The 121,846-nt window shown below is 40.8% G+C and overlaps 1 protein-coding gene across 3 annotated transcripts; it reads right to left on the reverse strand.

Moving 5' to 3' along the window:
- Nucleotides 1-13,444: 13,444 nt before the first annotated feature.
- On the reverse strand, nt 13,445-110,203 carry LOC122550602 (coiled-coil domain-containing protein 81-like). 3 transcript variants are annotated; one of them, XM_043691572.1, is made up of 15 exons: nt 110,178-110,203; nt 105,193-105,254; nt 104,654-104,807; nt 101,915-102,171; nt 79,613-79,698; nt 75,199-75,365; nt 68,968-69,085; nt 57,632-57,752; nt 49,107-49,253; nt 33,542-33,649; nt 30,028-30,197; nt 27,039-27,117; nt 21,367-21,590; nt 17,028-17,153; nt 13,445-14,429 (listed from the first exon to the last, which is right to left on the reverse strand). In XM_043691572.1, the coding sequence occupies exons 2-15, from the start codon at nt 105,205-105,207 to the stop codon at nt 14,300-14,302; spliced, it is 1,902 nt and encodes a 633-aa protein (XP_043547507.1). In that variant the 5' UTR covers nt 105,208-105,254; nt 110,178-110,203; the 3' UTR covers nt 13,445-14,299. The 3 variants fall into 3 exon arrangements, with proteins under 3 accessions (XP_043547507.1, XP_043547506.1, XP_043547505.1); XM_043691571.1 differs by lacking the exon at nt 110,178-110,203 and adding an exon at nt 105,839-106,304; XM_043691570.1 differs by lacking the exon at nt 110,178-110,203 and adding an exon at nt 105,532-106,304.
- Between the last annotated feature and the right edge of the window lie 11,643 nt (nt 110,204-121,846).

A 121,846-nucleotide genomic window follows, 5' to 3' on the forward strand; every position in this document is an offset into this window, starting at 1 on the left:
AGTCCTTTTTCAGGTTGAAAAGATGTAACTAGTGGAGTACAACAAGGATCAGTCCTAGAGTCTAAATTATTTATTTTCTTATTAACGACTAGTAGGAGGGAGCAGAATGTGTTGTATCCAAAATCACTGATGACTAAAATAAGTGGGAGGGCATGTTGTAATATGGACATAAACAATCTGAAAAGGGATATAAATAAGTTGATTGATTGGACAATTAGGTGGAGTTTACTGTGGGACTGTGTGAGATCATGCACTTTGGTAAGAAGAATCAAAAGGCAGACTATTATTTAAATAGAAACTGAGAAAGTGCATCACAAGGGGATCCATGGGGCTGTTGTGCATGAAGCACAAAACATTGGTATGCAGGTGCTGCAAGTAATTAAGAAGGCAAATGGATTTTTGGACCTTACTGCTAGAGGTTTGGAAATTTAAAATAAGGAAGTTTTGTCACAACTGTGTGGGATTTTGTTGAAGCTGCACTGAGAACACTGTGTACTGTTTTGGCCCCTGTATTTAAGAAAGGGTATACTGGCTTTGGAGGCAGTTGAACAGAGATTGAGAAAGCCAATTCCTGGGACGAATGCAGGCAGTGTGGTAGCTCAGTGGTTAATTCTGCTGCCTCACAGCGCAAAGAACCTGGGTTCAATTCCACTCTCAGGCAATTGCATGGCGTCTGCACATTTTCCACATATCTGTGTAGGTTTCCGGCAGATGCTCCGGTTTCCTTCCAGAGTCCAAAGATGAAATGTTAGGTGGATTGGCCATGCTAAATTACCCATTGCATTCAGGGATGTGTAGGTTAGCTATGGGAAATGCAGGGATGGGTGGGATGTTCTTCGGAGGGTTGGTGTGGACTAGTTAGGCTGAGTGGCCTGTTTCCATGCTGTAGGGATTCCATTTAAAAATATTCTGTTAAAAAACATCATTGTTCAACAAGATTGGCTACAATTGGCCTTTATTCATTAGAGTTTAGAAGAATGAGGGGTGATCTTATTTAATCATGCAAATTTCTGAATGGCTCGACAGGATAAATATTGAGAAGGTGTTTCCACTAGTGGAAGAATCTCAGATTAGGGGAGGTAGTTAGGGGACACTGTTAAAACTGAGATATGAAGGAATTTCCACTCTGAGGATAGTGAATGTGTGGAGTTCTCTATCCTAGTGAATGTGGAGACTGAAAGTATTTAAAGAGGAGGTATAGAGCTTTTTGAAATAACAGAAGTTGAGGGCCATGAAGAACTGACATGAAAGAAGAGTTGAACCCTGGGCAAATCAGCCACGAGCTTATAGAATGTCGTCAGATTTGAGGGGCTGAATGGCCAACTCCTGCTCCTTTTTTTATGCTCTAACATTTATATCTCATCTCCACACATACTGCATTATCACTCCCATTGGTTTTGTACCATGAAATCTTTTGCATCTAACTTATCTTGCCTTAAATTTGGTTACATGCCTTATCTTTTTTTTTCCATCCTGCCCCATTTGGCTTGATTAAAGTCTATTATGATCCCACATTCTGATGAAAGATTACAAATCTGAAGTGTCAGGGCTTCCTCTCATCTTGAGATTCTGTCAGACCTGATGAATATTTCCAGCCTTTTCTGTTTCCAATTTTCAGCATCTACAATATTTTGCTTTTGTAGTGAACCTCATTTGGGATTGTCCTAATAAGTCAGTTTTTGGGTGGACGATTGGTAAGAATCCCTGTTTTGGTGCAGAGATGGAACATCTGACAGTGAAGTTAAAGCTGCAATTGGGGAACTGTGAGGAAATTTTCAATGATGATTCTTGGGAGAATGAAGCTTTACAAAGAAGGCTTTAGATGGCTGGAGTCAAGGCTGCCAATGATGGAACAAAACAGAGAGATTGAATGTGAGGCCAGAATCAGGGAAATGAATTCCAGAGGTAAAGGGGGCAACTGACATTTGTTGAGTTAAAGAAATTGGCGAGGGTGAAATGTATTTAAACACAAATTTGCCAAATTGCTTGCAACTCAAGTTGTAACAAAGAGATTATTAATGTTTGTGGTTCTGCTTTTTAATTTGCCTCAAGGTAATTCATACTCCCTTAGCAGAACCTCTTTCTCAGTCCTTACCATGTCACTGGTATCTGCAAAGATCACAATTAAATCTTTCCCTTCCTTCATCTCCAGTCCTAAGAAAATGTTCTTTGTTTAGGAGGGAACACAAGGGTTCACTTACATGAGAAGACCATCATAATTAGAGGCTTAAGCAGTAACCTTTATCAGAACGTGCTCTCTAAACTGAAATATAAATTTCATTATCTCCTTATCTAGCACAACTCACTCATCCTTCCAGGCCACTTGATCCCTCAGACATCAGGACAGGGAAGAGATGTCCAAGGAAATAGCAACAAATCTGAATAGCCCACATCTGGTGTCTCTAAAACCTAAGGCAATTATGAATCCCTTACCTTGCAGGACAATGTGAACGTAATTTCAGGAATATTTTGGTGTGGTCATGCAAGGAATGGTAGAGTTTCCTGCTTATGGAAATGTCAGGATGATGATCTGGTACCCTTATTAGGATGTGGATACAACAACAGTCCCCAAATTTGAGAAAGACCTGCTATTTCTTAGACCCCATGGCTCTCTGTGCCTATGACATTATATCCATGGGAAGTTTATGTGCTCCCAATCTGAGCAAAGATAATATCTGCGGAAATCTTTCATCAACTCCTGGAAAGGGCCAGCAGCATCAAACTTCAGGGACATGGTAACTTTTAATGTCACTGGTATCAGATTTTTTTTAACCATGGCACCCAATATTATTTAAATGATGGACTGTAGAAAGCTATGGAACGGAGAGATTTGGGAATCTTTGTGCATTAACTAGAGAGCCAGCACCTAAGTTCACTGGGGAATAGGGAAAGCAAATGGAATGTTGGCCTTTAATTCAAAGAGAATAGAGTATAAAAGTAGGAAGATCTTGCTAAAACTATACAAGGCTCTAAAATCATAGAACAGTTTTGATGAAAGATATAATAGTATTGGGGGTAGCCTAAAAAAGGTTCACTAGGTTGAGAGGCTATTGAGGAACTTTCTCATGAGTAGTTAGGTCTTGTATTCATTGGAATTTAGAAAAATGAGACGTGATCTTATTGAAACGTATTAGATTCTTAGGGAACTTGACAGGGAAATGTGGAAAGGATACTTTCTCTTGTGGGACAGTCTAGGATCAGACAACAAAATCTCAGAATAAGGGATTGCACACTTAAAACTGAGATGAGGAATTTCTTCTCTAGGGGTAGTGAATCTGTGGAATTCTTTATCACATAGGCCTGTATTCTGCATATTCAGGGCTGAGATTGAAAATCTGTCTATCGGTAAAGGAATCAAGGGTTATTGGGGAAAACACAGAGAATGGAGTTGAGGGTTATAAGATCAGCCATGATCTCATTGGTAGAGCATACTTGATAGGCTGAATAGCCTACTTCTGCTCCAAGTCTTATAGTCTATATATCAGTAACTAATTTGCAGGTTAACCTGTAACACCCTGATTCTCAGTCATCTCCAGATATGACCTCTACAATTAGTAACTCTTACCTCAGGATGAGACCTGGTTGTCGTCCTCCTGCCTGGTGTTTGCTGTGTTGTCTCCAATTCTTGGCCTTGTCCTCTCCCTATGGTTGCATGTTGCTCCTTATCATGTATTCTATAACATGAAGATGTGAAGTTGCCATCTGTATTTCATAGCTTCTTTGCCACACTGTACACATTTCCCCTCATCTGCACACCCTCCATCGTCTCAACTGTGCCCAAGGCACAAAAGGTAAAAATATATGACCTTCTAAGATCACTGGCCCCACACTTCAACTCCTTTGGCTGTTAGACACAAATCTATGTTTAAATTTGTTCATGTTCAGTGGCACTTGGTAAAAATTATTAAAGCTCTATCAAAGATATCCACCTTCCCTAAAAGATTACCAGAGAATTCCAAAAACTCTGAAACACAAACAGAAATTTTGGAAAAATTTGGATCTGAAGAAGAGACACTAGATCCTTAAACGTTAACTCTGCTTTCTCGCCACAGATGCTGCCAGACCTGCTGGGATTTTCTAGCAATTCCTGGTTATGGTTCCGACTTCCAGCATCCGCAGTTTTTTGTCTTTTGTTTCTCCAAGTACTCTGTTATATTTGCACTTTTTGCCAAAAGTAATGTGTATTATGAGTTGTGGTCTAAAATATTTTTTAATCAGAAAGATTTAATCAGTGCAGAGGGTGTCAAATGTTCTACTTCCTCCATGTACATTGTGTGTGTGAAATACTTCCCAACCTTCCCCCTCCTCTATGATGAAAATGGTGGGTGCCAGATACAGTTGGGGGCAGGTATGGTCGGGACGTCCAGATTTGGAACTCCAACAAATTTTTGTTAACCATAAACTCCAGGCCAGGTAGCTTTCCCTTTCCCTGATGCATTGCAGTGTCCAAAGTTTAGACCCCAGCTCATCAACTCCAAGCTGATGCTCTTCAAGCAGCAGATACCAACTGCAGATGTGATTTCTGTAAATCACACTGGTATTCTCCAGCACTCACATTTACAGCCACAACAGATCAACTGCTTTGCCATTTTTGTTGTAGTTTGTTTAAGGAATAAGGGTCTCAAAGTTAGAAATATCACTTAACAATAAATTGCAGATATCTCATTTAACTAGCGAAGTTTTACATTTAAAACCTTAAAGATGCTGGAAATCAGGAACAAAAACATAAATTGCTGGAAAAGCTCTGCTGGTCAGACAGCATCTGTGGAGATAAATTAGAGTTAACATTTCGAATCCAGTTCTGAAGAAGGGTCAGTGGACCCAAAATGTTAATTTTGATTTCTTTCTACAAATGTGGCCAGATCTGCTGAGCTTTTCCAGCAATTTCTGTTTTTAAGTTTTACATTTAATATTTCCACGGTGCTAGTTTAAACTACTGTCTCAGTTTGAAGAAGGAAATTAAAATCAATCATCTACTTGTTTATCTAAGTTAATTTCTTTGAACATCAGAACTCAGATCTCATTATGATCCTCTCCCTAATTCACACCATTATTTATTCTGTAGAAGAATTTTTAAAATCCTCTTCACTTAATGTGGTGAATTTCCTTACCAAATTTCCATTTAAAGTGCTCTATTAAAGCTGTACTCATCAAACAGTAAAGTAATAGATCAACCTGCTCCAGAAAATTCATGTTATGAGCACAAAGTTTCTGATCTTAGAGTAGGATAGAAGACTGGCACAACATCAAGGGCTGAAGAATTTTTTTAAAGAGTTGCAGACCATGACCAGAGCTTGTCAGCAATGGATAAGTTCACTTATTTTTGCAGCACACTCTCTTGCGCTATCCATACTGACACTGAGACAAATTGCCAAAAAGCAACATTTTTTAAGCATCAGTTTGGAAATAAAGAAACATGAGTCTGTAGAGTCTATCCCACTCTACTCCTCACTAGCAAAACTTGGACCATGTATCAGCATCATACTGTGAAGCTCAATCACTTTCACTTGACCTGCAATCAGGAGATCAAAATACCAGATAGTGAAATGCATATTCATGCTGTCATGCCAAGCATCCAGACCACATTGACACGTGCAATTCTGAGTTATGGGTGTACGTTTGCTGGCTGAACTGGAAGGTTTGCTTTCAGATGTTTCATCACCATACTAGCTAACGTCATCAGTGAGCCTCCGGTGAACCACTGGTGGTATGGCCTGCATTTTATTTATGTGTTTAGGTTTCCTTGGGTTGGTGATGTCATTTCCTATGGGGATGTCACAGGAGTTAGCCTGGTCATGTAGCCAGAATACCTAACATTGAATTTGCCAAAGTAAATCCTTCATTTAGAGCTTGAGTTTGAGTTGAGATCTCATGGTGATCATAGGATGTTCTACAAAGACCCTCTGAAGGTTCATTTAGTGGCTTTAATATTGACTTTGAGTTTTGAGCACCCTACCCAAGGTCACTGCACATCGTGTGCAAAGTCTATTTTTTTCTGTAATTTTCATACAGATTTATACAAAGTCTACAGAAATTACATTTTAATTTTTAAAAATTGATTTATTGATTTCTCACAAAATGACTAACAATCAGAACAGTAAAGTATTTAAAACACACACAAAATAATAGCAATTTGACAAGTATTTAACTTTTGCCACATTTAATAATACAACTGGGATAATGTTTACTTAAATAATGTAACATTTTTTCCCAGAATTTTGTACTTTAAGTAAAACTTATTATTTAGGAAGTTGAATCAAAGAGTGGCCGTTTGTCAGTGCAAAATCATAATACAGTATAAAACTCTAGAAAATCCCTTTGTAGTTCCTACTCTATTATTTATGTTGATAAAAGTTACAGAGAAGCTATTTATATCTTATGTTGCATACTTTCTGCCATTTAAGATGGCCTCTTTTCAGCTAATTAGTAGAAATAAAACAACCTATAAAGAGCATAATACGCAAAAATAATCTTTGCCCTGCACAGTGGAAAATATAGGAGAGGATTTAGTTAGTGCTTACTTCCCACCTGTCCTAATATATCCTGGCTTGATGTAAAGTTTGTTTTGTTTTAGTAACATTCCTCATTAACTGTTTTTAGATGTTTTACCAAATTAAAATGCTGTTGAACTGTTAGTTGTAGTTGCTTGTGGTTGATTAGAACTTTACATTACTCCTTGACTAAGTATCTTCAACTGTTTAGGGAACCTAAAGCATTGCTTTTGGAATATTAATAAGTCTTTACCATGACGTTGGTTCAGGCCTTTCCTCATCTTCTCTGGCAGAGTGGTGACCAGAGAAAATGTAAAATTCTAATCAACAACAAGCAACAACAACTAATGGTTCTACAGCATTTTAATTTGGTAAAACATCTAAAAATAGTTAATGAGGAATGTTATTAAAACAAAACAAACTTTACATCAAGCCAGGATATATTAGGACAGGTGGGAAGTAAGCACTAACTAAATCAGCACAGCATACAAACAGAACTGCACACTGGTACACTATATGATACAAATCAATATGAATTATAAAATATTATCTATGAAGCTTCTCATCAACCTCTGTTTTATGTGTATAACCATTTTTTAGTTGCAGTAAAGTTTTTTGCTTTCCTCAGTCATAACTGAAATACACAAAGAAAAGCAATGCCAAATACTGCTTAAAAAGTGAGATCTGAACTTTGCTGGGGTCTACCATTTACTCTGATGTTTCATTAAACTAATTTTCACTCAGTTATGGAATAACTTAATCCTGCTTCCTTTGGCAAGCTAGGGAACATGCCTATCTCAGTTTTGTACCTGCACTCCAGTTCACAGATGAGAATGACCCATTTTCTGAATTGCACTGGGGTTAACTTGATTAACCATTCATTCCAATAACAATTGTTTTAAGTTCATGTTTTCAGAGAGCTTTTAAATTGTATAGGCAGAGAAAAAATTGTTATAGCACTTTTCCCAATATTTCCTAACTCCCATAGGTGACTCTTACTATAAAATCATAGACATGTTAAGGCACAGAAAGAGGCCACATCACATCTCTGCCAGCCAAAAGATGAACCGTCCAGCCTAATCCAACTTTGCAACATCTGGTCCAATACCCTGCAGGTTATGGAACTTAAGTGCATATCTAGACAGAGTTTCTCCCTGTACTTCCCTTTAAGACTGTGAGTTCCAGACCCCTACCATCCTTTCGGTGAAAATATTTTTACTCAACTTGCCTGTGCTCTTTCTACCAATCACTTCAGATCTATGTCCTTAGACACTGACCTCTGAGCCAGTTAAATACGCCCTTTCCACCTAGACAATCCAGGCACCTGACAATTTGTACATTTCAATCAAATCACTGTTCAGTCTCCTCATATGCATCACTTGATACTTCTCCAGATTGAATTCCATTTGTCTATCTAACAACCCATCAATATTTTTGCACAATCTACAGCTATCCTCCACACTATGAACTACTCGATTGATTTTTATGCAGTCTTCAGACTCTTGATTGTGCCAAAACATGCCAAAAAGTCAGAGGGCCTAGAACGGAGGTTTGAAAACCCTTTTGAACTTCCATTTGCAAAAACATCCATCAGTAGTTACATTTTATTTCCTGCCATTCACCAATTTTGTATCCAACTTGTTATATTCCCCTGAACCCCATGGGAGTTTTTTAATCCGTCTGTCATGTGGAACCTTCTCAAAAGCTGTGCTTAAATCCATGTAGACCACATTAACTGTATGGCCTTATCAATCTCTGTGCAGAGTACATTTTTACCTTGCTTATCTTGATCATATGTGAGAATATGGCTCACAAAAAAAATAGGAAAAATGTGTCAAATGTGATTTAACTTTGAACATATAAGGCAGAATTCAATTATCAGGTTTCAGTGGTAGACCCAAAGCCATTGCTAAATTAGAATGAAGTGGCTGGCCAAGTAGCAAGATGGAAGCGCTAGGATCCATCTAATCATGTGATGGACTGGACTAGCAGGCATCAATCTCAGAATCAGTTGATGAAAAGACAGGTTCCAGTTTTGGATGTAATGCACAAGCAGGTCAACTACTTCTGCTCATTCATTGGTAGAGTCTTCCACATTCCATGAGAATGATATATAGCAGAGATATAGTTGAGACATGCAGTGTTTCTTCTGCCACAGGACATTCTAGCTCATATTTTTGAGCTGATGTCTGCAGAAGGGAGGCCTGATAATTAGGAGCACAATATTGCTAGACAGTAATGGAGACTGAACCATGTGTCACAAGTCAGAAGAATGAGACTCTGAAATCATATTTACCAGTGAATGAAGAGATATTTGCAACAGTCATGGACAAGAGGAGGGAATATGCAGATAACTAACTAACTGGGTTTTCTGAAGGTGGTTCCATGCTCCATAGTAACAGGCAGCAGTAGAGATTGGGACAGCGCTGACTACCTCTGAATAGGAGGATGAGAATCCTCATACATCCCATTCCCTTGGCGCCCTCCATCAGGACAGAAACACTCACATTAATGAACCAACATTTGCATGTGAACATATGAACAGGGAGTAAGAATGGGTCATCGAGACCCTCAGGCCTGTTCTGTTGCTCAATAAGTTAATGACTGACCTCATAGTAATCTCAAATCCATATTCCTGCCTAGCCCTGAAAACCTTTCACTCACTTGTTTACCAACAATCTGTTCACTTCTATTTAAAAATACTCAAATGCTTTGCTTCCGCCACCCTTCCAGGAAGAGAGTTCCAAGGACTCTCATCCCTCTGCACGAAACAATTTTGCCTAATCTCTGTTCTAAATAGATGACCCTTGATTTTTTTAAACAGTGACAGTAAACAGATCTTGATTCATAAGAGAAAACATCGCTACATTTGAGATCTGCACAGTAAGACTCAACTGGAGCTTGTCGTTCCATCCATTACTTTTCTTTCTATGCATTTTCGTCTTTTGTCCTCTTTTTGCTTCCTGACCTCAGACCTCGCAGCCTCGGAACTCTCGCCATTGGAATTCCCACCTTAGCTCAGGCCCGGTGTGGTAGCCTCCCGTCCTAGCATGGCAGTCTCTTGGCCCGGCATAGCAGTCAGCTTGAAAGCCTCTTGTCCCGGCGTGGTTTCCTCTCAGCTGGTGTGGCAGCAGCTCAGCATGTTGGCCTTCAGGCAGTATGTGGCAGTCTCTCAGCCTGGCATGGCCTCAGCATGGACCTTCCAGCCTTGAGTTGATACCACAGCGATGTCCTGGGCATGTGAATCCTGAGGTGAAACCCTGCGTGGTCTGGAGTCAAGGCCCAGTGAGAACTGGAGGCTCGGTGCCAGCATGGACTGGATCAGAAGACCATTGTTCTGATCTTTTTTTCTCCATTTTATAATTCATTCTTAAAATCTGCAGCGCTGGACTTCTTTATCTATTTTTCCAAGAACTGTAACTGAAAAAGCTGTATGTTGGGATCTTTGTACCTAAGGCGGCACTGTAAGCGGTGACTTGTACACTTTTCACTGTACTCATTTGAGTACATGCAACAATAAAGCTAATTATAATTATACCTTATGAAGACCCCTCAGGATCGTGTATGTTTCAAACATGTAATCACCTAATCCACTAAACCCCAGCCTAGCTTGTACAACCTTTCCTTGTAAGATAACCCTTGCATTCCAGCTATTAGTCTGGTAAACATTTTCTGCATTGCTTCAAAATGTATTCCTTCCTTAAATAAAATTACAAATACTATACACAATATTCCAGATGTGGTTTCACTAGTGCCCTGAATAACGTAAGCATAACCTCTGTACTTTTGTATTCAATTCTCTTGCAATCCATATATTAACTCTCCTGTATACTTGCTGTACCTGAGTACTCACATTTATGCTTCATGCACGAGGGCAAAAGGTTGCTCTGCACCTGAGGTCTGCAAACTATCACTTTTAGATATATACTTTTTTATTCTTCCTACCATATGGATCATTTCACATTTTCCGATATTGTTCTCCATTTGTCACACCCTCTGTCAACTCACTTAACCAACCTATAACTTTTGCAGATTCTTATATCCAATTCATAACTTACATTCAGGGTCACAAGCTACAGGGTGCAAACCTGATGCACCTGAACATCTAATAGAGGCTATGACAGCCAAAGCCAAAGAATTGTGAGACACGAAGCCCATGCTGATGATAGATCTCAAGTGTTAGCCACCTGAAATCTGTTGGAATTGCACTGAGAATATCTGGTGGTGTGCTGGAGGCAATGCAAATTGAAGTGTGGATGATGGATATGTCTAACCAGGCCATGAGTATTGCCATGTCTCAGAATGTCCTCCACTCAATGAGTGGTGGTGCTCATGGAGGGCTAGTTAACAGTGAATGCCAGAAACGTAGGCAGACCTGCATACCTTTGCCTTGACCATACACTTAACACACTCCCTCCAGGTCCTCCTTCATTTCTGGAATGCAGATAGGTGGATCAGCTTCCAGCTGCAAATGGGGACTTCTCTGAGAGTGGTGATAGAGCATCCCCTACCCCACCGTCAGTGCCAAAAGAATCTCAAGTAGCCTCAGTGGCCAAGAGGGAGCCTCTAGGTATGTAAAATCTCTTTATCATGCTGGAGCTCTCTAGAGGACAACATTAACAGTTATCCCAAGTCACAGGGCAGGGAGGCCAGCAGCCTACCTTGACTTCAGCAGCAAGTACAGGGATCATATTCCATAGAAGCTCATGTAAATGTCTTGAAACAATACCTGGATGCAGCAGGCAAGGCGCTGATATTAAAAGGCTACACATTTATCAAAGTTGTGCTGCTTCATTAAATAGCATTTATGTTTTGAGATGTGGGTTGTCGATGTAGCAAATGGTTTTTTCTCCATTCAAATGTTTGCCTTGCACTCCCACCTGCCTTATTTGAAGAGATTTGGAGAGATGGAGTTTGCCCATCACCTCAGATGGTGCATAAAGTGCCAATGGAGAGGCTGGGAGCTAGGAGATGGTGAATAATAACTGTCAAGTATAAGTATAATGTTAATGCTTTGTATAAGGTGATGTCAATGTAAACAAAGCCAACATGGAGTTCTTATTGAACAGGTATATCAGAAGTATCATGTTGAAAGTTAATGTGAACCACAGGACTCTCTTGCACATCTCTGTTACAGGGAATTATCATCCTGTGTGCCTATTCTGTAACCTCCTACCCTCCTTGTCAGATGAGCAATGCCAGTTATTCAAATAATCCTTATGCATGCCACCCCTTATGCTCTGCGAGTTTGTACAGTGCATAATACCTCATAGTAAAGGAAAGCCTCGCTTGTGCATATTGCAGAGCTATTGACAGTCCAAGCAACAGAATTGTAATAATAAAAAGGCCTGCTCGATCATTGCTCAGATCAAACCCTTAGCTTCCTCACCTGCATCATTAGCCATACTTACATGGGTACATCTTGTACCAAGGATCCATTCCTAAGGCTGCAGCATTTGAAATTGTGAATAGATTACGCATTATGAGGGAATGAGCAAACATCTATAGGATGCACTTTTTGTGTTCACAAACCAATTTGATGTTGAGTGAGTGGAACCCCTTCCAGCTAATGAACTGCTGGTTAGTCCAAGAGAGCATCCATGGTCACATGGGTGTAATCGATTATACCTTCCGCTGCAATGATTGCTGAAGCCAATAGACCTCTCTGGCTGGAGAAGTAGAAGAGACTAAAATCTCTAGTGCTCTTGAACAATATATTGTTCACCTCCTCAGTTCACCAATAAGCTGCAGCCTGGGATATCCAGCACATGGGTCTTGTGGAAGAAGAATTCCAGAAGAAGATCAATGCAATGGTAATGTTCAGATTCATGGACTTTGTATGTCCATCCAATGAGACACCAGCTGTTTCTGCAGAATCATACACAGGTTGATGAAAGCTTCCCTCAACAGTGGTAGTCTCCTTTAGCATTGACACTTCAGCACCTGGAGTTACTTCAGCCCAATCTAGAAAACAGGTTGGATCCATCATGGAATGTGACTGTGCAGCCAGTATATTTGGCATTTTTCTATGGTTTGCTGTACCAAAGGCTGGCTGTCTTGATGCCATTGTTGCTAGAGTGTGCCTCTGGTTCTGGATATACTTTCCCTTTGTAATTTGGAAGGAGAGCCAGGAAGATTGGGTTGACAGTTCTTGCTATCTGCCTTTAATATGCACTATGCTTGCAGGAATTGTCCAGTGGGTCAATCCACCTGCACCAGTCTGCCAGTGCCAGTGGTAGCCCTGCTGAGAGATGGCAGTCGCAATCACTACTCCTCACATTGCTGGTCTTCAGCTTCTCAGGGCAAATTTACAGATCACAGCTCCAAAGTTCCTCAGAAGCTACCCACCTTACAAAAGTAAAGGCTGTCTGCCCCATTCTTTTTCTGAATGTTTGCATTAAACCGTAAGGTAACTTTGAAGAGACTGACTTCGACTTGTAAACGTGAGGGCTCACCTGGTTCTGCTTTCATTGAATGGCCAAGGAATACCGTGTCACTTTGTAAATTCCAAAATTAGCATTGTTATCAGATGTATATAAATTTGATTTGGTAAATGAGAAGAAATAGCTTGCCACTGCATTGTAGCAGCCCTACTCCTCCAATTGGCATTATATAGCATTAATGTCCAGTAGCGGGCTGACATGTCCCAACATTATTCAATTCATCCCAACTTCATGTTCCACTCTCCTTGAATTCCACATACACTGTGGTTCAGTGTTCAGCACTGCTGCCTCACAGTACCAGGGACCCGGGTTTAATTCCTGCCTCGGGTGACTGTCTGTGTGGAGTTTGCACATTCTCCCCATGTCTGTGTGAGTTTCCTCCCATAATCCAAAAGATGTGTAGGTCAGGTGAATTGGCCATGCTAAATTGCCCATAGTGTTAGGTGTATTAGGGGTAAATGTAGGGGTGGGTGAATCTTCAGAGAGTCGGTGTGGACTTGTGGGCCGAAGGGCCTGTTTCCACACTGTAGGGAATCTAATCTAAAATGCAGATGTGTAGCATGTACATTTTGTTTTGCACTTTTGCTTATGTCATCCATAGTGCTTATAGATTGTTATCCTATATTTTATTCATTTTTTAACCTTTTATTAAGTTATATATTTCAGCTAATCAACAGAAGGTTTTATCGGCAACTGCATCAAAAAAGGGCTTGGCTAGAAGTTGGTTGAGTTGGGGAATATCAAGCACTGGTCAAGATTTTCAGTGTACAAGAATTAAGTATGGAATGAATGTGCCCACCATTTACTAAACCAAGTCATCCCAAGGTTTCTGCCCAAAGTCTGAGTTTGACTTAGCCAAATTTGTGTCCAAGAGCACTACATTTCGAGAGTATACTATTTACAGATAGAGATTGCACTTCTCAGGACTAACATGAAAATTCATTTGAAGATGAGCTAATCCATTCAGATTTCAGTGGCAGTTCCAAATCTTTTCAACAAAAATTGGATGCTTCCAGAAGACTGGAGCAGCTTTATAAAGGGTTGAAGAAATCCAAATCGTTACATGAAATCTGAAGATCCCAAAGCAAAAAAAAATTTAGTTTGCCTCAATGCGTTCAAGAGTAGAAATGATTGAAGTGCCAATGTTGCAAAATGGATTTATTCTAAAATGATGGAAAATCTATTGATAAAACAAAAAGTGATTAACAGTTCAACATATACTCCCTTGCAAAAGTAGTTCCATGAAAATCTAAAGGAAATATGCTGAACCAGTTTACATTATTAATTCAGATACTGTAAAAAGTGGGAATTCCCATGATTTTGATAGGATTTGACTGTCCATTGTATTAGGAGTAAGTTAATTCACTAATTTGTTCCAGTTGTAATGAATGTACTGTTCCAAATATTTGACTGGCCAATGTTTGATAAACGTCGTTGACACTGAAAGCAACGTCGATATTTATTACACTGATCAAGTAGGAAAAGTCCTCTAGCCCTGTAAAGTAAATTAAAGATAATTAGCATTGGCTTTCTGTTAATTAACACTTACTAAAAATTGTAATATCTCAAGTATCTCTTCTTTAACATAACCACTTTTTAAAAATTGAATTATAATTTTTTTACTAAGGTTGTCCTGCTAATTTTATGAATGCTTTGATATCCAAGAGTGTGACAACTCATTTTTAATCCTTCTGAACTGACTGAATATTAGGAAAATATCTATTTTAAGTAGAAATTTAAAGGAAACTTTCAGCCTTCATACGCAGTTTATACTAAGTGGAACTAGAACATGGTGTATAATTGCTTACTGCACTGTTCCCCATCTTTCTTGCCCAGATCCTACTACTGGGATGTACCATGGTGCTTATCATGGTATATCTTCAAATATGGGACAGGAATAAGACACCATTTTTTTTAATAAACAAGATGGAGCGTGGCAGCTATTTAACACTGTTCACTGGGATGGAATGATGCATAGGGTTGATTGCAAGGCTGTGGAGTCTATCCAGTATAATCATTTAGAACAAATTAGGAGCAATACTTATAGATCAACCACCCAGCATTGTCATAGCTAAAGGCAAACCTTCTGTTGAACGACACTTGATCCAAATGAGCCAGTGAAATACAAAAAATGCATATTTGTCAGCAATTGAAAGATGTTTTTTGAACCTTTCGTAGAAATATTTTAATATCTTCTTCTCTATAATGTTAGGTGTGTGATTTATACATGCTGTAATATCATTTATTTTAAAGTTTGGATTTTAAATATTATCATGTGAGTTTTAGTCTATGTGTTTGAAGGGGTTAAATTATTAACTTATAGATTTTCTGTAGCCATAAAGATTTACTTTACAAACAGTATGAGAGAGATGTGGTGCTGGAAAAACACAGCAGACTAGGCAGCATCCGAGGAGCAGGAGAACCGACGTTTCGGGCATAAGTCCTTCTTCAGTCATTCCTGAAGAAGGGCTTATGCCCGAAACGTCGATTCTCCTCCTCGGATGCTGCCTGGCCTGCTGTGTTTTTCCAGCACCACATTTTTCAATTCTGGTCTCCAGCATCTGCAGTCCTCACTTTCTCCTATTATGAGAGAGATTCAGAGTTCCTGATGTATAATGGAGTTTTGTTTTCACTGGAAGAGTTTTTCATAATATGAACAAAGTAAACGCATTAGGCTTTCAACTTAGAAGTTTTGAGACTAACTTTCTTTTCCGCTTAATTAGGATAAAAATTTTGGGTTTCAGTTTAGCAGCTTGCAGAAATCTTAGCTGCAGCTGGATTCCTGAGAAAGGCAGATTGTTTAGAGCAGGTAAGAAATAGGTTATCTCAGTGTTAGGAGTTTAGTTTAAAAGTATCAGACCATAAATGTTTGGTTAAAACCCTGAAAGGGTTATGTGAAACTGAGAAAGCTTCACTAAGTTCCATTGTTTTAAGTAATGCAATGGTGTTGGGATTGATAGGATGGTATTTTACTGTGTTGTGAAATCTTTAAGTGCCTGTTATGTTTAAATGATTTGGTTTATTCTATTTTATCTTCATTGTTTTTGCATAATAAACTTCATTTTATTGTTAAAATCAAAGCTGCAGCATTTTATGCTTGTGTCTCAGTGAAAGACCACATTGTTTAAACCAGAATACATATCACAATCTGTCAAGCACATTTCAGTCTTCAATCTGACTTGTCCAGTAATAACATCAGCTATGATCTAAATAACATTCAATTTCCAATTTACATTATTAATGAAGAATTTAGCAGGGTGATAAATAGCTCAGTTTCACAAATCTCAGATTAGAATCAGGATTGCTATTAAAGTCATTTTTATATAGTCGACAGAAGCTTTGTCTATCATTTCTTTCTTGATGATTATGAGCTTTTTATATGATTAGAAGAAATGTTCCACTTCCCCACAGTATTCAATAAGTCTAATCTGGCAGGTATTTAAACCAGGAACCCCAAACCTTTTCATCTAAACCTGGTGGTATACATTTGGTGATACTCATAAGCTCTGCTTCTGTCTATCCACCCACGTCACACTCTCCCCAACGCACCATTAATTCTCTAAGAACAGTTTCTATGAGAATACCAATAAGAACTCTTTATTTTATTCCTCCACACACTATTCCCCAATATTTGTCTGTTTCAAAATTTTCCCTTTTCCCTCACATGCCTGTTTTTCTTTGTCCATTGCATTTTTATTTTTAAGTGTGGTTCCTTTATGAGCTAATAATATGGTCCTTTGTATTCTAACTTGATATTAGCTTTAGCCAATCACCAACAACTCGGATAGTGAGAGTTCCAGTGATCAGGTGAACATTTTCTGGTAATGGCCCAGATTTTGAGATAAGAGTACTAGTGAAGCCATCAGCAATCATCATTCGTAAAGTCTGAAACAGACAGTAACTCCTGATGATCACATATGTTGATAACTGCAGAAATCAGGAATCATTGTTGTTATGTCACAGTTCTCTTCGAAATGGTTTGACGCACTTATCTTACCAATATATTGCATAGAATGGCTTAAAGTACTCTATTTGCATGACAGATACAATCACGTTGCTTTAAAGTATTAGCTGTGATAGTTCATAATCTTACTTTGAGTATCGATTTTCTTCATAGTTTTTCAGTCGCTTCATTGTTACATTATCAGTCCATGCTTTTTCTAATGCTTTACGCATTCTCTGCAGATCTTCATAGCGTTTTTTATGTTCATTTATTAAGCTGTGGAAAATAGAAAACACCATTACCAAGTAACATAGCTGCAGATAGATACCTAACCTCCTATATAAATTTCACATTTACCAAACCTCACTCCAAATGAAACCTACGGCAAAATGAGCAACATAGAACATAAAAGTTCCTATCACCTTTGGGACGTAGATCTATTCTGTCACTCAAGTGTGACCTCATCATATTGGATGGAATTCAATACACAGCTCAGCATTAACCCTTTCAGTTATTAATACCTCATACATCTCTACCCAAATATTTCCTTTAAATGGCCATATTTTTCCTATTAAGATCACATATTCATGCCTGCCATCTTTAGTCCAAATGTGTCAAGCATCATGTATGGTGACATCTATTCAAGTGGTTAGCTGCTGCCCCCACTAAGACTGCCTTTCTTCCACTTACTTTTATTGTCCCCTGACTTACCTATGAGGACAACTTCTTTGACTGGATCAGAAGCGAGGCTACATTTTATTTTACCTATCAGCAACTCTGATGGAGATAGTTTACACTTAAGTGAGGTAGACAGGTTGCTGGGAAGAGATGTCAAAGAGCAGCCTTGAGTTCTACGTTCAGAAATACAAATGATCTTTGTTCAAGCTCTTTACCACACGTGTGGGAGAGGCCAGAGACCACTCCGAATCCGGCCTTTACATAGGGCACAGTCACTCTCTTAATATACAGCTCAAATCGGAAGAGAGGTCAATGATGCTCTGATTTCCCCAGTGGGATATAGCATTTTTACACACTTCATGTTACAATAATAACTTTTAACATTGTCATTGTTCCTTCCCCCTTAATCCATACATCCAATCCTGTAAAACACCTGATCAATGATGGACACCGTCGAGGATAGACCCGGGGTCCCCGTGATCTCACGATGTTTACCCGTTAATTCACATTTAAAAGTTAATGGTTATACTCATTCTCAGACATTTCCCAGACTTGTTTATCTGTAAGGGCTGCTCCAATTCTCTTATTCATTTTACTAATTGCATTCCCAATCAAATTCTGCTACTGATCTCATATTTCCCACTGTTCTAATCATAGGAGACACAAAAGGAAATTAGTTTTTTCTAATTGCTATAAGATTCATACTATAAAGTTAGTTATATGTAATATGTAAAGTTTTATGTTTACACCTACTGTTAGCATTGTTTACTTAATGAATTGTGAGTAGTTTTGGTCCTACCTGACCTTGGAGGCTCAGTTAAATACCACCCCTCTATCTTCCAGCTACATTATAACTCATTATAGTCACAGACCATCTTCTGAAATGAAATTTACTGTCCCTACTCTGGCTAAATCTTTTTACCTAATAAGACATCAGCTTTTTCATTGATAAGACTAAAACTCAATCACTTTCACAGCTCAATGAACTTGTCTGATCTCCTAGAGTTTTACAAGACATATCTCAAACTTATCATTTGTCTCCATTATTGTGGGTCTTATTTTTCATTTTAATGCTTGCTACAAACTTCAGGATTCCTGTTCTCACACATCTCTTATCGAACTGTCTCCCACACTCATCTGCAGCTGTGGTTTTTACAGAACTCCCTGTATATTAATTTCTAAGATTCTTTGTTCAAAATTTGTTCAACCTTGAAGTAACTCCTTCTCAAAGCTACCACTGTGCTAACTAATGGCCTCACTTTAATGCTGGATCAGGCAATCTAATTCTGGTATTGCAGCCATATTTATGCCAACAGGCAAACATATTGTGCCATCTCTGACCAGGGCTGCCCCAACACAAGGAATTTAGCAACAATATAAAAGTTAGCATTTTTTTTAAAATCAAAGTGGCTTGACTGCCAGGACCCCACACTCAACTTCCCTATTTGGTTATAGGTACTAAGGCAATCTTGTAATATGTTCAAATCCAGAACTGACTAGAGTAGGATGAAGCACTTGTTAACAAACTATGGTCTATTGTCTTACAGGACCTTGTCTGAGATTCCAAGGATTGTGAATATTTTATAAAAATCCTGACAACTTCAACTGTTGTGATGATCCATAACTTGTACATCTCAGGCCAGTGTGAAAAATAACAATGATATAAGACCCCATGCCAAACATGGAAAGGTCTGGTCTAATGTATTCTCATGACCTGGTGGAGAAAATGGTGAGGCTTACACCGCTTGGGTCTGTGAATATCTCAAATTTCACAGTTGGCTGTGAGCCTTTAATCATTTTTGAGATCCCTGGTTACCATACTGATGACCATGTTCTGGCTCCTGTGAAATTGATGATTCTGCTTAAATAGCCAATGCTATCACATTATAAATTACATCTTGTTATTAAGACAACTGTTTCCTTTCATTAAGACTCTCTAGTGATTTGTCCTCAAACACTACTAACAAATTAGTCCTTAAACATAGTACAGAGAAAGAGGATTGGTATCAACACTCTACCTGAACCACAAGCTGCCAATGGTTGGTTCTGCAAACAAATGACACTTTTCATGGAAACACAGGAGATGTTACACCTATCCTTTCATACCCTCTCTACAGACCATCCAAGACCTCACACATTCCTTAAAGTAAAAGCAGTGATTTACACATATTTCTTTTAAACTAGCATACTGTACTCATTGCTGAAAGTGTAGTCTCCTCTACATCAGGGAGCCCAAACACAGATTGGGCGATGCCTTTGAAGAACGTGTCCATTCAATCTGCAAGCTTCACTTCTAGCTTCCATTGGTCTGTCAATTCAATTCTCTGTCTTACTCTCATGCTGGCATTTCTGTCCTTGGTACTGTACTGTTCCAGTGAAGCTCAAAGTAAGCTTGAGGAACAGCACCTCATCTTTAAATTAAGCACTTTATGTCCTTCTAGAGTTAGGGGAGAAAGTGAGGTCTGCAGACGCTGGAGATCAAAGCTGAAACTTTATTGCTGGAACAGCACAGCAGGTCAGGCAGCATCTAGGGAACAGAAGATTCGACGTCTCGGGCACATGCCCTTCTTCAGGAATGAGCAGAGAGTGTTCAGCAGGAGAAGATAAAAGGTAGGGAGGAGGGACTTGGAGGAGGGGTGTTGGAAATGTGATAGGTGGAAAGAGGTCAAGGTGAGGGTGATAGGTCGGAGTAGGGTGGAGGCGGAGAGGTCAAGAAGAAGACTGCAGGTCAGGAAGGCGGTGCCGGGCTGGAGGGATTCTTGTTTATTTTCTTTGTTTATTTTCTTGTCCCATCACCATTCCCTTTGACTCTGAAGACTAACTCTTCTGTTATTCAGTCTTGCCTGACTTCACCCATACATAGACCTTCCTTATTACTCTTGTCCAACTACCTTGTGCTCCAGACTTATTACCAACTTTTTCCAATTCTGATGTAAGGTCACAGACTTAAATGTTAACTCTTTTCTCTCTGCTAATGTTGCCATAATCTGCTGAATATTTTATGTTTTTTTTATTGGACAAACTTGTAATTTACACAAGTACCTCTTCAATCTACCAGAAAGTAGACTGAGCAAGTGTGGTAGGATGAGGTTGGATAGGAATTGTTAAACCATCTTGTTTAACATCAGGTGAACACACAAGACAACTGCTATATTCAGACCTTTTACGTGAACTAGTACAATTTGTGTTTACATGAAATTAACAATGAATTGAAAGGTCAGTCATGTCAGTCCATCAGCTTGACGCAGATTTAGTTTTCAACTCCTCTCTTGTGTACGCCATCCTTCTTGGAGATGTTTACTGCCTGACTGCTCTTATTTGCTCCGAACAAATATTTACTATTGAGGATAATTTCAATTTTAGGTGAAAGTGTAAACCCTGCAACATTAGCTCAACCATCTATTAAACAATTCTGATTTTAATTTTCATTCATGATAAATAAAACAGAAGGAATTCCAACCCCTTTCTCATTTTTTCCTTTCCTATATGTGCTGCAAAACATGAATATCTCATATTGTCAAGCAGTAACGGGTTTGCGGACTTATTCCTTAAGTAAAATATATAGTTACCCACTAAGACACAGATTGGTGACCTCAGTGATCTCTCCCTTTCCTAAGCTTGAGGTAGTGGAGATTCAATTTAAGGAACATCTTTGAATTTATTGGAAAATTTGGTAAAGAAAAATGCAAAACACTGGTCAGAAGAGTTAAGCTCAGTAGCTTTGTTGATTTGCCATTGTTCATGCAGAAGTAAACATGTATAACATCTGTTAAAGATAAGCCATGCAAAACAAGATTAGAATTTAACTTACCCTTTTCTGTTTCTTTCCAACATATCTAATTCAGTTTTCTGTTCGTACAGTTGATTCAGAATGGCATTCCTCTTACGGTCAGCAGCAGCCTGCATCTGCTCTTTGTAAAGGTTATAAGCAATTTGCTTTTGTTCTTCTATCTTTCCAGCTGGCTCAGAGTTACCAAAGATTGGTTCAGAGGAATCAGGTACTGATGCTGGTAATTGACGTGGTTTCTCTTTTCTCTAGATGTGGAAGGGATAGTTATTACATATATGAATAAGTGTCTTTTGTCATATTAGCTGCAGACAAATAGTCAATAATCAGCAAGTTAGCACATTGTAAATCAAAAGTAATTAATAATAACCACACCAGGCATCATTCTAACTATTAAAGAGGGAGAAGGTGATGGGTTAAAGGCTGGAAAATACTGGTCAGTTGGAAATCTGGCATGATCTCATCAACATTTGTCAAGTACCTTTAAAACAGAGTGAGAAACCACAATTTTTCTGTAGGCACAGTCATTAAAAATGCAAACAAACAATTTATTTGTGGCTATTACCCAGTATTCTGCTTTTTCAATCAGCGCTTGAGTTTCCCAAGCTGTGTGAAGAAGAAGCAGGGCAAACAAGACAAAAGCTTTGCCAGAGTCGTTGATCAATGACATTGACAGACTGAGATCCTTTAAACAATTCAACTACAGAACTGTAGGCTTGCCGATGGTGAAAGGCTTGTGCTCCCAGGACCTGTTCTGAAAGCCTCATTTCTTGGTTTACAGGTGATTGCTAACATTTGGAAGTCATTTCACCCACCCTGCAAACCCTATGCATAGCCTACTCACTCACTTGGGACACCTCACCACCTTTTGCACACTTGCTCCACCGCAAACAACTGTGATACCCGTTCAATTAATCTCATTCAGTTCTTCCCTTTGTCTCATTTCAGGAGAAAACAGCCAGAACAAAGCAAAGAGAGCCCGGGGTGGAGGAGGATCAACGTTTGGCTTCTCACCCCCTATGAAGAGAGGATCCTGGTTCTCAAAGGTGAAGAGAGAGACCACTTTTGCAGGAATGCCAAATCATCCCTGTACAGACAACTGAGTATATAGCACTCTTCATTCCAATGCAACTCCCACAGCAATCCACTGTCAGTCTCATTAATTCCATACTACCCCCAATCATCAGCCACAACTTGGTCTCTCTCTTTTGTCTTTCATGTAGTGCCAGCATCCTCATTATCGACCACTGCAAAATGGCTGGCATACCACAAGGCCATCTCCACAACCTCTGATCAAAAGTACCAAGGGCTGAGAGAAAGAATCAGCAAGGCTGCCTCTTGCACATCCTACCACCTCAGATACTGACACCTCATTGGGAACTTTAGCCGTAGAAAGCGTGGAACCCCAATCTGTACCTCAATGTGACAGCTTCAGAGCTTCAGAGCTGGTCGAGGAAGAAATGCCCAAGCTGTTGGGACGTGGGGGATTGCTGAGGGCCAGCCACTTGCTCTGCCTCCTAAAGGGGAGGGCCTTGTACTGTCAGTAATCAAGAGTTTTGTCAACATGTACAAGAAGGAACAGGAGCAGCAGACAGATATGTGTGATGCTATGGCCCTCGTTGCCCTGAAGCTGCAACAGTGCAGTGAGATATGTGACTGTTAGGCTGCCTCCATGGACACGATGGTGGCTACTAAGAAGAGTCTCAGAGTCTGCTTAGGACACGCACATACCTACAGTCATTCCCCCAGGTGTTTGTCCTTAGAACTGAAGGCATGATGACAGGGGAATGGGGAATCTGTTGAGCACTCTAGGTGCTCATCCTCGCAAGGACACAGGGAAGGAGTCACCCAGCTAATGGATGGACTGAACATTGTCCCCTCTGAGGTCTCCACTCAAGACACTCCAAATGTCACCTCTTCCTCCACATTGCCTGACTTCTTCAACTTTGGAAGTTCTCCCTGAGAATGGTTGATTTGCCTCTGGCAAGAAGATTCTCTGTGTCACCAGTAAATAAACACCTATTAGTCAGCCCAATCAAATCTTCAGTGTCAAGGGGTTCCACTGCTGAGCAGGCTCACTACACCCCAGTATGGATCCAAGAAGTACATGAAGAGGTAGTGAGAGAGATAGAGACAGAGACAGAGACAGAGAGAAAGAGTTTATGAAGAGCACTTTGGTGACACAGAGGACAAAGCACCATACATTGTCTGGCACTTATTAAAAATAGTACTTCTTTGACCTTCCATTTTGTAGTTTGTTTTGTAGCCCCAAATGTACCTGTGCCAGCATGATGCCTAACTTCATGTCTACTCAAGTACACAGATTGTACCATGAATCAATGGCTGTATTGAGAGCCTGCTGCAGCTATTTGGGAGCAAGATTAACAAGGCATATACAGGCAATGAGTCCTGCTGACACCATCAACCCTCTTTCCTTGCCCCATGTCCAAAAATGTTGGTGTAAATAAGGTGACCAGCAATGTCTGGGGCAGGGAGCTGTGCAGCATATAGGGAGCCAATGCTTTAGGATGCCAAAGGATAAGGGATACAGCAGATCTATGTTCTATACGGTGCATGGGTTGGTGAATAATGTTTTGTTTCCTTTAAAATTAATGGATCTTGCAGCCCTTTCCCTCAACGGTTGAGCAACGTATCCTGTCCAATCCATCTGTGTTTGCAGCTGATTTCTTCCTCATTGTGCACTTTCAATTTCCAGTATAATGGAAGCTGACAGTGAGTGCTCCTCGAACAGTGGTTTCCAGCCTCTATCTCTATATGTCCATGAGCTTCCAAACATCCAGGTCTTCATTCTGTAGCCCTTCCCGTGAACCCCATAGCCATGCACCTTCCCAAGTCATCACCCAATCAAATTCCACAGCCTGTACCTGCCCATCTTTGCCTCCCAGTGATGACTATATGAGGTGTGATCATACACTGTACCCCTCCTCCTTGATGCTAGGGTACTCTTGACCATGAACAAACCCCACTCCCACATGACACCCTTTCAATCTATATTTTACCTTCTATCCCTTGTAGATAATGTTGCTCCTTTCACCATTGTCATCCCCTCTTTTCTCAGCCTGCAGCCCTTAGTCCCACAGACTAACTTACCACCTCTCCTTCCCACAACCCTCTTGTTCTCCTTCCATCTCACTTTACCCTTAGTTTTTCTGGATGGACCCGCTGGACTGACCCGCTCATCCCTTGAACGTTCTAAACTGAACAAGAAGTGACCAGACAAGTGGAGTACTGGTGGTGTACAGATCTCCTGAAATCAACACGGACATCCACTACAAACCGACCGACTCCCACAGCTACCTGGACTACACCTCCTCCCACCCTGCCCCCTGTAAAAACGCCATCCCATTCTCCCAATTCCTTCGACTCCGCCGCATCTGCTCCCAGGAGGACCAGTTCCAAAAACGCACAACCCAGATGGCCTCCTTCCTCAAGGACCGCAATTTCCCCCCCGACGTGGTCGACGATGCCCTCCACCGCATCTCCTCCACTTCCCGCTCCTCCGCCCTTGAACCCCGCCCCTCCAACCGCCAACAGGACAGAACCCCACTGGTCCTCACCTACCACCCCACCAATCTCCATGTAAAGCGCATCATCCGCCGTCATTTCCGCTACCTCCAAACGGACCCCACCACCAAGGATATATATCCCTCCCCTCCTCTATCAGCTTTCCGTAGAGACCACTCCCTCCGCGACTCCCATGTCAGATCCATACCCCCCACCAACCCAACCTCCACTCCCGGCACCTTCCACTGCAACCGCAGGAGGTGCAAGACTTGCGCCCACACCGCCCCCCTCACCTCCCTCCAAGGCCCCAAAGGAAACTTCCATATCCGCCACAGATTCACCTGCACCTCCACCCACATCATCTACTGCATCCGGGAAACTCGGATTTCACCAGTTTCCTCATTTCCCCTCCCCCCACCTTGTCTCAGTATAATCCATCGAATTCAGCACCGCCTTCCTAACCTGCAATCTTCTTCCTGACCTCTCCGCCCCCACCCCAGTCTGACCTATCACCCTCACCTTGACCTCTTTCCACCTATCACATTTCCGACGCCCCTCCCCCAAGTCCCTCCTCCCTACCTTTTATCTTAGCCTGCTGGACAAACTTTCCTCATTCCTGAAGAAGGGCTTATGCCCGAAACGTCGCTTCTCCTGTTCCCTGGATGCTGCCTGACCTGCTGCGCTTTTCCAGCAACACATTTTCAGTCCTGAAAGGGTTAGCCATACCAACATACTAACTGCTGTGGAGCAACAGGACTGATCATGATCCACTCCCTAGTCTACAAATGATTTGGAGATGCCGGTGTTGGACTGGGGTGTACAAAGTTAAAAATCACACAACACCAGGTTATAGTCCAACAAAACCTGTTGGACTATAACCTGGTGTTGTATGATTTTTAACCTAGTCTACAAATGTATGGACTACCTGACTGAGATTACCCAGACATGCCCCTGACTGTGATCAATCACTTCAACTAAGAGGATAAGTGTCCGTCTTTGACTTACTGTGTGGGGACCCCCAGACTGATGGGTTACTTCGGTGAAGACATTTTGAGATATCAGTGCTTGCTGAATGCATATGCAGTGTGCTCATTGTGTAGACCGCTGGCACATGGTTCAGGTGTGAGATTGATGCTGTATACTGCAATACAGCCCTTAAATAAGGACTGTTGACCAGCAAATGAGTTGCCTGGTTCTGTGACTTCACTAATTAGCATGGCAAGACAAGACAGGCATGGTCCAAACATGCAGGTATGCATTACACGATTGAGAGCTAAGAATATAAGCAAGTAGCCATGCACTGCAGCCTGGTCCAAACAATGAGCTGGGGCCCTGGCCATAAGCACAAAGTGTCCTTGCAGCAGTCTTTCAATGCTAGGTGCCTGGTGTCTGTGCTTCCTACACAGTTTGCAAATGTCTTGGAAATAAGCCATGGTGATCGCAAGAACATGGCAAATTCTAGACTTCAGTGTCAAAGGATGAAAGGTCCGTGCATCTGGTGCCTGTGGATTATGCCCCGAGATGCTCTCTAGTCCTAAGCAGTATAAAAGTCCTTCAAATCAAGCATCGAGCTCTGATTTGCATGGTTGGGCTTGCACCATTTCTAGCTTGTTTGGTGGAGTAGGATGCTGAACATTTATGAAGTGAGTTGAGCCATTAAGAAGGAATTTAAGAAGCAATAAAACCCTCAAGCTGGCAATTTGCTACTGTCTTGCAAAAAAAGCACCAAGTCTCCTATAAGATCCCACCTATTATCATGTTTAAAGTCTAGATTGTATCCAAAGGCCCATAAATGCCTCATATAAACAACTTGATCTCAAAACCTAATTTCAGTAAATACACAAACTGGAAACATAAATGCAACCCAGGGTGGTTTGCAGAAAGCTTTCTGTGGCTGATGCCTTATTTATCTCACATGGTAAAACTAAGTTGAAATCGAAGGTTAGGGTCTGCTCCCTTATCTTGCCTGGGGGAAAGCATGGAGAGCAAACATGGTAGAAGCAGGCATGGCAATAGTAATATTGATACAAGGCAGGAAATTTTGCTTTGGTTTTTTTTTTCACTGTAGTATATTGTCTTTGCCCCTTCAATGATTCTTACATAGATGTCTAAACAAACACTTATTATTATTGTGCTCCTTTTATGTATGCACATATTTCTTAATTATTTACCTGCACATCCAGTCCTTTCTTGTAGGCCTCTATTTGTTCATGCCTCTCCTTCTGATAGTACTGCCTCTGGACAGCAAGACTATAAAACAAAAGACATTCTTTAGAAAAGAATCATACATTGGACCAGTTTGTAATTTTACATTTGACAAAATATGGATCAAAATTGTTCAGAAATCTCTGAGAATTCCATAGACAATAAAAAGATTGAAAAATAAGAACAAACATGAAACAAGAATTAAGAAGCTTACTAAAGAGATTGGGCAGAGATTTACTGAAGGCCAGTCAACAGATTGATAAGAAGTCTATCCCACAGCCAAACAGAGTGCGGGTGGCCTAAATTGTTACAATTGGAAGGAGCTGCTAGCTAATCTGATTGTCTTCAGTCCTTACAAAACCACAGCTCAGTTGTGAACACTGCTAAAACAGCAAGCAGACATAAAATGAAATAACTTAATAGACCCAGCAAAGTTGGGGGCATGGAATGGGGAGAGTTTGTGATATTTTTCATGTTCTCCCAGAAGGGCAAATAAAATCCAGCATATGATCAAGAAATCCGTTTTGATGAAGTTTTTAATGGCGGCACGGTGGCACAGTGGTTAGCACTGCTGCCTCACACCGCCAGAGACCCGGGTTCAATTCCCGCCTCAGGCGACTGACTGTGTGGAGTTTGCATGTTCAACCCGTGTCTGCGTGGGTTTCCTCCGGGTGCTCAGGCTTCCTCCCACAGTCCAAAGATGTGCAGGTCAGGTGAATTGGCCATGCTAAATTGCCTGTAGTGTTAGGTAAGGGGTAAACGTAGGGGTATGGGTGGGTTGCGCTTCGGCGGGTCGGTGTGGACTTGTTGGGCCTGTTTCCACACTGTAATGTAATGTAATCTAATCTAATCTAATCTAAGAAAGATTAGAGAGATACAAAAAGTCAGAAGACTTTTGGAAGAAAATTCAAGAATGCATGAATGCAATGACGAAAGATTTGCTGTGATGGTACAGTAAAGAGAATATACCAGCATGCACAGAATGAAGTTAGAAATGTAAGTCATGCAGGCGAGAACATAAGGTTGAAGGAGGTTACAAAAATAAAATAGATTGACACAATATAGAGAACTATAAAGGAGCATGAGAATTTTTTTTTTTAAATCACTACAATGGGAATAGGACCAAGTGGAGATCAGCAAAGATAGAGGTAATAAATGACAGGAACTTTGGATGGAATATGAAAGATCCCATAGTTTTTTAAAATATGGAAATGAACCTACGGAGCCAAGAATCTAAGGTAGCATACAATCATCATTATGTTACAATTATGAGGTTTATTATTATATTTTGGGACTAAAATTTTACATTTAGGGTAAATGAATGGGTTCATGTGACCTGTCATTTTGTTTTATTCATTTGTGGAATGCGGGCAGTGCTGGCTGACAAACATTTTATTGCCTGCCATTCATTGTGCTTGAGAAGGTAGTGGTGAACTGCCTTCTTGAACCATTGTAGTTCATATGCTGTAGGTTAATCCATAATGCTCTTAAAGAGGGAATTCCAGGATTTTGACCCAGCAATAGTGAAAGAACGGCAATATATTTCCAAACAGGATGGTGTTTCCAAGCAGGAAGGGAATTAGCAGCTGGTAATGTTTCCATTCATCTGCTGCCCTTCTTCTAGACAGAAGTAGTCATGCATTTGGATGCTCATGTCTCAGGATCTTTGGTGAATTTCTGCAGTACATCTTATACATTGTACATAATGCTGCTACTGAACATCAGTAGTGGATGGAGTGGATGCTTGTGGATGTGCTACCAACAAGCTTCACAATCACGTTGTGAATTCTGCCTTACACTAATCCTGGTGATTTAATTGTTCATGATCAAAGGAAGGTTTAGTTTGTTTTACTCAGAATGTATTTATGCTGGGAGATAATAACAGCCTCTGATTAACAATGAGTAGATTTTGAGCTCCCAAAGCCCCAGAATCATGTCAGAGATATTGGGTTTAAACAATTGTATTGTAAAGTGTACATTTACTTCTCAGATGAAAGGGAATTCAGATCAAGAATATTTATTCAATACTTTCATAACACCTGGGGGAAGAGGGCCAAGGAAGCCATTTTGGGGTAACATTTCAGGCTTTCCTTGAATTCAATAAATATTTCAGACAGGAGTTTTTGTGTGGTCAGCTAAACTATAAACTGGTTAGTTTTGTGAGCTGCCATTGCTAGGTATGTAAGGGAAACCGTCTTGAGTAAAGGAAATGTAAACCCTGGCCATCTAAGGCTTCCAGAATATTCAATCTGGCATGGCTGGTGGAATCATTTAGTAAATTTTACTGCTGATGGTAGGTTTGAAGAATGCTGTGAAAATTGAAGAAAATGCCTGGAGGTGGTCTCAAATGTTTCTTGACCAAATGGAAATATGGGAAACCACTGGAAACAGCCTTGGACAGTTTATTAAAAGGGCTGTAATTCTAAAGTGTGATGGGTGCTAACGACGGAAAAGAATTGTCATTTATTAATTTAAAGTGTAAGTACCTACAAATGAAAATAGAATTTAGTCAATATGCTTTCAGTCTTTTGTTATAGTAAAACTCCTAAAATTTGACATTTTGTAGTGCCATTCATTCAGCTATCAATTGGAAGTTCAACTATCTTTTTTTTAACTTTATAGGTTTCCATGGAGGTCACAATAATTAGCATCAATATGAAAATAAACTCTTTCAAAAATTATAACATTTTTGAATAATTTATTCCAACTTCAGCCTCTTCTCACCATTTTAGTTCCTTCCAATATTCTTGTTAATTTATTTGAAATTATGCAAGATCAATGCTGGATTATATCATCCATTTTCTAGGTGTGAAAGAGGTTAATACAGAGTTCACTATGAGATTAAATGCTGGCCTTCTGAATGACATTCATATAATGTGGCTACTTGCCTTCATGGTAAAATTGCAAACTTGATACATATAGGCTACGTCTCAACAATAAATTGAAACAACCTACTCTTCAGCCAATTGAACTTGTTCCAAGCGATCCATAAACTCTTCATCCTGTCTCTTTTTTTCCTCTCTTTGCTTTTTCTCTTGAATTTGTTCAGTTAGGCACCGTGCGTACTGCTGTTGCTTCAGAAAGACTGGTGGTGTCAAGAGTCTGTTTTGAAATATGTATCCTTTCTGAAAGCAAACCCCAAACATTATTTCTCAGATATATTAGACATAAAATAAACAAATTTTCAATGTTGTATTGAATTTATTACTTTTCAAAATTGTAATTTTTAAGAAGTAAAAGCACACTTTTCAACAATTTTTTTCAAAAATAAATACAAATTACATTGCTAAAGCAGATGTCTGCAACTGTTCAAAATGTAATGAAAGCAAACGTTTAAACACCAGATGTGCTTAATTGCATATATTCAAAGTAATTGATGTTGAATGCAATAAAATGCCTGTACACAAAATATCCTGCTGTCTCAACTTGAAATCATAGACAAATAGTTAAATGATATATGTTTTAAAAGCTCAATTTACAATGCAAAATGCATTTATAGTAAATCAATATGGGCCAACAACTTCGACATTAATTTACCAATTTTATATTTGAGGGTGGTGATACCATAGTCTTATGCTCACTAGACTAGTAAATCAGAGACCCAGGCAATGCTTTGAGGACTTGGATTCCATAACATATGGTGGAATTTGCAAAATGTGTGGAATTACGACTTAGAAATCTAATAATGATCATGCAACTGTTGTCAGTTGTCATAAATAGTTTGGTGCACTAATATCCTATAAAGAACAGGCATATTTGTGCAGCTTCCTTTTAGGGAAAGAAAACCACTACCCTTACCTGATTTGGCCTACATATCACTCACTCTAAATTTTCAACAATGTGATTAACTCTTAACTGCTCTTTGTCAGTTGTATCGAAACGCTAAAACTTTCCTAAAATGGAATGAAACCAGATTAATCACTTGGCATCAACTTAGGTACTAGCAAAAAAGCAACAACTCAGCCATGCTGATCTCACAAACTCCTCCTTATTGACATCTGGGGGGTAGCGACAAAATTGGGAGACTAATCGAACAACAGCTAATATCTTCATACTTCGGAATCATACTTGGCAGACCAAGTACCAGACAACACCTTTACTATCCAAGGGTATGTCCTGTCCCACTGGCAGGACAGACGCAGCAGGGACATAGCTACTAGACTGGGTATGTGGCAAGTGCTGAAGGAACCAAGAGAAGAAAAAACATGCTTGACCTCATCCTCACCAATGCATCTGCCTACGATAGTATTGCTAGGAATGATCAATGCACAATCATGTGGAGACAAGGTCCTGTCTTAACTTTAAGGATACCCTTCATTATGCTGCATGGGATTACCACTGTACTAAAATGGGATAGATTTTGCACAAGGCTGGGCATCCACGAGATGCTGTGGGCCATTATCAGTCTCAGAATTATACTCAAACACAATCCATATCGCATACCTCCTGCTTTAATAGGATCACCTTTGATTCAATAGAGTGATAAGAAAGGCATGTTAGGTTCTGTGCCAGGCATACGCAAGAATGGGGTGTCAACCTGGTGAAGCTACAACATAAGCCTGTTTACATGTCAAACAGCATAAGCAGCAAGTTATAGACAGGGTAAAGCAATTTGACAACCGATAAATCAGATTTAAGCTCTACAGTCCTGCCACAGCCAATGGTGAAAAGTGGTGGACCATTAAACAATTCACTGAAGAAGGAGACTCCACGAATACCCAACATGTCAGTACAAAAGCTATGGTAGAAGATTTGTAACAATTTTGGCCAAACGTGACAAGTGGATGGTCCAACTTGACCTTCTGAGGAGGCCCCCAACCATCTTCATCTTCATCAGTGACCCTCCCTTTGTTGTATGGTCAGATGCAGGATATTTGTTGCTGATTGCATAATGTTCAGCAACATTCATCCTTCCTCAAATTCTGAAGCAGTCCATACCCAAATGCAGCAAGACCTGGACAGGACTTGGGTCAGATTCCTGGCTTGGGCTGACAAGTGGTAAGTGAAATTCGCAGCACACACGTCCCAGGCAATAGTAATTTCCAATAAGACAGAATGTAACCATAGCTCCCTGATGTTAAATGTCATTACCATCATTGAATCCCTCTCTATCAAATCCCATTACCAAGGATTACTATTGATTGGAAACTGAACTGGACTACCTATATACAGTGGCTACAAGAGCAGATCAGAGATTAGAAATCCTGCAGTGAGTTACTTTTCTCCTGGCTCCTTAAGTCTATCCACCATCAACAAGAAAGAAGTTATTATATGATGTAATAGTCCCCACCTGCCTGGATGAGAGCGGCTTCATCAACAATCAAGAAGCCTAGTATCATCCAGGATGACACAGCCTGCTTGATTGACACCACATCTGCAAACTCTCCATCCCTCCATCACTGGCCCACTGTAGCAGCAGCGTATACCAGCCACAACATACGTTGCAGAAATTCATTGAAGTTCCTTTGTCAGCACCTTCTAAGCCCATGACCACTACCATATAGCAGGACAAGTCATGTTCAACTGTAGGCCACTGCTAACAGGTATTCTCCCTTCTCCCCTCTTTCATTCACACCCACTCATTCTACTTTAGCATTGCTGCCAATATTGCAGGTGGCCTGCAAACCCTCTAAACAGCATCTAGAGACCCAACCAGCTTCTGTGACTTGAGAAAATGAAGTTGATGAAGTTCAAAGCCTGATTTCAGATAAACTTAAAGAACTAATAAAACTTGTAGCTATCAATGCTTCCATAAAGAATTTGAACATTTCCACAAGATTTTCAAGATCTCTCTGAGATATGTCAATCTGTGTAATAATGGTCAAAAGCACCTCCAGAAAGTAAATCCACTTTCAGGTATATGGCAGATGATATTCTTCCAATAAATTCCTAAACCAAAACCCAAGGGCTATCATAAAGTTTAGATGTCTTCAAGCCTCATTCTAAAAATTACAGTGGCATCTGTTGCATCTCCAGAGGCAGCTTGCCCATGTGGTTGCACAGAACTTGGGTCAGCTCTGATTCATTGAATTGCTGCTATGGAAATGCACAAGGGAGCTATTATTCCCAAACTTTTATTTAATCCAAAATAGACACAATGTCTGGATATGTTCCCTTCTCCTACGGAGCACAAGTTCCTGAATATGAATAAATGTGGCTTTGAACAAACATTAGTGAGTCATATTCCAAGCCCAATTGAGATTCTTAAACTGGTTGTTGTGTACTTCTTAGTACAATTCAGTTTTCAACCTTTCAAATTCTCTACATTGCCCTAGTTCCAGCAGAATTTCTATGTGCATGAATCACAAAAATCTTAAACACAAAGAATAGACTGTCATTTTTGCCATTGAAAAGTCATTGGATTTTCACTTTCAAATATTTAAGTTTTGGGTCTTTATGATTACAGGTAAAATATACTTAAAGCAAATAATTCCAGAAACAGCACATTCATGCATTGTTTATGCCTTACATAAGAGTCTTTGCACTTTGAATTCTTCTTTCTCTTTTTGGCTTCAGCGACTCCTATATTGAATGCTGAAATCCTTTGGTTGATTTCTCTGTTAGCCAACATTTCACACTAAGACATAACAGAAATACATTAACTGCAATTAAGAACAAAATGGATAAAAATGTCAAGAGAATATTTGTAGCACACATTGCCATTTAAAGTACACAAAATTAATTATTTCCTACATCTGTATACATACAATCAACAGTGATTACACTGTCACTATTAGACTAACTTCTAATTCCATATTTTATTGAATTCAATTTTAATCATAGAGGAGCCATAGATTTAAGGTGAGAGGGGAGAATTTTAAAGGATATGCTAGACAAGCTTCTTACTCAGAGGGTAAAGTGAGGTCTGCAGATGCTGGAGATCAGAGCTGAAAATGTGTTGCTGGAAAAGCGCAGCAGGTCAGGCAGCATTCCTGAAGAAGGGCTTATGCCCGAAACGTCGATTCTCCTGTTCCCTGGATGCTGCCTGACCTGCTGCGCTTTTCCAGCAACACATTTTCAGCTCTTACTCAGAGGGTGGCAGATACCTGGAATGCACTGCCCAAGAGGTGGTAGAAACAGACATGATAGCAATATGCAAGAGGCATTCAGACAGACATATAAACACGCAGGGAATAGAGGGATGAGGACCTTGTGCAGGCAGATGGGATTAGCTTAGAATGGCATCATGGTTGGCACAGTCATGGTAGGCTGTCAGTGCATATTTAAAGTTCAACATTTAAGAAAACTATCAAAGAATTACAGCATTTGGTGGAATTTAATTCCCAATCTTAGAGCCGGGTTTGGAGGTGTAGGGATGTGTGTTGTATAATGAGGTAGGAAAGTGCAGGGTGAAGATTCCATCATATTCCTTCCCCACACTAATTTAGTCCATGATGGGAAAGCTTGAGGGTGGCCTTTCCACTGGATCTAATTGAGGCCTTTAGTGGTCAGATAAGGTAACTGAAGGGCCTCAAGTATCATCACTGATACTGAGCCAGAGTAAGACTCTCCCAAAGTGTTGTACTTTAAATTAAACTCATTCCTTTAATCAATGGGGCCTTCTTGTCTGACCTACGTGAACCAAACCCATACATCTTGAAATACCAGCACAGAATCACCAAGTCACTTTTCCTTTACCTGTACACAACACTCTAGCTGTGGCCAGCCAGCTTGATGGCTGAACCGAGGAGATTCTAATCTCCTGGTTACTGTTTTTAAATTCAACGTTATACATATTGACAAACACGTGACACACTACCAGTGAACAGTCAAAACAAAATTACAAAGAAATGGGATCCTGAAAACAAATGCCTCAAAGTCCCCCTATAACCAACAGGAAAAGCAATACACAGAACCAACAAAGTTAACTGCATCACAATCTTCCAAATAAAAACACACAGAGAGCAGCTGAATAAGTGCATAAAAGGAAACCCATATGCCAGCATTCCCAGTGAAATGAACTCTTCCCAGAGATGCACAAAATGCAATATACATATGTAAACACAATTCAATCACAAAATACATAAGATACAGCGCAAACACAATGTGCATGTAAGGGTACAGTGCAAACCACGAGAGTCCATTCGAAGACATAGTCCACTCATGAGACAGAGTCCACTCACAAAATGGGGCTGCCCCCGACACAGGGGCACTCCCAGAGTTCGCCATCTCACCCAGAATCCCAAACTGGAACCTGCCTCCGATAGCAGGGTTCACTCCCGACGGCAGGTCCTCCTTCCAATGGCAGGGTGCACACACTGCTCACAAAGACTTGGCTCCCCCATGAGGTCCGGTCCACTCATACCACCACAATCCACTCCCTGAGGCCTAGCCCCCACACAACAAATTGGCCTACTCCATGAGGTTGGGCTCACTATGGATGTTCAGTCCATGCACAGGAATCGAGGCAGGGCAAGTAACAGCTGACCATCGAGCAAATAATAAGTCCCAACTCCAAGTTCCCTCTTCCACTCCCACATCTTCTCAATATCACAATACCGCTGGTACAACTAGCCAGCTGAAAACTCAGTTCCCCAAGGAAAAGGAATAAACCCAGCAGTGCTACTGGCTGTACCCTGTCAGCTTAAAGTCAGTTCATGAAGAAGGGGAAAAAAACAGCTCTGTTAAAAAAACGGCCCCACCAATCACTGGCTGTGGCCACCCAGCTCAAGAGCCAGTTTCTCACAAAGAAATAAAACCACAAACAAAATCCCCCAGGGCTACTAGCTGTGGCCAGCACAGCTCAAGAGCCAGTTCCCCATTCATGAATAAACCCAAAAACAAAAACCCAGGGACATACTGGCTGTGACCAACCAGCTCAAGAGCCAGTTCTCCATAATCAAATAAAACCAACAAACAAAAACCCACAGTAACACCGGCTGAGGCCAGCCAGCTCAGAGTCAGTTGCCTGAACTGAGGAGATCCTAATCTCCTGGTTATATTTTTAAAATTTTATCAAACTGTACAAAATACAAACAGTTAACAATGAACAACAGTTCAATGAACAACGACGCTGCTCAGGGTGGCTAACCCACCTTCCGGCTCCAGGCGACAGGCATCAGGATGGCCTGCCCACTTTGCAGCTCTCAGGGCGGCCTACCCATCCTCCAGCTCTCGGGGTGACAGCTTTCAGGACCACCTACGAGTTTCCTTGCTTACAGTAAGGCCTCTCAGATCCAGGGACACACAAGACAATGCAGGTGATAAAACCAGCCAGCAAAAAATAAAGCAGAGTCCATTACCAAAGCCAGTTCACTCTGGTATGCAGAGTTCACTCCTGAAGGCAGCAAATGCAACCTCACAGTGCCTATACAGGTGTTCAGTCTCTACAGAGGCCTATTCCATCCACGGAGGTCCAGGCCCAATCACAGAGATACAGTTCATTGTAAAGATACAATTAAATCACAGGGACTCAGCCCACTCCCGAAGGCAGAGCCACTCTCAAAAGGTAGACTCCACTCCAGTATGCAGCAACTTCTCACCTCACAGCACACAAAAAGTGTTCAGTGTTCTGCAGAGGTTTGGTCTATCCACAGAGGTCCAGGCCCAACTCACAAAGGAACAGTTCATCTGGAAAGGTGCAGATGACTCACAGGGGCTCAGTCCAAACACCAAAGAGTGAAAACACATGCAAAAAAGAAAGTGCTCTGGAGAGTTACTTTCTGGGAGCCAGAAGGCCTGATGACAAGCAGGGATCGCTTGATTGTAATTTAATCGCATTAAGCCTCCCAGAATGACCATAGTCATGTTTCTAGCTGGTGCACCCATTGTGACCATTTAGTTATACCCATTACCTTCAAGGGAAAGATAAGCAACAGTTCTGTTATATTTTTGTCAATCACACCAAAGGTTCTGACATAATCTAATAACTTTTCATTCAATAAACTATTATATGACAAAATTACTCATATCAATGCTGAATAAAATATTTTTCCACAAGAAGAAATAGAGTTCCAATGTCCCAAATGGAAAATATGAAATTTTGCTAGTTGCTTATCATTTCAATTTATTAATTATCTGCTAGAATTTTATATATTTGAACATTACATGCTAATATGGCTGATCTATATTCCAATTTTCTGCCCATTCACTTAACCTGTCTATATCTACCTAAGAATTCATTCTATCATCTTCACTACTTGCTTTCCCAATTATTTTTGCAGCATCTGTAAACATGATGATAGTACATTCATTTTTCTCATCCAAGTCATGAATATATATTGTAAACAATTTTGGCCCCAGCACTGATCCCTGTGGTACACCACAACTTACAGGTTGGATCCTGAAAATGCCCCCTAATCCAGATTCTGTCTTCTATTAGTTAGCCAATCTTCCAATCATTTTACAGGGTAACTCCCTCCACAGATACACCAAGTGGGACAAGTGGCATTCTAGCAAAGTCTGATGTTGATTAGCTAGAGATGGTTCACCTTAGCTTTCAAAAACAATGATGCCATGAGCAGCTAAAAGAACAGCCCAATTCTCTGCTATTTAAACAGTCTAGTCTCCCATACAGGTTGATACACCTTGAGTACCTAGAGCAAAGTCAAAGATTTCTGTGCCCTATCTGTCAACATTGTAATATGCTACTCATAATAATTACCATATATAACTTCCAAGGATGCCAAGATGTTCAACTCCAAAACTATGGGTATTTTCAACTTCATTACTTCCACAAGAGTATCGATCGGCTCATGAACTACTAGAAATCCCAGGTAACGAACAGTGTGATTGAGGTCAGATAGGAAGAATACAATGTAGCCATGATAGTCAGTCAATGTTAAAAATCACACAACACCAGGTTATAGTCCAACAGGTTTATTTGGAAGCACTAGCTTTCGAAGCGCCACTCCATCATCAATGGACAACCACCTAATGAAGGAACGGTGCTCCGACAGGTAGTGCTTCCAAATAAACCTGTTGGTCTATAACCTGGTGTTGTGTGATTTTTAACTTTGTACATCCCAGTCTAACACCGGCACCTCCAAGTCATGATAGACAATATCCAACTCCTGTAAAGCAGAGACCTGAAAGAAAGAATAGATACCAAACAACTTACAATCCCCACCAAGGAAAAACTGGTGAGTTAATTGCAGATACTTTCACTCCTGTTTCAATTAAGCATAATTCTACTTTGCCAAATTTCACACTCACTGTAGAGCAAGTCCACATTGCTATATGTAAAACCTCACCCTGACCTGACTCTCAGCAGAACAGCAAATTAGTTTAACATTGAGGAGAAAGGGAGGGTGTAGCACTGGATGGGGTCCCTGCGCCTGATGGTAGTGGTGGTCATGGTTACTGGTGGTAGTCTCATTAGAAGTGTCTCCTCATGGACATTTCTATCTCTCACTGCTTCTACTGGGTGGTCCTTCAGCATCCTGTCTCTGGTTGATTTGAAGGAGGAATCTAGGAATATGATGTGATTGAACAACTTCAGTAGGTCCAGGGACGTGGAAATCAGTCCTCCCCTTTGGCTTGCTGTACTCATAAAACCTCTGCCAAAGCTATGTCACATTACTGCTATCCCCAAAACCCTTGTCAGTACCTCAAAGATCCAATGTAGACTTCCTTGAACAGGCTTTCTTGCATAAATGTTTTTATCATGATCATTGTCTGCTCAAGCATATTGAAGCCCTTAGATGCCATAATCAGCTGCGCATCCTCAATCTAGTCTTCAACTACCAGATGGTTGGATATTTCTGTTCTATCCACAAGTCTGTCCAGCTCCTTAGTCATCATGTGGAATATTTGACTAGAAGAACCATTTCTTTCCTCCATAGTGTTAAGGGGATATATGTGGGGAGCCTCTGCCTGAGTTTGGCATGTAGGTCTGACTTCCTCTGTCAATATCTGAACCTCCAACATCTGGTTCTCTCATGGACAGTGACAGTCTCAACTCCTCCACCATCCGTTTCATTTCAGCCAGGCACCTTTCACCTTCATCCATCAAGACCTTACACATGTACCATGTGATCCTGCTGACTGCACCAGAAATTTAACATAAGATTTGAATACATGGAAAGCCCAAAAATCAAGAAGTGGAGATTCTTCATTCCACTGACATAAGGTCATTACAAATAGGAATGTAAATTAAGATAATAAGATAATTATTTACAGCATTTACATGCAATGAGGTTGTGTTAACATTGGGTTTGAGAATCCTTTTTGCAGTTCTTTCTTTCCTAGAGCCCTCCTTCCGGAAAGCCACCCTTTCTTTCTAGAGATAGTCTATTCAATACCAGCTTCCCTCCGTCACTGTCATGATATTAAATAAGATATAGTTTAATGCATGAAAGTAATCAAGTACAAGTTATGATGATACTTTATGGTATGATAGACATTGTTACAAAGATGACGAGGAGGCCTGGATCCCCCAAGATCTGAGCTATTCACCCCAGACAAGTCCTTATAACATCATCAAATTGGGTGAATGCACTTGACTCTCCCCTAGCCAAGTTCTTCCAGTGCATTAACAACACTGGCATCTACCTGACAATGTGGAAAACTGCCCAGGCATGTCCTGTACTTAAAAGCAGGACAAATCCAACCTAGCCAATTACTGCCCACCAATCTACTCTTGATCATCAGTAAAATGTTGGAAGGTGTCATGATAGTGCAATCAAGCAGCATCTGCTCAGCAATAACCTCCTCAGTGACAAGTCAGTTTGGGTTCCGCCAGGGCCCCTCAGCTCCTGATCTCAATACAGACCTTGGTTCAAACAATGGACAAAAGAGTTGAATTCCAGAGGTAAGGTGAGAGTGACAGCCCTTGACATCAAGGATCAATTCGACCGAGTGTTGAATCTAGCACCCCTAGCAAAACTGGAATCAATGGGTGTCAGGGGAAAACTCCCTCTTGGTTGGAGTCATTCTTGGCACATAGGAAGATGGTCATGGTTGTTGGAGATCAGTCAACTCAGATGCAGGGCATCTCCACAGGAGTTCCTCAGGATAGTGTCCTAGGCCCAACCATCTTCAGCTGCTTCATCAAAAACCTTCCCTCCAATTATAAGGTCAGAAGTGAGGATATTCACTGACGGTTGCACAATGTTCAGCACCATCCATAACTCTTCAGATACTGAAGCAGTCCATATTCAAATGCAACAAGATCTAGACAATATCCACAATTAGACATACTAATGGCAAGTTACATTTGCACTACACAAATGCCAGGCTATGACCATCACCAATAAGAGAAAATCTGACCACTGCCCCTTGTTACCATTGCTGACTCCCCCACTATCAAGCTCCTGCGGGTTACCTTTGACCAGAAACTCACCTGGATCTGCCACTTAAACACAGTGACTACAAGAGCAGGTTAGAGGCTAGGAATACTGTGCCACCTAACCCATCTCCTGACTTCTCAAAGCCTGTCCATCATCGACAAGACACATGCCAGGACTGTGATGGAACACTCCCCACTTGCCTGGATGGGTGCAGCTCCAACAACACTCAAGGAACTTGACACCGTCCAGAACAAAGCAACTTGCTGATTGGCACCACATCCAAACATCACTCCTTCTACCACAAATGTTCAGTAGCGGTCGTATGTACTATCTGCAAGTTGCACTGCAGAAATTCACCAAAGATCTTAGACAGCACCTTAGAAACCCATGACCACTTCCATCCAGTAGGACTGGAGCAGCAGATACATGGGAACACCATCCCTCGCAAGTTCCCCTCCAAGCCACTCACCATTCTAACTTGGCAATATATTGCTGTTCCTTCACTGTTGCTGAATCAAATTCCTGGAATTCCCTTCCCAACAGCATTGTAGGTCAATCTACAGCAGGTGAACTACAGCAGTTCAAGACAGCAGCTCACCACCACCTTCTTAAGCACTAGTGTCAGACAATAAAAGCTGACCAGCCAGTGAAGCCCACACCCCACAAATGAATAAAAGAAAATACTCAGCATTGACCTTTTCATAACCAAACACACAGCACTACATCCTTCCCAAACATTTTGCCCATTATTAACAGTTATGTTAACATTTATATAATTATATTTATCTCTATCCCATCTCATTCCAACTCTCTGACATCATAAATTCAGGTGTTCTGGAGGTTTCATTTTTCTTACATAATTCATTTCCTGTTGACTTGGGGCCTTGATTCTAATCTTGATCATGTGATGTCTAAATTCCTTTAAATTGAAAATCTTTTTGTCTCTTAGGTGTCCTTCTTGGAAAAAAACATTCTTGCTGAACCAGGAATTTGATCCACTACCTCATCTGGATTATCGTTAATTTCCTAAACTTCCTTCACAGAGGGCTTATTTCATGCTGATACAGACAATTGGCCCACAACATCATCCATGGGATCTCTAATCTTATGAATGCCCTTCAGGGAGTATAGCTCTTTTGAACCAGGCACTTTCTTCCATGTAGTTTACAACAATTTAATTTCTTCTTGACTGTGTCCTGAATCTGTGAACATTGGTCATCCCACTTCAGTTTGGCTTTCGTGGAGTCATATGTAGCTCATCTGTGTTCTGTGTGAAATCTTTACTGTCAATTTGTCAGCCAAACTGTGCTGAAGTATACTGACTCTCTACTTCAACTTGTTGATGCTTGCTTTCACTCCATGTGGCTACTTTACTGGTAAACGCAATATGTTCACTTCTTCAATCATACTACTTGAGGTTTGATGAGCCAACTGATCAGTGACTCTGGTAACTGTTGATTTCTACTTGAAAAATGACGCATTTAAAAGTTCTCTTGAACTTAAGTTGTCTCATCATCTGGTATAAGTCAAATCTGCTGTGCTTATCAGCTGTGTTGTTGTCTGAACAACTTCAGTTAAAAATTTATCAGCTAGGTCAATTAGGCTATAATAGTGCATTATTTTCTCATCATTTGAGTTTTCTCACAAACGTTGCTGATATTTCTGACCTGAACACTTTTTGCTGGTGATTGGAATGGAAACCAGTTCTGCCTATAGTGTATCATTGCCATCATGTTAATAGTATGCAAAAATTCACTCATGCCAACAGAGATATTTTCAATGTATTCTGTATACCTGTTGGATTCCACCATGAGTATCGGCAACCCTATGAAATCTAACAGCTGGCCTTGGACTAGGTGTTCAACAATGAACATTTTCTTGACATGTGTTTCCTTGCCTGACAGTTCTTTCACCAGTAGTCATATCACTGATGTCTCAAAATTGATTATAGCATACCTTTAATCTTGAGATCTATACCTCCCTGAACACATAATTTCACAGTTGTAAACTGTAATCTGTTACTTCAACCAATGTATAAGACCTAACTATGCAGTGACACTAGCTTGGTACCAAGCTTAAAGTTAATGAAATGTTCATTGATATGAACCTCTTCTTGCCAAAACGATTGGCTTGAATCACCAATTTCTCCTAGGAATACATCAGATTTCTCTATTGTAGGTAGCTCCACCTTGCCAATATCTCTATGTGAGTAGCTATTTGACCTTTTGCTACTCTGTGCTACTTTGCACATCTTCTGGAAGCAATCTGTTATTTTGCAGATATATTATTTTTTTACAATATCTGAACACTGCACAGCTTGTGCCTCTCTGGTTTAGTTGCTCCATAGCATTGACACTGACTTACACTATTTTCTGTCTGAATTATTCTCTGACAGGCTTCTCATGTGCCATATCATGGTTTTGTGTATCTTATGAACTGAATGAATTCTACTGCATTCTTATGATAAGGTTGATCTTCTCCTCTTAGGAATTCCCTGTTGTTCTTTCTGATATCTGCTTCCAGAACCTCTGAATTCTTTCTCCAAAGTCAAATCTTCTTTGCACTGTAATAAATTTGACGATGACTTATCAGCAAATCCAATAATAATCAGAGTCATACAGCATGGAAACAGACCCTTTGGTCCAAGTAGTCCATGCCGACCATGTTCTCAAATCAAACTTGTCCCACTTGCCTGCATCTGGCCCATATCCATCCAAATCTTTCCTAGTCATGTACTTATCAAAATGCCTTTTAAATGTTGTAACCGTACCGGCATCCATCACTTCCTCTGGCAGTTCATTCCACATACGAACCACTGTCCAAACGCTCATGTATTTTTAAAAATTTCTTCTCTCGCCTTAAAAATATGCCCCATAGTTTTGAACTCCCTCACCCTAGGGAAAAGACCCTTGCTGTTCATCTTATCTATGCCCTTCATGATTTTATAAACCTCCATAAGTTCATTTGTCAATATGGACTTTTGTAAAACATTTGACAAGGTTCTGCATGGTAGACAAATTAGTAAAGTTAGATCACATGGGATTCAGGTGAGCAGTGAAGAAGATTATCTAAGATTACAAAGAAATCTTGATCAATTGGGTCAATGGGCTGAGGAGAGGCAAATTTGGGTTTAATTTGGATAAATGCATTTTGGGAAAACAAACAAGGGCAGGGCTTATACAATTAAATAATTCTGTCTCTTATTGTTACATCCAGGCCCCATTTAAGATTTCTCAATTTGTTATTTCTCCAGACTGGACATCCCAAATCTTTAAATACCAGGTGAGGCGAGATGAACTGGCTTGCCAGTTGGTTGGTTGCAGCAAGGTTAATTTGAAAATACACTCCTTCCCTTATGGATACTATTCTCCCAGATCCAACTTACCTTATGCTTTAAAAGTACCCAATTTAACCAGTCTTGTTCAGTTAACAAGAAATGAGTTCAATAATCAGCACACATGAGAAGGAATATATACTCAACACGCATAAACACAGAAATGAGGTCAGTGCAAAAAGATAAAAGTTTTTTAAAAATATGTACAGATCAGGTTGTGAATTATTTATAAACAATGGATAGTTGATGTCACAGTCATTACAAGGTTACTGGCAGCATTGATGATGAAGTTTAACAGTCGGTCTCACTATCCTCAATTTGGCAGATTAGTTGAGATTGTATAGCTCTAATTCCTTTCGACTGATTGAATTCCAAAATTCAGGGTGAGAGAGAGAGTCTTTTTGTTGTCCTATTTTCTATTAGCTGGCTATTGGCTAGCTGACTTCTAATACACAGACTCTGCGGCAGCCTTTACCAACAACAGAGAAGTGACTGGGGATAGTTCTTCAACTGTGACCTCATAGTCTGCTAACACTTGAACCCAGGTTGATAGGCACAAGAATGTTAACTCCACACTCCAGAAGATTGAATTGGCTTGTTGACCCCTGTGCTTGCACATTCTTTAAAGGGAAAAAACATAAAATGTATCTATACTTTGGAACATGAATTTCCCATAAATGTGTGATATCCTGAGAGTCTCTCTTTCCAGAGAACCACTTAATTTCCATTTGCAGCCATTTTTAGCTGCATCAGCCTCTTTTAAAAAACACATTGTGAAGTTACAAGTTAAAAATGTTCATAGTACTTCAAGGCTCTGTTTTGTAGTTATGAAGCTTATGATTTATGATTTCAAAGCTCTATAGTCAGAGTTTTCCACCAACCTGTATAAATTATGAAAGTATCAATGGATTCCCTGGATGCTGAACTGTTCTGTTAAATCTTGCACTTTGAAGAATTTCATTTGTTCTGAGAGTAAAGCAGTTATCAAACGTTTTAAAAAATTCATCAGAAGTATCTCTTCTTCTTTTCTGCTTTGGGAAACTACAACATATTCAACTGGAACTGTACAAGACTATGTGTTTATTTGTTCAGCTTCTAATTTAGTTGTCTAGTTTGGAAGTAGTTTTCTTTTGTGAAGATTTGTTTACTCCAAGATTTTTAAATCTGCACTACATTTGGATCAGCTCTGAAATTAAATCTGGGCAATATGATTTCTGTTACAATTTCTTTCTAATTTGCCTATTTATTGTCTCTGCTTTAAAAGCACTCAATTCTGCTGTACAACAATGTTACTTGTCTGTATTGTTGTACTGAAGGATTTTTCTATGTTTTTGCAATCCAAATGGAGGAATTCTGCTTTCTGCAGCTTAAATGGAGGATACCAGTCGATGTCTAAAATCCATGTCTAAAATGGACTGCCTTCTGCAGTCTAATAAATAATTCCCATTCTCTTTAAAGACTTCATCAAGTGAATCCTGTTGACTGCATTCAATTTTAGAATAACAAATTTTGGAATCAACTGTGCTAAATTTAAATAAGGGAAATGCAAAGGATTTGGGGTAGAGTTTGCTGGAGTGTCCTGGGAAAGGAGTTTAGGAGGAAAGACAATTCAGGAGTAAAATAACTCTAGGAAGCTGGTATCCTGTCACCAAATCACCCTTTATTTACACGTGCATGGTACATGACACTGATTTAGCCACCTCAGAGCGAGCTCCTAGAGTGAACTGGACTCTTTAAAATCAGCCCCAATCAGAGAAATCATATTCTATGAGATCTCCCTGGCTGACATCATTCTAATCATTACATTCCTTCTGCTCTAAGTCCTGGGACATAGACCTGTTCTTCTTCCTGTAGCTTCTCCTGGAGCGTTTTCACACCAGGTCCAGCAGCATGTATCAGACCATAGCCTGCCTCTTGCGCCCGGTGCATCTCTGAAGAAAGTCATTTTCTATTTCCAGCCTTCCAGTAATATCGTCGAGGATGTGACATCTGCCACATCCATCTATCTCAGCGATTTCTCCAACGTTAGGTGGAGTTGGAGAACCCACAGGTTCTGACAGCCTTGCCAGATATTCTGAGAGGTGGGGCATGTTTTAGTCCTGCCCCATTTGTGAGGTTGCAGCTTTCGTGTGGTCTTTGGTCAGGACCACCTCTCCAACCCGAACTTCATATGTCATGGGACCTGAGCTTGCATTCACTATGTCTCTAACCCATGCAGGGCCATTCCCATGTTTTCAACACCAAACTTCATCCCCTGAAGTAAACTGCCTCTTTAGTTTAGAGAAATCTTGTGTCTGGCATTGGCATTCCTGAGGCCATTTCATCCTTCCCAATGTTCTGGGAAGACTGGATTTAACTAGTGTAGAGTCTTCTCCCCATTAGCAGCACTGCTGGAACTATCCCTGTCTTTGCATGAGAGCTGGTTTTTTAATCAAACAAGAACCAGGACAGTTGGTATTGAATGAAACTGTAGGTTGTTTCTTTAAGCCTGCCTTCAAAGTTTGGACTGCTTTCTCCAGCAGACCATTGGGTGTTAGATAGTATGGAGCTGATCTTACATGCCAAATACCTTTACACTTCAGGAAATATTCAAATTCCCTGCTGGTAAATAATGGCCTGTTGTCTATGACCAACATTTCCAGGAGTCCGTGTATTGCAAAAGATGCTCACAGGTTTTCAGTTATCGTCCCTGTATTTGATGAATGAACCCTACGCAGGTTCAACCACTTTGAATGGACAAATACAATGACTGAGAACACAGAACCCATGAAAGGCTCAGCACAGTCCAGGTATAACCCAATCTAGGGTTTAGTGAGCCATTCCCATAAATTGTGGGGGAGCTGCTGGTGATGATTTTTGTCCTTGTTGACACTCTAGGCATTGCCTCACCAACGTAGCTATGTTGGCACCCAATCTAATTAAGCAGTCATAATGGTTTCATGAAGGGAATATCATGCTTGAAGAACTGATTAGAATTCCTTGAGGAAGTAGATTAGATAGAGGGGTTGTAAGATGAAGTAATGCCTACTGCTGGCACAATGTTGGAAGAAGAAACCTCACCAGTGCTCATCATATTGTATGAGTTAGTTAGACACTTGGCCATATAATGTAGGTTTGCTGCCATCATCCCCCTTTTAGTTTGAGATCTACAGGGCCCGACTGACCCAGTGTGATAGAGGAAAACCACTAAGTAGTCCAACAAGAAGAGGTTCTTATCCTAAATTAGTTGTACTTTATTGTATGATACTAATCGGGTATCAGTTACATTGGTGTGATCAATATTGTTGTTAAGATTATGAGATGAAGACAACAGATCCAGAATTAGATTAGGTTAGATTCCCTACAGTGTGGAAACAGGCCCTTCGGCCCAACAAATCCACACCGACCCTCCAAAGAGTAACTCACCCAGATCCATTTCCCTCTGACTAACGCACCTAACCTATTGGCAATTTAGCATGGCCAATTCACCTGACCTGCACATCTTTGGACTGTGGGAGGAAACTGGAGCACCCAAAGGGAAACCCACGCAGACACGGGGAGAATGTGCAAACTCCACGCAGACAGTCGTCCGAGGCTGGAATCGAACCTGGGACCCTGGTGCTGTGAGGCAGTGGTGCTGTGAGGCAGCAGTGCTAACCACTGAGCCACCGTGCCACCCAATTGTTCTGTCCATTCATCTCCTGATGATATCATCATGTTAAGTTGAGCTTAATGCCTAACCTCTTTAGCGTTAATCCTTACAGAACCTAACATCTTATACAACATGCAGCTGGTGGCAAGCATGAAAAAGCCTTCCAGTTAAGTTAAAATCTTCCTTTATTGGGCCATAATAAATAGTTCTCCTCCAGATTCTCTTGCCTCAACTACAACATTTGTTTTCTGTAACTCTTTCCCCAGTGTTCACATCTAAGCCACCAAGAAGCAGCCATTCTGCACCCTCTTCCTGCCAGAATGGAGAAAACACACATGCTATATAAATGAAGCAAGCAAGTTGAAATATTCTAGGCCTGAATGTTAAATCAACATGTATGTTCTGCGTTCATTTTGTTCTACCTTCAGCCAATGAAGACTTGCTCAGGGTTAAAATCATTCTGTTAATGTGGGATAAAATTCTGGCAATATAAATTTGGGTGACCTGACACTTATGCAAAGTGGTGGATGGGAAGTCAGCCAACAGAGCATTAAAATATTCAAGTTTTGTAATAATAAAGGAAAGAAAGATTATTCCAGCAGAAGCTGGTGTGAATTTGGATAAGAAGTGGGTAATGTAACTGAGGTGAATGTGTTGATAAGATGGTATGGTTAAGCGAAAGCCTAAAGAGAGAAACATAATTTCATACAAATGTATATCAATTCAAGTAGAAGATCAGAAGCTTCTCAGACTTGCAACATTTGCTATCAGTTACATTGGTGTAATCGACATTGTTGTTCAGATTTTGAGGTCAAAAATCCAGAATTATTCACACCATCCATTTCCTGATGACATCATCATGTTAAGTGGAGCTTAATGCTTAACTTCTTCAGCATTAAACCATACAGAGCCAGATATTTTATACAATATGTAGCTGATGGAAAGCATGAAAAAGCCTTCCAATTAAATTAGCAGAAAACTTTCTTCTCTGACTTCAAAGCAATAGCCCTGTTAAGTACACAACATACCACAGCCAAGTCAGAATCAAGCACAGAACCAGAATCTGCAAAACAATGCAGACAGCGGGACCAACAATACAAACTTTAGGTACACTGAGTCTGACCACATCCAATTGGCGAGAAAAAAAGTCTGCCCTAATAATATCAAAAGAATAGGCATGTGGGATGAATATTGAACAAGTTGAATAAATTAGTGACTACTGTTTACTGTTGCACTTTCTAGTTGTCTCTTGAACATTACTAAATAATATAGTTTAATTTATTGTCAAAGAGTGTGGTGCTGGAAAAGCAGAGCCAGTCAGGCAGCATCTGAGGAGCAGGAGAGTCGACCTTTGGGGCATAAGCCCTTCATCAGGAATCTTATGCCCAAAACATCAACTCTCCTGCTCCTCACATGCTGCCTGACTGGCTGTGCTTTTCCAGCACCACACGCTTCAACTCCGATCTCCAGCATCTGCAATCCTCACTTTCTCTTAATTTATTGTCACTCCTTTTCATGAAAGAGAAGTTGTGTGACATTTCAGTTTATTAAGTTAAGATTTTAAAGATATTCACAAACCAATTCCAATTATTCCAAAACCAATTATTTCTTTTGTCACTATTATAAAATAGCAAGACGATCAACTTCAGCAGGGCATAAAACTACTGGTTTTATAACTATATATGTCCATTACATACCTTGCCCAGTCATAAAACTAGGCTCTCACCTAGTTTTAAAAAGCCATTCCCAAATGGTCAAATTATCAGTTATCACTATTATCACATGTGCACACTCCAATAGAATTTTGCAGTTACGATTTGCTCATAATATGTTAGATAACCTGCTCCTGGAAGAGTGCTTCCTGATCTTTTATTTGTTGATATTGCTGTAATATTTGTTCATTCTCTTCTTCCCTTTTTCTTCTGTTCTCCGAAACATCAATAGGGAAATTCTTCAGAGCACGTTGCATGCAAAGGTAGCACAACTCCTGCAACACCATACAGCAGCAAATACATTCAGTGCACTCTATTCTTTAAAACATATTGCAGTAGATTGTAAATACACATTTAATGTTCCATTGCACAGTTTGCCAACTTATTGCATAACACCACTGCATCTCCAATTTTTTTCTCTGCTCTAGCCCTTATAATTACTGTCAGAGATTTCTAAAGTTAATGTGTAGAGCACAGAAATATTTCTATAAAAGGGATTATCCCTAATATGTTACATTTGTTTAATCTATTATTTAGATCTTGTAATATTAGGTAAGATTTTAAACTCAGCCATACTGGTTGTACAGATGCAGAACTGGTACAAAATATCAGAAAATCAGATTTAATGCACCAAATTATCTGACAATGTTTTTTCCTCGCCTGACATATTTTATGCTCCTCTGTCCTGGTCTGATGATGTTGTTCATTCCCAATAACAGTTATAGAGTCAAACAGTAGTAGAGTTACAGAGCCCTCAGTGCAAATTGTCCAGGCCGAACAGATATCCTAAACTGATCTAGTCCCATTTGCCAGCATTTGGCCCATATCCTTCCAAACCTGTCCTGGAGATTAGATTACATTACAGTGTGGAAACAGGCCCTTCGGCCCAACAAGTCCACACCGACCCGCCGAAGCGTAACCCACCCATACCCCTACATTTACCCCTTACCTAACACTACGGGCAATTTAGTATGGCCAATTCACCTGACCTGCACATCTTTGGACTGTGGGAGGAAACCAGAGCACCCGGAGGAAACCCACGCAGACACGGGGAGAACGTGCAAACTCCACACAGTCGCCTGAGGCGAGAATTGAACCCGGGTCTCTGGCGCTGTGAGGCAGCAGTGCTAACCACTGTGCCACCGTGCCATCCTATCATGTACTCATCCAGATGCTTTTTAAATTTTGCAATTGTATCCACCTGCATCACCCCCTTTGGCAGCTTGTTCCACACACATGTGAAAAACTTGCCATTCCAGTCCCTTTTAAATCTATCCTCCCTCACCTTATCCCTCTAGTTTTGGATTCCCCTACCCTGGGAAAAAGACCTGGCTATTCACCATGCCCATGATGATTTTATAAACCTCTATAAAGTCACCCCTCAGCTTTCAACGCTCCAGGGAAAAAATCCTCAGGCTACTCCATCTCTCCACATAGCTCAAACCCTCCAATCCCAGCAATGTCATTGTAAATCCTTTCCGAACTCCTTCAAGTTTAACAATATCTTTCCCAAAGCAGGGAGATGAGAATTGAATATTCTAAAAGTGACCTCACCAATGTCCTGTACAACTGCAGCATGATGTCCCAACTCCTATACTCAATGCACTGACCACTGAAAGCAAGATGCCAAACGCCTTCTTCACCACCCTATCTACCTGCGACTCTTCTTTAAACAAACTATGTGCCTGCACTCTTAGGTCTCTTTGTTCGGCCACACTCCCCAAGGGTCCTACCATTAACTGCATAAGTCCTGCCATGGTTTGCCTTACCAAAATGCAACACCTCACATTTATCTAAATTAAACTTCATCTGCCACTGCTCGGCCTATCTAATCAAGATCCCATTGTACCCTGAGATAACATTCTTCATTGTCCACACTATCAATTTTGCTGTCATCTGAAAACTTACTAACCATTCCTCCTATTTTCACGTCCAAATCATTTATATAAATCACAAAAAGCAGTAGACACAGCACAGATCCTTGTGGCATACCGCTTATCACAGGCCTCGTGTCCAACAAATAACCCCTTACCATCACACTCTGTCTACAATCTTCAAGTCAATTTGGAATTCAATTGGCTAGCTCCCCCTGGATTTCACATGATCCAATCTTGCTAACCAGTCTACATGTGGAACTTTGTCAAATGCCTTGCTGAAATCCATATAATCAATATCTATTGCTCTGCCTTCATCAATATTCTTTGCTATCTCTTCAAAAAAACTCAATCAAGTTGTTGAGAAATGTTTTCCCAAGCAGAAAGCCATGTTGACTATTCCTGATCAGACCTTGCCTTTGCAAATACATGTAAATATACTATCCCTCAGAATCCCCTCAAAACAACTCAAACAACTTACCCACCACTGACATCAGGCTCACTGGTTTATCCTTCCTGGTTTCGTTATTACCTTTCCAGAGAATAATGGCACCACATTAGCTATCCTCCAGTCTTCGGGCACCTAACCTGTAGCTGTTGATGATACAAATATCTCAGCAAAGGGCCCAACAATCTCTTCACTCGTTTCCCATAAAGTTATGGGATACACCCGATCAGGTCCCAGGAATTTATCTACCTTTATACATTTTAAGACCTCTAACACCTTTCTTCAGTAATATGGACACTTTTAAAGTTATGAATATTTATTTCTACAAGTTTCCTAACTTCCATATCCTTATCCACAGTAAATATTGGCATGAAATATTTGTTTCGTACCTCACCCATCTCCTGTGGTTCCACATATAGAAGACCTCATTGATCTTTAAGGGGCCCTATTCTCTCCCTAGTTACTCTCTTGCACTTAATGTATTGTAGAATCTCTTTGGATTCTCCTTAACCCTGTTTGCCAATGCTATCTGATGTCCCCTTTTTGCCCTCCTGATTTCCCTCTTAAGTATACTGCTACTGCCCTTATACTCCTCCAGGGATTAACTCAATACCAACTGTCCACAGCTGACATATATCACCCTCCTGTTCTTGACCAGTCATCCAGCATTCCCTACACCTACCAGCCTTGCCCTTCACATTAACAGGAACATACTGTCTCTGAAATCTCGCTATTTCATTTTTGAAGGCGTGTCACTTTCCAACCGTCCCTTTACCCTCAATCAGCTTTTCAAAGTTTCTGCCTAATACTGTCAAAATTGAACTTTGTACAATTTAGAAGTTTAATTTTTAGATAAGGTCTATCCTTTTCCATAATCATTCTAAAACTAATAGAATTATGATCACTTGCCCCAAAGTGTTCCTCCACTGACACCTCAGTCACTTGCCCTGTCTTATTTCCCAAGCAAAGGTCAAGTTTTGCTCTTTCTCTAATAGGGCCGTCTACATATCGAACAAGAATATTGCGCACACTTAAATTCCTCTCCATCTAAGCCCGTAACATAATGGCAGTGCCAGTCTATGTTTGGAAAGTTAAATTCCGTTACCATTACCACCTTATTATTCTTACAGATATTTGAGAGTTCCTTACTTATTTATTTATCACTTACTTACTTATTTATTTCTGTAGCATCTATCCCCAAAAAATTAAGCCACCGGTCCTTCCTGAGCCATGTTTCTGTAATAGTTATGAAATCCCAGTCCCATGTTCTCAACCATGCCCTACATTCATCTGCCTTACCTCTCAGGCTCTTGTATTTAAATAAATGCAGTTTAATTTAGCAATCTTACCATGTTTCTGCTGTGCTCTTGTCTGTCTTGACTATTTAATTTGCTCCTTTTATCTACCATACCAGTCTCAGACTTGTCTCTTTTCTCATATCTCTTCAGAGGACTTTACAGGAGCTAGGATGGATAATAGTTTCAGGAGAAAGTGAGGTCTGCAGATGCTGGAGATCAGAGCTGAAAATGTGTTGCTGGAAAAGCGCAGCAGGTCAGGCAGCATCCAGGGAACAGGAGAATCGATGTTTCGGGCATAAGCCCTTCCTTATGCCCGAAACGTCGATTCTCCTGTTCCCTGGATAATAGTTTCAAGCAGGTAGAGAAACCGCAGATAGTCGGGTAGATGGGTTACCTCTAGGAAAGATATGCAGGTAGTGCAAGAGTTTCCTGTGGCTATCCCCATCTCAAACAAAGATGCTGTTTTGGAAAACGTAGGGGATGATAGACTCTCAGGGGAATGTAGTACTGACAGCCAAGTTTATGGTACTGCGACTGACTCTACTGTAATAAGAGGTATGCCAGGTTACAAACAATCGATTGTGATATGGGACTGTCTAGTCAAAGGCATTGACAGTCTCTTCTGTGGCCGGAAATGAAATATCAGAATGTTGTGTTGACCCACAGGTGCAGGGTCAAGGATGTCTCTAAGAGGGTGCAGAATATTCTCAAAGGTGAGAGAAACCAGCAGTGGGTCATTGTACACATTGGAACCAATGATATTGGAAGAGAAAAGGACAAGGTTCTAAGTAGGGAATATAGGAAATTAGGCAGGAGGTTAAAAAGTAGGTCCTTGAGGGTAGTAATGACGGGATTACTCCTGGTGCAATATGCTAGTGAAAGTAAGGATAGGAGGATAAAGCAGATGAATGCATGGCCGAGGAGCTGGTGCAAGGGAGAAGGATTCACATTTTTGGATCATTGTAAACTCTTCTGGGATAGAAATGACCTGTTTAAGAAGGACAGATTGTACCTAAATTGGAAGGGACTAATATGCTGGTGAGGAGGTTTGCTGGAGACACCCAAGATGATTTAAAATATTACGAGGGGTGGGACCCAGTGAGATAGTGAGAAAAGGGATCAGTCTGAAGCTGGTGCAGTTGAAAAAAGGAGCAAGTCAAATAGTCAAGGTAGGCAGGAGCAAAGCAGAGAATGAGGTAGAACTGATCAATTAAACTGCATTTATTTCAATGCAGGAGGCCTAACAGATAAGGCAGATGGTTGGGAATATGGGACAGACATATACCAGCTATTACAGAGACATGACTCAGGGATGGACATGACTGGCAGTTTAATGTTGCAGTGTACAGATTCTATAGGATGGGGGCTGAGAGAGGAGAAAGAGTGGCATTTTTGATAAGAGATCATATTACGGCTTTCTGTGGGGAGGATACTCCAGAGAGTAGATCCAGTGAAATCATTTGGGTAGAATTGAGAAATAAGAAAGGGATTATCACCTTATTGGAATTGTACTACAGACACCACCCCTTCCCCCGCTGATCTCCCTTCTCTCCCCCACTGCTCTCCCTCATCCTCCTCCTCACTTGCCCCCGCTTCACCGCATCAACGCCCACCCCCCACCCTCCCAAATAGTCAAGCAGGAAATTGAAAAACAAACTTGTAAGGAGATCTCACTTATCTGAAAAAATAATAGGGTAGTCATGGTAGGGGATTTTAACCTATTAAACATAGACTGGCCTGAGTGTTAAGGGCTTGGATAGAGAAGAATTTATTAAGCATGTGCAAGGAAATTTTCTTATTCAGTATGTAGCTACTAGAGAAGGAGCAAAACTTGAACTACTCTTGCAAATAAAGCAGGGCAAGTGACTTAGCTGTCAGTGGGGCAAGTGACTATAATTCTAAAAATATTAGGCAAGGCTGCCTATGTGTGGAACTGCAGGAGATGGGTGAGATACTAAACAAATATTTTGCATCAGTGTTTACTGTGGAGAAGGATAAGGAAGCTAGAGAACATGGGGCAAATAAATAGTGATATCTTGAAAAGTGTCCATATTACAGGGGAGAAAGTGATGGACATCCTAAAATGCATAAAGGTGGATAAATCCCCAGGACTGGATCAGGTGTGCCCTAGAACTTTATGGGAAGCTGGGGAAGAGATTGCTGGGCCCCTTGCTGAGATATTTGTATCATTGATAGCCACGCATGAGGTGTCAGAAGACTGGAAGTTGAGTAACGTGGTACCATTATTTTTAAAAAAGGGTAAGGAAAAGCCAGGTAACTATAGACCAGTGAGCTTGACATCAGTGGCGGGCAAGTTGTTGGAGGGGATTCTGAGAGACAGGATTTACATGTATTTGGAAAGGAAAGGACTGATTAGGAATAGTTAACTATTGTGAGTGGAAAATCATGTCTCACTAATTTGATTTTTTTTGAAGAAGCGATGAAGAGGATTGATGAAGGCAGAGTGGTGAATGTTGTCTATATGCTCCTCAGTAAGGCATTCAACATGGTAGATTAATTAACAAGGTTAGATCACATGGAATACACCAGGGAGAACTAACCATTTGGATACAAAATTGGCGAGAAGGTAGGTAACAGAGCATGGTGGTTTGATTTTTGGACTGTGACCAGTGGTGCGCCGCAGGGATCGGTGGTGAGTCTGCGGTTTTTTGTCACTTACATAAATGATTTTGATGTGAATATAGGAGGTATGGTTAGTAAATTTGCAGATGACACCACAATTGATAGATATAGTGAACAACAAAGAAGGTTACTTCACAGTACAATGAGACCTTGATCAGATAGGCTATGGGCCAAGGAGTGGCAGATGGAGTTTAATTTAGATAAATATGAGGTGCTATGTTTGGTAGGACAGATTAGGGCAGGTCTTATACACTTAATGGTAAGTTCTTGGGGAGTGCTGCCAAACAAAGAGACTTTGGAGTGCAGGTTCACAGTTCCTCAAGTGTGGAGGTCGCAGGCAGACAGGGTAGTGAGTGAGGTGCTTAGTACGCTTGCCTTTATTGGTGAATGAATTGAGTAGGTGTGTTGGGAGGTCACGTTGCAGCTTTACAGGACATTGGTTAGGCCACTTTTGAAATGCTGTAGTCAATTCTGGTCTCCCTGTTATAGGAAAGTTTTGTGAAACTTGAAAGGGTTCAGAAAAGATTTACAAAGATGTTACCAGGGTTGGAGGTTTTGAGCTATAGGGAGAGGCTGAATGAGCTGGGACCTATATTCCCTGGAGCATCAGAGGTTATGGGGTGACCTTTTACAGGTTTATAAAATTATGAGGGGCATGGAAATGGTGAACAGTCAAGGTCTTTTTCTCAGGGTAGGGAGACTCAAAACTAGAGGCTATAGATTTTAAGGTGAGACGGGAAAGATTTAAAAAGGACATATGGGGCAGACGGTGGTGTGTGTATGGAATGAGCTGCCAGAGAAGTGGTGGAGGCAAGTCCAATTCCAACATTTAAAAGGCGTCTGAATGGGTGTATAGAGGAACCTTGATTATCCGAATATCGGATTATCCAAAGGAGATCTCGAGGTCCCCATAGAAACATTACATTATCTTTACTCAGCGAGTCGGGAGTTCATGGAATGCCCTGCCAGTAGCAGTGATGGACTCTCCCTCATTATGGGCATTTAAGCGGGCATTGGATAGGCATATGGAGGATAGTGGGCTAGTGTAGGTTAGGTGGGCTTGGATCGGCACAACATCGAGGGCCGAAGGGCCTGTACTGCGTTGTATTCTTCTATGTTCTATGGGTTTCCAACACTGATCGTGTCTTTTGTTTAGTGATTAAACAGGCACTGTCTCCAAATGACTGACCTCTCACCCTCTCTCTCTACACCCACACTTTCCCTGGAGGTCTACAGAGGGGTGTACCCTAAAACCCCCTTCCCCAGATAATCTCTCCAACATTGTCCTGTACAGGGCAAAGGTGGAACCTGTCAAAAGGAGGCAGTATTGGATGGGGGTGGGGGTGGCGGTGGACAGGTGCGGACACTGTTGGATGCGAGCGGGCTGGGGGCAGTGTTGGACAGGGATTGGGGGGCCAACGGTGTTGGACAGGGCAGGCAGGGGGCGGAGTTGGACGGGGATGGGGAGCGGGCGGGGGCGGTGTTGGATTGGGACGGGGGGGGGCGGTGTTGGGCAGAGGGCTCGCATGCTGTGTGCAGCTGCCTCATCTCCTGAACAGGGAGCAGACTTAACAAAAAGCTCCGATGCCCAGAGGAAAGGCATTTAATCGATTAACTGAATAATCGATTATCTGAACGATATAGTGCCCACCCAACTCGTTTGGATAATCGAGGTTCCTTGGGAGGGATATGGGCCAAATGCTGGCAAATGGAACCAGATTAATTTAGAATATCTGGTTGGCATAGATGAGTTGGACAGAAGGGTCTGTCTCCGTGCTCTATATCTTTATAATTCTATGACTTGCTTTGAAAAAAACACTCATGACATGCTATCATAGCAGAAAGTGAAATGTCTGGAAGTCTTCAGCATAACAAAAATGCATCTTAGCTGGTTAGAAATCACGGACACAACTAAAGGGGCAGGAGACCTATTGAATGGATATTGTTGTATGCCCTTAAACTTATTTCCAGCTCAGCTCGAAATATCCCTAGGTATTCATTTGTATGGCATGATTTGAATGCAGTATGTGAAAAATGCATTGAAGCTCCTGTCTATTTTCAGCTGACAGTTTCCTCCTCTCACTGTCAGCACATCAGAAATGCTCTTTATAAACAAAAGGATTAGAGAGAATCATCAGTATGGTTTCTGTCTTTTTTGGTACCATAGTTCCCTATGAAATTAAACAGATGGCATGGAGAATTAAAAGAAAATTGTCCCGAATTCTTTCCTTTACAGAAGTCATGGCTCAGAGCTCCCTTAAGACCAAATTATGGTTCATAGATATTATAATATGTGTTCTATATAATACATGCATATAATACTACTATGGCTTTATAGCAAGAAATATAATATTTCCCTTCAGGTACCTCAGTAATGAAAGAGTGCATACCTGTCCTGCCCTGCAATGATCAGCGCAGGCATTGGCTGGTGGTGCTTTGAGTTTCAGTGACTGCCGATTTGTTTGTTGAATGCCAGGCTGACAGGATGGAGAACGATTTGGAGAAGACAACCTAAATATGCAATCCAAAATTCTACTTTAATGATTCCAAATCACTTATCTTACATAACACACTGCAGAAAAATGTAAGATTCAACAAACTTGAAAGGGTTCAGAAAAGATTTACAAAGATGTTGCCAGGGTTGGAGGATTTGAGCTATAGGGAGAGGCTGAACAGGCTGGGGCTGTTTTCCCTGGAGCGTCGGAGGCTGAGGGGTGACCTTATAGAGGTTTACAAAATTATGAGGGGCATGGATATTGTAAATAGGCAAAGTCTTTTCCCTGGGGTCGGGGAGTCCATGAAATAGAGGGCATAGGTTTAGGGTGAGAGGGGAAAGATATAAAAAAGACTTAAGGGGCAACTTTTTCACGCAGAGGGTGGTACGTGTATGGAATGAGCTGCCAGAGGATGTGGTGGAGGCTGGTACAATTGCAACATTTAAGAGGCATTTGGATGGGTATATGAATAGGAAGAGTTTGGAGGATATGGGCCGGGTGCTGGCAGGTGGGACTAGATTGGGTTGGGATATCTGGTCGGCATGGACGGGTTGGACCGAAGGGTCTGTTTCCATGCTGTACATCTCTATGACTCTTCTTGCAAATTGTGCTTCTCTTATAATAAACTGAAAATATCTAACTTAAATTTCTGGGAAACCCGCACCAACCAACCCCACTGTCCCGTGGTCGAACACTTCAAATCCCCCTCCCACTCTGCCAAGGACATGCAGGTCTCGGGCCTCCTCCATCGCCACTCCCTTACCACCCAACGCCTGAACGAAGAACACCTCATCTTCCGCCTTGGGACCCTCCAACCACACGGCAACAATGTGGACTTTACTAGTTTCCTCATTTCCCCTCCCCCCCACCTTATCCTAGTTCCAACCTTCCAACTCAGCACTGCCCTCATGTCCTGTCCTTCCTGTTCATCTTCCTTCCCACCTATCTGCTCCATCCTCCTCGCTAACCCATCACCATTACACCTATCTCCATCTACCTATTATTGCACTCTCAGCTATTTCACCACATTATGACTTCTGTGCTGTCTTTGGGGAGACAAGAGATGAGATTCTCGCTGCAGAATTCTCAAATAAAGAAGCTTCACATGAATTCTCTTTTGAAGTTATTGGTGGGTATCTTATATTTGTGAGGTAAAAACAATGACTGCAGATCCTGGAAACCAGATTCTGGATCAGTGATGCTGGAAGAGCACAGCAATTCAGGCAGCATCTGACGAGCAGCAAAATCGACATTTCGGGCAAAAGCCCTTCATCAGGAATAAAGGCTTTATTCCTGATGAAGGGCTTTTGCCCGAAACGTCGATTTTGCTGCTCGTCGGATGCTACCTGAATTGCTGTGCTCTTCCAGCACCACTGATCCAGAATCTTATATTTGTGGTCTCCCGACAAGTGAAAAAACTTGTTTTGTACTCCACCTACCAAATAATTTCAAATATTTGAAGAACCTTTTATTCAGACACCCTCAGCATTTTCTCTTCTAGAGAAAAGCACTTGAGTGAATTAGGTGTACTTGGTAAGTTTAACTTCTCAATTCTGCAATCATTCTTATCAATTTTTTTTGTATCATCACCTATGTTTCTAAAACTTCCTTAATGTGAACACTACAATTATGCACAGGTTCCAAATGTGGCCAAAACTAAGTCAATATTATTGTCAATAAGATATGACAAAAATTAGTATTGTGTCAGACAGTATATTCTTGTACTATAAGTATAAATTGTGAAAGTCGCAATGGAGTATATATGGGCGGCACGGTGGCACAGTGGCTAGCACTGCTGCCTCACAGCGCCAGCACAGTAAATTAGGCAATCACTCCCAGATTATCAACAAAGTATAAACATGATTAGAATAATCATGATTAGAATAAATATTGTTCATGTCTGTTTACAATACAGGAAATGACATAATCATCTCATAAAGTGTATCATTGGCTTCTCAAGCTTTAGAGTTCAGCTGAGATTTCTTTGCTGTGTTCAAAGTATTACATACAATGAATCTTGGGGTCATTTACAAGTTAGCACTTCTGGCACTAAGCTTTACAGGTTTGTATTGCATATCAGGAATTCAGGAATGAAAATCATCACACTATATTCAGTTTTAACTAATCTGAATTAGTTTTAAAATTGCATGGTCTATAAATGGTCCAACAATCTCTGCATCTGAAACTCCTAACATGCAACTCTCCACTAATAATAACAACTTGTAAATCTACTCCTTTATTTCAATTTATGCAATCAGCTTTATCGTTATCTTTTTTATACACAGATTACCAAAAACAAAGTTTGATTTACACACTGGATTTATAATTGTTACTGTCCTTCTGATAGTATAATAATTCACAGGATTACAGGGTTGTTATGGCACAGAGGAGGCCATTCAGTCTATTGTGTTTGCAACAGCTTTCTGACCATTTTAACTTTGTGTCAATCTCATTTTTCCCATAAGCCCCACACTATTTCTATTTAAATAAACACCAATTCCTCCCGAATGCCTCAGATGAATGATTCTACCATTCTTCAATGCAGTGCATTCCACACTCCAACTACATGCTGTGTGGAAAGACTTTCTCTCACCAAACATTTGCCCCTTTTGCAAAACACTTTAAAACTGTATGTTCTAATTCTTGATCTGTTTATCAGCAGAAACTGTTTCTCCAGACCACTCATGATGTTGGAAACTTCAATCAAATCTCCTCTTACCCTTCTCCTCTCCAAGGAAAACAATCTCAACATCTCCAATCTTCCCTCATTACCAAAGTGTCTCATCCCTGGAACCATTCACGAAAACCTTTCCTGTGCTTTCTCCAAAGCATTCACAGCCTTCCAAACCAGAATTGGAATTGCTGGGTGTCTTAAAATACATTAAAGTAGACAAATCCCCCAGGCCACATCAGAGTGAATGATGGTGGAGGGTTGTTTTCAGACTGGAGGTTCAGAAATCAACAGTGATGGTCTGATTGCTGGGTCCACTTCTTTTTGTCATTTATATAAATGATTTAGATGAGAATATAGAAGGCATGGTTAATAAGTTTGTGGATGGTACTAAATTTGGTGATATAGTGGGCAGTGAAGAAAGTTATTTAAGATTACAAAGGGATCTTGATCAATTGGGTCAATGGGCTGAAGAGTGGTAGATGGAGTTTAATTTGGAAAAACGCAAGGTATTGCATTTTGATGAAACAAGCAAGGACAGGACTTATACAATTAAGAGTAGGGCCTTAGGTAGTGTTGTAAAACAGAAAGACCTCAGGATTCAAGTACATAACTCTTTAAATTTTACATTACATAGAGATAGGGTGGTTAAGAAGGCATGTAGCATGCTTGCATTCGTTACTCAGACCTTTTGAGTATAGGAGTTCGGACATTATGTTGAGGTTGTACAAAACATTGGTGAGACCTCTTCTGGAGTACTGTGTCCAGTTCTGGTCTACCTGTTATTGGAAAGATTTTATTAAGCTGGAGAGAGTCCAGAAGAGATTTACCAGGATGTTGCTGTGAATGGACAGTTTGAGCTATAAGGAGAGGCTGGATAAGCTAGGACTTTTTCACTGGGCGTCGGAGGTTGAAGGGTGACCTTATAGAACTTGATAAAGTAGTGAGGGATACAGGTAAGGTGAATGGCAGGTGTCTTTTCCATAGGATGGGGAATTTCAAGACTAGTGGCCATATTGTTAAGGTGAGAGAAGAAAGATTTAAAAAAGACATGGGGGCAATCTTTATAATAAAGAGAGTGGTTTGTGTGTGGAATAAAGTTGCAGAGGAAGGAATGGATACAGTTACAGTTACAACATTTAAATGGCATGTGGATAAGTACATGGATAATAAATGTTTGGACGTATAAGGGCCAAGTGCAGGAAGGTGCACCAGTTTAGTTTCGCTTGGGATTATGGTCAGCATAGACTGGTTGGACCAAAGGGCTTGTTTACGTGCTGTATGACTCTATGGCCAGATGGGGACTAGCCCAGGATACTGCTGGAAACAAGAATGGAAATGGCTGGCACCTTAACAGGTACCTTTGCATCCTCTTTGGCCTCAGGTGAGGTTCCAGAGATCTGGAGCATGGCCAATGTTTTTCCTTTTTTTAACAAGGGAAACAGAGTAATTAAAGGCCAGCGAGCCTGGTGTCAGCGGTTGAGAAGCTGTTAGAGAAGTTACTGAGAGATAGTATTTATTCACATTCTGAAATAAATAGACTAGGCAGCATGGGTTTATGTGGAGAAGTCATGTCTCACCAACTTGATTTGAGGAGGTGATGAGGGAAGACAGTGGGTGTTGTATACATGGACTTTAGTAAGGCATTTGATCAGGCTGATAATCATGGGATGTTGGGTGAGTTGGCTAGATGGATGCAAAACTAGAAGACAGAGTAGGGTTAAAGGGTGCTTTTCGGAATGGAGATCAGTTACTAGTGGTGTTCTGCAGGGATCAGTGCTGGGGCTTTTGTTGATTGTAATATATATATATAAATCATCTCGAAGAAAATGTCGGTGGTTTGATTAATAAGTTTGTGAATGACACCAAAATTGGCAGAGTTGCAGATAGTGAGAAGGACTGACAAACAATGTAGCAAAAGTTGAATACATTTCAGATTTGGGCAGAGAAATGGCAGATGGAGTTCAATCCAGACAAATGTGAACTATGCATTTTGGAACATCAAATTTGGGTATGAATTACGCAATAAATGGCAGAACCCTTAGGTGCACTGACATGTAGAGGGATTTGGGAATACAGATCCACAGATCTCTGAAAGTGGAAATACAGGTGGATAAGTGATCAAGAAGGCATACAACACGCTTCCCTTCATTGGCCAGGGCATCAAATATAAAAGTTGGTGAGTTATGCTGTACAAAACTTTAGTTAAGCCACACTTTGAAATACAGGTACACAATCCTTTATCCGAAACTCTTGTGACCAGCTGGTTTTTGGAATTCTGAACTTTTCAGATCTTGGAATAAGTGACAGCTTAATGGTGAAATTTTTAAAAATCTTACCGAACAGTAGACAGACCCGTGAGTACTACGGACCCTGAGACAGAATTGACGCCTGCCAGTGCTGGGCCATGCCCCAGCATGTTGTGGGTCAAGTGAGTTAACTTTTTGCACACTAAACAACCTGGCTACGGAGGAAAAAACTTAACAATAAACTCCGGATTTTGGAAATTTTCGGATTTTGGCATTTCGGATAAAGGATTGTGTACGCATATTTCATGCAATTCTGGTCACCACACTACCAGACAGATGTAGATGCTTTGGTAAATGTGCAGGGAAGGATGTTGCCTGGTCTGGAGGATTTTAGTTATGAGGAGAGGTTAGAAAACCTCTGATTGTTTTCACTGGAAAGACAGAGGATGAGGGGAGACTTGAGATCTATGAAATTACGAGAGACATCGAGTGGAAAGTCAGAGGCTTTTTCCCAGAATGGAACAGTCAACTACAAGAGGGCACAAGTTTAAGGTGAGAGGGGGAAAGTTTAGAGGAGAAGTGCAGGGAAATGTTTTCATACAGAGGGTGGTGGGTGCCTCGAATGCATTGTTAATGGAGATTGTGGAAGCAGGCACATTACTAGCATTTCAGGCATATCTTGATAGACACATGAATGTTAGGCAAACAGAGGGATAGATTCTGTGCATGGGCAGTAAGTAACCAGTCTAAATAAGGATTAGGAATCGGATCAGACTTGCTATGCCGAAGGAACTGTTCCTGTACTATATTGCATTGTGTAATAGTCCAGCTGAGGTCTAACCATTGTCTTTTATAAATTCATCATAATCTCCCTGAACTTATAATCTACGACCTTATTTATAAAGCCTAGCCTTAGCATACTGTATGCTGATGTTATTGGACTGATTCCTGGAATGGCAGGACTGATGTGTGAAAAGAGACTGGATCAGTTAGGACTATATTCACTAAAAGAATGAGGTGGCGGGGGGGGAGGGAGTCTCATACAAACCTAAAAAATTCTAACAGGACTAAGGTGGTAAATGCAGGAAAGATATCCTGATGACTGGGTAATCCAGACCACTCATCACAGTTTAAGTATACAGGGTAGGCCATTCAGGATTGAATGAGGAGAAACTTCTTCACCCAGAGAGTGATGAGCCTATGGAATTCTCTTCCACAGAAAGCAGGTGTGGCCAAAACACTGAATAGTTAGATAGACAGATAAATTTCTTTGAACTAAAGAGATCAAAAGGTATAGGGACAAAGTGCGAACAGGATATGGAATTGAATGATCAGCCATGATCATATTAAACGGATGACCAGGCTTCAAGGGCTGAATTGCCTACTCCTGCTCTAATTTTTATATTTCTATGATTTACTTACTGCTCTTTCTACATGTCCGGCAATTTTACTGACTTATGCATATATGCATCCAGGTTTCTCTGATCTTACACACTGTCTAGAATAGCATTATTTATATTATACTGTCTTTCCATGTTGTTCGTACCAAAGTGGACCATCTCGCATTTCTCCACATTGAACTTATTTGTTGCCTTTCTGCCAATTGCATCAATAACTCTTATGTCAATAAATACAAATAAAAACTGTGGACATTGGAAATCTAATACAAAAACAGAAAGTGTTGGAGAAATTTTGCAGCTGTGGCAGCAGCTGTAGAGGAAAAAAAGGACTTCGTGTTTTGAGTCCAGTGACCATTCATCAGAACCAAAAATAGCTGGAAAAGCTCAATGCTGATTACAGGGTGGTGGGAGGGTTGGGGAAGGAATAGAGTACAGGAGGATGGCACCCACAGACAGGAGAGAGGTAAAACATGAAATAGACTGTGCAGCTGATTTGCAAAGCAGAGTGAACTTGCAAGTGATTCTGTTCCACATGTCTGCTGTCCTTGTCCTTCTGGGTGACAGTGATCACAGGTTTCAAAGGTTCTGTCAAAGGAGTATTGGCAAGTTACTGCAATGCATCTCCTGTATGGTACACACTGCTGACACTACACGTCAGAGTTGAAAGAGTGAATTTTTAAAGTATAGGATTTAGATTCAATGAAGCCAGTTGTTGTGTCCTGGATGGTGAGTTTCATCCAGGCAAGTGCAGAGTATTTCATCACATTCTTGACTTGTGACTTGGCGATAGTGTGCAGACTTTGAGGAGATAGGTGGTGAGTTACTCATCACAGAATTCCTAGCCTCTGAACTGCACTTGTTGCCACAGTTTTTATATGGCTGACCCCATTCTGTTCTGGTCAATAGTAATAGGATTCTGATAGTGGTAGCCATGGTAATCCCATTGAATATCAAGGAGAAATGTTTAGGCTTTCTCAACTGAAAGTAGCCACTACCAAGTACATGTGCAGCACACGTTACTCGCTGCTTATCAAACTGAGCCTGAATTTTATCCAGATCTTTCTGCATAGGAACACAGGTTGCTTCAGTGTCTGAGGAGTTGCTAATCTGCCACTGCTCACTACCACATTGTTAACCACTGCGGTATTTTCTCCAGTTGCATGAAGTATATGCTGAACACACAACACACATAAAACTATTGTGATTATTTTGGAAATGAAAAGCTGCAATCCTATCTTTTACTACTGCATTTTCAACAAATGGAATATGTGCCTCACCTTGAAGCTCTCAGGATTAGGGAATTTGCATAATAATGGCTAATGTTTGCATCAGTACTGGTGGGTGATAAAGCGTGGTGCTGGAAGAAGCACAGCAGGTCAGGCTGGTCAGAATCTGAAGAAGGATTCCACCCAAAACATCGACTCTCTTGCTCTTGGATGCTGCCTGACCTGCTGATTTTTCTAGCGCCACCCGTTATCTAACTGTCCAGCATCTGCAGTCCTCAATTTTTCCTCAATACTGGTAGTACCTGGAGCACTTACAAGGTGGTGAGGGAAGGAAAATAAATGGCGTTAGTGTTGTTTGACTGCATAGCCAAAAGATCCTTTTTTTATTTCCAGGCTGTTCACTGAAAGCCCACTGCTTATTTTCACTCAAGTGTTTCATTTCACAAATTAGACCTGGAAGTCTGCACTCTTTTCTCCTTTATACTATGATCTTGCAGTACACGGCACAAAAGGCTGGATCTGTGGGAATTTTAGCAGATGATGCCACTTCATCAGTTCTGTTTCCTAATTGTATATCCATTTGTAAGAAAGATTAGCTGCTATTACCTAGATCCTTCGGTGAAATCCCAGTAAGGGTTACTTCAGAGACGGAATTGGTTGGGCCCCATCAGTTGTCCATTCCCACCAGTTCTCACTAGCCTCTTTTAAACAGGTATTAGCCTCTGGCTCCATGGAAATTAACAACCTATGAGTTTTAGAAAACTTTCTCTACAAAGATACCAGGTTCACAATGTCTCTAAATGTTTTAACTGAAATATCAAATAAGTAAAATCAGGGATCCATTCTATAACCTGATTTTGAACATGCCATTATTTATTTTAAAAACCTACAGGCATTATATCTAGTCTTAAATGGTATTTAAAATATGCACCAAGACAGAATAATGCCTTGTCTTTATAGATCATCATATTCTTTAATCAATATCATTGAAGTATAATTAATAAGGTTGCCATTGTTCTACCAGGAGAAAGTGAGGACTGCAGATGCTGAGGATCAGAGCTTAAAAATGTGTTGCTGGAAAAGCGCAGCAGGTCAGGCAGCATCAAAGGAGAAGGAGAATCAACGTTTCGGGCATAAGCCCTTGTTCTAACAGACCAAAGGACTGCCCTCTCATTACAGAGAGATGACTGGTGATCATCTGAGGGTCACCATGCTTCAGGTGAGGGAAGAGGTTGAGAAGAAGAGTCCCTCATGATAATATCAATCAGCACATGATTTGAACCCACAGTGTTTACTGTGGAAAAGGACATGGAAGATATAAAATGTAGGGAAATAGATGGTGACATCTTGAAAAATGTCCATATTACAGAGGAGGAACTGCTGGAAGTCTTGAAACACATAAAAGTGGGTAAATCCCCAGGACCTGATTAGGTGTACCCTAAAACTCCGTGGGAAGTTAGGGAAGTGATTACTGGGCCCCTTGCTGAGATATTTGTATCATTATAGTCATAGGTGAGGTGCTGGAAGACTGGAGGTTGGCTAATGTGGTGCCACTGTTTAAAAAGGGTGGTAAGGACCACCCAGGGAACTAGAGACCAGTGAGCCTAATGTCGGTGGTGGGCAAATTGTTGGAGGGAATCCTGTGGGACAGGATGTATAAGCATTTGGAAAGGCAAGGACTGATTTGGGATAATCAACATGGCTTTGGGCAAGGGAAATCATGTCTCACAAACTTGACTGAGTTTTTTGAAGAAGTAACAAAGAAGATTGATGAGGGCAGAGGGGTGGACGTGATTTATATGGACTTCAGTAGGGAGTTCAACAAGGTTCCCCGTGGGAGACTGGTTAGCAAGGTTAGAGCTCATGGAATACAGGGAGAACTAGTCATTTGGACACAAAACTGGCTCAAAAGGTAGAAGACAGAGGGTGGTGGTGGAGGGTCATTTTTCAGACTGGAGGCCTGTGACCAGTGGAGTGACACGAGGATCAGTACTGGGTCCACTACTTTTCGTCATTTATATAAATGATTTGGATGTGAGCATATGAGGTATAGTTAGTAAGTTTGCAGATGACACCAAAATTGGAGGTGTAGTGGACAGCGAAGAAGGTTACCTCAGATTACAACGGGATCTTGATCAGATGGGCCAATGGGCTGAGAAGTGGCAGATGGAGTTTAATTTAGATAAATGCAAGGTGTTGCATCTTGGGAAAGCAAATCTTAGCAGGCCTTATACACTTAATGGTAAGGTCCTAGGGAGTGTTGTTGAACAAAGAGACCTTGGAGTGCAGTTTCATAGCTCCTTGAAAGTGGAGTCACAGGTAGATAGGATAGTGAAGAAGGCATTTGGTATGCTTTCCTTTATTGGTCAAGAGTATTGAGGTCATGTTGCAGCTGACCAGGACATTGGTTAGGCCACTTTTGGAATATTGCATGCAATTCTGGTCTCCTTCCTATTGGAAGGATGTTCCAAAACTTGAAAGGGTTCAGAAAAGATTTACAAGGATGTTGCCAGGGTTGGAGAATTTGAGCTATAGGGAGAGGCCAAACAGGCTGGGGCTGTTTTCCCTGGAGCGTTGGAGACTGAGGGGTGACCTGATAGAGATTTATAAAATCATGAGGAGCATGAATAGGATAAATAGACAAAGTTTTTTCCTTCGGGTGGGGGAGTCCAGAACCAGAGGACATAGGTTTAGGGTGAAAGGGGTAAGATATAAAAGAGACCTAAGGGGCAACTTTTTCAAGCAGAGGTGGTACGTGCATGAAATAAGCTGCCAGAGGAAGTGGTGGAGGCTGGTACAATTGCAACATTTAAAAGGCATCTGGATGGGTATATGAATAGGAAGGATTTGGAGGGATATGGGACAGCTGCTGGCAGGTGGGACTAGATTGGGTTGGGATATCTGGTTGGCATGGACGAGTTTGTTTCCGTGCTGTACATCTCTATGAATGTATCTGCATCACTCTGCATTACAAACTAGCCATCCAGCCAACTGAGCTAACCAACCTCCAATACTATACCTGATGAAGAAGACAAAATATAATTTGAAGTTATTAGCACAATTAAATTCTATTACTGCACTGAGTAAATTAAATTAGATTAGATTACTTACAGTGTGGAAACAGGCCCTTTGGCCCAATAAGTCCACATTGCCCCTCCGAAGAACATCCCACCCAGACCCATTCCCCTACATTTACCCCTTCACCTAACACTACGGGCAATTTAGCATGGCCAATTCACCTAATCTGCACATCTTTGGACTGTGGGAGGAAACCGGAGCAGCCGGAGGAAACCCATGCAGACACAGGGACAATGTACAAACTCCACACAGACAGTTGCCTGAGGCGGGAACTGAACCTGGGTCTCTGGTGCTGTGAGGCAGCAGTGCTAACCACTGTGCCACCATGCCGCCCAAAGCAGATTTTATTTTTTTCAATCAATTAGGAATTTACATTTTGAAACAGTGAGGCTAAATTACTTGTCCTATTTCTTATCTCCTTGGAAAATAAAAATAAAAACCGTACTGGAGAGCAATGATGATTCCAATTATTGTGTCATATACTAAAATTGAAAATTCCATTCAATTTGAATGCATGCAATTTACATACAGAATTCATGAACAAGGATATTGGCTAATGGCACAAATGACTCAGACAATTAATTTGATGCAACTGGTCACATATTACCTTTCTGATAAATCTTTGTGCTCGGTAATCTTTTGAAAGTCTTCTGTCAGACACACAGCAGAAGTTTTGGCAGGAGTCAAAGGTTGTTTAACATAGGACTGTTTGACATGAGGCATTTCTGTAAAAAACCAAAACAATGCTCATATTAAAATTTTTCCAGCTCCTGATTTCAGACATGAAGGCGATAATTCAGTCTCAATATGCATCAACTAGGAGGCACACATCACAACTGTACCTTATTAATGTTAATAGCACGCTATCTCTATCTATAGCATTTGTAGAGGCAGCTTGCTCATTTGAATAAAAATTAACATTTATTTGGTTGCAACACTCCCAAAGTTAAATCCAGAGGCTTCAGGGTATTTAAATGTAATATGGTGAACTCAGGAGAGCATTCCTATGGATGTTGTCTGCTGCAAATTGTACTTTTACATTTTCATGCATTGACATTGCTTGGCGGATGTATTGCAAATACCGCATGTGCTGCAAATTGCAAAATGCTGGCTTCCTACTGGCAAAGAATGGCCACAAAAGGTGGACAAGAAAAGAGAAGATAGAGAGAATTTTAAAAGGTTATAGTCAACAATGAAGGGGAAAAAAGGGAATGGCTGAGAAGCAACAATAAATGAAGTATAAGAGTGAGAGGAGCAAAGAAGAAGAAGCATACAGAATGAGAAGATAGCCAGAAATGAAATGCTGAAAAAGACAAAGAACGCCAATAAGAAGATGCACTTGAGGCAATGCAATGCAAATGCAACAAGAAGTGACTGGGACATAGAACAGTATAATACCTAAAAATGATGGTGCACTTGTGTAGGTTGGCTCCACCAAGCCAGATATTTATTCTGTGGGAAGAGAAGGCAATAGTATCAGGGTGAGGAGAGAAAATAAAGACAGTCAAGCACTAGAAAAATAGAATACCATGCTCTCTTAGGAACCACAAAGATCTCCAAACAGCTTTAGATGATGCCTGGAGCAGTCTGCCTAGGATTGCAGATTACACCTGTCACAGAAAAGAGGGGGAGGTGAAATGAACTATTATTTTTGTATTCCTCTTTTGTGCATATCAAATATGGTTTTTAAATTTAAAATTATCTTTGTGTTTTGTTTTTCCCTTTGAAAAATACGTAGTCACGTATTTTAATTGTTTGCGAGACACATTCATGCACAGGTATTCAAGAAAGAGAGAAATTTAAGTAAAAATAGCTACAAATTGCAAATTTCTTAAAATAAAAGATATCAACTTCGTTCACATGAGACCAGTAAGTCAATATCCAGTTAATGTTCTTTCAGTTGGCTTACACAGAGGTCTCTTTTGCAACAGGGCAGATAGTGAAATTTCTGATGCATGTGAAGTAGTTGAAAATTGGTTCATTCTGCAGATGAAACAAAGTTTCTTTCCAGAAATCAGACTTTTGGGAGATATGGAGATCAGAGGCAGTAAGCCTGGAGGAACTTAATTTTTCAAAGTTGCAAACAGACTGAAGAACTATATAACTTTGACATTTATTAATGATGGAACAAATAAACTAGCAGTTGCAATCATGTAATTGGGCCTGCAGGTTGAGAAGTGGTTAGCTCCATTAGCTGAATGGCTGGTTTACAATGCAGATTAATGCTAATCGTGAGGGTTCAATTCCTGCTTTGGCTGAGTTTACTATATCCTGGGAGGTTTTGGCAACTTTACAGTTACTTATCCATTAATCTCTTAAAATTAGATGCGGAAATTACAATCATTGCACAATCTTAAAATGTGTATTGAAATTAGGATCCTTCAGGAAACATGTCTTGGGTCATGAAAGAAGAAAAGTATGTTAAATCATTTGAATTCGGAAGCTCGCTAATGTGCAGCAACTACTATATTTCTTGCATTTATATCTCACTACTGGCCCAACCAGCTTCATTTATATGCCACTTTAAATTCTCTCCTTCCCTAAGAACTCTAACAGCAGCAAGTCTAACATGAAAGTCAGACTGACTATTATGGCAACAGCTTGCTACTTTCTGTTTCCCTGCATAAGAACTCCTCTCTCATTTTATATATCAAAAAATGCAATTAGGTACTTTTTAGCTCAGTTGTTTGGATAGCTGGTTTGTGATGCTGAGTGACACCAAAAGAATAATCTCAATTCCTGCATCTGCTGAGGTCATAATAAAGGTCCTGCCTTGTCAGCCTCACCCGTTGTTTAAGGTGTGGTGTTCCTCAAGTTAAACTCATCATCCTTATACACTCACAAATGTGTGGCTAAATTCCACCTCAACTCCATTTACAAATTGGCAATTCCCACCACCATTGTAGACCTGACCTCAAACAATGACAAGACAGAATACAGGAAAGAGATCAAGTGATCAGCAGCATGGTGTAAAGACAACAATCTCTCCAATGTCAGCAAAAAGGAGGTATTCATTGACTTCAGGAAGGGAAGTGGTGGAAACCCCCCTAACTGCAAACATGGTGCTGAGGTGGAGAAGGTCAAGAGCGTCACGTTCCTGAGAGTGATGATCACCAACAATCTTTTCTGGTCCACCCACATTGACACGATGATCAAGAAAGCACAACGTCTCTACTTCCTCAGGAGGCTACGGAAATCTAGCATGTCTGCAAGGACTCTGCCAATTTTTTTTTGATGCACCACAGAAAGCTAACTGCTTTTCACAAGAATCTACTGAGAGAGTCATCAACACAGGCCGGTCCATCATACAAACTAGTCTTCCATCTATTGACTCCATTTATACTTGCTGCTGCCTTAGGAAAGCAACCCCAACATAACCAAAGACCTTTCCCACCCCAGTTGCACTCTCCTCTGCCGTCTTCCATCAGGCAGAAGATATAAAAGTTAAATACAGGTACAAACAGATTCAAAAACAGGTTCTTCCTTGCTGTTATCAGACTTTTGAACAGACCTCTCAAATGCTAATACTAATCTTGCTCTCTCTCTCTCTGCACCTTCTGTGTGTCTGTTCTGCTATGCTGATGCACTTTGAATGGTACGATCTATCTGTACAGCATACAAAACAACATTTTTCACTGTATTTCAGTATATGTGACAACAATAAAATAAATCATCTCTTTCTAGTGGAACATTGGCAATTTTTTTTATTAATAATTTAGATCTTGGTGGGCAGGGGTCAATTGCAAAGTTTGCAAATGAAACAAAACTTGGAAGAATTGTAAACTGTGAAGAAGAAAGCTGTGAACTCCAAAAGGGGATAGACTAGTTTGAAGTAAGCAGATGAGTTTCAATGTAGAGAAATGTGAAGTAATATATTTTGAAGACCTTTGAAAGACAATACAAAATTGGAGTACAATTCTAAAGGCATGTATAATTCACAGATCATTGAATATGGGAGATAGGTACACACAAGTCTCCTTTATTAATAGCGGCATGGGTATAGGTGCTGGGTGGTTACAATGCAAGGGGGTGATGTTGAACTTGTATAAGACATTTATTAGACTTCACGTGAAGTATTGTTTACAATTCTGGAAGAATCTGAATTCATTGGAAAGAGTGCAGAAACTATTTACAAGAATGGTTCCAGAGACTTCATTTAAGAAGATAGAATGAAGAAGTTGGGACTGTTCTGCTTGGTGAGGAGAAGGTGAGAGGAAATCTGATTTGCATTTTCAAAATCTTGAGTGGATAGAGCAGATAGGGAGAAACTGCTTCTGCTTGTAAAAGAAACAAGAACAAAATGGCATATATTTACAGCAATTTGGAGAAGAAGCAAGTGTGATATGAGAAAAAATAATGACTCAGCAAGCAGTTAGGGCATGGAATGCATTGTCTGGAAGTTCAATTGAGGCATTGGGTATTAAATGATTATTTGGATAAAAATAAGATGCAAAGGTGTGGGGAAAAAAGCAGAAGATTGGCACTTGATAAAAATGTTCATGTGAAGAGCCGAACCAGACACAGTGGGCCAAATGACCTCATTCCATAAAGCAATCATCCAGTCTGCATTTGGCTCCTCAATGTAGAAGAGATCACACAGTAAACGGCAAATACAGTAGAATAATAAAAAGTACAAGTAATTTGCAGCTTTCGGAACCTTTGTTTGGAGCCTCACACAATGAAGATTCAGGAAGTAAAAAGGTGTTGCACCTCTTCCAATTGCAAAGGAACACAGCATGGGAAGGGGAAAATGTATTGGGATGAAATGTCATTGAGGGAATTGTCCTTTTGGACTGCTGACATCGTGCTGGGGGTGGGGGAATAGGAGGAATATGTTTGGTGGTGACATAACACTGCAGTGGCATAAATGGAGGAGATGACATTTCGTATATGGAGCCCAGTGGGGTGGATAATGAGGGCAAGAGAATTCTATTATAGTTGTGGAAGGATAAGGGAGGGATGAGAGCTAAAGTGCAGAAAATGGGCTGAAAGCAGTTGAGTGCCCGATTAGCAACAGTGGAGAAATTTTCAAGTGGGGAAAAAGGACGAAATGTCGGAAGCACTACTATAGAAGATAACATCACCAGAACAGGACGAAGACAGAGAAACTGAGAGGACGGAATGGAATCTTTACAGGAATCAGCTTTTGAGGAAGTATAATTGAAAATTGGTGGGCTTATAAAGAATATTAGTGGACTGTATCCGCAGAAATGGACACAGTTAAGAAATGGAATGGAAATCATGAGGATAGACCATGTGAAGGTGAAAGAGGGATGAAAATTGAATGCAAAATTGATTTAAGATTCCCAGGCCCAGGGTACAGCAAGAAAGAGCACTGATATGGTCCCAATGTGATGGAAAAAGTTAGGGAATGGGATCTGAGAAGGATTGAAAATAGGAATGGTGGTTGTTAAGGCCTCTGTTCAAGGAAGAAGTGGAGAGCCCTTAGAACATCCTGCTGGAACAGGGAAGTTTCATTGAAATTCATTGACATTCTTATGGCATTGCTAGCTTGTTCCTCCTCACTGCCAAGGTGGCACTGACACAGCTTCCAGGGTCTGGTGGGGCAACCTCTTCTGGTTATCCTCTCCTTTTACCACCCTTTTCACCAGGATCTCCAGGTTTCTGTTGGAGAATCGTAGCACCATATTCCCTTTCTCTGACATGTCCATTCTTAACCCAGTGAGCTGCTTCGGAATATCACTGCTAGTCTGAATGCATGGTAACTTTTTGAATATATCATAGGTGCCAGGGATGCTGTTTTTTTTATTCATATCCAATGAGTAGCAATTTGCACTGGGAAAGAGGTATTGATAAGGTGGGGATAGAATGTAGGGTGCCATAATAGCAGGGTAGATAGTTAATGAGATGGGTTTAGTAATATGCAGTAAGATGCAAAAACAAATGTTATTAGGCTTGCCTGCGAAGATCCCACCAAAAAACTTGACACAACTCACACTTACACAAAAAACATGCAAGATTCTGCCCATGATATAATATAATGTTATTGCTTAGCTTGGATAGCAGGTTTGCAAAGCAGACTGATGCCAACAACACCGTGGGCGGCACGGTGGCACAGTGGTTAGCACTGCTGCCTCACAGCGCCAGAGACCCGGGTTCAATTCCCGACTCAGGCGACTGACTGTGTGGAGTTTGCACATTCTCCCCGTGTCTGCGTGGGTTTCCTCCGGGTGCTCCGGTTTCCTCCCACAGTCACAAAGATGTGCGGGTCAGGTGAATTGGCCAGGCTAAATTGCCCGTAGTGTTAGGTTAAAAGGGGTAAATGTAGGGGTATGGGTGGGTTGCGCTTCGGCGGGTCGGTGTGGACTTGTTGGGCCGAAGGGCCTGTTTCCACACTGTAAGTAATCTAATCTAATCTAAACATGGGTTCAAATTCTATACCAGCTGAGGTTTACATGTAAGTCCTGCCTTCTTGTCCTCTCACCTTGTCTGGGGTGTGGTGACTCTCAGGTTAAATGCACCACTGGTCACCCCTCTTTAATATGGTCCTCAGGAAATGTGGCAACTTCCCTTTACCTTTATTTGGTACAATATTCTTTTTAAAAATTGAACAATAACATGAGACATCAGCTGTATACAAATTGTCCAGGGGTGGGTGAGATAAGTGATTCAAAATATTTTTAGCCATTTGTGTAAACAGTAAAAGATAATTTCAGTGGAATGAATTAAAAGTATTTTGGAGACCTTTGTCTTTGAACATTTCCTCTCAACATGTACACACAAAAATGCAAACAACAAAAAATTAATGTGAACCACACTACCTTATTTTTTCCTATCATTTTAGTAATTAAAGTGGAGGTAATTTCATTCATCATACCTGTTGCTTCTCTACTTTCCTCTCTTTCCTTCAGTTTCTCAACTTGTTCACTTTCTCTATTTAGCTCATTTTGTTCAGGTTTAGAGAGGGCTTCATGGTTTTCTCTGTTTTCTTCTTTAATTGACAACAACATTGATTTTCTTTCATTGAGATCACCTGGCGAAATCCTACAATAAGGTAACAGTTATGACCAGAGGTAAATACTCATATATGTCTCAGGACAGCATACAAGCCACGTAATATCTAAGCCTGACTGGTTATGTTTCATTGTTAATATCCCAGTTTAGTACAATTAATAGAATGATCTTGAAATTCCTCAGAGGTCCCATCAGATCCCACTGAAACTCCAGTGGAGGTCCAGCAGAATCAGAAAACAGAAGGATTCTGATCATGTTCCATCCTGACTAATTTTGAAATCTTTTAGTCAGTCATATGAAGAGACAATCCCAGCCTGCCCTTCACAAGAGATATGATTTTGAATACAAACCAAGTGTGAGAGTCTCTGAGTTGGAGTTCTAACCTTACTAGCTCAACTGGCTCAACTGAAGGGGAAAACAATTTAAACGTGAATTTTTTGACTATATTACTAGCAGAGCCGATATGTGGTGCATTTTAATTCTCAGGAAGCTTTTCATTAAGACCCAGATAGGAGGTTAGTGTACAAAATAAATGCGCACGGGATTGAGGGCAATACACCAGCATGAATTGAGGATTGGTTAGCAGACAAAAAAAAAAGTCATATTCATAAATGGTAGCAGTGACCAATGGTGTACCAGGAGGATCAGTATTAGGGCCCCAGCTGTTCATAATCTACGTCGACAATTTGAATGTGGGGACCAATTGTAACAGCTCCAAGCTTACAGATGACAAAACTTGTTGGGAATGTGAATTGTGAGGAGAATCCAAAGTGGCTTTAAGAAGATTTTAGGCAGGCTGAGTGAATGGTCAAAAACATGGCATATGGAGTATAATACAGATAGATGAGAGTTTATCCACTTTGACAGAAAGAATAGAAATTCAGAAGGCAAACAACATGTTAGCCTTTATCACAAAAAAAATTGAGTACAGAAGAAAGGAAGACTTACCTAAATTGTATAGAATATTTGAGAGGCCACAAGATGAATATTATGTGAAGTTCTGGTCCCCTTGCCTAAGGAAAGATATACTTGCCATAGATAGAGTTCAGTGCAAGTTAACCGTATGGCATGATTGTCTTATGACGAGACAATGAGGTGCCTGTGGTCTCTGGAGTTTAGAAAATTAAGAGCGATCGCATGCAAACTTACAAAATTCTTAACAGGCCACAAATAGGAACAAGACTAAGCCATTCAGCTCCTTCAGCTTGTACCACCATTCAATAACATCACGACTGATCTGTGGCCTAATTCCATATACCTGTCTTTGGCCCATAGCCCTTAATACATTTGCTTAACAAAAAAAATCTATCTCAGCTTTAAAATTCACAACTGATCCAGTGTCTACGGCCATTTATGGAAGAGGGCTCCCAAACACTTACCACCTTTGTGTGTAGAAGTGCCTCAAAACATCACTTTTGAATGGTTTGGCCCTAAATTTCAGATTATGCCTCCTAGTTCTAGAATCCCTAAAGAGACCTTGGATTGCAGGTTCATAGCTCCTTGTAAGTGGAGTCGCAGGTAGATAGGATAGTGAAGGCGGCGTTTGGTATGCTTCCCTTTATTGGTCAGAGTATTGAGTACAGGAGTTGGGAGGTCATGGTGCGGCTGTACAGGACATTGGTTAGGCCACTATTGGAATATTGCGTGCAATTGTGGTCTCCTTCCTATCGGAAAGATGCTGTGAAACTTGAAAGGGTTCAGAAAAGATTCACAAGGATGTTGCCAGGGTTGGAGGATTTGAGCTACAGGGAGAGGCTGAACAGGCTGAGGCTGTTTTCTCTGGAGCGTCGGCGGCTGAGGAGTGACCTTATAGATGTTTACAAAATTATGATAGGCATGGATAGGATAAATAGGCAAAGTCTTTTCCCTGGGATTGGGGAGTCCAGAACTAGAGGATATAGGTTTAGGGTGAGAGGGGAAAGATATAAAAGAGACCTAAGGGGCAACTTTTTCACACAGAGGGTGGTACGTGTATGGAATGAGCTGCCGGAGAAAGTGGTGGAGGTTGGTACAATTGCAACATTTAAGAGGCATTTGGATGGGTATATGAGTAAGGAAGGGTTTAGAGGGATATGGGCCAGGTGCTGGCAGGTGGAACTAGATTGGGTTGGGATATCTGGTCGGCATGGACGGGTTGGACCGAAGGGTCAGTTTCCATGCTCTACGTCTCTATGACTCTATGAGTCTAATCAAAATCATTTATCTTTACCCTGTTTTATTCTGTGTGGACATGGTCAATCCAGAAGGGACATTTTCCTGAGCTATGGGATCGAGAACCAACAGACATAATCTCAGAATTAAAAGGCAAGCCAGTTACGATGAGGAGGAGGAGGAAAACCTTCACTCAACAGATGGTGAACCTTGAAATTCCCTAGCCAAGAAGGTTGTTGGAAATTCAGTATTAACTAAGTCCAAGAGAGACTGTTAAATATCTTTAACATCAAGGGATATAGACGTAGTGCTACGACACAGAGGTGAATCCTCGGTTAATTAAGCTAAGCACCCAGAAAAGCTGGCCTCGCCTTATAATCTGTTAAAATATGAGTGACAGAGAGCTCCCAAATTCCACTATTTAAAGAAAATAACTTCAATTTATTTTTTAACTCTAAAAATGAACATTGAACAACTATTCACAACTCTAAGTCCTCCTTTCTCTTAACTGCTTGCTACCTACCTCCAACTCTATAACAATATGCTATTCCAATAAGACCCTAAAATTAAATCAACTTAATTTCAAAACCACACAGTCGCTGTCTTCTTCCATGTCTTCACTTTTCCGGCTGCTAATTTCCCTGCGTCGTCTTCTGTCTTTTTACTGCAATATATTTTAAATGAAAAGGCACTTTTGATAGAAAGTGTTTTTTAATTTCTTTGAGAGCAAAATGTTAAGATGGGCAATTAGTTCTCCAGGAGTTTTTCTCTCTCTATGGCAGTCGCTCTCTGACCAATTTTCAAAATGTCCACATTCTTATACCCCCAACATCAGATCGTCTCATTGGTTCAATGTTAGCAAAACAATAAATTCAAACTCGATTGGGTTTTAGTATGCTGGGACATAGTTTAAACTCATTGGTTAAATTCGAATTACTTTCCAAACAGCAACCAAAACTCAGGTATCCATTTCATAGCCAAATGTTACATATTTTCAATTTTGCAGTACACTCTTGGACTGCAATCTAGTCATATACACAGATGCTTGTAAGCTCTCAGTTTAGCACAGCATTCTCTCTCTCTTCAAGGTACAGTACATATATTCAACTTCATAACAGTAGCATGGGAAAGGTGTTGAGATAGATAATCAGTCTTGATCTAGAATCAGGGAGCAGGCATGATGGTCTGAATGAATGAAGTGCTCTTTTTTATTCATAACTTCCTGAACACAGCCAGGGCATCATTAATGATGGATTCTTTTTCCAGCAATGTAATGGAGGAGAAATTGCAACGATTTAGAACAATACATGGCATAGCAGCAGAGTAGACAGATGCATTGCAGACAGGAAAAGAACATCAAAGAGACAAAGGAGGAGTTGTTGGGTTGAACTACAGGCAAACGTTTAAGTTACCTATAGCTTAAACTTGATCAAGTCATTTATTTAAGAAATTTAATCCATTTAGTCAATTTAAATTCATAAACTTAATTCACAGAATCATAGAATGATTACAGCACGGAAGGAGGTCTTCTATTTGTTCAGGTTCTCTATAGGAGCAACTCATCTGAAGAGTTATCTAGCCTAATAAACATCATGTTCAATTCCAAAGGAGCACATATGATGACGCTACACCCTGAATGATGAAACTTAGGATGCTGTGTGTTGTTTTTTCAAACTATTCATGTCCACGGTGAATATGACGACCCAAAAGGAATCAATGATCAAATAATTTACATTTGGTGATACAGTTGAAAATACATTGGTCAAGTATTTTCTTCTCCATGTTTTAAGAGTAGACAGGGCCTCAGTTTATTATTTCATCTAAAAGGCAACACCTCCAACAATGCAGCACTCCTTCAGTTTTGCATTGAAATACCAGACTAGAATATGTACTCAAGTTTGTTGTAGAATATTAGACTAATTGCAGTTTACTTAAATATAATTCTAATAGGAACATTTTAATGTATTAACCTTAACACCAAATTTGTGCTGGCCTGTTTATAAATTACTTAACGTTATTGTTGCATTTTCTGCTAACATTAAATTTTTAGCATTCTGCCATTCCATAATAAAATAGAGCATTCAAATTAGTCAGAATTTGTTTTTGATAGGTACAAGGATTCTTACCTGGGAAATAAAACCGAGTTGGTCGTGGCAGGTCGACTTGTGCACACATCTCTGATTGACTTTATTGAGTCTGCAGTCCCAGGTCTCTGTTAGGAGAGGAAAACATGTATTAATTGTGGAAGTCAAATATATAAACAAATCCACCTAATACCATAAATGTTGACCAACGTGCATGGCAAGGGTTGTTAATATCTCATTTCTTTCTAAAACATTCCAAAGAATGTGGCACTTTATGTTTTCTCTATACATAGTTACATTTCTGTGTTAAATGGAAAGTTTATACCTTTTCAACATACCTCTGTTCAGTCATGACTTGGAGTACCTGGTGTTGAACTGGGATGTACAAAGTTAAAAATCACACCACACCAGGTTATAGTCCAACAGGTTTATTTGGAAGCACTAGCTTTCGGACCACTGTTCCTTCATCAGGTGGTTGTGGAGTATAAGATCGTAAGACGCAGAATTTATAGCAGAAGTTTACAGTGTGACGCAACTGAGATGATATATTGAAAAAGACCTGGATTTTTTGTTAAGTCTCTCATCTTTTAGAATGACCATGTTAGTTTCAGTTCTTTTATATGTAAATCCTAGAACTTTTTTAAAGTTACATTCAGAAGTGAACTTTAACAATAGGTGCCATATCAGCTCAGATAATGCATTGAAAGTGTAAGGTTAAAGTCTGTCTGTGTTCCAATGTTCAGACTGATTCTATTTCTAAAAAAGGTGATTACAGAATCTAAAATGGGTTCATGCAGTTTTTGAGCAAAATAAAATGTAATTCTGCAAGTACAAATTCACCCACAAACTTATATGTTTGTGTATGTGTGCGTGCACGCTGTGTAGTGTGACATGAACCCAAGGTCCTGATTGATGCCATCCCCATGGGTACTGAACTTGGCTATCAGCCTGTGCTTGGCCACATTGCGTTGTTGCCTGTCCCAAAGTCTGCCATGGAGGTTGGTCACCCGAAGGTCCAAGGCCGAATATCCCAAACCACTGAAGTGTTCCCCAACTGGGAGGGAACACTCTTGGCTGGTGATTGTTGTGTGGTGTCCATTTGTCCGTTGCCGTAGCCTCTGCTCGGTTTTGCCAATGTACGTGCCTCAGGACATCCTTTCTTGCAGTGTATGAGATAGACAACGCTGGCCAAGTCACTTGAGTATCTGTTACGTAGATGGTGGGTGGTGCCCCCATGTGTAATGGTGGTATCCCTATCGACACTCTGACACATCTTGCAGCATCTGCCATGACAAGGTTGTGTGGTGTTGTCCTGAAGGCCGGATTGGTTTGCTGCAAACAATGATCTGCTTGAGGTTTGGTAGTTATTTAAAGGCAAGAAGTGGAGGTGTGGGGAAGGTCATGGTGAGGTGCTCATCCTCATCGATAATGTGGTGCAGGCTGCAAAGAACATGAAGTTTTTCGGCTCCTGGAAAGTACTGGACGATGAAGGGTATCCTGCCGGTTGCAGCTCATGTCTGTCTCCTGAGGAGGTCATTTCAGCTTCTCGCTGTGACACGTCAGAACTGGCAGTCGATGTGTTGAGCATCATATCCTTTCTAATGAGGGCATCCTTGAGTACTTCCTAGTGCCCATCATGTTTCTCTTCATCTGAACAGATCCTGTGTGTTCATAGAGCTTGTCTGTAGAGAATGACTGTTTTAATATGTTTCGGGTGGAAACTGGACAAGTGTAGCGTGGTGAGGTAATCCGGTAGAGTGAAGTGCTGAGGTGCCCATCCTTGATAGAGATGTATGCATCCAAGAATAACACAGATACTAAAGAGTAGTCCATGGTGATTTGATGGTGGGATGAAAATCGATATCACTGCGTAGTTGTTTCAGTGACTGCTCGCCATGGGTCCAGAGGAGAATCATGTCTCACAAACTTGATTGAGTTTTTTGAAGAAGCAACAAAGAGGAATGATGAGGGCAGAGCAGGAGATGTGATCTAGATGGATTTCAGTAAGGCGTTCGACAAGGTTCCCCATGGGAGACTGTTTAGCAAAGTTAGATCTCACGGAATACCGGCAGAGCTAGCCATTTCAATACAGAACTGGCTCAAAGGTAGAAGACAAAGGGTGGTGGTGGAGGGTTGTTTTTCAGACTGGAGGCCTGTGACCAGTGGAGTGCCACACGGATTGGTGCTGGGTCCACTACTTTTCGTCATTTACATAAATGATTTGAATGTGAGCATAAGAGGTATAGTTAGTAAGTTTGCCTTGGAGTGCAGGTTCATAGCTCCTTGAAAGTGGAGTCGCTGGTAGATACGATAGTGAAGAAGGCGTTTGATATGCTTTCCTTTATTGGTCAGAGTATTGAGTATGGGAGTTGGGAGGTCATGGTGCGGCTGTACAGGACATTGGTTAGGCCACTGTTGGAATATTGCATGCAATTCTGGTCTCCTTCCTATCAGAAAGATATTGTGAAACTTGAAAAGGTTCAGAAAAGATTTACAAGGATGTTGCCAGGGTTGGAGGATTTGAGCTATAGGGAGAGGCCAAACAGGCTGGGGCTGTTTTCCCTGGAGCGTCGGAAGCTGAGGGGTGACCTTATACAGGTTTACAAAATTATGATAGGCATGGATAGGGTAAATAGGCAAAGTCTCTTCTCTGGGGTGGGGGAAGTCCAGAAGTAGAGGGCATAGGTTTCGGGTGAGAGGGGAAAGATATAAAAGAGACCTAAGGAGCAACTTTTTCACACAGAGGGTGGTATGGGTATGGAATGAGCTGCCAGAGGAAGTGGTGGAGGATGGTACAATTGCAACATTTAAGAAGCATTTGGATGAGTATATGAATAGGAAAGGTTTGAATATGGGCCGGCTACTGGCAGGTGAGACTAGATTGGGTTGGGATATCTGGTCGGCATGGACGGGTTGGACTGAAGGTCTGTTTCCGTGCTGTACATCTCTATGACTCTATGCCCAGCTTAGCCCTACCTAAAATTTCACAACCGGAAATTCCAGCAATCACCATCCTTCTTTCCTGATTTTCATCATTTTCTCCAATACTCTGCACTTTCTACACTTGTCACACTTTGTCTTTTCGCACCTCTTTGACCTTTTACACCTTATATGATCTTAATGTGCACATCCTGAAGTCTATTGTGGAATACACTGCATTACTTTACCAGAACAATCTTGATACTAGAAGCTTTGTCTGATGACACCGCAGTTTGCTCCATCAGAGCTTTTTTATTGCTGTCATTACATCCACATTCCATTTTTATGACTAGGTTATGAATGCAAGAAAGCCTGTTGTTTGGGTTGAAGTTAAAGGACTAAGAACTATCCCAGCATGAAGTTGTTAGAAGCAGTGGCAAGGTAACAGAGATGGACTGCATTATTCATTATATAAACTCAAGTCTAGATTCATCATTATGCTCCAGGTGAGCCATCTCCCATCTTAATTCATCTTAGCCGCAAAGTTTATGGAAACACTATGGTGAGTTACTGAAACAGTTTGGAAGTATGTGTTGACCATAGGAAGGTTCTTGACCCTCAGCAAAATGGTTGACTCTTAACTACCCTCTGAAATGGCCCAGCAAACCCTCTCAATAACAGTTAGTGATTGGCAACAAACACTGGCTTTGTCAACAAAGCTCAGATGAACAAATATAATATAATAAGTAGGGAAGGAGGCAGACAGGAGTAATTTAAATGCAGAGGGGAGAAAGATGGTGGTCCATAGAAGGCCCTACAAACAAACCATATTCCAGCAGCATCACCCTTACATAGCAATGAGTCAAGAATAATGTCTTCATTAGTGGTCAGTAAAGGACCCAAAGAAAGAGCAGTAGGACTTTTGACTCATTGAGCCTGATCTGTCACTCGATAAGATCAGGCTGAGCTGATGCTAGCCTTAATTCCATTTTCCTGCCTTCTTTGCCCTTAACTTTCTTACACATCAAAAATACGACTATTCAGCCTTGAAGATATTCAACTGCTCAGTGTGCCCTGTTCTTTATGGAAGGGAATACCAAAGAATAATGACCCACGGAAAGAGGAAATTCATCCTGATCCCTTTATTTTGAAAATGTGCCCCTAGTTCTAGATTCCCAAAAGGAAATATCCTTTTAGTTTCTACCTTTTTCAAATTCTTTTCAAACATTGGATTTCAATAAGACCACCTCATATTCTTCTAAACTCCGATAGCTTTAGTCCCAACCTTCTTAACCTTTCCTCATAAGACAACTCCTTCATCCGAGTAATCGGCTAAATGAACCTTCTGTTGACTACTTCCGATGCAGTTATATCTGTCTTTAAGGAAGGAAACCAAACCTATAACCAGTACTCCAGAAGCTGGCTCATCAATGTCTGAACAGTTATAGTAAGATGTTCCAACTCTTGCAATAAGTATCAACGTTCTGTTTGCCTTTCTAATTACTTGTTTGAATACTAACTTTTTGCAAGCCAACCTTTTCTAACTCTTGTGGAAGGACACTCAGATTTCTCTGAACCATACCCTTCTACAGTTTCTCTTCAATAAAAAAAATTCTTTCTCTATTCTTCCTACTCAAGTGGACAACTTGTAACTTTCCCATACTACATTACAACTGTCAACTTTTGCCCAATCTACCCACAGGATCATTGCAGTTGAATGCAAGTAATAAATGCAACATATTGTCATTTGCCCTGCATAGAAGCATCAGAGAGGTCAAGGAAGCACTGCACAGAAAGGAGACTTTGAACGCTTGTCCCTAAGGAGGGATCATGAAAAATAAAAGCCACATGGGTTCACAAGGATTGTCAGGCAATCTGTGCGCCCCACCCCAATAGCAACAAGGAATCATATCACAATTATAAAGGCTTCCACACTCTCCCTCTCTCTCACTCACTCTCAATATGCAGTTGGTTTATGGCTACTCCAAGAAGTTCATCTTAATGATTGTCTGCTATGATAAATACATCTGCATTGCTTGCACTCTATGTCAGTCTGTAATACTGACAGCCAGAGGTCTCTAGGACGCACTAAAGGATGACTGCTTAGCTACAATGGCTGGACCTTCCATTATGGCTGTTATGAACCAGGCCAGATCCCCCTCAAAATATGTTAAAATATGTTAAAAATGTAGCCCAGACCGATGTGAAGTGGATATCCCAGATGTAAAGGCAGACGTGAAGTGGATATCCCAGGTGTGAATGCATCTGGTCAAACCACTCAACTTTAAGCTAAACAGAATTTATTTAAACATTATAGTTGAAACACAAACATAAGAAAACAGAATTTAGAATAACTTAACTATTTGAAAACTCAACTGACTCAATACAACAACTGAACTAAGGAGCTGTTCCAATTCGTGCAACATCCCATAAACACAACCCTTGGCAAAATGTAAATTCAAATTTAGGTTCTTACAGGCAGGAGGAAACAAATTCCAAAGAGATTTCAGAGAGAAAGCCAGTCAGGAACCATCTGGGGGATTTTGGAACCTTTTTCCATTGCAATCAGCTTCTCACTATTACAGCTAAACCAAACTAGAAAAATCCTGAACTGGGAGAACTGATCACTCCCCTGCCAGTGTTAAACTAGGTTCTTGCCCAGACATTCCAGAACCTCTGCCTTTATGACCTCTATTGAAAAAAAAAGGACAAAATAACCTTGTTAAAGTGAGAGCATTGTCACACCTCCCCCCTTAAAAAAATGAATAATCAATATACAAAGATGGCTTCATTTTAAAACCCCTTAGTTTTACTCTGTTACTACATTACAATACATACATTGCATTGACTATAACCATGCAAACATGCACTACTACATTGTATTTCAATCTGTTACTCCTGCTACTGAATGTCTCTGTTTTTCATCCAAATCTCAAAAATGTGTTAGCAATTAAGTTTTCTCATCCTGCACATGTATAATTTTCAAATTGAATGGCTGTAACAATGAGCTCCATATAAACAGCCTGGAACTTTTGTCCTTAAATTTCTCCAAAACCTTTGGCGGATTATGATCAGTATATATGATGTGTCTGAGACACATTACAGGGAACATAAATGTTGAAGTGATATAACGCCAACACCAAACTCAAAGTCTTCTTCTCAATTGTCAAATATTTCTGTTGATTAATGTACAATTTCTTGGAGAAATATCCAATAGGTCTTTAAATCCTCTCATCTTCTGATAAGAATGCAGCACCAACACCCACATCACTTGCACCGATAATCCCCTTGAATGGCTTTGCGTAATTTGGCGTATTAGCTGGGGCAGTAGTTAACACAGTTTTCAGGCTGTCAAATACCTTTTGACAGTCTGCTGTCCACGGAAACTTCTTGCTTTTCTTCAGTAATTCAGTGAGTGGAGTAGCCACATTGCTAAAATTTGGTACAAGTTTCTGATAAAACCTACTCAATCCCAGGAATCATAGTAGTCCTCTCTTCGTCAATGGTATGGAAAACTCCCCAATAACCTTTGTTTTCACATTCCATGGATCCATCTGTCCATTCTGATAACATGGCCCGAGAACGTGATTTAGGCTTTGGCGAATTCACTCTTAGTTTATTACCTGAAGTCGATCAAATAATTCTGATAAATGCTGCAAATCTTCCTTCCATGTGTGACTAAAAATCACCAGGTCATCGATGAATACCACACAATTGGGTAATCCAGAAATGACTTCAATAGTTATTCTTTGAAATGCAGCTAGCAAATTTTTCATACCAAATGGCATGACTTTAAAATGATACAGTCCAGTTGAAGTAATAAAAAACAAAGTTGTCTTTGCTGTTTCGGATAAAGGTACCTACTAGTATCCTCTGAGTAAGTCTAACTAACTTAAAAAAAATAAAAGAAATCGTATAGGAATCAGACTTTGTAACTGCATTGACTTTACGATAGTCTACACATAACCACTGGATACTATCTGACTTTGACACTATTACTTTGGGTGAGCTCCAGTCACTGCAACTCACTTCAATTATGTCAAATTGGAGCATGCACTCAATCTCTTTTTGAACCTGTGCCAACTTTAGAGGGTTAAGTCTATAAAGATGTTGTTTTATTGGAAGAGCATTTCCTATATCTACCTTATGCATAATTAGATTAGTACTTCCCAGCTTATTTCCACATAACTCCCCAGATCATTTTGATTTTCCTCTGAAAGGTAACTCAATAATATATCCCAAGTTTTGACAACTTTCTCATTGTCCAATTTAATTTGAAGAATGTCTAATTCAAAATCCTCTGAACTTGGTTCTTCACTCTATGTTGTAACCAGTAACACATTTTTGTTTTGCTTTCCTTCCCTATCAAAATACCTTTTGAGCATATTCACATGACATACCTGTGAGATTTCTTTCTGTCTGGAGTCCTTATCAAATAGTTTACCTTGCTCAATCTCTTTTTGACTTGATAAGGTCCACTAATCCTTGCTTTTAAAGTTTCACCTATCACTGGAAGTAACGCTAATACTTTATTTCCATTTTAAAAATTGCATGTTTTTGATTTCTTGTCTGCTTCCTGTTCATGTTTTGCCTCAACCATTTGATCAAACGTGGTCTCCCATAATTCTACTTCAAATTCCTTATCTGTATTCTTTAATTTCTCCTCCTATGTCAACTGGTGACTTTGTGACCTCGTTACCATAGAGTCAGGAAAAGTCCTAGGATACACTTCCTGTAATACTTCAGTTGCCTGATTTTCCACTGGCTTTTCAACCATAGTAGGCAGCACTCCTAACTGTGACCCAGCTATATTATTATCAAGAACAAATTGAATTCCTGGATCCAAGAGTTCTTCCAGTATTCCTACCACACTTCTCACTGGACACTCTAACCTCACTCTACATAATTAAACACTTGTTGTTTCACTGTGAATTCCTGTTACTTGCGCTTTTTCTGGCAGCAGTCCTTCTGAATTAAATACCTCCTCATCTCACAACATTAAAGATTGGCATGATCTCATATCTCTTAATGCTGTAACCTCTTTACCTCATGCTCCTGGCCTATGCGAGTAAACCGTACCTTCACAAGTAAATGGTTTAAGACGATCAGGCACGTCCTCCTTAACCAACCTGAACAGATTGTACATTCTGGTGTAGCTTTTTAACTTCCACTGTGCTTTCTTTTACCAATTCAACAAAATTCACTGGCTTATCCTTTTTTCCTGCATCTGTCTTCTTAGTGCTTTTTCTGAACCATCAACTCTGTGATTTCATGAGGCCTACTTTATTGCAGTGAAAACACCGAAGCTTTTTAACTTCTCTTTCCTCTTCACAGGTTTCCTTTTTACCCTGTGATACATTATCTTATGATCTTCACCTTCTCGAGTGACAATTTCCCTTTGTAATTTAAAAGAAGTTTTATGATTTACATATCAAAGAACAGAAACCAACACATTCCATTCTAAAAGATGAAAGACTTGATCTAAAATTGTTTAATGTATCATCACATCTCCATGACATGTACTCATTTGGCTATGAATTCTGTGTCTTATGATCTTATTCTCTACAATCACATGAGGAAGAAGCAGCGCTTAGAAAGCTAGTGTTTCCAACTAAACCTGTTGTGTGTGTGATTTTTAACTGTGTCCACCCCAGTCCAACGCCAACACCTCCAAGTCTATCCTTTAAGCAGACTTTCCTAAATGCCAATTTATGAAGTTCAAACTCTCTCTCTCTTTCTTCCTTTCCTCTCTCACTTTCTCCCTTTCTTCTGCTAGGGCCTTCTTCTCCTTTTCTTTTTGTTCTGCTTTCTCCACTGCAAGTAGTCTCATTGTTACAGCTAAACCAAACTCGGAAAATCCTGAACTGAGAGAACTGACCACTCCCCCGCCATAGCCCAGACATTTGGCACCACTGGCTTTACAACCTCTCTTGAAAAAAACCAAGGACAAAATAACTTTGTTAAAGTGATAACATTGTCACATGGCCCCAACCAGCATCCCACAAAAAAAACATAACAAAGCCTTGCATGAAACCTACATAGCCATGCATAACAATGTGGAGCACATTATCAGACTGCTTAGTAATATATCTTGCTGCTTTAATTGCTCAAAGGAGTTTCTATCATACACACCCACGTAGAATCTATACTTGTGGTGGTTTACTATATCCTCTATAACCGTGAAATTACGAGGGTACAAAGGAAGGTCCTGGAATCTGGCTACCAGGAGAAGGGGAGGAGACCATATCCATTGCATGCAACTGAACAGAATGGGAACAACTGCTTTGCAAAACTCAAATTCAGTTGAAATGAACTTCACCGTCCCAAACACTCTGTATCAGAGTCTTGGTCACAAAAACCTTTTTGTCACCATAATTAATTAAGGCCGAAAGCAAAAATTTTCACCAACAACTTTACCTAACAACACATTGAAGATTCAAATTAAAATACAGGAATAATCATCTTGTCCACTGCCTGACTAATATTCCTACATAGTATTACTTCAGTATGGCTGTAGACAACAGTGCAGATCACTAGTCAGGATCTCCTCAAGCAGCTGTAAGCCTTGATGTGTCCAAGACTGGGCTTTATCCCTTTGACATTGGTGGCAGCGGACTCAGCTGAATGCCTAAAAATGAACAGCAAGGGCACTAGTGGAGTGACAGTGGTGGGAGCATGAATCTTATCATCCTGAGAGAAGACCACAGATTTAAGCTTGATGGTGTCATTGCCCTCACGTAGATCCTTTGGGGTGATATTTAAACAAGCTTTATAATTTTTTGGAACACAAATTATTTGACTGCTGTGAGTACTTCGCATGTCCAATAGAGCACTAAATTGTACATTCACAGGGCAACTGTTTTGTGCCTGTTCAGCAATAGGTAAAGATCTCATGACGTTTGACTGCACTTCTGCTACAGCACTGAGGCAATGGAAAGCTTCTGTATGTGTTGCAGCAAACGCTCAGTGGCTAGTATATATCTCATAATGGGTTATTGGGAAGTATTGCCATGGATATCCCAGCACTTCCACAGTCAAAAGGCTTAGTGCCTAGCTCTGAGTAATGCTTTGTGCACAGTGGAGCCAGACTCCTTCATGCTCCTTTCCAGCTAATAGAGGATAACAGGTAGGCCAGTCAATGAACCAAAAATCATGGTGTGCATTTTCATCAGTGTTTTCAATGTGTTCCTAGTACTGGTTCCCTTCAGCAGCACACGTCTGCAACTTCACTCTCTGGAGAGTATGCACACTAGCTGACTTTTCGTGAGTCACCTGCTCCTGCAAGAGAGATCGCTGAATGTACACAACTCTGTGTAAATGTAATTAGATAGTGATGTATCATTGCTGAATAGCTGTGGCTTTGAGGAAGTATGTAGTGGCATATGCACAACTAGCATACCTGGAAGGAACATACAGGGGAGATGTAGTATTGCTGATACTAGGTGTGAATGTCAGGAGATGCTGGTTGCTAAGTGATCGGGCGTGTGCATTAAGCAATATGAGAAGTGGTTGGGAGATGAAGTGTGCAAATGCATTCATTCAATCTGACAAACTGACTGGATTATTATATTTTTTCAGTACTGTTGTCATGTCCTCAGTACCACATTCTGAGCATTAGCCACCCTTACGTGATATCCCATCTCCAGCAGGGCTCAATTTTTGATCTCTTTCTGCTTCCTTCCAAAACTCAATCTCTCCAATCATTTATTATCCCAAGCAGCATCACTAAAGCAGGGAGGTTTTTCCCTTGGCATTGCACACAACCTTATATGTTTCAGTGTTCCAATGTGGATTCTCAGTAGTCTACCTTTTATAAGCATCGTATTTTAAAAGGCAAAGGCTGCATGGAGCACATGGCTTTATCAAAACACTCCTCTCCCTCCTGCATTATATAGGGGATGCCAGTAGCGCTTGGAGCACACATTCAGCCCAGAGTCAATTGTGGCTATGCAAAATCAGAGAAATGTAGAGGGTTCACCAACTTTATGGGTAGTTCCACTTGCAGCTGGCAGGTCACAAACTGTTTCCAGAATTGTCAAAAGTGAAATTTGAGTCTTATATATTTTAATCTTTTTTATAAATCTTGCTTGAAAGTTATTGCAATGAAAACCAAGCAGGTTCCATAACAGATACACCACGTGCTTCTTCATATTACTGCCCAATTGGTGAGGTTTGCAATTTTTCCACATGGATGTGATTTACAAAATGATAAAAAGTCATGCTATTCATGTCCAATGCCAAACAAGTTAAAGTGATGCATCTAGTGTGGGGGTGAAGTCATCAAGCATGCTGTCCACTTTGTGTGCTAGTTTGCTTCTCATTTTCAACTTTCAATCTGGTCAGCAGGACAAATGAAAAAGAAAGTCAAATGTCTCTCTCCTTGTCAGTCCACATGGCCCCAGGTTAAAGATGCAGAGTAACATCGGTAAAGGCAAAATATCCTGGAGTCGTAGTGTCACAAAATCCTACAGGACAGAGACAGGCCCTTCAGCCCAAACTGGTCTGTACCAACCAAAATGTCCATCAATGCTAACCCCATTTATCTGCCCTTGATCCATATCCTTCTACACCTTTCATATCCATGTATTTGTCCAAACGCCTTTTGAATGCTGTTAATGTACCTGCCTCAACCACTTCCACTGGCAACTTATTCCATATATGCATACTACCCTCTGAGTAAAAACGTTGCCCCTCGGGTTCCCTTTTATTCTTTCCCCTCTAACCTTAAACTGATCCCCTCTAGTCCTCAATTCCCTAAGTCTGGGAAAAGGACTGCATGCATTCACCTTATCCATATCTCTCATGACCTTATACGCATCTATAAAATCCTCCCTCAGTCTCCTGAGCTCTAAAGAAAAAAGTCCTAGCTTGTCCAACCTCTTCCTGCAACTCAGACCCTAGAGGCCTGGCAACATCCTTATAAATTTCGTCTGCACACTTTCCAGTTTAATAACATCGTTACTGTGGCAAGGTGACCAAAATGGAACACAATACTTGAAGTGCGGCCTCACCAAATTCCTGTACAACTGAAATATAACTTCCCAACTTCTATATTCAATGCCTTAACTGATGAAGGCCAGTGTGCTAAAAGTCTTCTTCACTGTCCTGTCTACCTATGACTCCACTTTCAGAGAACTGTGTACTTGAATTTCATGGTCTCTTTCCACTATACTCCTTAAGGCCCTATCATTTACCATGAAACTCCTAGCTTGATTAGATTTTCCAAAATGCAAGACCTCATACTTAACTGTATTAAACTCCATTTGCCATTTCTTGGCCTACTTCTCCAGGTGATCCAAGGTCCTGCTGCAATTTCCGATGAATACTGCGTATTTTAGTGTAATTTACAAACTTACTAATCATGCCTTGTACATTCTCACCCAAATTATTGGTAATAGATAACAAACAGCAATGTTCCCAGGCTTTTCTTTGCATTCCTACTTGAATAAGGGCACAACATTCACTATCCTCCAGTTTTCCAGGACTTCACCTGTGACTAATAAAAATGCAAAAATATCAGCCGGGGCCCTGCAATTTGTTCTCTAGCTTCTTACAGGGTTCTTGGATATATGTAGTCAGGACCAGGAGATTTATCCACCTTCATACATTCTAATACACCAAACACCTCTTCAACTGTGATATGGACTGCCCAAGATATCACCACTAACTTCCCCAAGTTCCCAAGTCTTTCTGTCTTTCTCCATGGTAGGCACAGAGGGGAAATATTCATTGAGGACCTCTCCCACCTCTCGTGATTCCACACATGCATATCCACTTTTGTCCTTGAGGGGTCTTATTTTCTTATTCCAGTTATTATTTTTAATATATTTAAAGAACTTCTTTGGATTCATTCTTATCTTCTCAGCCAAGGCTACCTCTTGCTCCCTTTTCACCCTCCTGATTTCCTTTCTCAGTAAACTCCTGTATCCCCTAGATCCCACCTGAACCATGCCTCCTCCTTTTTGTCTGGTCAAAGCTTCAATATCTTTTGTCATCCAGGGTTCCCTATTCCTGCCAATCTTGCCCTTCACCCTCATTGGAACACATGGACCTTGAAGTATAGACATCTCACTTTTAAAGGCCTTTCACTTTCCGGAGGTGCCTTTGCCTTCAAAGAAACTACGCCAATTAACGCCTGCAAGCTCCTGTCTAATTCCATCAAAATTTGCCTTGCCCCAATTTAGAACTTGAACCTGTGGACCAGTTTTGTCCCTCTACATAAGAATTAAAAAATTAATAGAACTATGGTTACTGGTCCCAAAGTGCTCCTGCACTGTCACCTCAGTCACCTGTCCTGCCCTAATTTCCAGGAGTAGGTTGAGTTTTGCCCCTCCTGAGTAGGACCCTCCACGTACTGCTTGAGAAAACTTTCTTGAACACACTTGACAAATTCCATCCCATCTAAGCCCTTAACGCTCTGGCAAGCCCAGTCTATGTTCAGAAATTTAAAATCCATTACTATGACAACCCTATTGCTCCTGTAAGTCTGCCAAATCTCTCTGCACATTTGTTCCTCTAATTTCCATTAACATTTGGCGGCCTATAGTACAACCTTAATAATGTCACCATCCCCTTCTTATTTCTTAGCTCCACCCACAAAACCTCAGTGGATGATCCTTAAGTTATTTCATCTCTGAGTACTGCTATGATACTCATGTTAATCGAAAGTGCAATTCCCCCTCCTCTCTTTCCACCACTTCTGTTCTGGGTAAAGCAGCTGTGTCCTGGCACATTAAGCTGCCAGTCCTGTCCCTTCCTTAGGCATGTTTCTGTAATGTCTTAAATTTCCCAGTCCCATGTACCAAGCCATGCCCTGAATTCATTTGCCTTACCAGCCAGCATTGAAATAGATTTAATTTAATCCAACAAGCATTCCCCACTCCCCAACCTGTCAACTTGTCATTTCTGATTACTGTATCTCCTTCCAGCCTTGGGGTTGCCTCTCTGCTGTTGAGGATCCCACCCCCTGCCAATCTAGTTTAAACCCTTCCTTGTAGCACTAGCAAACCCAGCCGCCAAGATATTGATTTCCCCTTCCAGTTCAGGTGCAAACAGTCCCTCTTGATCAGGTCACCTCTGCCCCAGAAAAGATCCCAATGATCTAAAAATCTGAATCTCTGCTCCCTGCACCAATTCTTTAGCCACTTATTCATCTGCCATGTCCTCCTGTTCTTATCCTCACTAGCACATGGCACTGAAGTAAATCTGGAAATTATCACCGTCGAGGTGTTGGTTTTAAATGTTTTTCCTCGCTCTCTACGATCACTTCCTATTTCTACCTATGTCATTTGCGCCAACGTGCACAATGGCATCTGGCTGCTCACACTCCCCTTTGAGAACGCTCCGCAGCAGAGATCTGAAATAAAAATAAAAAGTATTGGAGAAACTCATCAGGTCTGACAGCATCTGTAGAGAGAGAAGTAGAGTGAAAGATCAGAATAACTCTTCTTCAGAATTGCCAGTTCTGAGCACTTTATGTTTTTCTTTTGAAAGAACTTGGAGGCGGTTTGGCCCACAGGGATGCAGTGTAAAAGCCCACTGTACATGGATACATCCTACCACTCATGAACCAACTCCTGGCCATGGGTGAATAGCTCCACTGCCTTCCAGATACTTCAGGAGAATTAAAAGCTAAGAGAGCAAACTGGTCAAAAATATGAAGTAGTACCCAAAGGTGTACTGATAGAACATAGAACGTTACAGCATAGTACAGGCCCTTCAGCCCTTGATGTTGCGCTGACTGTGAAATCAATCTGAAGCCCATCTAACCTACACTATTCCATTACCATCCATATGTTTATCCAATGAGCATTTAAATGCCCTAAAGTTGGCAAGTTTACTATTGTTGCAGACAGGGCGTCCCACACCCTTATTACTCTCTGAGTAGAGAATCCATCTCTGACATCTATCCTATATCTATCACCCCTCAATTTAAAGTTATGGCCCCTCATGCTAGCCATCACCATCTGAAGAAAAAGGCTCTCACTGTCCACCCTCTCTAATCCTCTGTTCATCTTCTATGTCTCTATTAGGTCAGCTCTCAACCCTCTTCTCTCTAAGTCCCTCAACCTTTCCTCATAAGACCCTCCCTCCATACCAGGCAACATCCTGGTAAATCTCCTCTGCACCCTTTCCAATGCTTCCACATCCTTCCTATAATGCAGCGATCAGAACTGTATGCAATACGTCAAGTGAGTTTTGTGCAGTTGCAACATGTTTAAACATGTCACCTTTCTAGCAATTCCCGCAACCAGGGGAGTGCCAAACGTGGTGTTTTGAATTCCTTTAAACTAACTAGAGAGAATAGGGGAGGTGTGGTGAGGGGGGGTGGTGTGGTGAGGGGGGGTGGAGTGGGGGTGTTGCTGTCTACAGCAGGACACTGCCCTGGGTCTCAAAAGATTTTGTCCAAACTTGTGGCCTGAAGAGATCATCCCTGTTTATTGCAGACTGCCAAAACAGTAGTCCTACAGCACAGGTACTGCAGTTTATGGTATAAGGGACCATTGCACCCCACAATTCAGCTACCACCCATTTCAAATCACATTGCCTGTGACTAGTAAAGTACTAACCCACCACAGCCCATCTACTTCAAGAGCTGCTTGGCATTTAGAGTCACGATCAACAAGTGGACAAAATCCATGACACCAGATGTAGAAATGAAACAATACGAAGACAGAAGGTGCCAGTTCTTTGATTGTGAAGCTGTGTTTCAGCACCATGTGCATGAATCGGATAAACAAACTGCAGCTGGTCGACAATGCATGTTGATACAGGTAGTTCTCGCATAACGCGCTTTCTGACAGCGTGATTTGCTTATAATATCACTGATGAATTAAAACAATGGAAGTTTCGAGATCACATACCTCTGTTTGCAATAGCACGATTCCAGCAGTGATTGTTTCACATGTTTCGTTCTGCGCATGCGCCAATGTCCGTGACAAACTGTGCGTCATTCTGCGCATGCGCTGATGTCAGCATCGGTCTTCATGCTGTTCTGCACCTGTGTCAGTGTCAGCTGCCAACACAGCAGCGCAGTAGTAGTTTGGCGCACTGACCTTTACACCGCTGAGGCCAAACGCCAGCTCGCAGATACCTCCTCCTACCGTCCCCTTGACCATGACCCCACCCCCCACCACCAAACCATCATCTCCCAGACCATCCATAACCTCATCACCTCAGGGGACCTCCCATCCACCGCCTCCAACCTCATAGTCCCACAACCCCGAACCGCCCGTTTCTACCTCCTGCCCAAAATCCACAAACCTGACTGCCCCGGACGACCCATCGTCTCAGCCTGCTCCTGCCCAACCGAACTCATCTCCTCCTACCTCGACACGGTCCTGTCCCCATTAGTCCAAGAACTCCCCACCTACGTTCGTGACACCACCCACGCCCTCCACCTCCTCCAGGATTCCCGCTTCCCCGGTCCCCAACGCCTCATCTTCACCATGGACATCCAGTCCCTGTACACCTCCATCCCCCATCACGAAGGACTCAAAGCACTCCGCTTCTGCCTTTCCCGCCGTACCACCCAGTACCCTTCCACCGACACCCTCCTTCGACTGACCGAACTGGTCCTCACCCTGAACAACTTTTCTTTCCAATCCTCCCACTTTCTCCAAACAAAAGGAGTAGCCATGGGCACCCGCATAGGCCGCAGCTATGCCTGCCTCTTTGTAGGGTATGTGGAACAATCCATCTTCCGCAAATACACTGGCCCCACCCCCCATCTCTTCCTTCGCTACATTGATGACTGTATCGGCGCTACCTCGTGCTCCCACGAGGAGGTTGAACAGTTCATCCACTACACTAACACCTTCCACCCAGACCTCAAATTCACCTGGACAGTCTCGGACTCCTCCCCCCCCTTCCTAGACCTTTCTGTTTCTATCTCAGGCGACCGAATCAACACGGACATCTACTACAAACCTACCGACTCCCACAGCTACCTGGACTACACCTCCTCCCATCCTGCCCCCTGTAAAAACGCCATCCCATTCTCCCAATTCCTTCGTCTCCGCCGCATCTGCTCCCAGGAGGACCAGTTCAAAATACGCACAGAACAGCACAGCAGGTCAGGCAGCATCTAGGGAACAGAAGATTCGACGTTTCGGGCACATGCCCTTCTTCAGGAATGAGCAGAGAGTGTTCAGTAGGAGAAGATAAAAGGTAGGGAGGAGGGACTTGGAGGAGGGGCGTTGGAAATGTGATAGGTGGAAAGAGGTCAAGGTGAGGGTGATAGGTCGGGGTAGGATGGAGGCGGAGAGGTCAAGAAGAAGACTGCAGGTCAGGAAGGCGGTGCCGGGCTGGAAGGATCCGGCTGAGCCAAGGTGGGGGGAGGGGGGATGAAGAAACTGGTGAAGTCCAAGTTCATCCCCTGCGGTTGGAGGGTTCCCAGTCGGAAGATAAGACGCTCCTCCTCCGACCGTCTGGTTGTTGTGGTTTGGCGGTGGATGAGTCCAATGAGGCCATCTGTGTTGTACGTATTTTGAACTGGTCCTCCTGGGAGCAGATGCGGCGGGCCGCCTTCCTGACCTGCAGTCTTCTTGTTGACCTCTCCGCCTCCATCCTACTCCGACCTATCACCCTCACCTTGACCTTTTTCCACCTATCACATTTCCAACGCCCCTCCTCCAAGTCCCTCCTCCCTACCTTTTATCTTCTCCTGCTGAACACTCTCTGCTCATTCCTGAAGAAGGGCCTGTGCCCGAAACGTCGAATCTCCTGTTCCCTGGATGCTGCCTGACCTGCTGTGCTGTTCCAGCAATAAAGTTTCAGCTTTCTGTAAGAGGTACTGTACAGACAGCAGCTTCCTGGAAAGGTACAATACTCCTAGATTATCCCTTTTTTTTTGGAAAAAAATGGAGGGGCATAGTGACAAGAATGTTAGCAAGAAGCATCCTGGTGATAAAATTGGGGTGGTGAATGCAAAAGAAAGGCTATAATAGCAGAAGTGAAGCTAGATATTATAAAGCGTTCTGACCATAAAGAAAGAATATGTGATATAGCTCGCTGAACAAGAATGAGAGAGACTACCTAACTCACCATGATGACCATCTGCCCCGCCTTAATAATATTTTTAAAACGTACTGTGTTAAATTCACTATTTGTTTTGTTTATAAATATGATTTATGCCTTCATTGAGGCTGTGCTATTCTTTGTGTTAGACTTTTGGGTGATTTTTGAGTGATTATGAGTAATTTTTTTTGCTGGTCTGTCCCAACCCCATTTTTCCACAGGCCTCATTATTTATATTCAGCAATTTTCTATTAAGCAAGGTTTTTCTAGAACGCAACAATAGCATTATAGAAGAACTACCTGTAGTTGGGACCAACATGGAATGTAATAGGTTAAACATTTACATACCAGGCTCATGAGAGCAGATCGTTGAAAGTAAAACATCTGTTAGGAGAAGCATTCGGAAGAAATATATGAGGAATATATAGGCTTTCTGTATGGAAATCACTGTGTTTAAAAATAGAAATTCTGCAAGTGTTCGCTTTATTTGCCTCAACTCAAATAGGGACAACTAACCCTCTAACACTGGTCCACTGCAAAAGCAAAAGATGTGTTCTATGAGGATCTTGACATTAGTATCAGAAAATTTCTATGTTACAACATCATCACCTATTGGAGGATTTCAACTGGAGGGTATGGAGCATGACACATGGTTCTCCTGCTTCATACATGATGGCCTGGGAAAGATAAATGAAAATGGATAGAGACTACTTGAGCTTTACTGCTATCATGAGCTTTATGTAACTGATACATTATTTCATAACTATTCATACCACAGCATCTTTTAGAGACATCTAAGATCAGGCCATTGGCACCAGCAGGATCTGACTCTTTCAATCGCACTGTCAACATACACAGCTATCTGACTGTGCTGTGATACAAATCACCCCTTTGTATACACTAGGTTGAGAATGCAAGCCTTGAAACGTTTTCATTCAGAGTAGAAAAGCTGTCTTGTATCAATGTCAATATTACTGCCTACTCAGATTTAAACTAACAGCAACTCAGTTGAAAAGATTCTCCCCGGTTTTCACATAGAGTGCAGAACACATTTTGAGAAACCATCTATAGTACCAGTACTCTCAATACATGGGAAACATGAATGGAAAATTCTGAATGGTTTGAGGCTAACATCGCTGCGATAGAACCTTTCTTTCTACACAACATATGGACTGTCACCAGGTAGATCGAATAAAACAAAGTGGACAGGAAAAGCAATTATAAAATAACAGCAAAATTTGGAGGAAACTTTTAACAGATGTGGGACACCTGTATCATCATAGTGAACTGAACGTTAGTATATGGAGAAACTATCATTACATTTTAGGAAACATATAATCAACATAGCGTACATAATCACTTCATTAAGATGTATGACATAAATAAAGATCAGATGTATGAAAGAACATACTGTAAGAAACCTAACACATAGACTGCCTCCATATCAATCTAAACTGAGAACTCTTCTTCACCTATAGTTGCTGAAATAAATAGTTGAGAACAGTATAGCATTATACATCAGAGAAAACATGCATATATGTAGGTAGTAGATCTCATTATATAATTAGATAATAGAAACAATTTTAATTTTACCCAGTTGATGGATATCCAGTGCAGGGTCAATTAAGCAAGATTCTTACCCACCAGTAAGAGATTTAATCAGATCTTCTGATGATGTTGCAGGGATAGCTACCTGAAGCTGTCAGGATATTTGTCACTTTAGGTATTAATGGCACCATTGGACAAAGGTATCTTCTTTGTAGGGGCCGCAGTACTCCTCCATCCCCACAAGAAACCCTAGGCTTCTTTGTTCAACTCAAAGGTCATCAAAGGAGAGTTGGACGGTTTCTTCTAAGATATCTCATATCTTGAATAGTGGGAATACAGAAGAGAAACAAATTGAACTCCTGAGAGCTATTGCGTTTCTTGCTTTTATCCCAGAGAAAGAGAAAAAGCCTCAAAATCCTATAAAGTATAGGGGAACACCTGGATGGAAATAAGAATGTAAATGGAGAGTATGCTGTTGAGGTTTCAGGTTTAAAACATAAGTGTTTACAAAATGTATGTAAAATTAAGTTAACTATACTTGCTTTGCTTAACTTTTGTACAGTAAGTTTTTGTTTAAATGTGAAATCTTCTAGTTTCTTTCTTTTAGTTAGTAACCAAGTTTGATTTTTTTTTAAAACAGGTAACCCATTTCACCAAAACTGTAACACAAATTCCACTCTCCAGATGCTGCCTCAAAGTGTTTCCAGCATTTTCTAGGATCTTCATAGGTCTGACCACACAGCTCCTTCAGTTCTCCTGGCAATCCTCCAACAACACACTGCTGTCAAACTATTAGATATCTCTGCAAGCCACAGGCCCAGTGTCTTGTGTTTCAGTCAAGCCTGCTGTAAATCATTCAATTTCCTTTTGGTCTGGATTAATGGATAACCTATGCTGACCCAGCCGAGTCATCCTCTGATCGTGTACAAACAAGCTAATATCCCATGAACCTGAATTCAGAGGACAACTTGAACAATAGGAATGAGGTCAAGGAGTAGAGCTAATACCATAGATGGATCCAAGAATGTAAAATGATCAGAAAAGGGCAGTCAGTAGCTTTAGGCATCTTGAGAAGTCAATGGTAAAGTCAACGGGCCATCCAATGCCAGAAATAATTATATTTAAAATGTATCTTAATATTGAGTATTAAAGTGTTACTTTGAAAATTAAAAGCCAATATTCAAAGTTCAATAATTTCTTCAACACCTTTTTGAATAAGATAAATGCAAACCTTCCTCCACAGGTACCCAACGATTGCACAATCAGCAGGACAGATATTTTCAGAAAGCTAAGAAAAACATGTGACAACATTTTAGAAGTGTTGAACACAGGAACTTAAAACTATGAAAGTCAAGTTGGGTTGGGAGATAATTGGATCAAAGTGGTCTAAAACTGAAGGAGGGAGGAAAACATTAGGAGAAGGTGATAATGAGAAAAGGGAAAAAGCAGGGAATGGATAGGTATCAATGTAAGGAAGTATTAGATGTTACAGGAAACAGGTTCATGAAGGGAATAGAGCTTTGGAAAGGTGGCAGAACATCCAGAAATACAGAAAGTCTCAGTCAGTCAATGTTGTATGTCTTAACATCACTCATTAAAAAAAACAAAGTTTGTCTGTCACAGATTTCATGTTCTGTGGTCTGCACGTTCAAGTATTTTCCTCAGCAATGTTAGGATCAGAACATGTCCTTTCCCAATCCTACTTAAACTCTCAGTCCTGAAGTCCTATGATCCCCAGCTCCTGTTTTCACATCTATTCCTACTTTTAAAGTACACAGGGTCTGTTGACATCACCAGGACTTCAGCTGACTCCTCTTCATCTCATTCCCATTTTCTGCTCACATTGAAGCGTTTATATGTCTCCAGCAACTACTCGCATTGACCAATATCTGCCACAAGATGGTACCCAATCAATTGAAAACCAGGCAGCTAGTGAGTATTATCTTTTTTACATTTATATTGGCTGTATGTTACTTTCTTTAACATTTTAAATGTATTTTGTTTTAAAGATTCCAGTTTGTTTTATTAATGAATGTAAGTACTTAGATATGTTAAGCATTTCAACTTAAGGTTTTAGTTTTCTTTTTTGAGGCAAGTCCTAAAATACCTAAACATGTTATTTCTTTTATATTTAATGATTTCTTTTCAGCTTTTCTTCAGCTAAAAAGTGCATAGCACCGCGCATGTACAGTACAGTATTTCAATGTGTGCACTGGGTTTTCCAAGTTAGGAATGTCTGACGGTGCCTAATCCCAGTTTTAACATTGATTCCTATGGGAATTTAGACTTCATTTAAACTAATTCACTTGAAGTTGAAATTTGCAGGAATCCAACAACAACTGAAATGAAGACATGTGCCTTTTAGTGGGAGAAGAACAGGTGACAAAAAAAGTAAAAGTACAATTAAATCAAATATTACAGTTTTAGATACTTAAAATTAAGAGTACAATATAATTTTAAAAAGCTCATCTGCAGTTCAGAGAAATGCATTGTCAGGCTAGTGTAAACAGACTTTACTTTTGGTCTGGGTTATACTGACAACAAAGCATGTAAGGTTAACACCGGGACCCAAACCGAGTATTTCATTCTTAGGACTGACATCCTTTATCTTGAGAAGAACAAACAATGGAAAATTAAGAAGATTCCATGTGAAGAAAGTACTATTTCTGAAAACTATTTAATTTTGCCTTATGCTGAAAAAAGAAGCCATTTTATTGGCATCTAGTAAAAGTAAGTTGCTGGAAGCCACTTTTGCTTCTCATACACTTTTTTTCTTCACTTCATAGTGACACATGTGTTAAACAATCACATAAAATTATTTTTATAAGTTTGGTTTTCCAAAACACTTGGTGTACTTACATTTGAAAGAGCTTTCACTAAACTTCCACTACCATCCATAGCATTAAGAAATTCTCTATAAAACTTCATTTTGATCTTGTTATTTCGTATCGTTAGCACTCCAATATCTTTAAAAGTGAAATGCACATTACGGTTACTGGCAATGTAACGATACATGATCTGCAGAGTCTCTTTGACACATCCTTCAACTGTATCCCGATCATACGGGCTCTCCAGAGCCAGGAATGTAAAATTTAGTTCAACAATAGGTATGTCACCTACAGAAAAATAAATGAAAAAAGGAACCTATAAAATTTGGACAAATCTTAGATAAGAGAAATTCACTGATAGATTTATTTGATATTTGTGACCTCTAATCACAAATTTTACCACCAATATTGTCAAACAATATACTAGATGATAAGTTGAGACTGTAAACAGGTTACAGGTTTAAAACATTTTTTAAAAAGATTTTGCATTGCTTTACATAAGAATACTAAGGTGCTTTTGTTTGCTCTTCACAGTTTTCACTGACACCTATTTAAGGTTGCACACATACATATTAATGACTTGGCTAAGTTAACCCTCATTATCCCCAGAAATCATACATTGTGTCACATAGTTTATGGTCAAAGTATGCATTTGAAGAAATTAAGTTACCTCAATCTAGTATAGGAAAAAAAGACAAAATTAATAGAACAGAAAAAAATTTAGAAATAATTACAGTAAAAAATCAACTTTACCCCTTTTTAGCCCTTTCACAACTTGATCAAAATTAGTGTTAAAATTTGTATTAAAATTACCAACCCCTGATAGTGAACCATAGATCTGGAAATCTGTGATATACAGCAAAATATTTAGGAGAAAGTGAGGACTGCAGATGCTGGAGATCAGAGTCGAAGAGTGTGGTGCTGGAAAAGCACAGCCAATCAAGCAGCAAGCAAGGAGAATTGACATTTTGAGCACAAGTCCTTCTTCAGGAATGAGGCTTGTGGCCCAAGGAGTCTGAGACATAAAAGGGAGGGGTGTGGTGATGGGGGAGGGTGAAGGTAGCTGAGAATGCAATAGGTAAATGAAGGTGGGGGTGAACGTGATAGGTCGAAGAGGAGGGTGGAGTGGATAGATGGCAAGGAGGATGGACAGGTAGCACAGTTCAAGAGGGTGCTGCCAAGTCGGAAGGCTGGATTGGGATAAGATGGGGGGAAGAGAATGAGGAAACTGGTGAAATCGACATTGATCCTGTGTGGTTGGAGGGTCCTAAGGACCAAAGATGATGCCTTCTTCCTCCAGGCATCAGGTGGTTAAGGTTTGGTGGTGGAGGACGCCCAGGACTTGCATGTCCTTGGAGGGGTGGGAGGAGGAGTTAAAGTGTTTGGCCACAAGGCAGTGAGGTTGTTTAGTGCATGTGTCCCAGAGATGTTCTCTGAAATGTTTTGTAAGTTGGCGTCCTGTCTCCCCAATATACAGGAGACCACATCAGGAACAATGGACACAGTAGATGACATTTGTAGAAGTACAGGTAAATCTCTGTCAGATGTGGAAGAATCCTTTGGGGCCTTGGACGGAGATAAGGGGGTAAGTGTGGGCACAGGTTTTGCACTTCTTGCAGTGGCAGGGGAAGGTGCCAGGAGTGGAGGGTGAGTTGGTGGGGGACGCAGACCTAACAAGGAAGTCGTGGGGGGAATGGTCTCATTGGAACATAGATAAGGGTGGGGAGGGAAACAAATCCCTGGTGGCGGGGAGGTTTGTTTGTAGGTGGTGGAAATGGCGGAGGATGATGAAGTGTGTCTGGAGGTTGATGGGGTGGAAGGTGAGGACCGGGAGAGTTCTGTCCTTGTTGTGATTGGAGGGGTGTGGGGTTCAAAGGCGAAGGTATGGAAAGTAGAGGAGATGTGCTGGAGAGTATCATCGACCACATGGGAGGGGGAAAAGCGGTCTTTGAAGAAGGACGCCATCTGGGATGTTCTAAGGTGCAATTGATCCTCCTGGGAGCAGATGTGGCGGAGGCAGAGGAATTGGGAGTGTTTTTACAGGAGGCAGGGTGGGAGGAGGTGTAGTCCAGGATGCTTGAAACGTCAATTCTCCTGCTCATCGGCTGTGCTTTTCCAGCACCACACTCTTCGAGTAAGATATTCCGCTCTAACAAACATATAAAAGAACTCAGTGACTTTATAACTAAAATTAACATCTTTCATTTTAAATTCTGAACACAGAAACTATTGAGCAATGCCGCATGAAAATATATTGATTTTTGGTGTTGAAGCTGTCAGCATTAATTTGAAAGGTATACAAAACAAACTTGTATGATGCCATAGTTACTTATCCTGTCATTTGTAACTTATATTGCCACTCTTAAGAAATGTGTAAATAATATTGCTGCACAAAAGGAGCCTTCATGTTGTCATGAAAAAGACAGAATTATGTACTTACTGAAAATAGTAGTTACTGCACAGAAACAGCCATTTAGCCCAAATATTCAGTGCAGTATATATGTTAATACAAACCTTCTGCAATACATCTTCACGTTATCTTCCATTCCTTTTTACCTTATGCGTGATCTAGTTCCCTCTTAAAAGAATCTGCACTTCCTCACACACATACCTCCCCCTCACACACACCCCCCCCCCCGCAATGTTCCGCCTTCTCAATTTAAAGATTTTGCAAAAATTATATTGTATAATTAATCATATGTTTTAATAATTCTAACGTATATATTATTTGGCATACATTTGTTCACTATAAAATTAGACAACTTGTTACCTGATACGTGTTGTTTTGTGTAGGATAATCCATGGATCTGTACCAATTTTTCAGACATCACAAATACTGGCCTCTGAAGTAAAATTAATTTATGGCCGACATCCAGCTTTTGCTGTGAAAATGTAAAGGTCCCCAAGCCTAATATATGTACTCCCTGAAATAAACGATATAAAAGAAATGTATACTCTTAACCGCGATTTTGTTACTGAGCGCAAATACATTATTTTCATTCAAATATTGTTAAAGTTCCGTCGCTTTCTGATGCGTTATGATTTGGAAAGTTATTCGCGCCTTATACCATAACTTTTACTTAAATATTTGCAAATTTTACTTTAGCCAACAATAAGTGTTTATACCGGAAGGAAACATAAGCCAACGTACTGTAAGTTTTCCGTATAAATTATTCTGACTAGCAATGAAAACAGAATATATTGCCTTTTCAAAGATGTAATTTTAGCGCCTGGCTAGTGTTTCCGTTCATTAACAAGTTTACTCCGCGACTTCGGTGTTTGTTTTTTTACAGGCAGGGTACTCTTTACCTTCTGGAGGGACATGTGCCGATCCACAAAAGCAGAAACATTTGCCCATATGTTGACAATGTCTGGTGAGAAAACAAGGGGTGAAAATAACCAGTAAAACAAGTTCACAGGTGAAGACAGTTGAAGCTCCTAGAATTCGGCCGACCCATAATATCATGAATACTAAAGTATTATGAACACTAGATAAACTCCCCGATTATGCCTCACTCGCTCCAGAAAGATAAATTAATTCGTTTCAAAGGCAACAATTAATGGTCGTACAACAGATGTCAGTAAAAATAGGAGTCAGGGACTGAGCGACTAATCATTTCAATTAAGTATTATTGAGCAGATTTTTACCGTCATCCGTCAGGTTGGAGAGTGTTAGGAAGTAGTTTCTACCGATTTCCTCGATGGCGTACTGTACGGTGTCCAACATTGCTGCTTGATTGATGTGATATTGCCCCAAAGTCACTGCTTTCTCCCACTCCCTGGGCAGAGACTTACTGCAGCGCCGTTGCTAAGACGCGACCGGCGACCTTTCACCCCGACTCGGTTACCTAGTGTGACGTCATCCGTGTCAGCGGCAGGCCGCGCGGGGGCGGAACTCTCACGCGCGGCAGTGGAACGCTCCGGGACTTTGAGTCGCGTGCCGCGCCCATCTTACCCTTTGAATTTGCCGCCACCACCATTGACGGGCCGTCATCACAACATCAACCAATAAAGACTCTTCGATAAGCTGGTCATATAGACAGGCAAGGGTCTTCGGGACCACAAGAAAAAAAGAGACTATTTATGTCCTGGAGGGCTTTCCCCGAGCTGTTTTCTCAGCGTCCGAGGCCAAGCCAGTCTATTCTCATTTAAAACAAAATTAAAGAATTGCAGATGCTGGAAATCAGAAACAAAAACAAAAATTATTGGAAAAACCCAGGCAGCATCTATGGAGAGAAATCAGAATTGACGACGTTTTGGGTCCAATCACTGTTTCAGTTTATGCTCTTCTTTCGGACTAGTGCATATCGTGCCGTTATTAAGAGTGGTTATTTCTATTGCCCGAGCATTAGCTGATAGTGCACCTGCCTCAGCTCTTATCCTGCTGAGATCCAGTCCCATTTACCAGCACTTGACCCAGATTCCTCTAAACCCTTCATATTCATACACCCAGCCAGGCGGCACAGTGGTTAGCACTGCTGCCTCACAGCGCCAGAGACCCGGGTTCAATTTCCGTCTCAGGAGTTTGCATATTCTCCCCGTGTCTGTGTGGGTTTCCTCCGGGTGCTCCGGTTTTCTCCCATCATCCAAAGTTGGCCATGCTAAATTATCCGTAGTGCTAGGTAAGGGGTAAATGGAGGGGTATGGGTGGGTTGCGCTTCGCCGGGTCGGTGTGGATGTGTTGGGTCGAAGGGCCTGTTTCCACACTGTAAAGTAATATGCTTTTAATAGCTGTAGGCTTGAAGTTGCACTTTTCTACAGCCTCTCATTTTCCATCTTCAATAAGTGGGAGATCTCCAGAGTTCTGTTGCCCAGTCACATATTTTCACAAAGTACCATTCACCCAACACTGGCAATGATGGCTCCCAGTTAAGAAATACGTCAATGTTCAAGTTATCAGCCTGTTTTCCTTGAATCTACTCCAGATCTCCTTCCCTTCACTTTAAAATTATGCACCCACATTACTGACTCTTTAACAAATAGGAACAGCTGCATTCTACCCAAGCCTGGTTAGTCTCCACATGGAGTACTGTGAACTGAGCTGATCACCCCACCTTAGAAAGGATATACTGGCCTTGGAGGGAGTACAATACAAGTTTCTAAGAATGAACCTGGACTGCAGGGGTTAGGTTATGAGATCATACAAATTAGGCCTTTTTTTCTCTAGAATTCTTCAAAATAAAGATTTACAAGGTTATTGCCAGGGTTGGAGGATTTGAGCTATAGGGAGAGGCTGAATAGGCTGCGGCTGTTATCCCAGATCATCGGGGACTGAGGGGTGACCTTATAGAGGTTTATAAAATCATAAAGGGCATGAATAGGGTAAATGGACAGAGTCTTTCCCCTAGGGTGGGGAGTCCAGAACTGGAGGGCATAGGTTTAAATAGGCTGCGGCTGTTATCCCAGATCATCGGGGACTGAGGGGTGACCTTATAGAGGTTTATAAAATCATAAAGGGCATGAATAGGGTAAATGGACAGGGTCTTTCCCCTAGGGTGGAGAGTCCAGAACTGGAGGGCATAGGTTTAGGGTGAGAAGGGAAAGATTTAAAAGGGAGCTAAGGAGCAACCTTTTCACACAAAGGGTGGTGCTTAAATGGAATGAGCTGCCAGAGGAAGTGGTGGAGGCTGATATAACATTTAAAAGGCATCTGGATAGGTATATGAATAGGAAGGGTTTAGAGGGATCTGGGTCAAGTGCTGGCAAATGGGACTAGATTAATTTAGGATATCTGGTCAGTATGGACAAGTTGGACTGAAGGGTCTGTTTCTGTGCTGTACATCTCTATAACTCAATATTAATAGAAAAGAAAGGGTAGATAAAAACAAACAATTTCTATTATTTGAAGATTCCACAGCTAGGAGGCATTGTCTGAGGATTAGGGTGAGACAATTCAGGAGAGATGTTAGGAAGCACCTCTACACACAAAAGACTGGATATTCTCCTTAGTTCCCTCATCTAAATCATTAATATATGTTATAATTAACTGGGATACAAACACTGATGCCTATGGTACCCCATTAATCACTGCCTATCATTCAGCAAAATTTATTGCTATTCATCGCTTCCTGTCTGCCAATCAGTTATGTATCCATGTGTGTTCATATAAAAAAAGGTTGCACTTATCCAAGGAACACTAAGTTAGTATGCATTTAAAATAAATAAAGACAAATGGGAGGGTGGCCTTTACTAAAAGGGGACTGCAGTACAAATATAAAAAATTACTGTCAAAACTGTAGAGGACTCTGATGACACCAAACCTGCAGTACTGTGCACAGTTTTGGCCTCCATTTTTAGGGAAGGATATCCTGCCTTGGAATTGGTATGGTGAAGGTTCTGTAGATTGGTTCCATGGTTCATACATTTGTGTTTTGACAAGATGCTGAGGAAATGGAAGAGAAGGCATTGTGATAATGTCAGAGGACAAGTAATGCAGAGTTCAAGACTAATGCTTTCAGTACACAATGATGTGGCTTCCTACTACCAATGTGATATGGCCTCAATGATTTCCAATAAGTTAACCCACTTAGCAGATACCATGAAGAATGGGTTCTTGTTAAGGCAGATATCATGACATTTGTTAAGGGTTTATGTACAGGTTATCCTCATTTAAAGTTGGGGCTGCATTTCTGAAAATTGCAACATTAAAACTTTACGGGGAATGTTGATTCTCATAGGAATTAACACAAAAGCAGGAGTTAGCTCACGCAGTTTTCCTAAGCAAAAAGAAACTTAAAATATTATACCTGTACACCAAGTTGAAATATAGTATTTTAAATAATTATATTTCTAGAATTGGTAAAAAAAATTGGTTAAATTAAAATAACTTTTAAAATGTCTCCATAGAATAAAAGATCTCATTGAAAATGACATCAACACTGGGACTCTATGACAGTTCCTGACAGCAGATCTTATTCTAATATTTCTTATAGCCATTCCATGCTTTTATACCTAAATTCTAAGTCTGTAAAAATTACTAATAATGTTCTTTTAAATCTACCTATAGGTCTGAAGATCCTACAAACAAACAGAATGGCGATTCCCTTGGTGGTTGGAGATGGTGGCAGACATATCTCCTAAGGTGGTGAGGTGTGGTGGCAGGGGCAATGGCAGCAACAGCAGGGACCTTCTCCTGGCATTTGGTGTTGGTGGCAGCAATAGCGCCAAAGGCACCTCCAGCAATCAGAGCAATGGCAGCAGTGGATTTTTTCAAGATGGCGGCACAGGCAAGGTGACATCTCAGTGGAGGACAACAGGAGCAGACTTCTTGGTGAGATGGCAGTGGATGTCCTGTCTGGCAGGGGAGCCAGGGATTCCTGTTTGCAGCTGGTCCAGAGAAGGGAGTCCAAGCTTTGATGAGGCTGCGACTGTCGTGGTATGCTCAGAGCCAGGGCTCCTGGCATCATTGAGGCAGCAGCAGAGGACCCAGCATCAGTGGCAGCGAGGTGGGCCCACAGTGGAGCAATGACACTTAATGAATGGCAACGCCAATTCTGGTGGGTCTGGTGTACACGGCAGCAAGGCAGTGGAGGATGTTCAGGGCTCTGCACTCTCTTTCAGTTTTATCTTTTATGCTTTTCATTCTTGAAACTATTCAAAATGGTTCTGAATTCATTGTATTTTACTATATTATTCACTGTAAAAAGCAGACAATAAATAAATCACCATCAAATGGAACATTTCACATAGTACCAGAGCTGAAAAATGTCTTGCTGGAAAAAGGCAGCATCAGCCTGAACCATCGATTCTCCTTTGATGCTGCCTGACCTGCTGCGCTTTTCGAGCAACACATTTTTCAGCTCTGATCTCCAGCATCTGCGGTCCTCACTTTCTCCTACTTATAGTACCACCCAGCGTAGAGGGTTAGAATCCTGTGCTCTGAAGTCACCCATTGTTGTAAGCTGGAAGTTGGCTCCGGAGATCAAAAATGGTTGATGTCCTGCTGACCAAAAGAAGCAGTTCCATCATGGCCAGATTTGTCCTGGAATGGCAGCTGTGGACAGGTTGCAGCTCCAGCAGATGGGTGGGGCTTGATAAGTGGGAAGTCTCTAGTGCAGATCTCAGAGTGGTCATGCACCTCAGGGAGAGGCCACATTTTGGAGAGAAGGAAAAGTTGCACCAAAATGAGTCAGTATTGGGTCAGATAATGTAAATTATGTACTATTGTAAATATATGTAATCTAACAATGCTCAATGAGATTTCTGGTCCAAATATCTTAACATTAAAGGAAAACAACACAAAATGGAGTGACTTTAAATGCAGACCATAAATATAGTTTGCATTCTTTGCTTACCTATAGGGTGTAGGTTTGCTCACTGAGCTGGAGGTTTGATATCCAGACATTTCGTTACCTGGCCAGGTAACATCATCAGTGGCGACCTCCAAGTGAAGCGAAGCTGTTGTCTCCTGCTTTCTATTTATATCTTTCTCCTGGATGGCGTTCCTGGGGTTTGTGGTTATGTCATTTCCTGTTCGTTTTCTGAGGGGTTGGTAGATGGCATCTAGATCTATGTGTTTGTTTATGGTGTTGTGGTTAGTGTGCCAGGCCTCTAGGAATTCTCTGGCATGCCTTTGCTTAGCCTGTCCCAGGATAGACGTGTTGTTGCAGTCGAAATGGTGTTTTTTTTCATCCGTGTGTAAGGCTACGAGGGAGAGAGGGTCGTGTCTTTTTGTGGCTAGCTGGTGTTCGTGTATCCTGATGGCTAACTTTCTTCCTGTTTGTCCTATGTAGTGTTTGTGGCAGTCCTTGCATGGAATTTTGTAGATGACGTTGGTTTTGTCCATGGGATGTACTGGGTCTTTTAAGTTTGTTAGTTTTTGTTTGAGAGTGCAGAGGTCCAAGAACAACGTTGGTCACTGACTTCCAGGCGGAATGCTTTCTATCCACTACCACTCGCTGTCTTCTTTCGGCCAGCCAATTCTGTATCCAGACAGCCAAAAGTCCCTCCTCCCTATCTTTTATCTTAGCCTGCTGGACCAACTTTCCTCATTCCTGAAGAAGGGCTAATGCCCGAAACGTCGATTCTCCTGTTCCCTAGATGCTGCCTGACCTGCTGCGCTTTTCCAGCAACACATTTCTATCTTCCATTTTACCTAGCCAGGTAACAAAACGTCTGGATATCAAACCTACAGCTCAGCAAGCAAACCTACACCCTAAATCTCAACCTGAGCTACAAACCTTGCAATTGCTTACCTATGTTACCGTTACATTATATACAAAGCTGACTGGTTAACTAACAAACTGACTGCTTATCTGACCATATGAGATAAGATCCTTTGTCTTAAAGGTTTAGTGTCTTTCTGAAATCTGTGCAATAATAGATTTTTTCTTTTAAAGAATGAAAACCTGTTCTGATAAATATGTACAAGGATGCACATAGATACATTATCTCTGCACATTAGGATAATGTATTGGCAAACATACATGGTGGATGTGTATTTTTCATTTTAGTTGCTGTTGGTATGATAATCTCAGTCTCAGGGTCAACACCTTGCATTGTTGACTGTTGATCATGTATAATACAGGTCTTTTTAGCCATGGCATTTGACAGATGCTTGTGACAACATCACATGAATGGGCTGGACACAATGCATAGTATCTTTCCACAAAGATCTTGAACTCTGATGCTTTATCCTTGTTAAAATCAGGAAATCTATCTGCATGCTTATCAATCATGCTGTGGTACCATTTTCTATCATGCATGTGATTATGTGACAGAAGGATTGTGTAGATCAGTGTTCTAAAAATGAGAGCTTCTGGTGAAGGTAAATCGTTACCTTGAGAAATAGCCCATAGACTTAACACGGCTAACTGAAAATCTTGGCATGTTACTTTACACTGGACAATGTTTTTCACCAGTCAGTTCATACTCTAAGAACATTGGACTGAGAATAGAGTCATAGAGATGTACAGCACGGACACAGACTCTTTGGTCCAACTCATCCATGCCGACCAGATATCCCAATCTAATCTAATTCCCCCCTACCAGCACCCAGCCCATAATCCCTCCAAACCCTTCCTATTCTTATACCCATCTAGATGCCTTTTAAATGTTGCAATTGTACCAGCCTCCACCTCTTCCTCTGGTAGATCATTCCATACACATACCACCCTCTGCATGAAAATGTTGCCCCTTAGGTCTCTTTTATATCTTTCCACTCTCACCCTAAACCTATGCCCTCTAATTTTGGACTCCCCCACCCCAGGGGAGAGACTTTGTCCATTTACCCTATCCATGCCCCTCATAACATTCCATACACATACCACCCTCTGCATGAAAATGTTGCCCCTTAGGTCTCTTTTATATCTTTCCACTCTCACCCTAAACCTATGCCCTCTAGTTTTGGACTCCCCCACCCCAGGGGAGAGACTTTGTCCATTTACCCTATCCATGCCCCTCAGAAACCTCTATGAGGTCACCCCTCAGCCTCTGATTTTGCAGGGAAGACTGCCCCTGTAGCTCAAATCCTCCAACCCTGGCAACATCCTTGTTAATCTTTTCTGAACCTTTCAAATTTCGCAACATCCTTCCAATAGGAACAGAATTGCACACAATATTCCAAAAGTGGCCTAACGAATGTCCTGTACAGCTGCAACATGACCTACCCATTCTTGTACTCAATACTCTGAGCAATAAAGGAAGCATACCAAACACCTTCTTCACTATCCTATCCTCCTGCGACTCTACTTTCAAGGAACTATGAACCTGCACTCCAAGGTATCTTTGTTTAGCAGCACTCCCTAAGACCTTACCATCAAGTGTGTAAGTCCTGCTAAGATTTGCTTTCCCAAAATGCAGCACCTTGCATTTATCTAAATTAAACTCCATCTGCTACTCCTCAGCCCATTGGTCCATCTGATCAAGATCCAGTTGTAATAGGAGGTAACCTTCTTCACTGTCCACTCCACCTCCAATTTTGGTGTCATTGGCAAACTTACTAACTATACATTCAAATCATTTATATAAACGACGAAAAGTAGTGGACCCAACCCTGATCCTGTGGCACACCACTGGTCTTAGGTCTCCACTGTGAAAAGCAACCCTCCACCATGAGATCTAACCTTGCTAACCAGTCTCCCATGGGGAACCTTGTCGAACGCCTGACTGAAGTCCACATAAATCACATCCAGCACTCTGCCCTCATTAATCTTCTTTGTTACTTCTTCAAAAAACTCAATCATGTTTGTGAGACATGATTTCCCGTGCATGAAGCTATGTTGACTATCCCTGATCAGTCTTAGCCTTTCCAAATACATGTAAATCCTGTCTCTCAGGATTCCCTCCAACTTGCCCACCATTGATGTCAGGCTCACCAGTCTATAGTTCCCTGGTTTGTCCTTACCATCTTTCTTAAACAGTGGCACCACGTTAACCAACCTCTAGTCTTCCGGCACCTCACCTGTGACTATCAATGATACAAATATCTCAACAAGAGGCCCAGCAATCACGTCCCTAGCTTTGCACCAAGTCTCGGGTACACCTGATCAGGTCCTGGGGATTTATCCGCTTTAATGTGTTTCAAGACATCCAGCACTTCCTCCTCTGTAATATGGACATTTTTCAAGATGTCATCACCTATTTCTCTACATTCTACATCTTCCATGTCCTTTTCCACAGCAAACACTGATGCAGAATACTCATTTAGTATCTCAACTCCTGTGGTTCTACACAAAGGCTGCCTTGCTGATCTTTGAGGAGTCCTATTCTCTCCCTAGTTACCCTTTTGTCCTTGATGTTATTGGGAAAGACCCATTGGATTCTCCTTAACTCTATTTGCCTAAGCCAACTCATGTCCCTTTTTTGCCTTCCTAATTTCTTTCTTAAGTATACTCCTACTACCTTTATACTCTAAGGATTCACTTGATTTATTCTGGCCATACCTGACATATACTTCCTTCTTTTTCTTAACCAAACCCTCAATTTCTTTAGTCATCTAGCATTCCCTACCCCTACCAGCCTTTGCTTTCACCGTAACAGGAATATGCTGTCTCTGTACTCTCGTTATCTCTTTGCTGAAGGCTTCCATTTTCCAGCTATCCCTTTACCTGCGAACATCTACCCCCAATCAGCTTTTGAAAGTCCTTGCCTTATACTGTCAAAATTAGCCTTCTTCCAATTTAGAATTTCAACTTTTAGATCTGGTCTATCTTTTTCCATCACTATTTTAAAACTAATAGAATTATGATTTCTGGCCACAAAGTGCTCCCCCACTGACACCTCAGTCACCTGCCCTGCCTTATTTCCCAAAAGTCAAGTTTTGCACTTTCTCTAGTAGGTACATCCACATACTGCATCAGAAAATTTTCTCTAGTAGGTACATCCACATACTGAGAGAAAGTGAGGGCTGCAGATGCTGGAGATCAGAGCTGAAAATGTGTTGCTGGAAAAGCGCAGCAGGTCAGGCAGCATCCAAGGAACAGGAGAATCGACGTTTCGGGCATAAGCCCTTCTTCAGGAAGGGCTTATGCCCGAAACGTCGATTCTCCTGTTCCTTGGATGCTGCCTGACCTGCTGCGCTTTTCCAGCAACACATTTTCACATCCACATACTGAACAAATTCCTTTCCATCTAAACCCTTAACACTCTGGCAGTCCTAGTCTATGTTTGGAAAGTTAAAATCCCCTACCATAAACACCCTATTATTCTTAGAGATAACTGAGATCTCAATACAAATTTGTTTCTCAATTTCCCACTGACTGTTTGGGGGGGTTGGGTCTATAATACAATCCCAATAAGATGGTGATCCCTTTTTTTATTTCTCAGTTCCACCCAAATAACTTCCCTGAATGTATTTCGGAGAATATCTTCCCTCAGTACAGCTGTAATGCTTATCAAAAGGCCCTTATCAAAAAGGCCAGTCCCCCGCTCTTGCCTCCCTTTCTGTCCTCCCTGTAGCATTTGTATCCTGAAGCATTAAGTTGCCAGTCCTGTCCATCCCTGAGCCACGTTTCTGTATTTGCTATGATATCCCAGTCCCATGTTTCGAATCATGCCCTGAGTTCATATGCCTTCCCTGTTAGGCCCCTTGCATTGAAATAAATGCAGTTTAATTTATCCACCCTACCTTATCCTCTGCTTTATCCGTACCTGCCCTGTTTCACTTGATTCTTTTCTCAACTGTACAGTCTCAGATTGATCTCTTTCCTCACTACTTCACTGGATCCCACACCCCGCTCCCCTTCACCTTACTAGTTTAAATCCTCCAAGCAGCTCTAGCAAATCTCCCTGCCATATATTAGTCCCCTTCCAATTCAGGTGCAATCAATCCTTTTTGTACAGGTCATTTCTATCCCAGAAGAGATTCTAAATATCCAAAAATGTGAATCTTTCTCCCATTCACCAGCTCCTCAGCCACGCATTCATTTGCTCTGTATTTTTCAATGTATAATTTCAGTTACATCACATTGTAAATTTTTGCTATAAATTCTGTGTCTTAGAATTATGTCCTCCACTATCACCTGAAGGAGCGGCACTCTGAAAGCTAGTGCTTCCAATTAAACCTGTTGGACTATAACCTGGTGTTGTGAAATTTTTAACTATGTTTAAAATTGTTGACTATAGTTTGTTAACAAACACCAAATACATTGAATAGGACTGTTAGCATTATCACTGATATTGTGCTGGTGGTCCATTTGCTTTGTCTCTCTTTGGCCTATTTGGCAAAATAGTCAGTCACCAGCATGTCCCTGAGATCTTGTGAAAAATCACACAACACCAGGTTATAGTCCACAGGTTTATTTGGGAGCACGAGCTTTCAAAGCACTGCTTCTTCATCAGATGGTTGTGAAGCAAGACCACAAAACACATAATTTATAGCAAAAGACTACAGCGTCATGTAGCTGAAATGATAAACCTAGATTAAGTCTTTAATCTTTTAGAATGGTTTTGCTCATTTCAGTTCCCAGAACTTCTTTTGAGTCACATTCTCAAGATAACTTCTGGTTTTCTAACAAATGGTGCCATCTCAGCTCAGACAATGCAGCATTAACGTTAAAGTCTATCTCTGACCCAAACTTCAGTCAGACCGATTCTAAAGTGGGATTTATGAATATTTCATGGACTGACTGTAGGTTATGCATTTTTGAGCAAAATAAAACATATCTGCAAATATAATTCTGCACCTTGGACAAAAAAAGTATCAACTTTGATCTTGCACCATGGCTCAGGAGGAATTTTGTGTAAGATGTTTCACATGACATGTCCACTTCTGGTCACCCAGTTATAGGAAGGATATTGTTAAGCTAGAGGGGCTTCAGAAGAGATTTAATCAGGATGTTGCTGCATGAGAGAGGCTGGATATGCTAAGCTTCTGCAAGATGTAGTGAGTCCTTATCTGGAATACTGTTTTTTTTGAGAACTACATTTTTAGAAAAAAAGATATAAAAGTCCTAGGGAAAAAAAAATGCACAATGTTTACTCGAGTGGAACTAGGGATGTGGGACTTCAGGCATGTGAAACAATTCTAATACAATAAGACATAAGCATAGCCATTCAATTCATTTATTCTGCTCCACAATTTAATATAGTTGATCTGATAATCTTCAATTCTATTTTCCTGCATTTTCCCCTGTAACCCTTGATTCCCTTACAATTAAAAATCTGTCTATATCAGCCTCAAATATAGTTGATGACACAGCTTCTACAGTCCTCTATGATAAAGAACTTTATACATTCACTACCCTCAATTAATTCCTCACGTATCTTATAATGGGCAACCCCTTATTCTAAAATGATGCTCTCTGGTCTTAGACTCTTCCACAAGGAGAGCAAATACTTCTTAAATTACTTGATGGTTCTTACTTCTGTTATCTTTTCAGGCAGTGAGTTCCAAATAAACAGCCTATGTGAAAAAGTTTCCTAAAAAGTCAGTGGGAACTTTCTGAAAGCAAGGTTGTCCCTTATTTTTGAATGAGTTGAAGGTTGGGCAAAGGGTTTATTATGTTGGGGGTAGCATGTTGGCATGGATACAAAATTAATTGGTTAAGAGCAATCAGCAAGTATGAACAAATAGGCTGGCAGGATATCATGAATGGTCTGCCACAGAGTCAATGATAGGGCCTCAACTCTTTACAATTTATATAAAATGACTTGGATAAAGGAACCAAAGGTACGGTAACTAAATTTACTGATGACACAAAGATAGGTAAGCAAAGTAAGTTACAAAGAGGACTTAAGGAGGCTAAAAAGGATGTAGATAGGTTAAGTGAGTGGGCAAAGATCTAGGAAATTGAGTATAATGTGGCAGAAATATTTTTACAAATTGAAGTGGTGATAGGTTACAGAGCTCTGAACATATAAATAGCCGGGTGTCCTAGTGCACGAAGCACAGAAGTCTAGGATACAGGTACAGCAAGTAATCAGGAAGGCTAATAGAAAGTTATATCTTACTGCAAGGTAACTGAATGAAAGAAAAGGGATGTTGCGCTTCAGTTAAACAGGGCATTGATGAGACAGCATCTGGAATACAGGTCACAGGTAACATAGAAGGATATTAATATGCTGGAAGCAGTTTATAAGTTTACTACACAAATACTTGGAATGAATTGACCACCTTATGAGGCAAGGCTAAGCAGGCTATGCCTATATCTTCTGGAGTTCAGAAGGTTCAGAGATTACTTAGTTGAAACATACAAGTTTGAGGGAACTTAACGAGGTGGATGGTGATAGGATGTTTTCTCTTCGGTGAGATTCTGAAATTGCAGATAAATTTTAAAATATTTTTAAACTACTAAGACACGAGGAATTTTTCTTCTCTGATAGGATTAGATGTCTCTGGAATTCACTTCCTTAAATATTTTAATCTTTAAATATTTTAAAGGCATAAATATTTAAGGTTCATAATTATAAGAGGAATGATGATTATGGCAGGCAAGTATGTAGAGTTGAGGTTAACATCAAATCACCTATGATGTATCAAATGGTTGAACAGGCTTGAAAAGCTGAGTAAACTATTTTTGTGCCTTGTTTATATGTTCCTCACTCCTGCTACCAGATGTCAGCAAGGGCTTCCATATAAATTCAGGAATGGGTGAAGCCATAAGAATCCCAGAATCTAAGTAGAAAGAGTTGGTGCGAGGTAAGGTCAGGACAGGGTAGTTAGTGGCCTGTGGAAGCGAAGATATGGCATATGGACTTGGAATAGGCCAAGGCAGGGATAAAGGACAGAATGCAACTATGGGGTTTAGGGCAGGGTGGTAGTGAGGCAAGACCCAGGTAAAACCCAAGACTAGAGTACAAGATCTGAGGAAATAACGACAGTTGTCAATGCCATTTTGGGGGAACGAAATATTGGCTAACTAATTGGAAACAGAAGGCATAAATGTTTTTCTTTCTCATTGGCAAGATGTAAAATGTTGCATTCCACAGGGATCAGTGCTGTAACCTCAACCTGTTACAAGTTATATGAAAAACTATACATAAGTTGTGAAGAGGACATAATCTATTTCCCTTTGTACCTTAAGTGAGGAGGCAAACATTTAACAAATGGAGTGTAATGTGTCAAAATGTGAAATTGTCTATTTTGCCAGAAAAGAAGAAAAAGCATCTTATCCAACTGGTGAGAGTGATTACATAGCTGAGATGCAGTGTGTTTTGGATGTCATAATTCATGAATCACAAGATTAACATGCAGGTACAGCAAATAATTAGCAAAACTAATCCAGTGTTGTAGTTTACTGCAAGGAAAATTGAAAACAAGTGTAGGTGATTACGCTTTAGTTGGGCAGCACTGTGGCTCACAGGTTAGCACTGCTACCTCACAGCGCCAGGGACCCGGGTTCAATTCCTGCCTTGGGCAACTGTCTGTGTGGAGTTTGCACATTCTCCCCATGTCTGCGTGGGTTTCCTCCCACAGTCTAAAGATGTGCAGGTTAGGTGAACTGACCATGCTAAATTGCCCGTAGTGTTAGATGCATTAGTCAGGGGTAAATGTAGGGGAATGGGTCTGGGACGGTTGCTCTTCGGAGGGTCGGTGTGGACATGTTGGGCCAAAGGGCCTGTTTCCACCCTGTAGGGAATCTAATCTAATTTAGTTGCACAGAATTTGGAGGTGCTGGTGTTGGACTGGGGTGGACAAAGTAGCAGTGCTCCGAAAGCTTCTACTTCCAAATAAACCTGTTGGACAATAACCTGGTATGTGATTCTTAACTTAGTAATAGAGGGCATTGATGAGACCACACCTGCAGTACTGCATATAGTACTGGTCTCCCTACTTGAAGACTAGTGCAAACACACTGGAAGCAGTTCAGAAATGCTTGACTTGACTACTACAGATCAAAGAAAGGTTGAAATTAGAATTAGGGGTCACATTTAAAAATAACTGGGCATCCATTTAAGACAAAGATTAGGAAAATCTATTACTCACAGGCATTTTTATGTAGAAATCTTCCTCATAAGTCAGTTGATGCAGAAACTTTGAATACTTTTTAAGGCAGTAGATAAGACTGCAAAGAGATGAAAGATCATCAAGGGTAGGCTGAACTGTGGAGTAACCAGTTCAGCCATTGCCCTACTGAATGGTACAGCAGACTTGAGGGGCTGAATGGTCAATCCCTCCTCCTAATTTGTATGTTAACTCTAAGTTGTTGCCTATCCTACGTTAAAAATTACATAGCGATGAGCAAATTAGTTGATACGTAGTTGAAGGAATGTGTGGAAAAGAGGGGGTTTAAAAATGAGGATTTTAAACTGAAAATATGGGAGGTGAAAATAGGTGAAAACAGTAGCATAAATAGTTGTGAAAATCAAGCAAAAGGAAGAAAGTAGAACAAGAGTCAGAAACTGTGGTTCATAGACTATAGGTAAAGGGAAAATAAAGTTGCAAGGCAATTACACCAGCAGAGAAACAAGAGTGAAGAATCACCAGAGTAAAGGTTACAGCATAAGCACAGGTTAGGAAGTATGATTTAAATGCAAGTCTAAGAAACAACTTAAATGAACTGCAGTTGCAAACCCAGAAGTTATGACATGCAATCATGTCTCCATAATGGCCAAGACTGGGAATTTTCATGACTTGAAATATGAACTACTGATTTTAATACCTGGGATTTCATGATCTGAAATGATATTAAAAAGGGGAAAAAACAAAGTTAAAAATGGCCAGAACAATCGCCTTACCAAGTTAACCAACGTGAAATAAAACCATCTGAACTGAAATTAACACCATCAAAAGACACCTAAAGTTAGTCAACACACTCCGACGTGAATAGACACTAATCTCCTAGTTTAACAGTTGTATACATTTCACACATTCTCCCCATGTGTGGATAGGTGGATTTGTCATGCTAAATAGCCTCCTGGTGTCCAGGTATATGCAGGCTAGGTGGACCAGCCATGGTAAATACAGGTTACAGGGAAAGGATAGGTGTGGGTGGTAAGTTCCTGAGGGTGCAGACCTGATGGGCCAAATGGCCACAATCTGCACTGTAGAGATTCTATGATTCTAACTAGTTTTGGCAGAATGAGGAGATAGATTTTTGATTGCAAAACGAATTTTTTTGAAGAGAAATTCAGGAATGCAGAAGCTGGACATCGGAGTTGAGAGTGTGGTGCTGGAAAAGCACAGCAGGTAATGCAGCAGCCAAGGAGCAGTAGAATCGATGTTTTGGGCAGAAGACTTTAAGGAGAAGGAAGGATGGATATTAACTGCTAGTTTTTCCAGTGACACCCAAATCCCAAGAATAAATTTTAAAATGTTTTACAGGCTTTTCATATCGAATGATGTAGTCCTTATGTATTTTACTTCATCTCCAGCTTTACTCACATTGTGGTTTACCCCTGCTTTCTCTCTTCTTGAATTTAATAAGTATAAATCTTAACATTATTCTAAATAAAACTGTTTAAAATCTAATTAAAAATCAGAAATTCTTTACCCCCACAATAGTGGAGGTGAGGAACAGAATTCCAGTTAATTCCAGTGAATAAATGGTCAAATCACTCAAGATTGAATTAATCATCTGAATTAACTAACAGACCACGGCAAAGTGGAAAATGAATGCTTTAAATAAATGACTGGATAATTTTAATTAACTTACTGAATAAGAGTTAACAGTATATGGCCAAGTGTAACCAGATGTAACCAGAGATGATCAACCAGGGTGAAATTCGATATCAAGGCAAGTAATTACTCAAGAAATGAATCAAGTAGATCGATATTGAGGTTGCTCCTAATTCTTTAAGATCAGTGAGAAACTCAGGATCCCTTTCCTCAAGAGGTTAATGCATCTGGATTTAAATGAATAAAATTTTGGAGTGTGCTGCATTTCACATATTGCTGTTTACTGTTTATCATTCATTTAGCCCAAATATAACCATACAGCAAGGATGGCTGTTGTGTTCTGCAGCCCCACAATTCATAAATCTAGATTAGAATCAATTTATTATTCTATTAGACAATAAATAGCTAACCAGTTCAGACACAATTATTCATGGAGATGACAGAATTGTCAAATGCAATAACTAAGTAGAGGTGGTGATTCACTACTGAATATAGTGAACAACCAAGCATAATAGGGATTCTGATCTGTTCTATTATTCTATGTTCCTTTAATACCTAAAAGCTTATCTAAAGTTCTGGCTTTTGCAATTGTAAAATAGCTGGTTTTGATTAATATATCGTGTCAATACAGTAATGCAGCATTTTTGCAAGTAGGTAGGCTTAAACAGGTGTTAGTACAATAGACAGTATAATGTGACATGGATTAGTGGTGCTGGAAGAGCACAGCAGTTCAGGCAGCATCCAAGGAGCAGTAAAATCGACGTTTCGGGCAAAAGCCCTTCTCAGGAATAAAGGCAGAGAGCCTGAAGGGTGGAGAGATAAGATGGGTGGGGGTGGGGAGAAAGCAGCAGAGTACAATAGGTGAGTGAGGGAGGGGATGAAGGTGATAGGTCAGGGAGGAGGGTGGAGGGAATAGGTGGAAAAGAAGATAGGCAGGTAGGACAAGTCATGGGGACAGTGCTGAGC

Source organism: Chiloscyllium plagiosum, chromosome 6 (genome assembly GCF_004010195.1).
Source record: "Chiloscyllium plagiosum isolate BGI_BamShark_2017 chromosome 6, ASM401019v2, whole genome shotgun sequence".
Classification (NCBI taxonomy): domain Eukaryota; kingdom Metazoa; phylum Chordata; class Chondrichthyes; order Orectolobiformes; family Hemiscylliidae; genus Chiloscyllium; species Chiloscyllium plagiosum.

What these genes read in the sequence shown, in the direction of transcription:
- LOC122550602 (XM_043691570.1), bottom strand. Translation starts at nt 105,610, where the DNA reads ATGTTGGACACCGTACAGTACGCCATCGAGGAAATCGGTAGAAACTAC. An exon ending in CTCCAACCTGACGGATGACG is followed by an intron (nt 105,255 to 105,531) that starts GTAAAAATCTGC and finishes TTTTCTCACCAG; the next exon opens with ACATTGTCAACATATGGGCA. An exon ending in CACAAAACAACACGTATCAG is followed by an intron (nt 102,172 to 104,653) that starts GTAACAAGTTGT and finishes ATTTTTCTGTAG; the next exon opens with GTGACATACCTATTGTTGAA.